The sequence below is a fragment of the Aythya fuligula genome, chromosome 2, assembly GCF_009819795.1.
Source record: "Aythya fuligula isolate bAytFul2 chromosome 2, bAytFul2.pri, whole genome shotgun sequence".
In the NCBI taxonomy this organism is placed as follows: Eukaryota; Metazoa; Chordata; class Aves; order Anseriformes; family Anatidae; genus Aythya; species Aythya fuligula.
This window is the reverse complement of record NC_045560.1, coordinates 70,886,483-71,030,661: the sequence shown is the minus strand read 5'-3', so window position 1 is coordinate 71,030,661 and position 144,179 is coordinate 70,886,483. Positions and strand designations below refer to the sequence as shown.

At 40.8% G+C, this 144,179-nt stretch overlaps 1 protein-coding gene across 1 annotated transcript; it reads left to right on the top strand.

Annotated features, from left to right (window-relative positions):
* The first annotated feature begins 37,992 nt into the window (after nt 1-37,992).
* On the top strand, nt 37,993-138,721 carry ANKH (ANKH inorganic pyrophosphate transport regulator). The gene is made up of 12 exons (XM_032183121.1): nt 37,993-38,336; nt 96,595-96,811; nt 104,291-104,409; nt 105,492-105,575; nt 108,035-108,205; nt 109,734-109,868; nt 112,493-112,585; nt 116,414-116,509; nt 134,515-134,644; nt 135,494-135,617; nt 136,251-136,350; nt 137,647-138,721. The coding sequence occupies exons 1-12, from the start codon at nt 38,241-38,243 to the stop codon at nt 137,761-137,763; spliced, it is 1,482 nt and encodes a 493-aa protein (XP_032039012.1). The 5' UTR covers nt 37,993-38,240; the 3' UTR covers nt 137,764-138,721.
* The last annotated feature ends 5,458 nt before the right edge of the window (nt 138,722-144,179 follow it).

Here is a 144,179-nt window from a genome sequence, read left to right as displayed (position 1 = left end):
TAAAGGATAAATTACTGCAGTCCATATGAGGGGAGAAGAAAAGCACCACTCCCTTCTTTCCCTCAGTCCCAGCAACAAGGGGACTGCTGTTGAGAATTTATCAATTACTTATGCAGCTGCCATTTCTTCTCCCCTCATTATTCCCCAGATTCAAACATCTCTCTCCATGGACCAAACTCCATCTTCAATTGTTCATTGAATTGGGCAATTTTTTATTTTTTAGCTTTCGAGCTTAGGAAGTTAGCCAAGAGCTATAGGTTGGCATGCAAGGTAAATCATCCAGCCTCGGTAAGGAGGATGAAGCAAAGAATATTGCAATGACTGTCATAGGTTTGGAATCACATCGTAATGACACTAGCCTGATCCACGTGAATAGCAGCACTGACAGCAACTGGACAAGTAGCACAGCCAAAGTACCTGTTCAGTCTGCAGATTCATAATTTACACTGATCTCTGTGGATCTGTTACAGCATATAAATCCCAGATAACTACACAATCAACAAGTAAAATATGCAGATAAAAAAGGCAGTCAGCCCCCTGTGCTGAAACTCCAGGCAATACATTTTATGAGTCTATTTTGTCTTCAGAAGACAACTTATTTTGTTAACAACAACAATTAAAACAAAACCAACTTGTTGAAAGCCAGCTCTACCACCACATTCCAATTTCCAAACATTTTTACATATCCAGGTTACTCTAAATTACCACAGAAGCTAACGAAAAGGATGGAGAAGGATTTTAAGTTCCTTTTCAGCCCACAAAAATTCTACATCATCTCTGGAAGTCTCTTGAGTCACTAAATTTTATACTGAACCTGCCAAACTTTAGGAATTAAGGACTTGGAAATAGAATTTGCCCCTATTTTTAGAGGTGCATGATGTTTTTAAGGTAATGAAAATACAAATTTAAAAAGTGCTCAGAAAATAACTTATCACTCTTCTTTCTCATTCTTCATGGCTTGCAAAAACTTCGTTATTCATATAGAAACTTTTTTCTCCTATTGCCATTAAGTAACAAATTACGACAATTAAACCTGAAGGAATATAACCTGAAAGCTCTGAAATGGGAAGAAAAAGCACCAAGAAGGCTAATTACTGTCACTGCACAGACAGTACTGTGCAATGAATAATTATGGAGATAAGAATTGTGGCACTAGGCTTAATACTGAATCAAGTATTTAGGTTCTAATACGTAGATTTTAGATAAAATTTTGAGTACTTTAGTGTTTATTTAACGTGCAGTCAATCCCTGCTTACATTTAAAACAAAATTGAATTTGTGTGAAGTCTTGTTACCTTTCTCGGTATTTTTAAAATTGTAACTTCTCTCCATGTTTGATAGAGAACAAAAGACATATTTCTATCTTCTGGCCCACTCAGTACCATCTTACCCAACTAAGCAGAAATTGTTTTCCCATCAAACAGGCAACAGAGTCTTATATTAATGTACTGGAATGGCTTCAACTCTTCCTTATGATCATGAACTGTATCTCTACCTTTGAGACTCACTGCACCCTGCAAACACGTTTTCCAATGCTAACCACTTAGATGAATTAGTCAGATAACAGTATCAATAATACTCAGATGACACACAGCTCTTTGTTGACAGAGCATTACTACTACACCCAATGATTCATTGTTTGGAGAAGACTAAAAGATGAAGGAAGGCTGGTTGAAACCAAATTTAAGGTAGGTAAAATTGTAGTCAAACTACAGCTCAGCAGCCTGATTTTAAAAGGCCATCTGCAACTTCAGGCTGAAAGTTTGACTAGATCACTCTTCCCTTCTGACTTCGTGGGTATCTCTTGGGGAGAAGGAGGTGGTGGTCAGGGAGGAAGAATTTCTGTCTGTGTAGGAGAAACTCCCAAATTCAACCCATTTAAAAATAAATAAATAAATAAATCTGACACAAGCCTCATGCCCACTTCTTTGCTTTGTCTCTTCTAGAAATCTGCATGTAATAATTAAAACACACTCACAGAGCAATCCACTGCATTTCTGTCCCTACAAAGTAGGAGGAAAAATCCATGACAGCTATTAGGCAGCCTCATAGAAGCTGATGAACAGAATGTTGAAACATAAGCAGATCTGCAATTGCACAGAAGACAGGAGAATTAAATACCAATTCTAATGCTCACTAAGTGGTCCAGACTCAAATCTATTTCAATCATTAATTCTACAACAAACATAAGCCATAAATTAAATGCAGATGGACTTTTAGGTCAGTATCAATCTGTTGCAGAGAATGAGCGAAGTCAAAACAGACATGTTTTAAATTCTCTTCTGTTGAATTGCTTCTACTTCACATAGATCCAGGTCAGTTATGTCTTTAGCTCATATCCCAGAGCTGATGATTGTAAATTTCAAGATATTATGATATTACTACTATTTTAAAGTTACATTTATCATTAATTTTCCATGTAACCAAAACTAGAATTCCAATGCTTTTATAAAATATCCAATTGGTGCATCAGTACACATCAAATGTCACAGGCTAAGTATACAACTACTAGCCCTCAACCCCACGTAGTTTACAGAAGTATTAAAAACATTCCAAGGGGAAGCAGACTCACTTCATCCACCAAAGCACAGCAAGCCTCTGCATATCTTGACAGGGCTGGTGTGTCTTGTGTTACTCTGAGTATCACCTGGAAACTAGATTAGTCACTACAACCTGGAAATTTTCACTACCGGGCTTTAAAGTCCTTGCTCACATAGCTAGTATCTTCCACCACCAGGCACTTCACCCAGCTGCAAACATAAACCTTAAGTAAAATACAATCAAACCATATTTAATTATAGAAGTGCTCATCTGTCAAAAATTAGGAAAGGGAAAAGACAGTAGTAATTTACTTTAAATACTCTGTAAAACAGTGGTTACTCCTGAAAATGTCAGTGGAGGTGACGTGCATCTGTTTGGCTTCACTTCATTTGTGATTCTGCCTCTTCTGCTTGCACAGCAGAAGCAGGAGCTTGTGGACTAGCTTCTTGGAGTTGCTGAGCCCAAGGCAGTCACAAGTAACAAATAGCTCAGGGTGCTCAGTGTCTTGAGGAAGCCATCCATTTAATTTTGGAGAGTTCTTCCATAGACAGCCTCAAAGCATGTGGTACAGATTGGTACACCACTCCCCACCTTCTGCCCATGCCCAGACCCCTTTCTCCCACCTTCCACCCACCAAAAAAAAAAACATGCCCCATGCGTGAAATCTGTTCTACCAGACCTCAAGAATTATTTCAAGCCTGCTACTTATGACAACTTCACAACACCATTATGATGTGAATTAGGAAGGTTCTTCCTCTTTCCCACTTTCCCTCTTCCAGATATTCCTTCCTACTAGAGAGTTGTGTTGCATGGCGCTAGCATGCCTATGAAATCTTATTGCAGGCAATACTAACCCTTGCATGCTCCAGAGATTACCAACATGCATTTGGAGTTCCACATTGAAGAGAAAGCACTTTGTATTAATTACACTGCCATCAATGAACCATTGCTATGACTTCAGTGGATTTACGCTCAGAACCTATCTGTCTACGAGGCCTTTCAGTGCCACAGCTTTAGCTGCCCATTAGAACTGCAGTCCCTTGGGAAATCCTCAAAAGATGGTCTCTTCTTCCCCTTTTAATTTCATTCCATAAATTTCACTCCCATTATTATGTGCATTAACGGCAGCCTTTCTATGTTGTCTGTTCATAGCAAGTGACATCATTCCCTTTGAAAAAAACAGGAGGAGGGATCCATGGGAATAAATGCACCATGGCAGCACTTAGAGCAGGGCTCATTCACACAGGGTGAGCAGCTTCTTACAGAGAGCTTGCTGAGGGACTGACTCCTTTGCAACTGCAAACCACCAGCAGGAAGCAGCCTCTGTGTAAGGAAGTGATTAGATATTTATATCCTTCACTGTGGCCAGTAAACAGAATTAGTGTGACTTGGACCAAGTTTTAATTATACAGGAGCTTAATGATCTAAGCTATTGTGGGAGGAGAGTGTGGGGGAAGAGAATGAAGGGTCAACAAAGTGCATCTGTCTGTTTTCTCTCCTCTCTTCAGAAACGGGATTCACAGAGCTGTTTTTATTGGATTTTTCAAGATGTTCCCCCCCAGTCCAAGGAACATTTGATTCATAACTAACCAATGGGAAGACATTAAAAGTAAGAAAACAATGGGTAGCATCTATGTACAACCCCTAAGCAGCTCCTAAGGCAGTAACTTTAAAACACCAGTAACCTTATTTCTCAGCATGCATACTCAAACCTGCTATGCACAAGAGAAAATCCTCTCTGAACAGCACTGCCCACTGACAGTTGCTGACAAAGATCCTCTACGATCTTGACCAACAGACCAACTTGAGAGCCATAGTAAAGAACCAGCACTGATCCAAAAATATCTGCTCTAATTAAAAATCTCAGTGAAAGTGGGCCAGTTCCCACCTATCTGAAAAAAAAATAGCCTCCTGCATACATAACTTCAGGAACTGTAATTGGATTTGCATTTACCTCTTTATTTCTCCTACACCCATCATTAGAAAACTGCACTGAATATTACACTTTCATATCAGCTGTCAAAATAAACTCTGGAAAAGATGCAGGTTCAGACTATTGATTTGAATATTTTGATCCTTTCCCATTTTCTTTTACAGAGATTGAGTGCTCCTTGAAAGTGTCCTGTACTTATCTTGCCTGGTGATTCTCCTCAGCTGACAAACCCATACTTGCTGAACACAACTGTTGAAGATATTATGACAGGGAAAGAAAAACACAGGCCACAACATTAATGTTTCACATCTTAAAATGCACTTAAAATCATGTAGCCAAGGCCTTGACTGGTGTTAACTGGCAAATGGAAGTCCCCATTCAGGTTCAGACCTTATCAAGGACAATTTACAGGGATTTCATTAGTCCCTGTCGTTCATTTTTAGGCTAGATACAGCTGTAGAGAAGTGAAATGCATACTAAAATAAGTTCCGTTTTTGCCAGAAATAAGAGTATTTTTTCCCTTTTTTCAATCTTTCAAATGTTTTTCAAATGTTAGTTGTTACACCTGTCTCCTAACATTACTCCAATTTCACAGCATACATATCACTATCAAAACCAAAAGTAGGGCCACCAAATGGAGTCCTTCAATACTTCCATAACCTTCCTATGAAAATATTTTTTTCAAGTCTGAAAATGAAAAATAAATCCAAAGAAAATAAGCCAAAATAGTTATATGAGGCCTTCAGAAATAAAGAACTAGATATATATATATACATCTATTAAAAAAAAAAAAAGTACATTCATGCTGTCAGGATCCTGAAGGCACTACCAGAGCTCACTAGCCCTACCTAGCTTTCCCTAGGGCAAGAGAGACACAACCCCCATGGCCTGAGCTTAAAGGAAGTCCAGGGGTAGGGGGTATGGTGGAGGCCTCGGGTGAGGCTGGTCAGAGACATTAATTCCTGTTTGTGCCCTCAGGGCCCTGACACACAGTACTTACAATTACTACAAAGATAGAAATGTTCTTATGCAAGTAGTTTTGGTCCTTTGGAAAATAGGGAAATGTTGATCATCACCGTTATCCCTCTAGTGATGCTGAAAAACACCCTAAATCTAAAGTAATTTGAGATGTGACCTACAAGCAAACAGAGGGTCTACTTTCTTTTACCTAGGTCAGTGTTCAGAAGGCTTCTAGACAGAAATTATGGCACAAGAAATTGTGATTCACTGCCATCCTCTTCCTTCAGTGGAGTTCACTATGATTTTGACTAACTAGTCTTCCTATCAGCAGGGCTAAACTACTGCTTTACTAGTTCAATTGCCACTCACCTAACCAGAGCACAGTCGTGTAATCAGTCAGCTCTGCCAGCAGAGGCACCAAATTAGCGGATGGAGGGGGATTTGGGTCACATCAGTTTGCCCCATAAACAGTGAATGACAGGCTCCTACAAGGTCACCCATGCTTGTGCTGAGCAGACACACTTAAGTGCTTGCAAGCGAATGCAGAGCAGAGGTAGCTAGAAGAGGCATTGAAGCATAGCTCAGGTAAAGGCTCCATGGATTTGAACAGCTGCAGATTACAAAGCAGCTATTCAGGTAATTAAGTGTTCTTCACTCTGTGCTGAGACTGCAGAATAGACTTCAGGATTCCTAAATTGCTATTTAAATCAATTCATCAAAGATTTGGTTTACTTTTCAAAAGGGCTGCAGCTGGTTTTCAGCTTAACCAATGGTGTCAGCCTATGTGGCTAAAGCAACTTCAAAACTAAAAAGTCACCTTTTTTAGAGCAGAGGTTGATAAGCAGGAAGCAAAATATGTATCAAAAGTATCAATCTACTTGATATTATCACAAATATTGATAGTATCAAGTAGACAGTGATAAGGATAGTTCTGTGCTTGTATTTGATTATCAACTGTATTCAAGTGTCAAGTGAAGAAAAAAAATAAAAAGGCAACACAGCTGACTACACATGAAATCCTAGTCCAATACAACGTCATCTGTGAGTCAGCTACAATAGAACCCCAATGTGATAAAGTTTGTCTCAATGAAAACCTGTTTCTCTTTACGCAAAGATAATAATATGAAATATCTAAAATGAATCAGAGAGGCTTATTCTACAAGAAGCTATCTATCATACTGAGCCAAACTTCTGCAGTTTGTCATTCTGAACTAGAAATCTAGTGCAACTAAATTGACTTTCCTTTAGGCCGTAGTGCTGATAAATGTAGTTCGTGAATGCGCTAAGTATTGTTTCTGCAGATTCAAATGTCTTCCCAAACGGCAACAAGAATTGAAGGAATACTCACATATTCACCTACAATAAATGGTACACCAACAAGGAAGTCATTCCTTAGTTTTAGAAGGAAAAGAAACATGGAAAACCAAAGGCCATTTGAAGTGAGCATCGCTGCTATTTCCCTCTCCAATTAGACCATTTGCAATGACATGAAAAACTCTGCAGTACTTAATAAAATATGAGACTTAGAAATGCAGCTGTACCTTCAGAATTACAATAAAAATGATCTTGGCATGTTTAGAACAAGAAATAGATGCTAAAAGTAGCTCAGTGTAAAGATCACCACTTTTGTCTGTTTTTACTTCTCATCCTCTGTATGCATTTTTTCAGAATTAAATAATTTCTCTAGTTTCAAGGTTTTTATTTCAACACTTCAAACAACTCTATCATTGCTTTTCAGCAGAACAGACCTGAGAACATTGGGTATTTGACTTCTTTCCATTCCAGAAACTATTGACCAATCTGAAACCTCATTCTCTTAAATGGTTTGCTCCCTACAACAAAGAAGTTACTTTTTCTCTTTGCTAAGCCCACCTGGTTGCAGGGCCACACCACCAGAGACAGAAACAAAGGAATGTGGCACAGGTTAGAACACAAAACAGAGAAAGAGGGTAGCATGAGGAACAGGACATTACCAGGAGCAGGGCTTGGGTCTGGAGAAGGAACTAATAGTCAGATCATCCCAAAATGATAGACAGTAAACCATTAAACTACACACTGTCAATGCAAGTGCACAGCATTGCATGGCATTCACAGGACCAGGAAAGTGGCCCTGCACATGAAGTGCTTTACACGGCAAGCTTTCTCCCTTGCTTTTCCATTGAGTTGAGGGAGTTCTGGAGACGAGTCAGGAGGACAGAAATCACCATGAGTACTATCCTTCTAGTGCTGGTCTTCTGATGTTAATGGAACAGTATTTTCCAGGGAAGGAGTTTCAGACAGTTACTCATGAGTGATGGTGCAGGATAATAGGCTAATAACAGCACTATTTCTGGACAGCAACTTTCCAGCTCCTCATAGGATACTAATGAGACAGTTGGCATCATTTTTAAGGTAACCAAGGTGACAGAAGCTAACTGGGATGTGATGTCCCCACCAACGCAGATAGATGATATCACAAGAGCCTTGGAAACCCCAATTAAGAACAGAACAAAATTTCTTTCCTGAGGGTAAGGGGAAATCTTATAACATTTCAAAGAGTTTGATGGCTGGCAAACTGTGTTCTCAGCATGTATCCCTGCTTTGAAAATTTCACAATATAGGTGAGAAATAAAATAGAGGTTGGAAAAACACAATATGCCTTGCAATTCATTGCCAAATCAGATATTAATCCAACTGTACAGTCAACTCACTAAAAGTAATAAACCATAAAACTTTGCAGATAAAAAGATGTATCATTGTATTTTAATGTTTACCAGCATAGAAACAGAGACCGTTTTGAGGTTCTGTTAAAAAATGCAGGCATTTGTGTAGGTTCTTAGTTAAGCTAGGAAATTATCAGCATGGAAATTATCACAAAAGATATTCACAAAAGCACCAAACTGATTCAGAAACCTAACACCAACAAATTGCTAATGTATGGTTCTCTTCCCAAGCAGCTGCTCAGCATCTCATGGAATCCCCTTTTTCCAACTCTGCACCGTGTTTTTATTTTAGTTTCCCACCGAGCATTTGTTCATGTGTTTCTATCAGGCTCACTGTCTCTTTATTAAAACCTCTTCATGACTGTACAGCATACTGAAGGTAGGGTTTAAACTGGAGTATGTGTGTATCAGTCAAACACTAATGTAACGTTAAACCCATTGTGTGGCTATTAAGACACAAGGATAAGCAGGCCAGCAAACAAAAGATAAGAAAATGCCACATGGGGTTTCACATAAAGCTCCAAGTTCAAGCAAAGAAAAAAATCTACAGAAGTACTTGGCCCACATCTATAGAAAAGAGATTCTGTTTACAAAGGGGTTTGACCTTACTCGTGGCAAGCATTTCTGTACCATAAGCCTGGATTTTTCCATTTTAGCTGCTCATAGCTCAGCCTGAAGCTTCTTATCATGAGAAACAGGAGTTTCTCCCATTTCCTCTGTGAGGCATTTCATCAGCGGCTCAAGGCTACATTTAATGTCTTAGCTTAACAGAACAGAAAAGTTTCCTGCTTGGTCTTCCCTCAGATATAGAAGTCAAGACTCTTCTTCCACCAGCTCACTGTAAGATGACAGCAAATCTACTTTTATCCCTCCACACACACCTCCCTCATGAATTTTAAGAGGTCCTTCGGAAAAAAGAAGCATCCAAACTAAATAAAAAGTTTAGTCTTTGCTCTGCTGATGCTCTGCAGACTGTAGAATTTGGCTTTTATAAGCCATTTTCAACTCATAACAAAGCACCTTATCTATATCTGTTTGTTTTCTTCCTGCTATGTTTAAGGAATAAGTTAGCAGTATGGCAAAAGGAAGCTCTAACGAAAATACATCAGAAAGATCTCTATTAAAAATTCAGCACACTAAAATATGAAAAATCTCTTATCTGCACTATTTTAATATAGTGGTGGCTCCAAGGGCACCCAGGAAAACAAAGGAATAATGCAAAGCCTGCATCTTTCCTGCATGCCAAGAATTACCTTGAAATATTCTGGAGCACATTACAGAATAGTGCCAGTCTGTCAGGGCCCTGAGTGTGCTACTGTGCCTTACTGGCTGTGACCAGCCTCACTTGAGGATGCTCCCACACCCTTGGGCTCTGAAGCACCCTTCAAGCTCAGCCCTGGGCCTTCACTACCTTAAAGGGCCTGAGCTATGATAGAGGAGTGCTAGTCTCTGTGGCCATGTCTGGCCATAGCATTAAGGTCACTTCTAGCCATAGATTCCCTTAATACAGGCCCTGGGCCACAGACTGACGTCCTGGATTGATCTCAGCCTAGCCTAATTGCTATGAACCCACTGGGCAATCACTGGACCTGATCCTAACCCCAACCTGTCAACTGACTTCGTGGCTTGACCTTCACCCTGCCTCATGATATTGCCTTATGATCTGAAATCTTGGTAGGACCTGGCCATCATCTCCAGATCTATTCTGCTTGGCTGATGGGGGTTCCAGAGGATGGGCCCTGTCTGGTGTGGCCCCTGTCCTGCTGGTCCTGGGACACCCTTTGGCTTCCAGTTCCCCTTCCCTTAGAGAGCAGCCCTTATCTTGCTCCTCCCTGACACAATCTGTGTGCACAGCACAGGCATGATCAGTAGGTATAATGCCTATTTTTGGAAAGGCAATCAAAAGATGATGTTCTGCCAGAATACTTTCTCCTGGGAAGAGCAAAAGGCAGGGACTGAGAAGTCTTTGCCTGCACATTTCCACTGATCGTTTCTCCTGTCCTCTTCCTGTGCCCATGGAGAGCACAGGATAGATTTGCATTTCCCGAATGCATCACATGTCTTTATACATGGTAGACATTTTTGGTTTAATTTTTTGAAGGCAGCAAACATTTGAAAAAATGAGTAAAATGAACTTTAGAAACTCATGACACCAAAAGTCACGCTTGTTCATATTGGGTTCAATGCCCAAACATTGTTTCGGTGAAAGACCATTTCCTGAAGTGTAATGTAGGTAATTTGCCATAGACGGCCTAGCAGACTCTTGACTGACCCAGATGTGGAACTAAGTCTTTCTGCCCTGAATAGGGAATAAAACAAATTATTTTACTAACCATTCTGCTGGTAAATGAAAGTCAATGCATGAGAATTACCCAGAATTTAACTTAAACAATCTGGAGTAGCTGAAGAAAAAATAACAGGTATATAGGTGTTAAGTTTTTAGTTGAAGCTATGGTTGAAGTTGCTTTGTAGTTCTGATGTTGGAAAAGTGCACACAATTTAGGGACAGGCATCTCCTTTGCAAGCAAAGCAGCTAGCAACATGAACGCAGAAATGAATAGAACTCACATGTAAATAATAGTTTTCTCAATCAAAATCAGATTTAGTGAACTGTTGTCCAAAGATAAAAAATTACTGATGGAAGAGTTACTTCTACACAACCAAAATAAGATTTTAATAAAATGGCAGGCCATCAGCCACTATCTTACCAGTATAACTGTCAAAAAGACCTTGACTCATAAAAAATGTTATTTTTTATGGGAACGTTATGTAAGAGATACAAATCTGAAAACTAATTTAATCCCCAAATGAAGAAAAAGTAGTTGTAAATTTAGATCCATATGAATTCCAAAAAAAAAAAAAAAAAAAAAAAAGAACAGATATCATTTTGTAAGTACATTTCAGGTTGTATTCATGAAGCTGACTAACTTGCTGTGCAATCACATGAAAGCAACTCAAACTTCTTGAACCGGTTTACCCTTTCCTAAGACAAATTGCAATGTCTACCTGTTGAGGTATTTTATAGTGGCCCTGTTACAAAACTTGCAAAAGTGCTTCCCAACCCTTGCATGAGATTTTGTTGAATGCAACTTTAAAATAAAGGCCACCTTTTCTGAAAAAATAACTTCTTCTCAGATGAAATATGTGAACATATATCTGTTCGCAACACACTTTGAACTACTCTGTAAGATACTGAACATTAATTTGCCATGAAAATGCTATATGCAACTAATCTACCTACTGAACTGTTGATGTTAAGATAAAGTTACTTCAGTATTTTAAAGCAGTTATGTAGATTGTTTTACAAATAGCCTGTTTTTTATATCAACAACCTCTTATTTTTCCACTCAGGTTATGAAGTTAATTAGGGAAGTAAAAAACGCTACTTTGTACAATCTTTTCATGCACTAATTTAAACTTTTATTACACAATATGATGAAGTCACAGGCCTATTTTCCAAAAGGAGGACAGGATGACTGGCTTATGCAATGGCACTGACCACAGCAGAAAGAGTCTTGGGATGTAGGGGGGACAAGGGCAACATAACTACCAATTACTTAAATTCTGCATGAAAAACAGGGGTAGTGAAGAGCATGCTGAGTGGAAGAAACAAGGTTTCTGTTTACCAATGAAGGAAAGAGTCATCTTCTATTTATTGTGTAATCTGTCAAGTAAGATATGTTTGATTTGGGCAAGAACCAGCAGCAGAATCAAAAATAACACCACTGATCAGTGTCAAATCATCTTTCAGACCTAGAGTAAACTTTGAATGAGACTTCTTGCATAAAAATATGTGAAAACAAAGGAGCATATGTCTCTTTAACATCAAAACACTGGCATTTTGTTCATCATAGTGCAAAAGAAACTTAAAGTAAGTCAACTGCAAGAGACATATCTGTAGGGCACACTTTTTAATTCAATTTATCCCTACTACGTAAGTGGAGCTCTTATTCACACTATATTTTGATCTTTGTAAGTTTTCTGCCTCCTTCTGTTTTCCTATCAACTGATTCGTGGTTTGTTTTATTTTTCATACTTCTGTTGAAACAGCATGAGAAATATCCTTTGATGTTCTGGGCTTGACTACACCACTTTCTAGATCTTAAATAGAGACAAGTGTTGTTTGGTACTGTAAGGCAACTGGCAGTGATATATAGCTAGAAAGCTAGACAACATCTCCCATTTATCACTCTTTCCTTTGCTAAATAAATAAATAAATAAATAAAAATAAAATCTATATCTTCCATATTGGTTTCTTCCTGCAGGCATTAGCACATTAGATTGAATTAGGAACAATTTTATGATCCCTAAAAAGCAGGGAACTTCCTGATTTAACAAGAAAACTTCCTGATTTAACAAGAAAACTATTCCTTTTTGAAAATTCTACTTGGTATTTTTGAGCAGAACTTGCAGTCTGCTGGAATGGGACTACAGTCACAGGGGTAAAAGGAATGCACTTTTTACAATCTCTATGAAATTTAGCCAAAATGCTAGCCTTTGTACTAGTCACAATCTATGCATTCAGAGCAGACTACTTCACTGTAAAACTCCTATCTTCCCAAAGATTTTATCTGTGCTATGTACAACAAACCTTTCAGAGACATATCTAGTGATTCTTCTTGTTTCCTGGAAATAAGAATGATGAGCAGTCAGAAGATGCAGTTGCAGGGAAAATCATGCTGAGACTGAGTGGTTTTGCTTTAGGCAACTGAATACTGTGCTGGAAAAAAATGATGCGCCCATCTCTGACACAATCCCCACGGGATGAAGGACATTCATTCAAGCTAAAAATTTCAAAAGTGTAAATTCCACGCACTCACAGGAGACCCTTTAGTCTGGTTTAAAAATGTTCAGAGCACACATAGCTACAAATGAAGTTGTAGAGAGGGAGCCATGCTTTAAACATATCATATAGTATATAAGAGCTCTTTAACATTCAGCTAGTAGGCATCTCAGACAAAGTACTCAAACTTAGAAAAAGTCTTTGACTTCAATTTCTCTGCTTTGATTATCACCTTTGAAGTTAGGACAGTACCATTTGCACACCTCATACAGGTGTCTATGAGAATTCATGTTTGTGGAGCAAATACCATTTAAAGTACACAGCAGAAATGTTCATAAAGATCCTGCCAGCAGGTGCAGTACAGCGCTGTAATGGAGGTCTAGCATTATAAAGGGAACAAGAATAAGAGAACCTCAGACGGCTATGCAACAGCTTCTTGCAAGCCCTGAGTTCCCGATAGGCATCTCAAAATCTTGCTGCATGCTCCCTTCGTATCTGCTAGTGGCCACTGGGAGATATCGCTGTTTCCCCTCACGCCATTGTGTCAGCTCCTCATTCAGACCTCACAGAAGGATGAGGACAGGTGATTGCAAACTCTGCCACTACACTGAGATACCTTTTAGGATGATCTCCCATAATTTGCCTGGCTATTAAAGAACTCCTTGCCTCAATGAGAGGTGTTTTGTGTTTGTTTGTTTGTTTGTTTGTTTGTTTAATGCATTTATTTATTTCAGTGACTTGCTGGCATTTTTCTGCTTGGAAAGTGTTTTCCTATGGACATTATCTATCAACATCTGAACAAAGTATGTGATTCAGCACTAATATAGATAAATACATCATACAGTTTTCATCACTGGCTCAGACACAATGGTGTGTAGTCACTTTTGTATCTTAGCGGTCTTGGAAGTTTGATCCTCAGTCTTGCCTCGGAATGAAAAATAGGATGTGGTGATCTAATTAAAGACTGTGTCAATGCACACAATCAAGGAACCAAATTAGAACTGCAGACAGGAATGGAAAAAGACTGTCTGAACAGTCCCCACACCTCTGTTCCTATCCCACTGACTTTATTTACTATAACATTTCAAATAGCTTAACTGCGATGTTCTCTCACACAAAAAGTCACAGGGGTCAGAGGAATCAAAGGTTACAAATAACAGATTATACTGGATGTTTTCACTTTATCACCACATAGGCTCAAGACTGTGGGACTTCTCTTACTGATAAATTCCTCCTTTAATCTATGAGGTTCAATTTGATTAAAGATGAATTTTCAGACAGTTTTAAACACATCTTAGGCTATCTTAAATTTCCCTGTCTGTGATTGCCCCGAGTAGGGACTCTGAAAGGTGCAGGACCCTGCCACTTCTTTTCAGAACTGGCTTGTCACAAGGTTAACCACAGAGCCAATCCTCAGTATCACACAGGGAGCTCAATCCCTGCAAACATGAAGTATATATCTTCCAAAGGGATGAAAGTCTGTGCCAGCAAAGGTAACAGGTGGGAACTTTATTTAATGAAGCTCCAGACTCAATAATCTTAGTCTCCTCTTCATGTAAGGAAACAGTTTTCTTCTGTCAGGTGTCTCCAGCTTTCAGGACCCTCAGGATGCTGATAAACCTGATTAAAAGACAAACACTCACCCCATCCAGGTGGAATTGCAAGAAAAAGCTTTTCTCAGAGAGTGAACAACTTTCACAGCCTATGTTTTGGTGCACATAGTTTAGATAGAGTTAATATAAATTCTTTCTCACAGTTATAAATGCAACACAACAAAATTCTCAAAGGAAAAAAAAAAAAGTTTCATGTTTCTAAAGCACAAAGAGCCCTGTGTATTACATTTCCACAGACTTGATGAGTATTAGTCTTAAAATTTTCCCTTCATACAGGAGATTCCAGTCCCACAGTTTTACCACTGCTGTTTGAACGGAAGTCCCAGTCTTACTCAGCATGAGTTGTTTGGTTGTGTTCAGAGGAATAAATCTAAGAGGATAACAAGCTCCCTTGTAGACTCTAGTAAGACTACCATATATAAACATCTGGACGTACTTTACATTTCCAATACAATGACATGTTATCTTCCTGCTTCATGAGACAGCAAAATAAAATTTTAAAAAAGCTCCAGAAGTAAGTATTCTCTGTATTTATTTTTATTGTTATTCTAATATGAGATATACTTTACCTCTCTACCTTTTCTACCAGCTGCTTTGCTGTAGTAGTCATTTCTACGATGAACATAAGCAAAACCAATTAACTTCAATTTTTCTTATTACAAATGAATATCAGTCTGACAAGTTTTAACCCCGAAGTCTTCTATTTATAAGCCATAGAAATGGTTTTGTTCCTCGAGGTATATTAGTTGTGTGCCTCAGCTGAAACATCTCCTCTTCTTGCCCTGTAAGCAAATGCAGTTTCATTGCAGGATGATGTAAACAAGAGAAAACAGACTGCTAAGGGCTGTTGAGGACTTAGTTGCATTATACCATAGCACACAGGTTCTGTGGTATATGGGCTAACCAGACAGCAATATGAAAGAAAGAAACTACAGAACTACATAACTAGTTGTGGATCACTTTTGAGAGTAAACCATAAATGGTAGCACAGTCCACTCTTTCTGGTATGCCAGGTGAAATGTTGAGTCCACAGCCTTGCTGGTATGCCAGGTGAAATGTCGGGTTTATACTTATCTATCCATTTGCAGAGAAACCAAAAACAGCAGTTCATCTGAGATTGTTTCCCTTAATAAAAGAGCCTAGTAACAACCCTACTCCCAAATTACTTGTGAAGACAGCTGTTTTGTGAAATTCTGTATGCAGAGGTACTCTGCTGTCCAGAAACCTCCAAAGGGCCTACAAGCAGCATTTCTGGACAACATCTGCAGGGCACTCAAGCACGTTATTGGCTATGTCTGGTATAACAGGAGCCTTTCAATTTGATCGAGTTAGATTTCTTGCAGATGGAGTCATTTATAATTTGTTATTGTTACTGTTAAAACAACTGAGGTTTTGAAGGCAGGAAAAGCCCTTATGGAACAAGGTTTCTGAAACACGACCAAACCAAAGCCACCAAAAATAAGTCTAGCCTGTTTGCAAAACAAAAATCTTGATCTGTCTCGGTCCATTCCCTGTGTTGAAGCTCTGCTTCTGGCAGTACAAACTCATCTTGGCTGTTCATCACAAGAGGAAAAAAACTAGCCAACCCCAGGTCAGCATTTAAATGCCCAGTCTTAACATCATTCACACAGTAAACTAGAAAACATTCAAATATTAAGGCTTTCATCCCATTGTACTCCTATTGAAAGTAAATAGACATGGAAGACAGCATTTAGAAATAGAATCTGAACTGCACAAACTGACTGCACAAACACGCACTGACTTCAGCGATTGTACTTCAGATTTATGTCAGCATAAATGCAGGAAATCGTGTTCAGCTGACACTCCCCAGATGTCCTCAGGGAATCAGAATACAAGTGAAATTACTGAGCTGGCAGTTCAAAATCTAGTGAATTCAGACTGTTAGTTTTCTAAACATCTAACAAGTTTTTATTGGAAATTTCCTCTTTCCTCAGTAAGCAATGCTTAGAATCTCATCTTCAAACTAATCAAACTGTGTAACAGAAAGACAATTATGCTAGGGAATCTCAGAGTGGCACTTCACGAAACACTGAACACAAACCACTGTCCCTTTTTCCTCTTATATCAAAACCACACAAAGCAACAATTATAGGGAAACTATGATAAAAGGAAAATGAAGAGATCCTGAGCTTTGCTGTGAAGGATCCCACACAGGATATTTACTCGGCCAGTTGATGACTATGGAGAGAGAACTCCAGATGTGGGTCTTAACTAAGAAAGCCTTTCTCTGCCCTATGCACCCACACACATCCACTTTGTGCGACTTTTAGACAAACTTCAAGATAAAAAATAAGAATTATGGGTGAAATATTTGACATGAACATACACTCCTCGGCCTACGCAGGCCTCTTGATGGATTGTCTTCAGAGTAAATGTGTACCATACAATTTTCCTTGAATAGAAGGAAATGCCAGACATTTACACAGCAATCAAGTTACCACTGAATTTTGCTGCTTCTACTAGATGGAGCTGTATACTTGGCCCTCTTAGGAAAGGTTTACTTGTAAAAAGGTTACAGTCTTTGAGATGAAGCAGATGATGGTACAATAGTAACCATTAAGAACTCAACATTTATGTATCAGATCTTATCAGATATACTGCCCTTATTTCTTACTCCAGACATCAGGAACTACTGAAGTACTGCCATACAAAGTATTTTGTACATATACAAAGTCTTTGATTTGTGTTTCCTACTGGTATACCAGTATACAGCTAATAAAATGTTTGTGTTTAAGGTATTAAGAGAAGTTGTGAGGCATACAGTTGTGCAAAGAGACCCGAGCGTAGCATTTGTTGCTCCATTCTGAGCTTAAGTGTCTTGTGAATCTAGAGGCCTTTCATTTGAAAATGCTCTCCTATTCTTTTTGGTGCAAGATATCAACATTCATAGCAAATTTTCAAGCCATATGACCTTCAGGAGAATAAAGAGCTGATATTTGCACTTCATCATAAGTCAGGAAGGATGACTCCACTTCCTGCTTGCTAAATTTACTGTAAATCACCAGAACTGACTTTGAAGAAAAAAAAAAAAAGTTCGGTGAGCCCAGGTCTTCCCGAAAATTTATCACAATGGAAAAACACAGTTTACTCTTCTTCCACGCCTACACCCCAAAGGAAAATAATATTCTACCTACTGATCACAGTGCTCTACCAACTGCTCCAGCCACTCCATTGTTCTGGCCTGGATTGTTTTCCTTGCTGTTGATGGTTTTTGGTCTTGGAGAAAATTCATCACCAAAAAGAACACAAAAAAATGCTTTCACATATTTTCAGAAAACATACATGCTTAGATCAGTAGTAAGTTTAGACTCATGATTACATTTCAAAAAGGGGAAAGAAAACATTCTGAGATGCCAAGCTCAGGAAAGGCTATTCTGTCCCACCTGGTCCCCTGGTTATACACCTCATATGATTATCCTTTCATTACTACTATTGCAAATTATGGAGCTGTTAGGTATGGAGCATGCATCTACTGGAACCAAGCAGATGTTAATCTCACAGACTTGCTAGAGTGGATAGTATTCCTGACTATTTTTAATTAAAAAAAAAATGTTGAATGTAGCAAAAAGAAAAAAAAATCACCACCTCTATTAGAAAATAATCAATTTAAGATACATGCTTTGCTTTTTCAGCTTAAATAACCCAAAATACTGAAAGATCAGTGTCTTTGGGAACTGCTGCTTCTGGCCACTGTGGAGCATAAAGTAAAGCACCATGTTCAGAAATTTAATCTGTCATAAGGTTTCTGCAATTATATGCATCTTGTAATAGACATATTAATGCAGATTCTGTCTCCAATTTCGAGGTTGAAGTTAGTGAAACCCACCCATCAATGCTGACTAAATAAACAGCTAATTGTAGGCATATGTTGGTGACTGACAGATCTGCAAAGGAAGATTTTTGTTAAAAAATAGTGGAGAAATAAACATTCCAGTGAGAAAGTATTCACTTTAACTACAAGGCGTTGACTCAGTATTTCAGTGCTGACTATTAAAGACACATGTAGAGAGCAATCATGACAACAGAAATTGACCTTCTAGGAACTATAAAAGGATTTTTTAACACTGAAACTAGAGAACAAAATTTACAGCTTATTTTGGATGAGCCCAATCATGTATTACTGAACATTGATCATCATGATGGTTACCTCACTGTCCATGGAGAGGCAGGAGGATACAGTTGTATTGCATTTTTAAAGCTACCAGTAAAGAAACTATCCTTGTCAAGACAGTAGCATCAATCACCTACATTTTAACCCCTGTCTGTCTGTTTTCTTCCCAAATAATGTAGTTAGGCAACAACATAAGGACACATTCCTGTGTTTTAAAATAAGTATTTGTACAGTGTGATGGAAATGTAATGATGGGTCTTTGCTTTCTGGTAATTGTGGGTTACCCTGTCACAGCAGTTTTGCAAGGGAGGAAGGCGGTGGGGGGTAAATGGGGAGGATGTGGCTACCCCATTAAATAAGAAAGTGGTGGGCAGTTGTCAGCTTGACTGAGACTACTTCCCAGAAGCAGTGACAAACTACTGAGATGCACCATAGAACCCAATTTATTTCCCTCAAGGAATTGGCAGGTATACCATAACTTCCCCTCTTCCTCCTCCCCAGCCAATTTTACCCCCATGGCAACTTGCTGTCTAAAAACAGAAATAAAAAGAAGCTCTAGATTTTGCTTGTAGGTGTAATGTCCCACTACAAAATGAAAGGTATGACTACATCCTTAATGATTAGCATGGCTAGACTCCCCAGATAATCATCAGAGTGAAGCATGAACCTCAAAAAGGTGATTCAGCCCTTCTCAGACATATCCTGGAATCACCTATCTACTTCTGCTGTTTGTGGAGGAGGATAGAACAGCTTTCTTCTGAAGATAGGCATCCCAGGTGGAAGGAAGCCGACATACCATATTGACACAACAGTCAGGCACTGTCTAGATTCTCTTCCCAGTTACTTTTAGATGTGAGTGCCAGTGATACATGAGATATTTAGGTACAGATGTCTCCTGGAAAAGTATCGTTTCAAAAACCACTTCAATAATGCTGAAGTTTTCTGACCAGAATATCACGAGGATCATAAGAGAGCTAAGGGCTCAACTTTCAATGAATCCTACTATTATGTTTGCAAGGCATTTAGTTGCCTAGGTGTTTCCTGCCACTGAAAGAAATGGAATGAAGTTAGATCATACAAGACTTCCTACAATCTATTATCATTTGACATTATCTGCATCAACGTGTTGCTGTTTTGTCAAGGAATAACCTCTTGGGCTTGCAATATCACAGAGCCTTTGTTGGCAGAATACATAATATCCAGATTTCACAACTGTAAAATGGCACACCCAATTTTAGCTGCAGATAAAAGCACAACACAATTCTTTGACAATTCAGCTGGTGATGATTATAGGTATAAGATACTTCTCAGACTTGTAAAGAAAATGAACCAATTATCTTGACCAAGTACTACATCCTGCATACAAAAAACATGGCATTTCTACTTTTTTTTTTTTTTTTTTTTTTTTCTGAGAGATAAATACCATCCAGTATAATCCTTGCAGTGCTACAATTGTTTTTGCAATTACTGCCATGTATTCACCGTCTCTGCAGTGCTGTTGACTGTTTTGATAAATCCTGTCTTTAGTCAGTGTTCTGGGGTAGAAAGGGAAAGAACAGTCTGCTTCATTTGTGAGAATTTTCCTACGCACATTATTTATCTCCTTTTGCTGACAGGGTCTCTGTCTCTAGGAAGATGGCCAAAAGTGTTGTGAACATGAAGGTATTTGTCTTGAACCCCTTGTCAAGCAGTTTGGCAGTTATGAACTAAGTGGTCAGCACATTGTTGTTGTTAGAAATGGTATCTGGCAGATAGATGAACCCCTTAACTTAATTCACTGACATTGTTTCAGCCCAAATTTTATATATAATTTCACAGAATGCAAGATAAGCACTCTGGCATGCTTCACTGATTGTTTGGAAGAACAGTTTTTCTCCACACCATCACAAATGGTACATGGCAGCAATGGTCAATCTTGTGATAATCACAGTTCAATCACAGTTCATAGGTTTCTATGCATTCAGGACTTCATTACAAGGGTGGGAGACATCTTCAAATGAAGACAGATGACAGGCTCCTGAAACACGCCAGCATGGTCAAAATCTCCAAAAGCTTTTAAGTATCATTTATATTGATATATTTTTGTCAGCAACAACCAACAAAGCAAAATTCAACAAAAAGCCTTCATGTTCCTTTTCCAAAAGTCTGTTTTCATGTGTTCTTGAAATCCTCTAGCTAAAGCACAAGTGACCTTTTTTTGAGAACTTTTCACTATTGACAGGTAGTTATCAAGGAGGTGAATTGTAGAATAAAATTGAACTAATTAACTTTGACAGCACAGTTATTTGATAAAGTATAATCTTGCAAAGCACAGAGTCAGTTACAGACACCTGCTGCCAGAAAAGAAATCATCATCAATCTGCTTAACCACAAGGCTCATGTAGCTTCCAGATGCCTTCCAACACAGGTTCACAGGATTCCAGTGGCTGTGCATAAAGCAGGCAGGCAGCAAATCCCTGCTTCCTTCTTAGATAAAACAGAAAAACAGTGTATTGATTAGTAAGAACTATTTCTGCTAAGAGTGTTGAAGCGTAAACAGAACGGATTCATAGAGATCTGTAACAGATTAAAAATGAACATCACATTTAAATCTCTATTCAAAAAATTAATGTGCACAACACATGTACGGTAACTAGAAAATCTCAAGTATACTTAATTCTGATAAATTGGTGCCAAGGAAGAGGTCCTGTGTCAGGGCCCCTCCCAAAGGATTGGCTCAGGGCCAGTGCAGCCATGGGGTGTCCCCTTCCTTCCTTGAGTGACTGGGGACAGTGGCAGAGCCACAGCAGGGCCAACCCCTGACAATTGGAGCTGCTTTTGAACTAGGCCTCTGCCCTTTTGCCCCTATCTGAACTACAGCTTCCACCATGTTGTAGGCCATAGCCCTGCTCAGCCGGGCCACCAGCAGGCCAACAGCCCAGCCCGGCCTGGGCCTGGCCCCAGCGAGGTGCCCATTGCCCCAGCGCTGAGGTTGCCCTGATGCCCCTGGTGCCCTGCTCATGGGGGGCTTGCTGGGATGGGCCCTGCCTGACCCACCCCAGGAGCCCCTATGGTGCCCTGATACTCTGTGGAAAAAAAAAATCAACATTCCTAATTTTCTATTGCTACAGCACAAGAACACCGCTAATGAGAGCATTACCTTTTACACTGCAACTGCTCATTAATATTTTCACTTATTTTGAGATGTGAAGCAAATAAATGACTCTCTACATAAGCTACGTTGCAGCAATTTATTTGCAGAGTAGGAACATGCACTAGCATACAAGGACAGAGAAGGGGCAGGGAGCACTCACCTGCCTGTGCCCCAGCAGTGGCCCCAGCGAAAATGAGCACAGGCAGTGTAATTCCCTTGTAAGTCAAACACTAACATGCTGCTGCACAAGCTTTCCATATTCTTCCCCAAGCCCTCTATCTGTCTGCTCTGGAGGCATGCCCAACTTGACCACAGAAATAGTAGGTAAGTGAGCCAACCCTCTTGGTCTCCAGAGCAAGGAAAGAAGCGGCATATACCATACTGGTGGCCCTGGCAGCAGCAACATTCGCCAAACACTCCTTCCCATCCACATCAGGTGTTTATCTGACACCATTACTACAAAGAGATCTTTGCTATCAGTTTTGCACAAAGCCAAATGTCTTAGCTGCCCAGGCAGAGGCAGCATGTTCAGGTGCTGCAGCCACTGCCATCAGCTGTTTTCAGCAGCAATGTAGGCACCATTTATCACTGTGTGCTTAAGGAGTGACAGTCTCTAAATTATCATAACATGTAACACTGCAGTTTTCATTCGGAAGCTCGAACGGCTACACTCATTAAACAAGCTAAGCTTATCTCTGTTTTTCCCTAAGCATCTTTTCCTATCTAGGAAACCACCTAGAGATGCCTTAGAAATCAACAGCACAAAATGGTTGCCAACCTCAGTTGGATCAAATTTCTACTAATCTAGCAGTTTTGGGGGCAATTTTTGTGACTGTGAAGAAGGACCTCAACTTTCAGAAACTGGAGAGGACACCCCTTAAGGGAGATCATCTCTGTGGCCTATCCACCGGACACCTCTGCCTTTAAACAAATAGTATTGCCTGTTTTACTACAGAAATGGCCAAAAAATGCAATGCTTTCTTGTGTTTTGCCAACAACACCTAAATTGAAGAAAAAAATTGGAGTAGGTTCAGGACTTGAAGGACAACTCCAGGTTAAATGTCCTCATGGCAGTTTTAACAGCCTATGGTATCTCTTGGATAAAGGGATAATTTCAGGGACTAGAAGGACCACACCCCTTGTGTTCACCCATATCCCAGGAAGATTACCATCTTTGGTCCAAAAAGCCACAAGAGCTTTAGCCTCCACCCATAGCCAGGGCTGCAACCAAAACTGGAAGGTTGCTATCAGGTCAAGTGGGAGACCAGCTAATACAGAACTTCACAGATGCTACATTAATAAACTGAATTAGAAAGGTATTTATAATTCAAGAAAATAATTTTGTTCTAGATGTGAGGCTAATCTAATAGTGAAAAAAGAAGTTCATTTTAAAATACTTTCTATCTGGTTGTGCTGCAAAAACACTGATAAAATCAACATAACTGCTGATCACAGCAGAATCAAACTTTACCTTAATGCTAATATAAGCAAAAGCATCCCTCAGGTGAAAACACCTATGCATCATCTATTTTGTCATTTAACAATTGAACAGAAACCACAGTTAATCTGTGCTATTGCTGAGATACAAGAGGTACCAGAAGGAATTCAATTCAATAAGCAAGTAATAATAAAAATCAAATATGCAGGGTTTTGTTTTTTTCACTCCTGACCTCCAGAGATGTCTCAATATCCACGAGGATAATGAAACATTAGGAAGAACTATCAAGATTTCAAATAATTGTGATAGAATTAGAACTGTCAGACCTATAGAAAAAAAAATATAAAATCACAGAATCATCTAGGTTGGAAGAAACCTCCAAGATCACGTAGTCCAACCTCTGACCTAACACTAACCAGTCCCACTAAACTACATCACCAAGCTCTACATCTAAATGTCTTTTAAAGACCTCCAGGAATGGTGACTCAACAACTTTCCTGGGCAGCCCATTCCAATGCCTAACAACCCTTTTGGTAAAGTTTTTCCTAATATACAACCTAAACCTCCCCTGGTGCAACTTTAGCCCATTCCCCCTCATCCTATCACCAGGCACGTGGGAGAATAGACCAACCCCCACCTTGCTACAGCCTCCTTTAAGGTATCTGTAGAGTGCAATAAGGTGGCCCCTGAGCCTCCTCTTCTCCAGGCTAAACAACCCCAGCTCCCTCAGCCACTCCTTGTAAGACTTGTTCTCCAGACCCCTCACCAGCTTCATTGCCCTTTTCTGGACATGCTCGAGTACCTCCATGTCCTTCTTGTAGCGAGAGGCCCAAAACTGAACACAGTATTTGAGGTGTGGCATCACCAGAGCCAAGTACAGGGGCACAATCACTTCCCTGGTCCTGCTGGCCACACTGTTTCTGATACAAGCCAGGATGCCGTTGGCCTTGGCCACCCAAGCACACTGCTGGCTCATATTTAGCCGACTATCAACCAATACTTCCAGGTCCTTCTCTGCCTGGCAGCTCTCCAACCACTCATCTCCCAGCCTGTAGCTCTGCTTGGGGTTATTGCGCCCCATGTGCAGGACCCGGCACTTGGCCTTGTTAAACTTCATGCAGTTGACCTCAGCCCATTGGTGCAGCCTATCCAGATCCTCCTGCAGAGCCTTCCTACCCTCGAGCAGATCAACACACGCACCTAACTTTGTGTCATCTGCAAACTTACTGAGGGTGCACTCAATCCCCTCATCCAGATCATCGATAAAGATATTAAAGAGAACTGGCCCCGGTACTGAGCCCTGGGGGACTCCACTAGTGACCGGCCTCCAACTGGATTTATTTCTATTCACCACAACTCTTTGGGCCCGGCTACCCAGCCAGTTTCTAACCCAATGAAGCATATGCCAGTGCAAGCCAAGAGAAGCCAGTTTCTCGAGGAGAGTGCAGTGGGAAATGGTGTCAAAAGCCTTGCTGAAGTCAAGGTAGACCACATCCACAGCCTTTCCCTCATCCACCCAGCGTGTCATTTGTCATAGAAGGAGATCAGGTTCATCAAGCAGGACCTGCCTTTCATAAACCCATGCTGACTGGACCTGATCACCAAGTGCCACGTGATGACACTCAAGATTATCTGCTCCATGAGCTTCCCTGGTACTGAAGTCAAACTAACAGGCCTATAGTTTCCCAGGTCTACCCTCTGGCCCTTCTTGTAGATGGGCATCATGTTTGCTATCTGCTGGTTGACTGGGACCTCCCCTGTTAGCCAGGACTGCCAATAAATGATGAAAAGTGGCTTGGCCAGCTCCTCTGACAGTTCTCTCAGTACCCTTGGGTGGATCCCATCGGGCCCCATCGACTTGTGTACATCTAAGTGCCGTAGCAGGTCACCAACCATTTCCTCATGGATTGTGAGGGCCACATTCTGTTTCCTGTCCCCTTCCACCAGCTCAGGGTACTGGGTATCCAGAGAACAACTGGTCTTGCCGCTAAAGACTGAAGCAAAGAAGGCATTAAACACCTCAGCGTTTTCCATCATCTCTTGTCACTAAGTTTCCCCCCACATCCAGTAAAGGATGGAGATTCTCCTTAGTCCTCCTTTTCGTGTTAAGTATTTATAAAAACATTTTCTGTTACCTTTAACAGCAGTAGCCAGATTGAGCTCCAGATGAGCTTTGGCCTTTCTAATTTTGCCCCTACACATCCTTACAACATCCTTATAATCCTTCTGAGTGACCTGCCCTCTTTTCCAAAGGTCATAAACCCTCTTTTTTTTTTTTTTTTTTTTTTCTCAAGCCGCAACTCTCTGTTCAGCCAGGCCAGTCTTCTTCCACGCCGACTCATCTTTGGGCACGTGGGGACAGACCACTCAGACTACTTCAAGATTTCCTTCTTGAAGAGTGCCCAGCCTTCCTGGACTCCTCTGCCCTTCAGGACTGCCTCCCAAGGGACTCTGCCAACCGGTGTCCTGAACAGCTCAAAGTCTGCCCTCCAGAAGTCCAATACAGCAGTTTTACTGGTCACCCTGCTGACTTCACCAAGAATAGAGAACTCTACCATTTCATGGTCTCTCTGCCCAAGGCAGCTCCTGACCACCACATCTCCCACCAGTCCTTCTCTGTTTGTGAACAGAAGGTCTAGCGGGGCACCACCCCTGGTAGGCTCACTAACCAGCTGTGTCAGGAAGCTATCTTCCATGCTCTCCAGGAACCTCCCAGACTGCTTCCCGGCTCACCTCTAACGAGTCTTATTTCATCCTTGTCCCTCTTCCTACCTAGTTTAAAGCCCTCTCAATGAGCCCTGCCAGCTCCTGGGCTAGGATCCATTTTCCCCTTAGAGATAGGTGGGACCCATCTGCAGCTATCAGGCCGGGTGCCGAGTAAAGCACCCTGTGGTCAAAAAAAAATTTTTTTTTGGTGTGTGGCTGCAAAATGGCAGCGATGCCTGATTTGTATACCAATAACTCCAATAAGCTCAGTGATAATGTGTTGTGAACATAAGGAGTTCTGGATCAATCATTTAAAAAGTTAAATATATGATCTGTCCTCAGAAGGCAATTTTTGCAATCAAGTAGGAAGGCGGTCTGAAGATTACCTAAATACACAGAAATAACAAAGCTACATAATTATGGATTTTCCTCACAACAGCCAAACTAGTCTGCACTGAATCATATCTCAACAGCCAGAATCCTAAAATAGATTCTGCACATCAGCACACTATGAGCAAGTGATCAGTCCCAAATTTAACGTTGCAAATAACTGCCTCTCACCAACCTAGAAGTTCAGCACAAAGCTACTGGAGGGACTTTTCTGTCACGTTAGAGTTACCAAACACAATAAGGAACTGCTGTTTCATAGAGCAGACATGCCATTGCCCAGTTTAGTTCTTATTTTTATGCCCAGCAGAAATGCTGAAAGCCTAGAAAATGTATGCAAACCTGCAACAGAAGAAACACTCACTCTGCTCGTCCTTACCCCCACTGGTGCCACAGAACTGATCAGCAGCAGGACTTTAACAGACTGCAGCCACACAGAGCTGTGTTTCTTTCATCCACTCATCTTAATTAATAAACACAGAGAAGTGATTGTAGCATGGTAACTATTAAGGGAGTAATTAAAATGTTGCATGCAGATAAAATAAGTGATTTTTCTATGATAAAATACGTAAGGTCAGTATGGAAACTAAGATACCCCCCAGTGGAAATGAGCAGCAATTGCCAGCTTATCGGTGACTGGTCCTAATTTGTCACAGAGGCTTACAAACAGCACAATGATGTGATCACTCTCATGCTACAAAAGCAATTATTTTTGCAAAAATAAATAAATTTACATTCTGAAGCTACATAAGTAATTAAAATTCAACTAAATTTGTCAAAATACATAAACACAGTACTCTAAAACATTAAAGACTGTGCTTTATTCACATGATTTCAGTTCAGTGCATGTAACACAACCTTATGATTTTGCCCAAGGGTTATGTGAACCCCCAGAGCTGGAAGATCACATGGCAGGAACCTGGGGCTGGCAAGTTATTTCACTGCATTTATAATGTCTTTCACTACCAAAGCCCTAAGTTAAATGAAATTGCCTAGGCAGTGTGCATGCTGTGAATCAAACAGTGCTTAAACTTAACATGGAGATTAATCTTTAGACAATTGGCATTGATTCTAACACTGTATTCCCAGTGATTCATGTAAGCCAATCAATGATCATGGTTTCTTTTCCTATATGCCTTTTATCTGCAATATCAAGCCTTGGGGATATGCTTTTTATCTACATCAATAGGATTTAGGGATCCATTCTACCTTTATAGAAACCTAACTTAAATTTTCCAATGGCTTGTGCATAAGTTAATAAGTAGATATAAAATATCTGAAAAAATGGCAAAATACTTTACCTTTTTTTTTTTTCCTTTTTTTTTTTTTTTTCGTTTTTTGTGTTTTTTGTTTTTTTTTTATTTTATAGACCAATAAAACTTTCAGGGAAAAGGCACAGTTGTTACAGGCCACGTTCAACACAAAGATGTGTTTACTAAACACATTAGGCAGTCTGCCTCTCTGCTGGTCCATCCATTTGTCTTTGACACTCTTCAAGCCATCTGACCATCTTCAACAAATCTTTGACAGAGTAAAAATCTCAAAAAAAGTTCCAAGTTTTCCCAGGACCAGCAGATAGTCTTTTGGGGATCATAAGAGCATCTGATAAAACAAATTTTATTTTCTAGGTATTCAAGAATGACAAATAGCTTTCTCCTTGCAAGAAAATCAAACTTTACTGGAAAAAGGCTAACTTGGGGAAAAAATGAAAAAAAATGGCAGCAGGCAAGACTGCTTCAAATGCAAGGCTTTGCTCCCTCCAAAGGCTTTGCTTTGACTCCCTCGTTGCTCTGCACCGCCACTTTGAGCAGATCCCAGTTCCTGTGTACCCACAGCAGTGTGGCTGCTCTCTGTGCAGCTGTGGTGTTGCAGGGTGAGATGCAGCTGGCCAGCTTGACCTGATACATGAGCAGTACATGACCCAAAAGGAACAGCATGTCTCCGCCTTTCTCCTTCTTCACACATGCAGGACTAGGGCAATTTCTCCCATCAAGAAGTGCTCCCAATGGAAGACTCTGGGTAGACCTGAACTCCCTTTGGGAGCCTTTATTGAACCCCAACAGGACTCTGCACTTTTTCTCTTTCCAAAAAACCCTAACCCTTAGCCTAAACCTAATTATGACTCTAGGGTTAGGATTAGGGTCATTAGGGATAGGGTCTTTAGCGTTAGGGTTAGGGTTATGGTTAGGGTTGGTGTTTGGGTTAGGGTTAGGGTTAGAGTTAGGGTTTAGGGATAGAAGAATCCCCTTCTTCCAGACCAGGCCCCAGTAGCTCAGACTTGTGAATTCTGCTTATGGGAGCTTTGAGTCACATGGTTTATCTCATATTGTGACATTTTAAGCAGAGATTATGATGTAGTTTGGATGTGAGAGAGATTGATTATCACTATGGAATTTCATTAACAAAATCAATCTTTGTTCAAGATGACGCCAGACCTAATACAGTTCTTCACGAAATATTTATTTACAGCTGGAAGGTTCTTTTCTTGAAAGGAAGATTTAGTGACCAACTGTTGCATATACTGGTGGGTCTGGGGTTTCTCTCGGGGCCTACACCAAACTCTTTGTGTTTTATCGTGAGTAGGGACAATATTCATGTTAGATAGTTTTAGGAAGGAAACCATTCAGCTTACAAATTTTACTTTTCTAACAGGAGTAGTAATTGAGTAGATTAATTCTGTGTTATTCCATTGCATATGACAAATGTTTCCTGCCACACAAGCACATTTGAAGAGAATAGCATGTTAATCTGAATTCCCATAGGCAGAAATGACTATGTCATAGTGCTCTTTTTTTAAGTTAATCACAGAACTCTGTGGTTCAGCTAACAGAGTTTCATTTCACCTGCATGTGGGAAATGTGTCTTTGGCTGTATCCAAATACAAGGATACCTAGTTTACACAATAAATATACATCATGAGTCTGAGGGGATTGGCAGTTTGATTGCATTGTACCTAAAAAATAAGCAAACAATTGAAAAGCTTGATAACCAAACTTGAAATGTTTAGTTTTCCATGTCCTAGAAAAAAATGTGAATCTTGTTAATGAAATCTCCAGAAGGGAAAGCTGGGGAATTTTGAGTGAATCTCAGGGGAACCTAAGATGCTTTATATCTGCATCCAAATGACAGCTAGTGCTGGGCCTAGTCTCTTTTGTCTTTAATTTTGTCTCTTTTGAAACTGGAGAAAAAAATGACAGTGAAAATGATAAGTGAAGGAAAAATGCCAATCTTTATGTTATTCAACATAGTTCTATCAGCATAAAATAAGATTTCTACATGTGTTAACAAGTTCACTGGGAAAGTGCAAGGAAATAGAGGAAATTTTTTAAATCTTAAACTCATTTTTATTTGTTGGAAAGCATTTGACCAAAATAACAGAATTTATCACTGAGAGATCTTCTGCTGAAATTTGTCAGCTAGTAGACAATTCCAGTAATGTAGGGTCAGGTAAAATGAATTCTCTTTCATCTTTCCATCACTGCTTCCTTTTTTAAGAGGACATGACCATCCTGACTCTGTTGGGTAGCTATAAATAGTATGATAAAGATGATTTTTTTTGTATTAGCTGAAGTTGAATTGCTTTTAGATTTTCACCATTTATTTATTCACCATTATCTACCAATTGCCTTTGTTTGGATAGGGCAATATTGACTTTGTCTGTCTAACCAGAGACTAAAAATTGAACAGGCAACCTTCAATTACCCTGTATCTATCCTTCCCTTATTAAAAGATGTGGTAAACAGCTCACAAGGACGGAAGAGAGATGATAAAGAGTCAATCCATTTTTCAATGGTAAGTATTTTGAGAAGTCATATAAGGTTCTAACTAAACTGTGAGAGCAGCTTGCATTGTTTTGTCAATTACACAGGCTTCTGTTCCATTTTTATTTTTTTTTTTTTTTCAGAATCCCAAATATCCTGATATTCAGGCCTTGGAGGAAATATTTTCAGCTTTCACATGAAGCTGCTTCTCTATTTTTTCATTTATTTTTTTGTAGTAGAAGACAATGATACAACTTTATCTAGAAAAGAACAACAAATGTCTGAGACCTTGGATAAGAACATTATCCACACACAAATAACTGACTATACTTGTTTTTTAAGTTCTGCTTGTTCTCTAAATACTAATGAACTAACTGGACAGTGTGGACTCTGTCTGTGAGCAAACTTTTTTTTTTTTTCCTTAAGTTCATCAGAAAAATTTGAATAAACAAAATGATGCAAAAGGGTTGATTAAAAATCTGGGATACATCCTCTTACCAAATCTGCAGAAGTCATTCATGTCCCTGTATTTTGCTTATCTATACAAGAGGGATGTTTTTTGTCCCGGTACTTCTGGTATTGCAACATATATCACATGAGGACAACCTCAAATATGTGGAGCACTTTGGGTCTGGCAGGCAGGCAATGAAAGCTCTGAAAAGTGTTTTGTATAGTTTCATAAATTGGCTATCTTGGCATCTTAACACTTCCTTATATCCTGTTTAATAACATCCATATCATAAAAGTTCAGAATGTTCATTCCAAAAAGGAAAAGCAAATATTTATTAAAAATTCATAGAGGGTGAAAGTAAATTAGCAACAAAATCACGTTTACCTAAAATAGGCACATCTTATCAAATATTATAGTCAAATGGCTAGACACTAGCAGTGTCTAAGATATCAGAGAGCAGTACTGTACATTTTAAAGGTAAAGCTTACTAATATATTTAAGTCCTAGAGTACTCTGGGAATACTGTCTTTAAGCATGCATATACTATAGTATTTTAAGTCATACAAACACTAATAAATAATGCTTATGCATTTACAGTTGCATATTCACAAATATGCATATTCACAGTTGCATTACAGTTGCATATTCACAAAATCTATTTACAAATATGTTAAATTACTCATTACTTTACTATACATACTATACAAAGGCTATTTTAATAATTGCTTCAGTAACAGAGAAGCTGTACTTGGCAAGACACATATTTAGGACAGACAGTCTCTTCTAAAGAGAACTGGGGAGCATGCAATATCAAAAGCTTATAAATGCATATATCTGAAACATTTAAACATATTCTCAGTCGATCTAATTGCTGAGTTCAATAGCATAAAAAGGCATAGAATTTGAATGTTTGGAACATAAATTCAACACCCTCTCAAACGTGTTAGCTAAAGTTGTTCAACCCATAACCTCCACAGACAGCTAAGGTTTAATATTGATTAATGTTTTAAAGATACATAACGCCATAAAAATTGACCTTTGCAATTCTTACAGTATTTGTAAGGCTGTGTACTCATGATATTTGATATATAGCACAGCAAATGATATTACATATAGATGTTTCAGAGAGAAGCAAACAGGCTGAAAAAACCCTAATGCTTGGATCACAGATGCTAAACGTACATCAGAACAGATTCTGAATTCCAGGTAAATCAGAGTTTGTTAAGTGTATAAGTGCATTGCAATTTATTAACTATAAATAATTTGGGGGAAATATTTTTAAATGATTTTCCACATTTCTTTCAAGATTTTATGATGCATAGATAATAATCTTTTTAAAAAAAAATATGAAATATGTATGATGTATAATCTAAATGATTTTACCTATTAAAAATAAAACTCTAATCCCACAATTTCATCCAGTAACTATAAATTATAGGAGTAAAACCCTGTACACAACACCTCCCACCCACCCAAAAAAAAAAAAAAAAAACCTGTCGAAAGGTTTAATGTGGTGAGAAAAAGCAACATTTGTATATGTTTGCTTTGATTATGAGAAAGCTAAAGAGATCTCTCTCCTCCTTCTCTCACTCTGATCATGAAACAATGCCAGAGCCTCAGGCATGATGTAAGGACAATGCAATCCCCTTTGTAGTGTACAAGGTTCATAAGCACTGAAGTCCCTACGGAATGCAGATGCCACGCTACACACATTTGAAAGAGAGAAATCTTTAATTCAGGCAGAGCCTGGTCCAGATAGCTTCCTGAAATGCTGTATTTATGCAACTCCAACACTGAGAACAGAGCCATTGGGATTAATCTTCTGAGACATGGCACAGTGTCGCCTTAGTGGAGCCGCAGCTGGGCATCACTGAGTATCTCTGCTGACAGCCCACAGCTTAAAACCAGCTGCTCCCACCAGTTCCCTCATTTTGGAGCTGCTGCAGAGTCACGTGCCTGATGTCTCAGAAGAAGATACAGTTTTGGACTCAGAACACAAGCCCAAAAGACAAATTAGGCTTTTAAGTCCAGGACCACAAATCATACACACAGCTGGGATCACCCCTAGGCATCGGGTTTGAGTGAGCAGCGGAGGAAACACCATTGTGAAGACAAGGGGTACAGAGTAAACATTCCTAGAAGCCCTGTGATAGAGGCATGTTTGGTGCTGGTCCCCTGCTGCAGATTTCCTGCAGCATTTTGATTCTTACCTGAAAAACGAGCCAGGGGCCAGCTGACTGACCTAGATCTCCTTGCGCCACTGAAAACTGCCATTCTTCTTATCTTGGTCTATTAAGTATTAATAGGAAGCTTCTCCTGCTTCATGAGTTGGGAAATAGCTTTGCCTGAAGCTCCCAATGCACTTGTGTCAGACAAAAAAGAAAGACATGGGCTTCCTGCAGGGCCCCCATCTTTATCATCTAACTTGACAAGCCAGCTGAGGCCAGAGCAGACTGGCCTTAGGGAGGGGACAATTGGAAAGATCATTTTTATTCTTCACACAGAGCTTGTAGTTAAATTTGAATTGGATTACTTGGGCACTTGTCTGACTGGAAACCCTAATTCCTGTTTTCTGATCTTTCATTTCAGTTCTAGCCCTTCATGGAATAAAATGTTATTTAAATATATAGCCTTTTCCTGAAGCATTTCTGTATTCTTTCTAGTTATGAACTTCAGTAGCCCAGAAGTCACAGCCAGGCATGCAGCCCAAGAACACAATGCCCTCAGTAATTGCAGCGACATAGGCCTAGTTTACAATTAAGATGAGAAGGTGTTGTGTATATGACTCTCCTTTGCCTTTCAGGAAAAAGGACAATCTTCTTTCCAAGGCCTGTGAAACAGGCTTTCTGCAGAACTGGAGTCCTGGGGGAAGAAGGGCTGCATCATGCTGGGCCGTGAAAATTCCTTAAAACCGATCTTTCGGTTTGGCCAGTCCCCAAACAAAGTTAGTGGGCAGACAATTTTTACTTTTTATTCCTCAATATTAAATATGAATGGTTCTTTTTCCACTAAGTATAAATGCATCTTCTGAGCATTCCTGCAGTAACGTTCAGTCATAGTTTGACAACATTTTAAAATGACAAACTTCCCGGTTTAATTATTGTTATATGCATCAGACTCAATTTCAACTTAAAAGATGTGTCTGCAAGAAGCAACCGTTGCAAGAATAACAGAGGACAGAAGCAGAACATGACTGTAGAGATGTCCTTCTGCTTTCTCAGACAGTAGAAGACAGTTGCCATCTGCTCTCTTCCAGCCCAAGGCCATTCAGAGACCAGGATCATCGGCCATGCTGTAGGCTGGGAAACCCAATTTGTCCATCCTACATGGAATAATTGGCTCACAAATTTTGTTATCCGCTAGTCTGAATTTCTTACACATTGAATGTTTCTCAATTGGCAGACTGTAAGGGGGAAAAAAATAATACCCTAGGTAGAAGATAAGGTTTGGAAGAGAGCCAGCAACTCCACAAAGCAAGGTTGACAGCTAAATAGCCAGCTGGGGATGGAAAGACCAAGCACAGTGATTAAAAAAACACAAGACTCATTTTCTCTGGTAGCTAATTAGCAGTAGTCTCAACAACGAAATAGAGGCATCTTTCTGAAGCAAGGCAGTACCATAGCAGGGGCCTCTCAAGATACCCATCTTGTAGCTCTGGTGAGGGGCCTGCTGTAAGTTCAGGAAAGGACCGTGAATCTTTAACACATGTTAAAGCTCATGTGCTGACCTGCATGTTAGGTTTCTGATAGCATGAGTAAAGCTAAATTGTATGATTGCCTCATACAGTCTGCTGGGGGGACATCTTCAGACTTCGACCCTGTTGCTTAAGCAGAAATTACAGGCACCTTTCACTACCAGGCACAAAGAAGCTTTCTGCTGCTATGCTTCATCGCTTCATCGTTTATACTATAAACCACTGCAGAGAATTATGGTATGCAATATATATTACAAAACTGTACACAGTCCACATGGACATCCATCTCCAGTGACTGCCCTGTTTCGAGATATCCCTGGACTAGATCTTTTCTATCTAAAGCAGAGAGATTATGTCTAATTATTTCCCGCTGTTCTCTCTGTGTCTTTATTATTCCATTAAACAAACAGACAGTGTTTGGTATATGAGTAAGAATGTAGTGTAACAGAAAATATGCTAGAAAGGAAATGATTACTAATCACTGTTTTTTGCCCAAGACAGCTAAAATGACCTATTTCCTCAGCTCATCAGCTGAGCAAACTACTGACTTCAAGATGTAAGAAGCCATCCTTGTTCTTTGGTTCCAAACACAATTTTGTTTCTTTAACAAATTTGAAGGACTAAGTTCTATAACAGTAAATATGACCTGGACTGGAAAAGAAGCATACAAGAACTACATTCATCCCATAAACAGAAGACATGAATGAGAAGACAGACAAATCTAAAAAATAGTCCAATAGTTTATTAAATCAGTTTAATAATTTTAATATCTGGGACTTGGAAAGCATCAGTTATGTTAACATTTTCTTAGTACATTCCTGTACAGGTTATGAAGTAAATGTAAACTAGTCTTAAAACTATTCTATTGCTTTAAGCAGTAGGAAGATAAAAAGTTAATCAGAACTCTCATGTGACCTAATTGGATGGTAATTAATTACAGATGTAAGAAGCCTGATCCACTACCCACTGATCAACTACCTTACAAATACATAATAAATCCCCAAATGGATATGCTTCTGTTACACTCCATTAAACTACTCAGGTGTCTTAGTATTTCCAGGTCTGAACATAATTTTGTGACAAAATAATTGATCACTGTGTATGCTTTATAACTATTACTGTAAGCCATGTGCTCAGTTTTCAAATGTTTTGATTTAATTTTGTGGTGGCTTGTTTTTGCCAGGAATGCGAGGAGGTAGTCCTCAAACATCAGCTCATCTGAAAATTTCAAATGGCAAGTTAAAGTCATATATTTACAAATGGTTTGGGGGTTTCCCTTTCAATTTTCTCTGCTGAAGAACAGCACTAAATGTTTCTTTCCCCTAAAACAAAACAAAACAAAACAAAAAACACCGCTCTAAACTGAAACAAAATAGCAAAACTTAACTAGAAAATATGGAAAAATATGGAGCTGTGAACAATGTTGTTCCACAATTTCAGCTCCAGGTTCTTCTCAGACCCATGCCAATGAGAAATGACCTCACTCACGATAAAACCCAGTCTTATCACAAAGAAATTAGTTACTGACAATAGAGTTATCTAAAACCAAATACAATCTCAGGAAAATTAATGCTTTGGAATATATCCAGTTTTGTCTTCAAAAGCTATTAACTGTCCAAAGAAAGGGCCCACCTACATGGATCTTCTGCAGCCTTGCACATAAGCCTACACACAGGCTCTGTCTAAACTGACAGGTAGGTAATCCAGCTTGGTGCGAACGAACAAGTGAAGCAAAGGAGCTGGCACTAAGGCCTTTATCTCTACACTGGAGTTTCTACTCCAGCCTAACATAAGCCTGGTTGCTTGGACTCAGTGCTCCCCATCACAGCCACAGTCTGAAGCTGTCCTGTGGATCAGCCACTAGTTCAAAACCCCATGATCCCCAGCAAGGTCTAGAGATGATTAGATACCTCCCTTGAACAGGGCTTACAGTTTACTTTCTTTGGAAAACAAATTAGTTTGCACTTTCCAACACCATCCTGAAAAATAATCACACAACGTTCATATGGATGCAACCACAGGCTGTGCTGGGGCACTGAGCTCTGAATTTATTCTCCTGTTGATGCTTCAGGGGCATACTGTTTGCCGAAGGATAAAGAGGGGGATCTTCCTCTGGAAGACTAAGACTATCATGCTGTTAATTCAAAGACACACTTACACAATTACAAGCAACTCTTGCTCCACGCTTCTCAGTTTGTTGTCCTCTGCTTAACACTGCTCCACTGCCTCATCCCCATGACACCATGCCTGTGGCATGTTAATTGATCTACAAGACAAATTCAGGTTTGCACCCTCACAGGGCTCATAAACATTTTGAGTTTGATCTTGTGTGTCCACAAGGAAGGCTGGGCCACATGCCTGCATATGGGCTACTACTAGGTGTGCCAAACTCCAGCTGTAGGAGGGATAAAACCTCCAGCAACAGCTGAGGCTGGCTTTGCCCCAACCCCACCCCACAGCAAGCCATCTGCCTGTTAAGGATCTTCAGAGCTTGCCTCCTGTTGACTCTCCAAAATATGTGGAATGGCTCTAGCTCATGTGAACATTTTAGCACAAGTCTTATGGTCAGGAAGGCTGCCACCACTCCCCCGCTGGCCACCGCCCTCCTGAGGAACAGGGACATTTTAGGCTGCACGTGACTTTGGCCTTCCTGAGATACTTGCCAACCCTCCTTTTTAAGCTTTATCGTCTTGAGATGTGAAAGGTGATATCGTCAGGCTAAACGCTACAGAGGAACTCTATTACAAGGAAACCCCCAAATCCCCCTGCGAGATTTAAAATGCTGAAAAACTTCCGCAAAGTGTTCAGAAGGGCTTTGTTTTCCTCCTCCCACACCTTGCACTGAAAGGGCCTCTCAGTTTCCCAAGGCCGTGGCTCAGAAAGCCATGCCAGCACCCAGCCATCAAGGACCCTCGTGCGTGCAGGGCTGGGCCACGAATGCTTTCCCGTTGCCCAGATCTCAGGCAGAGGCTTTGGAGAGCAAACAGATCACGCTGGCAAACATTCTCCATTTATTTATTTCGGGTGTTTTATCAGACAAAAGCCACGAGCATGGCTGGCTACGGCCCCCCAGCTTTCCTGTAGCTCTCCAAGTGCCCCGGCATGAAGCCTGAAGGACCTGGAGGAGCCCCCAGCTCTGTTTCTACCCGGGCTGGGGTCACGAATGCCGGGCTGTGCCCCCCGCCTCAAAATGGCACCGGGCGGGCGTAGGGCGGCCGCAGACCCGCTGGGAAGGCGACGTTTTTGGGGGGTCAGCCCCCTCCGTGCCCCACTATCCGACAGGTGCCGGGGCATGGGGCAGCCCGCCGGGCTCTCCTTCCTCAGGAGGAGCCGCTCGGTGCCGCTCTCTCCCCCCGAGCCTCCGGCAGCACTGCCCGTGTGTCACACACACGTGCCTCGGGACAGCGGCGCCGCCACCACCGCCCCGCACCGGGCCCCCCGGGGCGGCGGGGAGGAGGAGGAGGAGGAGGAGGAGGAGAAGGAGGAGGAGGAGGAGGAGGAGGAAGAGGAGGGCGGCGTTTCCCTGCGCGGCGCTGCAGCCGTCGCCCTGCCGCCGGCGAGCGTCAGGCGGAGGGGGGGGGCTTGCTCCGCGCCCTTCCCCTTGCCCCCTCGCCCCGAGGATGGCAGCGCTGCCCGCAGGAGCGGCCGGCGGTGTCCCTCCTCTTTTTTTTTCCGGCGGCGGCGGCTCGCTGTCGTGTGGGAGGAGGGCAGCGGGGATGGACTTGATCTGCCGGGCGTGCTGCTGAGCCGGCACAGACAGCACCCGGCAGGGCCGCGCCGCGCTGCGCCGCGCCGGGCAGGGAGGGACCGTGCCGGGGGGCTCGGCGCTGTTCTCCCCCCTCGCCCAGCCGCACCGACACGCAGCCACCCTCCTCCTCCTCCTCCTCCTCTTCCTCCTCCTCCTCCTCCTCCTCCTCCTGCGCCCTTTCATCCTTCCTCGCCGCCGTCCCCCCTCGCCCGTCTCCCGCCGCGGCAGATGCGCTTGGGGCCCCCGCGCAGCTGGGACTATGGTGAAATTTCCAGCGCTCACTAACTACTGGCCCCTCATCCGCTTCCTCGTCCCGCTGGGCATCACCAACATCGCCATCGACTTCGGGGAGCAGGTAAGGCAGCCGAGCCGAGCGAGCCCAGCCGAGCCCAGCCGGGCCGGGCCGGGCCCCGCCGCCCTCCCCCGGCTCCCCCCTGCGCGCAGCCCGGGGGCTGGAGCTGGCTACAGGGAGGGCGACTTCCACCTAAATATATATATATTTTTTCTCCCCAAGATTATATAATAAATTACATAATGTGTTCGGCCGGGTCTTGCTTTATTTATAATTTTATTATTATTTACTATTGTTGTTATTATTATTACTATTTTTCCCCTCCCCGTGCCCACCGCAGCCCCAGCGCGGCGGTGTCGCAGCGGCGGGGTCCCCTCTTCCCGACGGGGGGAGGAGGTGGCAGCCGGGGGGGGGGGCAGCTCCGCATCCCCCCGGGGCCGCAGGTGAAGCCTCTCCCTGCCTCCCCCCTGGCGCACAGGGCCCCCGCCGTGAGGGAGAGCACGGGGAGAAGCACGGATTAGGTTTGGGATTGATGCCCTCGCCCCCTTGGCCCGAGGTTTTCCGTAGGGATGCTTGCTTGGCGTAGCATCGCGATGCGGAGAGCTCGCTGGTCGCTCCCTTGGGTGCTTATGACAGGTAAGGGCCCGGTCCTGTGTCAGGCAGGCATGCACATGTATAGGGGCTCCCTTTATTATAGGGCACAATGCACTGATGCTCCTGCACAAGCGTTAAGATGGACAGCCACAGTAAGTATTGCATCTCGTGTCACTTTCTGCCTTGTCCTAAATCACTCAGTTTTGCTGAGAAGCTCTTGCTCTCTAACCAGAATAGGCACATGCTCCCTTGCTCTGTAAGCAAAGACACCGGAAACCGAGCACGTACTTTCACCGATTTGTAAAGAGGAAAAACAAAGGACAGATATTGCGGTAGGAAAAGCAGTAAACATCAACCATGTGTTTATCATGGCTGTCCTAACATCATTTTGCTCCCTTTAAATTTGAGTAAGCCATGATATTAAAAAAAATGCAATTCCATCTTTGTCTAACAACTATGTACTTTCCTAGTAAGCCAGTCTTCTATAAATCACAGCTGGGGGAAAACAAGGGAAACAAAAGGTAGAGACAACAAGGAAAACGGGGCTTAAATGCTGGTAACTATGTCATATTAAAAACATAACAGAAGCTCAATTGAAAGCAGTTTATTTAGCAAATGTGGTATGACAGGTGCATGTATGCAGTTTACTTCATACAAGGTCAGCTTGGTTCAAAATCCTTGTCAAGCTCTTAAAAACGTCCCATCAACTTCAGAATGCTCTAGAGTAGAATTTGAAAAATTAGCAAGTAAGAGATTGCAATTTTATAAATTAGGGCCCTTCGGTCTGACCTGGAACGAGTTACATGGCAGGGATGTTAACATGTGGATGTTATTTACCTATCTTATCTAACTTTTACAGCATCATGGAGAAAATGTCTCAGAAATTGGTTTTTGTTTGATAGCCATGTCATAGGTTGGGATTGGCCCCTCCGGGGGAGTTGGGGTATCTGCTGTCTCAGATGACTGGGTGGGTAGGTGCTTAATTAAAAAGGAAAAAAAAAAAAAACAAAACAGTGAGCAGGGAGACTACTGCAGAAAACCTTTAGTCAGGAATGGAAACTGGAAAGATGGTTTTCATACCAGCCTGATGGGAGACTTACCTCCAAGGAAATCTGGAAACTGAGGCAGGGACTCACATCTGAAGAGATCCCCTTACAGACAACAAGCACAGTAATTTTATTTTCCTGTATGTAATACAGGGAGTTATTTTTTACACCTATAGGACATTACTATTAGACTTACATTGCTGAAAATACATTGACTTGCTGAGCCAGTCACGTTTCTGCTCTCCAAAACTGTAATAATTTTAATAACAGGCCTGAATGGAAGCAACATAAAAGAATGGGTGTGCCAACAGATAGCTCCGAAAAGGCTACGGTACATCCTTCTGTGAATGTATGCTTCAGATAAAAAAGATTTCTAGGAATGATCATGGCAGCCAAATTAACATGAAGTGAAGTTACCCCCTCTGGACAGTGCTGTGAAGGAGACAGGAACTACAGGTCGGAAGTAAGAGGTGACTGTAGAAAATTGGGCAGAGAACATGCCTTACTTGCAAAGGGAGGAAGAGGTGTTTAAAAATACCCTAACTCATAAACCCTTTTAAGAAGTTGTATTCGTACATTGCTCTCTCAAAGGGGAAGAGTATTTGGAAGCAGTGTTCAAAGCAGAGCCTTCTTAACAAAACCTAGTAATAGTAGCCTGGGATTGAAAAATGAGAAACAGAGAATTTCATTTTTTTTTTTATCTGGGAGACTTTTCTAGGTGTTGAAGTTTTGTTCAACAGCCAGCATCAGTAGGAAGCTGCCAGATCCTTGGTATGCTGCTGTCTCTAGATATCTTGCTTCTTTGTGGGAGATTTACAGGAAGGATATAGAATATTTGCAGAACATAGTTTGTGATTGTCATCCTTGCCCTATATGATACATCTCCCATGACAATTTTGTTTAGTTTGTGGAAAGTAAAAAATGCTGGAGCAGTGCTCATGAAAACTGATAAGCTCATCTGTTGCAGTCTGTTCCAGCACCACTATAGGCAGTGAAATGTCTCCTGGTGACCCTCGGACCCTAATCCAATAACGCTTTAGGCCAAGGCTATATGACAGAGTTTTTCCAGTCTAGTCATCTAACCTCATCTGTTCACCTCATAAAACCTTCTTAGACAAATACCTGTTGTTTTTTTTTTTCCTACCAGAAAAAGCACTCCTGATGTGTGACCAGGTAAATCACTAAAAAGTCTAGTGAAGTAAACCATTTCTAATCCACCATTTCCCTTACAATTTATGTACAGTACAGCAAAGCTTTTAGGAAGTTTTCTGCTGAGAGTAAGGCCTTCAGGAAAATTATCCCAAATATTTTGGTTCAGTTCTCCTTTTCTGCACGAATGTGTGCATGTAGGCATGCACATGCAGATATGTATTTATCTCCACGTATACACACACATACAGACAAATAGACACAACAGAGTTTTTCATCCAAAGAGCTTAACACCACCAGAAGAGAGATTTTCCCCTTCATTCGGCTAGTGAGAGCATTCAGCTCTCAACATCTTATTCCCAGATTCACTATAATTGGTTGCTGTAGATCAGAGTTTTCATTAAAAATCCTGGCTCCCATGGAAAATTTTGTTAGATGTACTTGCTTGGAAGTAAATAGATTAACTGCTCCCATGCAGTGGAGTGGAGCACAACCTCAAACAACTTACCCAGCAAATAACACTGCTGTTACCCTGTGAGCTCAAAAATTTGTTACCACTTCCATTGATTTTCTTTTTAAAACAGTGTCAAAGCTGCTCACGTAGGTTATGATGGCCTAATTTGTAATTTATGTGTACATTTGCATTAGTGTTATTATAAAGGGGAGAAAACAAGGTGCAAATTAGTTAAAGAACTTTCTCACAAATGCACGGTCAGCCTTAAGCAGGATGAAACGCTATTTGCAAGTGTGGCTGATAACTGCTGCTCACAGAATGGCAAAGGACAGACAAATAGCAGTATTTGGAAAATAGTCTGAACCCTCAGTGCAGGCCTATCTGCAGTTGTCCCGTAGTTATCCACTGAAACGGTAAGTTTTTTCCTTTCTAGCTACAATCACAGAATAGTATCACCAGGCCCTGAACCATTCGTTTCAACCGATGTCACTAGCAGTTGGTTGGGCAATTTTATTTACAAACAAAACTATTAGGTATGCAGACATAATGTTCAGTGGCATGCAGCTGCTTGGAAACTGAACCTAACCAAGCGGAGTCTGACTGCTGCTTTCTGCTGAGATCACGGCGTGTTCTTGTCCCGCAGAGAAGCTGCTGTATGTTGCACACAGTTCAGTAGCTGGGTTCAAACAGCCAAGCCATAAGGGAGGTGCTAAACATACTAGATTTTTTTTTTCAATAAGTGCTTGAAAAACAAACCTTCTTATTGTATTTGAATGGATTTCTTTTGTTTGTTTTCCCTAAGAAAACAAAAAAAAAGAGGGTTGCCAGAAAAGCAGAACAAGTCATGAATAATGTATCAAAAAGAATTAGTGAGCTTAGCTTCTGTCCATGCCATTCCCAAACCTGGCAGGGGGTTAAACATTTTGATTAATGCTTTATGAAGCTCATTTTTTGGGTAAGTGTTATTGTCTGGACATTCAGAACAAGCAACTGGAGAGCTCGTATTCCCAGCTGTTCCTGGGGGATTTGGGCCAAGTTACATAACCTCGTTGAGCTGCACACAGTCCACCTGGCTTTGAAGTGTGCGGGAACACCTGCCTACCTGTGTGTCACGGGAACGTAACGAGAATTCGTGTTTCAGAAGTGCCCTGAGATGAAAGGAGCCGTGCGAGTGCAAAGTATGCCTGTTACTGCTGCTGTAAGAGGTCAGTGACTCATTTAGATCGTGTAGGACTTTAGTACCATATAAACAAGGAACCCAGCAAGGTCTTACTAACTGACGTAGACAGTGACTGCATGTTATTACCACAACCACAGTATTAGTATGGTACACTGATGGAAATGCCTGATTTGTTATAAATCAATGTGAACTACGTGATACTTAATCTTCTTAATATTTAATTTAGATCAAATTGTGTTGCAGAAGCACACATCTCCAGAGTATAACATCAACAGATATTTGTGTTTTATTTTTTTTTTTAACTTTAAGTTTCAGTGATAATACTTTGAAGGAATTAATTTCTCCTACAAAATTCACAAGTCAAATAGTCAGGGAGTCTCCTAAGAATGATTAGTGAGATACATCTGTCTTCTCTGTTCAAAGTGAGAAAATGCAAGTAAGGCCTTATCTGAAGGTACCATATAGAATCAAAACCTGAACTACACACACACAAATTAGTAATTTTCAGTATTTCATCCTTAGCCGACTCCAGATTCTTTCTCTTTCTAAGCAAAGCACCTTTACTTCATTGTACATGCCAGCCTGAGCCCTGTAGCCCTAGCTCCTTAACAGTCTTCTGCTAAACACTGGAGGGGGTTTTAAGCCAGTGCTAAGTGGTCTGCAGACCACATGTATAATTCCTGAGTGATTAATTATGCTTTATGTGTACGTGAGTTGTGATGGGCGTTAGATGCCAGACAGAGTACTTGCTGGAGTTTCACAGCAAGCAGCACACCGTGATATCTGGGAAGAAGTCAGAGATCTAATAAACCATTAGCAGATAAAAGCCCAATCTCAGCAATGTGTTAACGTGCTTAAAGGTAACAAGGGCACATACTCTCATATTTTGTAGCACGTAAGATACAAATAATCAGGTAATGAAGAGCAGTGGGGCTGTTGAAGGTTTCGGACAGTACTAGAAATTGTGAGAATGAACCTTGGGATGAGAAGCCAGTCCCCTGCAGTGCTCCACGCTACCATATTGCAGAATATATAACACAAAGCGGGGATCGGTGATACACCTCATTTGCCAGTAACTTTTTTTTTTATCCTACCCTGCTCTTCCTTCACAAAATCCATCAGTTCCCTGCTTCCCACCCCTGTTGCTTCCCACATGGCTGTGTTAGCACAGTTATAATGGTTTCTCTGGGCTTTCTTAAAACTTCACTGTTAAGAACTGGCAGGTTGTGTACTTGGTGATGCCTGTTAGGCATGTTTGAAGTAGTTGGCTAGCTGTGTAGCTGGAGAGCTAACCTATTTCCAGGAAGGAGTTGAAGGAGGGTGGGGGAAACAAGCTCAATCAACACCTGCCAGGCAGTTATGTTTCTGTGGAAGTTTAGTTCATCTCAGAAGTATGAATGCAGATGGCATTTGCCCAATAGTTTGTTGTGAAGTAAAACTTCTAGTCTGTGGGGTGGAAACAACCCTCCCTACCAGAAAATCAGCTAACGTGGTGGGAGACCAGGGGTACTTAACACTTTGCCTAGCGGTCCCGAGTCCCAGTCCCTAGGGCAGAGGGCTCTCTCTGGAGATGTTCTGGTCCCTCACTGGAAAAGGGTCATGCTGTGGCCGAGCACTTCAGCTGCTTCTTTGGGAGATAGGGCACAGCCTCAGTAAGGAAGGATGGAAATGCCCTGAGCCTAATTTTGAAACATAAGTTACAAAACTGAGATGTTGAAAGCGGTTTGAGCCACTGTATCCCAAAAGTATAGCTTCTGGGTCTGGAGTTAAACTGACCGTTTGATTTGTTTTGAGATTTTTGTTCATTTATTTTGGTTGCCTTCATACAAAAACAAGAAAGCCAATTTCTGATTGCATTTGGTTTGTCCTGAACTGATTTCTTTTTCATCTTTGCTCTTTTTGTTGCTGCATGGATAAGTTGGTGCTATATAAAAGCTTGTATGACACAGCCAATCTTATGACTGAAGATAAGTGGTTGTTTTTATATGCAAAGAAGGCACAGATGCAAGGCTTCATCTCTAAAAGTATAAATGCCTGCTATTAATTGACTTGCTATCTTGATCCTAGACAAGGCATTTATCCAGGCATTTATCCCTTTCTTTGTGTCAGTTTTGTCACTTCTAAAATTGTGATGTGTTTCACAAGGCAGTTACAAAGTTTATTCCTTCATGTTTATAAAACATGGATGTAAGTTGCTGTATAAATAGAAAATGTAAATATAACTGCCAACTCATGCAGAAACCTTGGTGCACAAAACTGAGCAATTCCAAACAGATTTTGCTTTGTAGCTACTTTCAGAAATCTGTGATGTTCTTAAATAACATGTATTACTGCACAGCTCGATTCCAGTTTAAATGGCATGTCAGAACATGTGTTTGTGGAAAAAAAAATACAGCAGATTTGTAATGACCTCAGATTTTAATGAGCTCATCTAAGTAGGTATTGGTACCTCATCCTTTCTGTACTTGGCAATCTGTGGATTCTGAAGAGGGGGAAGCAGGAGTGTTAGTATGCAGCTAGAACGTCAGATTATGCTTCCTTCTGCTTGCCTGATTTTCTCCGACATGATGCTCCTGTAGCTATGGTTTTAGACTCTGCTGCTGCCTTTTCAGATAAGCTTTAGCCTGAGAATTAAAAAAAGAATGGCCATAAGAACAAGAGATCTGAATGACCCATGAACTTCAGTGTCTGAAACAGCAAAGCTCTGCAGTTCTCCATCTTCTCTCTGCTCCGCGGTATCACTCCCGTGGAAGGTTTTCCACAGAACTTTGTTACTGTACTTTAAATTTGTCTGCATATGCAGTTTTTATTGACTAGTTCTTTTCTGATATACTACTAAATAAAAATGCCTGTGTGAAATGTTAACTAAGAATATTCAAGTTCCAAAGTGTGGTGAAGCACAGCACTGCTATTTGTGAATGCTATTGATTTCCGTACCCATTTCAAGAGCATGCTAGGAAAGGACAAAGGAGAAGTATTGGAGAGTAAACAGCAGTTAGCTAAAAATAAAGTGTAGTGTTACAATGGTATGAAACCATAGTTAATTATTTTCCCCAAGATGATGCAAATAATTCACTGTTTCTTATTTGGCAGGAGTGTTACTGCTGGAGAAAGAGTGATCACTGTTACCACTGTTGAACACTTCCAGGGATGGGGCATCCACAGCTTCTCTGGACAACCTGTTCTAGTGCCTCACCACCCTCTGAGTAAAGAATTTCCTCCTGACATCTAATCTAAATCTCCCTTTTCTTAGTTTAAAACCATTCCCCCTTCTCCTGTCACTACCTGCTTGTGGAAAAAGTTACTCTACATCTTTTTTTATAAGCCCCCTGAAAGTACTGAAAGGCCACAATGAGGTCTCCCCAAAGCCTTCTCTTCTCCAGGCTGAACAACCCCAACTCCCTCAGCCTGTCTTCAGAGAAGAGGAGCTCCAGCCCTCTATTGATCTTTGTGGCCCTCCTCTGGACTCACTCCAACAGGTCCATGTCCTTCTTGTGCCAGGGGCCCCAGACCTGGCTGCAGCACTCCAAGTGAGGCCTCATGAGAGCAGAACAGAGGGGGACACTTGCCTCCCTCCCTTGACCCACTGGCCTCACCTCTGTTGGTGCAGTCCAGGCTACTGTTGGCTATCTGTTAAAAGCTCACTACACCAGAGCAGGTTTGTGTGTTTGCTGACAGATACATTTGAAAGGCTTTTGGCCGGGAGGTGCTCTGTCTTCTCATCTGTGTTTCATCTGTGACTAAAGTGAGATGAAGATAGTATTTGAACTTTATTGTGCTGGCCTGAAGTTTGTATAGCTGCACTGCTTTGACCTGCATAGGCCTAGGGAGGAGTTGATGTATCTCAACTGGGACTGAATTTTTCCTGAACAGGATCAGATGGGTAGCATGTGTAGGTACCAGGGGCAGGACCTTGCTGCATCCACTGTTCTTGTCCTGCGCTCTTTTATTCTTGTTGGTTTTTGTTTGTTTGTTTGTTTTTTTTTGTGGCAGTATTTGACATTTACTTCCCTGAAAATATAGGATTTATATTTATATTTTATTAGGCTCTTTTTCCCTGTTTGCTTCCTACCCAGACCGTGTTTGCTGCTCTTTCATTCTGCTGTGGCTCAGTGACCAGTGTCTTATTTTTATAACCTCTCTGTCAGTGAGCAGCAGCTGCTGTTTCTGTAGCCGTGGCCAAGTAAGGTGAGTTGAGTAGGCCTCGGGCAGCTCCCTGCTTGTTATGAAGATTTTCACTGGTGTGGCATTCTGGTGTGTGCCAAGAAGTTGGGATCCTTTGATCTGGAACCTGTAGCTCTGCAGAAGAAAGACAGACTGTTGCACAAGTCCATCGTTACCATTCCCACTGTCACCAATAAAAAAGTGTTTAGCACATTTGAAGAGAAAATGAATAGTTAGCAACATTACAGGGCAGGAAGACGCTTCACATTTTCAGTTCTGCAAACCTGGAATAAAATGTCAGTTACATAAGAGGAAATATTATAGATATGAAGCATGTGTAGCTTGGACAAAAAAAGAAGTTTGATAGCCGTCTACAGTTACATGGACTGCAGTGTGATGGTGGAGGAGAGGAAACAGCATTAGCTAGGTTGGTGTTGTGGAGAAGAATGTGGCTCAGAGCAATGAGAGGGATTGAGGCAATTAAACACAATTTGGACTGAAAAGGCTTTGAGATAATTTTTCCAAGTAAAAAGCAAGAGTCATTCCATCTCATACAACACTTCGTTCAAAAATATGTTGGCATGAAGAGTGCTGGGCTTTAGATGGTGGTGACATTTTACATAGTTCCAAATTCACTGAATCACTGAAAGCAAAGACTGTTATGATTAAAGTAACATACTGCATGTGATAGGTCAAGCCTAAAGACCACATCTTCTCGTGAGGGAGACAAGCAACTTGGCAAACTCTCCTCAAAGACATTCAGTACAATCTAGAAGGGCAATGCAGTTACGGACTGATAACTTGGCCTCTTCCTAGGATCTTACACATACCAAAGTAGAGTATGGAAAAGCTGCAACTCAGAGCTTCAGGACTTCTGGTATTAATTTCAGCCACTTTGGATTTTGTGATTATGACACAGTTTTCTTATATGATAACATTTTTCATTTCATACAACTCCAAGTTCAATGTACAGAGATGCCTTGCTAGGGAGAGAAATCAGAGTTACGTACTTAATTAAAGTATTTACCATGAGATCCCTGTCATGTTCATTTTAGAAGCGTGTAATGGGAACAGCATGTCCTTTGCTACCTGGGTAAGCAATATGCAACTCTGGGGTCTTGCTGACAGAACTGGGGAGAAAAATGCAAACGGTTTGAGCTTAGCAAAATCCAAGAAGCTCTCCAGTGCGAAGACGCGGAGTGTTGGGATTCCCTCAGTGTGGAAGTAAGAGAGATCTTACCTCTCCTTTTGCAGTGGAGGCTTGCTGAGTGTTTCAAAGACCTTAAAGGCATAGCTGCCATGAGAAGATGCTCAGCAAACACAAAGCAATTTTCAGGTCCTGTGATGACATGAAACACATGTGCTGTTTTCCTGAAAGACAGTAGTCTTTTCAGTTCAGTCCTGTGGGTCATTTGCCTTGCCTGGTTGTCTCTTAAATACTGAAGCAGTTCAGTTACACGGGCGTCAGCATGGCTTCGTGGCCAGATTGAAACCTGCAGTACAGCTCTTTACAGGTAGCTATAAACCCCTGCGTGACTCGGGCAGGCAGGGGCATCATAGAGAAGCCCTGTGCTTGTATATTTCCCAGTTAATTTGCTGGTAATAGAAGAATGGCAAGGCTCAGAGCCCTGGTTCCAGTCTCAGCCTCTGGAAAGGATGTGTGGGCAAGCACTTCTCTCCTGGTTTTCCTCCCCTTCAAACTCTTGGCTTCCCTGAGGGCTGACAGCACAATTGCCTCAGTCAGTCAGCACATTTGGCCCTAGCGTTGTTATTAGCTTTTGTAACTTACTGCATCAATCCATCCCACTTCCTCACCCACTCTGTCATCTTGGAAATGGCTTGGAACACTAGGATTATTTGCAATCCACTGACCATAACCCAAGAGACTGCTTAAGGAGGGGAGTTAAAACCTGCTACCAATGATAGCTGGCAGAGCCAAACGTACCATGGGATGTTCTTGAGAGGATGGTTGGTTTTCCCTTTTTACTAGCACTAGTGCAGTCTGTGGGCTGCCTCACAGGTGGTAGGGAATAAATCTTCCAATCTGAGTGTTTGGATCACCCTCTCCGTCAAATTTTAATTTTTGCCACCTCTTGCTCATATTTTTTTGAAGCCCATTAAGATAACCCCAGTCCTGTAACAGTCACAGAGACATCTTTGGCCATTTTTCTCTGCACTTTCATAGCAAAAGACAACTGGTAACACGGCGCCCCAAATTCAATGAGACAGCACTATCAATTTCCCCTGTGTTTATGTTGAGTCATGAGAATTTCACAGTCTTAAGCATTTGCTTTAGATGAGAAAGGAAGTCCAAGCCACAAAACATTTCTCAGATCCTTAAGACAGTGAAGATAGTCATACGCAGCAAGCTTTCTGTTTGCCACAGGTCAATAAATTTCTCAATTGCTTCTCTAACACAAAAGATACATACATATACAAATGTACATAGCGTCTTATTTGTGAGCATGAAAGCACATTTATAGAAAAATTACTCACTAAGTAGTGCTAAGTACTGTCCTGATTACTTACTGGCTTATATGCAAGGCAAGGTGGTTACAGAAAGGGTGAGAGCTGTGCATGGAGCTATTTAGGTGATTTCACGTGTGTGTGTGGCACGCCCCTTGCCGTTTGAGACACCTCTGGTTTCATTGCTATTGTGGTGGTTGCATGTGCAAATGCAGCTTTATTTTTGAATAAATGGTTTTCTACATGGATCTCACCTTTTCAGAATGTGACCTTGAGAGCACTCCTCATCACTGCACCAGTGTTCTTTATATACTTGTGAGCAGTCATTTTGCTTCAGAGCTTTTTATTTCTAAGCATGAAAGCATGACGACCTTTCAGCATTCACCGTCTTGTTCTTATATGAGCTTTCTGAGATGCAGTCAACGGTCTGCTGGTTAGGACATGCTCCAGCATTGTAATCATCTTTAGGGGAGCTTTCTTCAGCAGTGCCTTCTGGATTTGGTATAAGTAATGTTTGTTCTTTTTGTTGTTGTTGTTTTGTTTTGTTTTCTGCTGATACTGTGCAGAGGCCAATGTTTCTGTCTGTAATAAGTTTATGAGAAAACACTGCAGGTAGCCTGCTTGACACTTTCTTATTTTAGGGTTGACCTATTGGTGAGCTTTGAATCGCTGTTCGGAAAAGGCCTGTAGAGTTGTGGGCTAGCTTTTCCAGATCATGGCTTGCCTTTTTTGTCACCTGCAAGATCCTACCACGTTGTGGGCAGTTGTTTCACTAAAGAGAAAATAGCTAGCAAAGGCACAACCATTGCTTGAGGACCAAGTCAGGAAACCTCATGTTAAGCTGCATATTTGTGACTTGAGCTCTGAGGATTCAGTCAGGCTTGCAGTGGCGTGCAGATATGGAGCCTGTTGTATTTGGTGTATATCCACTGATTTAAAAGGGGAAACAGGATGAGGGAGTGGCAAGAAAGAACAGTTTAGATTAAGGGGGAAGCTGCAGGAAAGGAAAAAGCCTGGCAACTTTTGGTTCAGAGGTACCAGTGTCCAGAAAATACCTGTCTTAAGTTGAGAAAGCTTTTCACCCCCCAAAAAAAACACTGAGTTGCTTACATACCAAGTGGCTGCAGGGCCATGCTTTCATAGCTTGTATCTTGCTAAATAACAAATTAGACATTTTTTCTTCCCTCATCCTGCTGCTGGAAGTCAGAAGTAGACAAAGGAGTCTTGCCAGTATAAATTTAGCTTAACAAGGCCATCAGGTTCTCTATGACCGGTACCAAGAAAAATGTTAAGCAATACAAGTCCAACTGGCGATAAAGGATAATCTGCACTGAACTGTAGAAATACATGGAGGAAAAATCATGACGCACTAATATCCTTGACCTTTTTTCACGTTCTGATAATAATAGTAGCTGCACCTCAAAAGAAACCAATACACATGAATACGGTGATATCTAGAAGAGTTCGCCTTATCTCTTGAGAACTCTGAGTATGGAGCACTGAGGCAAGAAATAAGCAAGTTGCCCGTGTATTTCTACAGCCAGAAGAATAAAGGGTGTGACTTTTTTTTTTACTCTTTACAGGCTTATAGTATTACGGACCCTAAACACCGTGTCACTTTGCTGTTGACACAGCGTAGGGGGAAGTGATGCCTAAATAGCTTGGAATGATTACAAAAAAAGGATTAGTAGCCATGTCGCAAGAGGTTATTATTGCAACTTCTGGGAGCTGGTTTCAAAGTCAGCTCCTAGCCTGAGCATCTCTCATTTGCTCTTCTTGAGGAGTAGTGCCTCTGTGTCATGACGTACAGCATCAAACACCTCTGCACGTTCTGTTTTGACTAGATGGGATTCTATAATGCCCAAGTCTTCTGTATCTGTCCCTTTGCTTTGCAATTCCTTTGTGAAAGAAAGCAAGCATCCCATTGAGAAAGAGAAATAGAATAGAAAAATAGGGAGCCCTGCGCATCGTTCAGTCCTTTTTTCCCTTCTACTGAACCCTTGCATGGTAGCGCACAGATGTAGTACTAACAGCCTGGCACCTGCAGCCTGCCAAGCTGAACCCAAAAGGATCAAGCATCCTCTGTCTCATTCTTAACCGCCCGTTTTTGACTTTTTATTTGCTCATAGATGTTTATTTAAAAGTGGTGGTTTGCGTTGCATCGCTTGGCTTCGGCTGCAGGCTGAGCACGCCGGCGCGGGGCCGGGCGGTGACGGCACTGGACAGCTCCTGAGCGCTTCAGCGCGGCCGCTCCTCTGCTGCTGCGCCTCTCCTGTAGCATCACCGTCTTGCTGTCCTGTTCTCCAGGGCAGTCTGTAATCGTCAGCTATCTGCTGACCTGCTCTCCTCTCCTCAATGTCATTTTCCTTTTCTCTGCCTGTTCCAGGGGCTTCCTCCAAAGCCTGTGCTTGCAGGCGCACTGTCCACCGTGGTGACAACAGCAAGGTTCCCATTGCTCACCCCCTCGTAAATGAGAGGCCCAGCTCTGCAAGAGAAACACTTAACTTGCCATCTTTTCTATGTTTGCATGCTTTGATTTTAGGTCTAAGCTAAGCCATGCCCTGGTATTTATCTCGTATGAGACAGACAGGCTTCAAGTTAGGAATGTGTGCTTTGCAGAGCTGCAAGACTTTATCTAGCAAATGATCCATCCTTGCCTCTTCTTGTTTCCCCAAACATGCAGTTGTGGTACCAGGAAACCTGCTGTCCAGCTACCTTTATTCCTCCTTCCACATCCCACTGCGCCAGAGCCAGCTCCGGGTCATTGTGGTTGAGATAGGCTTCCTCCCTCCTAGCAGGCATGTTGCAGTGCTGGCAGGACGTGCTATGACTGCTCTGACACTGCCAGTGACGTGTGGCTCCCTCTTTGTCTCTCCCTGGTTCCTTGTTTTGAATCCCTGCTCAGCAGAGTGCTGTGTAGGGGAAGCAGTGAAATTTTTCTCCTTGCATGCTGGTGTCTGACGGCACATGGTAGACACCTGCTATCCTGACTGTTTTTTTAAGATGTTGCAAACGAAGGTCAGGGCGATTATTCTCTCACTAAGTCTTAAAGCCAATTTCTGGATCACAGACGAGAATAACATTGCGCGCATTCCTCACATGCCGGCTCATCCTGCCATATAGGTCTCATTGCTGAAGCTGACGACTGATGTTTTCTTACCTGCAAGGTCAGAGATAAAGATGTTGAAGTGCTGAAGGAATCTAATCTCACCAAAGCCTCTTCTGGATCACAGAGTAGTTCTGCTCTTTGGTGTATTCTTTTAGAAGCAATCCTTTCTGAAAACCTGGGAGAAGCATGCCACAGTCAGCCATTTGAACACGTGCATGAAAGCATTGCGTGCAGCACTGTAGGTGTTGTGAAGTAGGTGTTCAGTACAGGTTTCAGGCAGAAATGTATCATTGTGAATGTGTGCATCACAATTTCATCTCGAGGGACTTTGGAGATGTTTATAACCACTCTTAACATTATAAATATTTTTAAAATGCTATATATATAATTTGGCTTCAGACATTTTCAGGTCATAAGTAAACAAGTAAGCTTGTTCCAAATCAGGGATGAATTACATGAATAGCATGGTGTGAGTCAGACCCATTACCTGTTCTAAATTAAACCTGTTCTGACAACAGGTTTAATCCTTACATTGATCTTAAGACTCTGTGAAAATCTCCCCACCTTACAGAAACTGATGATAGCCTTTCTACAGAGGTTTACAATGAAGAAAAAGTAAAGCAGAAGAGGGGAGGAGAGTAAGGAAGAACCAGGCTGACAACTGTACTGGCAACAATCAGAACATTCAACTAGGAGAAAGTACTCCAAATAAAAAAGTTAGTGTAATAACAGCTTCAGAAGCAGATAGATTTGGTTTACGTAGCACTCTCAAGAGTTCAGATTGCAGATTTGTATGTTTACCAAGGCAGGTTCATCTCCTCATGAATACGAATGGGTGTTTCTCTACCTAGGCACTGCAAGCTGCCTGAAATATTACCACAAAGGGCTACTGTTCTCTGGGGGAAAAAAAAGAGAAGGATATGAAATACATGAGGATGACATAAAGGAGAGAAAATTGGAGGTCTTGGAGGATTTATCTGATGGCCTGCCTCCCAGCAGAGATAAGAAAGTATTAATACATGCCTCAACTGAGATTTCACCTGTGATACTTTGCACGGTTCTGGCTAGGCATACTCAAGGCAGGTCAATTCAAGCTTGTGGAAAACACTAGGCAAAAAAAACCCCTCCAACTGTTGGTTTCTCTGTTTCTTATTATCTGGGAAGGAGAAGCTGAAAGAGCTTGATTTCTGTATCCCAGGAAAGAAGAATAGAACATGAATAAGGTTCCTCTGTAAGTAGGTAAGGTAAGGTGTTTGTCCACCCACAAACAAGAGCAAACTGGGTAGTGACATTTGAGTGTAAACAGTGAATACTTTTAAGCTGGAAATGAAGAAGGCTCCAGGCTACCAGAAAAATGAGGATCTGCAAAGATCAGGGGCAGGCAAGCTGAACTGCATGGTTCAGCTGAACTACTGAGCTCATGAAAGCCATTCTCTTGCATGCGTGCCTGGAGCACAGCAGAGGACTGAAGCCTGTGCTCTTGTAAGTTGCATGACAGCAAGAGAGAAAGCAGAACTTGGCACAGACACCTATTATTTTTTATATATCATAAATATATACAATATGTAATCCACGTGTGCATAGGTACAAAGGAATGGGAGTCCATGGGTGGAGCTTCAAGAAAGCAGATGCTCTGGCTTGAGCTTAGGCTGTACCAGCGATTACGTAAGAGAACGTGCCAGTGCAGTTTAAGCCCTAATTTGAACGCTTTTCTTTTCTCATAGCACATCTTTTAAATCTCTCTGAATATGCAGCAGTTCTAAAATACTGTTTTCAGTGCCTCTTCCTTTAAAAAAAAATGAAATCCCTGCTTACTTGAGACCTCCCCAGAACCAGTAGCTGCTCTCTCGGAGGAGCAGCGGTTAATTAGGATGCCTGATTCCCGGAAACGCAAGATGTCCCCTCACCCAGCGCTGTGGAGGCAGGGCTGCTGCTTCTGCTGCGCTGACATGACTGCTGGTGCCGGCGCGGGTGAACAAATGAAGCTCTGTTCATTTCATGCTCCAGCAGAATGAGCGTGGGGGTGGGGGGTGACAGAAGAGGGATGAGCTCAAGGATGGAGGCTGCTCAGTCAAATGAGGAAAAATGTAATGAGAGAAGACAATGTAGATTCAAGTTCATAAAGAACTATTTTCAAAGATAACACGTTAAACAACATTTACAAGGGTTTGGCAATGCCCCTTTATCACTGCTCACAGGGTAGCTTATCTGTTCATTTCTTCTGTTTTGCATGCTAATGATAAACCAAAGCCAAGCTTCAGTGTTTGCTTTGTCATTGCCATCGAGCCTGATTTAGGACAATCTCAAAACATGAAATACTTTCCCATTTTCCCTTTGCTTATGTGTTCCCCCAGCATTCCCAATTGCAGGCTAGCTTTCTGATTTGAAAATCCTTTTAAACATCGCTGCGATAGCATATTCTTAGTGAAGTACAGAAGTGCCAAAAGAACATTGGAGGGGAAAGCGTCCAGCCTATACGGAGATGTTTAGTCCCTTAGGCCACTTTGAAAATCACAGTCTGTGTATTTCCATCCATCTGAATTATGCTGCTTTGGTCCTTCTGAAGGCAAAGCAACCGCTATCACAGTAATAATATATTAAAGGAAAATCTATCTATCACAAGTCCTGTAACATGCAGTACCTTCAGAAATTTAGTATTTTAGAAGCAAGCGGATTTAATATGTTGGCTTCTGCATAAATGCAGTGACCAAGAAGTCATACTTGTGTTGCTCTAGTTAATTAAAAACGTGATTTTAAATTTTTATGATGTGAATAGGACAATGCATCCTGTGAGAAGAGCAAATGATGAAGCATTAGAGGCTTACTTCTGTGTCTCAGAGATTTAGCATTCTCATCTGGCTAAATCATGGTTGAGGGAAAAGGAATTGTGTTGTGCTAGGGCATTTCTGTATTCTTCTTAGTTACACCATGTATATGCGAGTGTCAGAGTGCTGACTGAGCACAGTGTAACTACTCTTCTTACTGCAGAGGGAAGCAAGCAGCCAGAGCATCAGGTGCGTGGTGCCTGCTTTGACCTGCTGGGTGCTCTGCCCCTTCTCCTTGTTCAACACTGCCAAGGAGAAGTGGCCAGGGAGAGGGCAAGGCAATAGCTGGGGCTGCCTGCTGCCATACGAGTACAGAGGTGAATCCTCCTGCCACTCTTGTTCTCAAGGACTGTTTTGCAATCCCATGCTTTTATGATTGTGAAGGGACATTTGTATTGCAGGACTGGCTGTAGGCCCTGGCCTGTGTGCACGGGGACTGGATGTGTACAACGAAGAGAGGATTCCTGTCCCCAGAACACATTGGGATTAATTAGCATTGGCACTTCAGAGGTTTTTGCAAAGCAGTAGCCTTTGTCTCCAGCCATCCCCAGCTGTGGATGCCTCAGAAGAAAGCAGGAATCCCCACAGTGCACTCTGTTGGGCAGATACTCTCCCAGGGGGGAAATACCTGGATCCAGCTGCATTGAGCTTGTGTCCTCCCTCAGGAGATACGAAGACTTTTGGCTTTTATATTTTTCTTAATCGGAGCAGAGTTTATTATTCCACAAATAAAGTGGGAAATCTGTTTACCGTATGCTTACATCCTAGACTCAGGAAGGTTGAAATCTTTCTGCAGTGTAGCTGTGCGCACTTTTCACCTCTAATGGTCGATCACTCTTCATTGCTAGACTACATGCATGGGAAAATGGGTGCAGTTTTGGCATTTCCCTGAATACATCCCCTCCTTGAAGAGGCACTATGCTCTTGAAAGCCATAGGTTGACAGCAAAGTCCTTAGAATGTGAAAAAAAACAATGATTTTTTCAAGTCTTCTAAAAAGACTGATCTTTTTCATTCACTATTGGCAGCGAATTAGGAATTTGCTGTATCATTGTTAACTAGGCAAAGACTGTCTACAAATAGAAATTGCTTCAGCCTGTGCAAAGAGATTTCAGCCATTCCTCAAAGTCCTTATTGAAACTATGAAATCATCAGAAATAATTCTCACTAGAAACATGAATGCCATGCAAATGGGCTTCCAAACTGCAGACAGAGAAGCAGAAATGTGGGAAAAAGGAAGAAGGGGAATATCATATGACATAAAAGCGGCTGAGTTCTTTTAGGCTCACTGGAAATTTTTCACTGTCTGTAATGTCTGATACCCACAGAAAAAATACCTGAAGATCCGTGACAAATAAATGCAGTCCTACTCCAAAACAGTCCGTAGAGTTTCCATATGCTCGGTGGGAACTTTCTGCACATTAGCACTGAAGCCATGCAAAAACATGACCTTGAAAGTGAACAGGAGGAGGAGATTTTAGAAGGGATAACTTATCTTGTTAATGACACTGAAGAATAAGACACTCAGGAGAAACCCAATAGCATCAGCGTAAAGGTCCCGTTACCACTGTCGAGGATGAAAAGGAAGGCCTTTAAGAAAAAGAGGCAATAAATTTGCTTTCCAACTCCTTTATCACCCATTACATAGAAAGCCTGAGGGAATGAGATCTTACAATTGGAAAGAGTCTTAATGGCCCAAAACTCAGCCCAGATCTTGGAACAAAAGCTATAGTCATCACATTTCTTTGCTTTCAGGACAAAGAACTTATTATGTAAAAAGCAAAATAAAACTCAAGTGTCTTGGATATGCCAATAAGCAAATCTCTCTTTACTCAGACAAAAAAAAAAAAAGAAAAGATCAGGCGAGAGGAACAAATGCAAGGCTTCAAACAGCAGTCTGTTAACCAGTCAGATGAATGTGGACTGAGGATGAAGGTCCACCATTTTTCACCTGCAGGTAGTAACACCATCTGTTCCCTTACATTTTCTCCTGTACAATCAAAGCCACTGGCTCCAACAGCTCTGCACCATCTTTCAGAAGCTTGTGTTGTAGTAAGAGTGAGGGGGTTGTATTTCTTCATGTAATATGGTTCAGCTTCATTTACTTCCAATTGTGTAGAGTTGAAATGACTACCAAGTGTTTATTGCATATTAATGGTGTTTCAGAAGAGAAGAGGAAAGAATAAAGAAGATGGTAGTTTGAAGGGATGCAAGACACAGACTCCTGATGGCTCTTAAACAGGAGACGTTTATTGCCCTTTTTCACTACTACATGTGCTTTCCCCATAGCCCCACACGCTGTCCACGCGCCCAAATCTGTCATACAATCAGTTAGAGACCCTCAGACACGTGCCTGGAGCCAGCTAGCAATTGGCCACTGCCCCAAAGCTCATCTTTAACACTGCAGCCAATTTTCTTTATCTCAACCTTGCTCAGGTTTTTGTTTCTACCGCTTGTTTCCTCATTATCTCTAATCCAGGGACGTGTGAAACAGCGCGGAGCCACCTGCAAATTCCTTTCCCACAGTAGCTGAAATGCTGCCTTGGAAATGCCTCTGTCTTGTACTAACTCTGTCACCAGGATTTTTTTCGCCATAGTCCAAGAACTCAGTAATGAAAAAAAAGGTAGCCAGCACTCACCACTGGCAGAAAAAGAGACAGGAGCAATGTGTGAAAAGGCATTTTTACTAATGAACTGTTAGCAGATCATCCTAATGAGGTTGCAGGATGTCAATTATAGAAAACAGTTGCAAAATCTCACAGATTTTAATGAATGTGACAAATAAGGCAAAGGATGTTCTTTGTTTTTACTGGTCTAACAGCCTGGCCTTTCTTTGTTACTGAAATTTACTTCTGGGGAGAAATCACTATTATCATTATAGTAAGATGCAGAGCTCTCAGAAAATGATGGCTCTGCCGTCACTGGGTCTCCACAGCGTGTTGTTGCAGTGCCTCCTTCAGCAGAAGTGATTTTTGCCCACTGGTGGAACTGGGTGGAGGCAGCTGGGAAGAACAGGCTCAGACCTGCTGAACAACAAAAAGGCTACTTCTCAGTATGCCCAAGTATGAGATGCTGGCTAGGAGTGAAGCTCAGATAAAGCCAATCCTTTGTAATGCTAGTTTCAGGAAAATAAAACTTAAGCCAGTGAGTCAGGTGAGTTTCTATTTGAAATTCTATTTTGAGAACAAGTCTACATGAGTAGTTCTCCTTTCCACAATTTTCTGTGCAAACAAATGTTACAAATAAAAATTACTTACAGAAGAGCAAGAAAATATACTACAAACTATACCCATTCCTAACAATGTTAAATAAAAGAGGACAAATGAGGGCCATGCACTGAAACTATAGAAAGCATTTTGCCCCTCCTCTTTCTTGAGGATGAGTAAAGAAACTCTGTCTCAGTATTTTATTGCCTCAGTTATATTTATAAAACTAATCACAGGAACAGAAAACAGGATTAGTCCAGCCAAATTTACTAACAAGTCATGAACAAACCTCAGACAGCTCAAAGTCAGAAAGGCAATATGAGAGCTGTAGAGAGCAAACAGGATCAGCTGTAGTACTATGTTTCAGAAAAAAAAAAAAAAAGATTAAAGAAAAAGTTGCTGATGATGAAAAGATACAACCCTGAGTAAATGCAGTCCTATACTAAAAAATAAAATAATTCCACTATACAATTCTAGTGATCTTCTTGATTCATCCACATCTAGGGAGTGTGTATTTCAGCCTTTTCTTTTACTATAGAATTACAGTACCTGTTAAGTAGTGAACATGCAGATTTATAGATACTAAAGCAAAGCTTAACATAAAAATTATTAAGTGCTCTTGTGCAGAGGAAAGGATTATTTCATTATGATATCTTGGCCAGCTCACTGTGTCTGTATGCAGAGAATTTAGACTTTGAAGACAGTGCAGTTTCTGTGTTTAAATAAGCGTTGATGCAGATCAGTGACAGTATTCTGAATGTTAATGCCAAGTTTCATTCTAGATCATATAGACTGTAGTGTCTTAGTATCTGAGGACCTAGCATCTTCTGTTTAAAAAGAACTGTAGAAAGTACGAGTTGTTTTCTTCTTTTATTTTTTCTTTCTTTTTTTTCTTCTTTAGATTGTTTGACACTGGAACTGTAATCCCTTATTTATGGTTACAGCCATAGTCAGAAAGATGAAAAGATTGTCTCCTCCATTTATCTGGAGAGCCACCTTTTCAGCTGAGTTCATTGCTTCTACAGCTCGTGCTTTGCCTGCTAGCAAACATCAGTCTCCAATTTCTGTGCAGATGCTCTTGATCACATGTATCTGAGTCATGCTTCTTTTGGAAATATGTAATGAATTCTCTAAATATCAGGCTGACCTGATATTCCACTGAACTGCCACCTATTCACTGCCTCCCACAGTTGGGTAGTGCTGATTGCTACAAGCTGGAGTGCTGCTGCAGTCTCAGGGTAGGTGTCAGCACTCCAGTAATTTATAGCCGTGTGGTCAATATCGTTTAAGATGAATGTGAATAAAATGCGTGTCTCAAAGAACTTCACAGTCCTGAGGAAATTCTGTCTTTTCCACAAGAAACACCTCAGCCCTGCCAGATCTGAGGACTTCTTGTTCAAACAGCACCCGGCTTTCTCTCCTTTCCTTCCTCAGCTGGGGGCCACTGAGGGACGTTCACTTTGCTGACACTTGCTCTCACCTACGTCCCAAAACTGTTTTTGGCAACTTGACTGTAAGTGTGCAGCAAACCATAGTACAGCTGTGAACTGGGGTGCAAGGACAAACGGAGGAGGACTTGGTGATGGCAGAGTCCCCTCCAGGTACTTCCTGTTAGAATAAGCTCGTTAGTGTTAACACTAATTCTTGCCTAATGAGTTGAGCTGGCTGAGGACTTAAAAGTCACAGACAGGAGTACTTTCAGCAGACAGAATGATAATTATAGTTTGTTTCTGAAAGCTTGTAATGATTAAAAATTCAGTTTTCAGGTTTCTCTTCCTTGTTAGTAATTTACTGTCACCGCTTCATCTGCTCTGTCTAGTACCTGGAACTGTACTGTGTGATGCAAGTCCTTTGCCACTCTGCTCAATTTCTTCCTCCCCAGTCCAAAAGTATTTGAAAATAAATGACACTTAGGATGTAAATAGTGCACTTGAGCTGCAGGCAGGTACAGAGGAGCAAATTTAGCCTATCATTGTACACGTGAAATAAAATGAAATCTGTGTATTGATTTTTCCTGCTTTGAACTCCAGGCCATTTTGGGTGTCTGGCTGCTGCTAGCAGAATGAGGCTGTATCTGACAACAGAAGTGAGGCAGAATATAAATAAGATATTTTAAACATGCACGGGGAGATGTGTCATTTCTTTTTTTTTTTTTTCCCCTTAAGTTTCTCTTCATGATTTTTCACAGCCAGTTTCCTGCTTTTCACTGATGTAGTGAGAACTGCCCTTTGCTAAAATTCAGGTCCGTGCCTTTGAACCAAAGTGAATTAAGAAAATGTGCCACCTTCTGCAGATACTATGGTCAAAGAACAGGCGCTTTGTCCTGGCCAACCTGTAGCAGGCAGAGGCAGGGCTGTAGTGCCTCTGCACCCCAGATTTGCAGGCCTGGTGGTGCGCCGGTGATCCTCAGAAGATGTGTTTGTGTTGCTGTTGAGGGGCTCACCCAGGCTAAAAAGAAAGCTTACCAAGTGATATGTGAGGTAAAAAGCCTCCTCCCCCCCTCCACCCACAACGCCAAAAAGAAGGAAAGGTTGGTGTTTGCATTGCATCTGACTGTGGCAGACAAATGTGGTGAAACATCACTGCTGTGTCTGTTCTTTCCCTGTTACAAACATGGATACTGACTGCTGCAGACTGGAGAAAAAACTTCTCACTTCTGGCTGTTTGGGGCAAATGCAATGTGTGAGCTCCAATTTGGAGGTTATGAACTCCATGTAAACACCTTTATTATACAGTAAGCTCAGTTTTGTTTGTAAGCCTTGTCCCTCCTTCTGCTATCTTAACTATATCCACAGTTCAGATTTGGCTGCAGTTCCAAGCAGTGATGTCGCAAGGGTGTCTGCGGAAGGTCACTAAACCTCAGTGACCCTTTGTTATCAGGGAGAGCTTATCTTGCCAGCCATTTAAAAAAAAGAGATTCAGGAGGCAAAGCTTTATCAGTGAAGGTCCCTGAATACTCCAAAAGCCCCAAATTCCCTAGCAAACAATGATCAAAAGGAAAATTTCTAAACCTGGAAAATGCAAACAGAAATTTTTATTTTGTCTAATTCTATTTATTTCTTGTGCAACTGTAAAGGAAACTTTTGCAAAATCTCTGTGCTATATCACAAGCATTATCTGCTCCTGCACTTTCAAACCACCAACCAGCAAATGCAAAGAAAATGGAAAGTCAATTGCTTAAACAAACGTGAAGGGTTGTGCACATGCGTGTATGTAAAGGCAAGCACGCAGGGTTGGACGGGGCGAGGAATAGCTCCAACTGTACACTTAGACCATGAAGTTCTACTCTGTTATATGCTAACAGAGTGAATTTGTGTGAGAGAAGCATGTCTTGGGGTTACCAGAACAGTAAGAAAGGTTCAGCTGTGGAGGTACCCTAGGCCAATGGAAAATAAGTATATACAGGTCCCTATCCAAGCAGTTTTCTGTCAAGCATAGGACTCTGGAAATGCTCTGTCATCATCTAGTTAAAAACAAAAAACGTTAAAGTTGACTGGGCACTCAGGAGCTGTGGGGTGACAACAAGCAGATCCAAATGTGATAGCCAGTTTTTCATGTGTTGTTTCTTTTCCATTCTGTTAGCAGTGATTACTGATACTTCAGTTTTAGCTTAGTATTTGTTAATGTGTAAACCTGCATGTTCAAATAACAAATCATCCTCAACAATTAACAAACCAATGATTAGCATGGGTTGACTTACATGTTGTTAACGTCACTTAAAGATGATCTCCTCTCCTCCCTCTTGTGAAATTTGGTTTTAGGAGACAGAGATATTATCCACACTATTTCTTCCAACTTACCTTACCTTAATTCCCATTCCATTGTCTTTGACTCTTTGGACAGGCTGCAGCAGAATTAGAGTCTGCCAGGCAAGGTTCTGCAATTTTCCTTTTTATCTTAGGACTCTGAAAACTCGGTCATTCAGTATAAACTTAAAAGTTTCATCTCCAAGAACATGGAAGCATTCTTTATTGTGAACCACTTTAATTCCTGCCCCAAAGCAACCAGTAGATTTGATACCTTTGATCATCTCCATACAAATGAGGAAAACCACTTGCAATAGCAGAAGTATAGCAGTATTCAGATAGAATCTCCTAATATTGCCCACGAAGTCTAACCTGATAAATGATATGTCATTTCTCCCCTTAACTGGCAGACACCAAGTCCATCCTTTCCCATGTCTATTCCTGGAGTGATTTTTTCCTGCCTTTCTCTTGGACAACTTCCTGTGGTCTCACCTATTTCTTGACCTAATCCTTCCCTTCAGAAGCACTCATGCATATTCCAACTTCGAAGCAGCTCTCTCTTCCATGCTACCACTTCATTTTCTATTTCATAGCAGCTAATTTTGTAGACCTTGCTGTCATGCTACTTCCCCATATCTACCTCCGAGGCTTCTCTGACTGGAAAAGTGATAAAGAAAAATATGACCTTCATATTTTTCAGTTCTCTTCAGTTCTGCAATGAGCCAGACAGTATTATGCTTTCTAGAGGACACCAAATTCTCACTATTGGTATTTCAGGAGAAATATGTATAGAAATGGTTAAGTGATTGCTGCACTTAGAAGTATGCACTGGAATAAAAGTGGCTTCCTAGTCTTACCAAATATGTTGTACCTCTACACTGATTTGAATGGTGGATTAGGCAAAAATGATAAGTTGCATAACAGAGCAAGGAAAAGACGAAGATCTTTTGCTTGTGTGATTGCCAAACTGATTCTGAATGACAGCAAAGTGACATAGACATACAGACTTCATCCTGTCTAAACACGGATGTTTTAAAGCTAACTTTTTCACTTCCATAGCAGTTAAGAAGGGTGTGTGAATAGCTTCACTCTTGCTCCAATAGTATTAACATTTTTTTGTGTGGAAGAAAATAGAAAAACAAGATTCATAATTCCACAAGAAGAATGAGCCTTGTATGCACATGTGGTCCTGCACATTTTGATGCATATGAGCAGATGCATCTAGTGCTCCACTGACTTCAAAGCAGGTTTGTGCGTGCCTCAAGAGATTATTTCATGGTGAGGCATGAAGACACTCAGTGCCAGTCAAGTGTGGTTGAATCTGGCTCAGAGGTAGAATAGAAAAAGTCACTGAGCGTGTTTTATGGATTCCGTCCCAAGTGTAGGTCTTCTTGTGTCACAGCTTGGGATGCCAAAATGCATGTATTGTCTGACATGATCTGTAGTGAGTTTTACTAAAGTGATCTTTTATTTTTCTATTCAGCCTTTCCCAAATACTTCCTACTAATGTGTGCTGCCATTCACCTTCCTTCAGCACCTTCAGCTACCTCTCTCTTATTTCCCTGTGTAAAACACTGTTTTCCAGCTCCTGGCCTGACAGTGCTCCGACCTGCTCATCTGCAAGAGCTGACCTATCTAATGTCTTTAGCTCATGAATCATCTCTTGAATTCACTACAGACATTCGTTTCATTTCAGTGAAATTAATTTCAACATCTACAGTGACTACTCCCTGGCAAAGACTTAGGGCCTTTGCTTTCCTCCTACCCTTCTGCTTTCCTTTTACCTTTTATCTTTCCTTTAGTCTGCATTACAGTTCATTGCTCTTTATTACATATATTTTCCTTTGTTAGGTGTCTTTCCCAGTTTTGTTTATTGATCTTCTGTTTTAACCATCTGTTATCTTGGCCTCTTCTTTTTATATTTTCCTGTGTAATTGTACCTCTTTTCACAGGCTTTCTTACTGGTACTATTTGATGATTGCATCTGACCTCTCAGCCTGCTATGCAAGAAACCCAGCATCTGCTCATTCAAATCTACACTGATTCTGTATTTATTACTTCCTACCAATCACAAATTCTGTCCTTGAAACAATTGTTATAGAAAGAGAAAAGGCAGGGTGGGACAATCAGTAGGAAAATCACAACCAAATTAACATATTACTTTGCAGCATGTCCCATATGACATTCAAATCTTTTAGTATATACAAAAACTGCCCAGGATATGTCACTCTGCTACCTTGCCTTCTTTCCAGCTTACTTCCCGTGTAACCCTGCTTGCTTTTCTCCTTTCCCTAGCTACAGTATTTGTGTTGACATTGTAATGTAAGTGCCTGGTAACAGAGTCCCTTATTTACATGTACAGCAGTACATTGCTCTTGCCCTTGCACTGCTCTGGAAGTAAGGTCTATTGCTCCATGTGCTGAACCTCTGCAATTATTTATACAATTGCTAAAGAGATTCAGAAGCCTCTTGGAAAGTTCAGTCCACTGTTCATTTGAATTTCATTAAGTTAATACTAGTCCCAAATTTCTTTTCTTCAGTGAATGCCATTCACCTAACTAGTCTGGGTAAAACTCATTGGGATAATCAGCAATTACAAGCCAATCACAATTACTAATTCACTGAAACATTCCTGGAACATTAAGTTTCCATCCCTGGATTGTTACATTGGCATTTAAATTATTAAAGCTGAATAATAACAAGTCATAAATTCCCCCTGGAGGACATGAAACATTCTTGCATGTCTGTTAATGAAAATACTTCAAAAAGATAAAGTAAACATCTTAATGAAATATTGTGGGAGTATGCAACCATGTTAATAGGTTAACTGCATGTCCACTCAATTTAGGAAAAGATAAGCAGATTTAGAGAAAAGAGTGCTTGTTAGGATGTCTTTCAGAGTATTTGTCACTTCTTCATTCAGAAACATAAGTATTTCTGTAAGTGTCTTAAGCCAAATGCAATGCTCTTGGAGTTGCTATTTTTAAGGAGCGCATTAGGATTGATTTAGTGCAAAATCTTCATAGCATAATTCTGCAATGTGTTTTTCTAGTCTTGCTCTTTTACTTCTGTACACATGGCTTAGTTTGGACCAAAACTGATTACGCTGTACACATGGAGATGTTTCCGCTCAGACCACTTCCTTCCCTCCTCCGCATACACTGGGTTTGTTGTGCTTGGCCTTCTCTTGCACCGGCCCGAGAGGTACTCAGGGCTTGTGTCCCTCAACCATTTCATACTGGTGTTGCCAGCAGTGGCAGCGTGCTGTGGACTGTTCCCTGACAGAAGGGAAAAGCTGTGCGTGCCTTTATTTTTCCACCTCAGCCTAGGCTTACTGTGATCACTTTTTCAGGTGTAAGCAACCGCAGAAGCTGCTGCAGAAGAAAACAATTTCTCTTAGTGGTATAGAACCTGGTCCAGTACCAGTTTACAGAAAAGAAATGTTTCCATTGATTAAATGGAGTTTGGATTGTCAGAGGAGTGCCAGCGGGAACAACACGGCTGAGGCCCCGTGAGCTGGCTGCCAGTGAGGACACCTTCCAGCATCTTCTCAGTGACCATTGGTGTTCTTAATCTGTGTTTTAAAGAGAAGAGCAATGGTTGTTCATACACTATATTGCCATTTGCCAAAAAAAGTGTTCAACAAGACACGCAACGATAATTTCACCGTGAAATTTCACAGTTTAACTGAGGGGTGATAATGCGGAGCTTGGGAAGGTAATCAATACCCGGCCTAGCATCAGCTGAGGGATTTAGGCTGCCTGTGGCTGCTGAGACTCAGTAGCAGCTGGGTGCCTAATTGTCTGGAGAGGTTTTAGAAAAAAACAACTCTTTTTCCTAATTGCACGAGGGAAAACCACCAACTGGAATGTCAGTTTGAGCATATATTAAAAAAAGGAGATCAATTAGTGCGATTTGTTTGATGTCAGTTGTTAATTCCTATATGCGTATAGTAGAAATTATTTGGTTGGTCATCTCAGAAGTGGGTCTTGGAAACCAGCTGACGGTTTACAGATGTAAGAGCATGACGATGTTGTTGTTACAAAAATATTTAACCCTGCAAATGCTGAATGGCCTGGGCTTGTCATACTTTTTGTTGCTGTTTTTAAGCACACCAGCATTCCATATGCAAGTTGTCTTTTAAATACCTAAACTGCACAGAAGACAGATTACTTCCCATAAACTTAGGCATGTACTTTGTGCATTTGACTTTTCTCTAAAAATACACAAAATTATTATATTTGTGTAAGAGCTCTGGCTTTAGTGATACCGATAAGTATCAGTTTCCTTTTATTCTGTTGAAACAAAAAAAAAGATTTTTAGGATTCAGATCTAAGTCTGATGACCTTCAGTTTCATTAAGCTTGTATTTTGCAGAGGCTTACACAACCTTTTTAGGTTTGTATATTACACTCTCTGAAAATCACAATTTTTTTCTGTATAAAAATGGGGTATCCTAATCCACACAGTGAGGGTCAGCATAGGGTGTTCTTTATTTATGTAGTATTTTATTCTCCACTATGTGCCTTCTGTATACTTAAATTCCCAACACATGTTGCAAAGTCACTATTATAATCAAGGTCACAGTAGTCCAGGGCTGGACAAGACTGGGGACCCAGTTTCTACACCTCAGTTCACACATCCTTAAGATCTCCAGGTCCTGTTTCTCTCTGTTAAACACCTCAGCCTTTGGCACGATGCTGTCACTTGCTGACCTTTCTTTTTAACATAGCCTTTGCTTCATCCCACTGCAGACTTGGTATATGCGTTCATACAAACAGGCACGTCTCTGTTTGCTGCACCTGTATTAACTGTGGGCCTGTATTTGGGGCTTTGTTTCTCTCAGCAGTGAAAGAGCTACAGAGTCCTTTACCTTTTAAAATATTATTTAAATTACATTTAAGAGCATCGGGTGTCACTTTCAGATGGAGAACAGCCCTTGGATACAGAGCTCCTCTTTTCATGTGGTGCCTGGTTCGGTGTATATGAATATGCCATTGTGCTACGCGGTGTTTAGATCAGGAACCCAGGGGCACATTGCGTTAGCCTGTGTCAGCCACAGCTGGGGTCTCACACCGTGCCTTTCTTATGGCATCATGCTTAAAGCTGTTGCGATGTGTGCAGGCGAGATCTAAGACACCTGGCTGAAAGGTACCAACTGTAAGCATGGTGACCTGACGAGATATTCTCCGTAACGAGGCTGTGAGGGCTGGTGGCACGGACTTGAGGAGGGAGAGGCGGTGGCAGTGGCAGGAGGCCACGGCCTGCATCCTGCCCCAGCGGACACAGGCAGTCGCATGGTCACCGAAAGCCACCTTGGCAGGTGTGGCATGGGCACAGGTTCCTGCCAGGGTGACTGCTGCTGCAACAACTCTTTCCTCTAGGACAGCTGATATCATGGCTATCGTCATTTATTGCCTCTCCTTTGTCATATCCCCAGTGAAAAAATGATTCTTATCTCCACTCTTGTCAGAGGATGTTCCTGTTAAGCTAGATATAATGTAATAAATTCCAGCAGTAGCTGTTCCTAGACTGAGCTACCTTTATGTATAAACTCTACAGTTCAAGCAGCTTGCATTGAATGTGCTGTTGTTTTTTTTTTCATTGTAACTTGTATTTCAGCAGCTGGTGCAGGCAAATCAATCCTTTCCTTTCCTTTCCTTTCCTTTCCTTTCCTTTCCTTTCCTTTCCTTTCCTTTCCTTTCCTTTCCTTTCCTTTCCTTTCCTTTCCTTTCCTTTCCTTTCCTTTCCTTTCCTTTCCTTTCCTTTCCTTTCCTTTCCTTTCCTTTCCTTTCCTTTCCTTTCCTTTCCTTTCCTTTCCTTTCCTTTCCTTTCCTTTCCTTTCCTTTCCCAGAGGAGAGCAATAACAATTACCAACTAGGGGGAAAAATGCAAGGTGCTCTTTCTCAATACTAGCAGCAAAGGAAGGAAGATCTCTTTTTCTCCTAGTTCAGTCTTTCAGGTCTCCCACTCACATTATTTGTGCAGTTTTCCCCCCGTCTGCATTAGAAAAAGTGTAGCAACAACAGGTATAGCTTTACCTGAGAGCTGCCTTCTTCCTTTCACACACACTTCAAGGAATGACTTCTGAGGAATGACCCCTCTTTAATGTTATGGCTTTCTTTTATGCAACTCAGTCCTTGTGATGGCAACACAAATCCAACAGAATAGCCACCATAATAAATGTAGCCCCATCTCTATTGTTAGTGTTGTATACAGCAATTTTTGAAGAAGAAGGAAAGGATAAAGATGATCTGGGAAGACTCTCATCAGTTCATGCCTTTTTCTGTCTAGCCCTTAGGATTCTTTGAAGCGTCTCCATCCATGGGGCTGGGCCTAGCCAAAGGCTAAAAATGATGCAGGGAAGTACTGCGTTCATTCAGAAAGCATACTTTCCTCCTGACTGCTGGTACTCCCTTCTATGTTCTCCTAAGTATAATTTTTTTTTTTAACCTCTCTCTTTTCCTGGGTTGCTACTGCCAAGCAACAAAGGAAATAGAAGTCAGAACCATGGTTTCTTCAGAAATTGCAATACCAAGAGGAAACACTAAGAAGAATATGACTTGAAAACATAAAGAATAGCCTGTAGCCCAAGGATGAAACATCTGCTCTTTCAGCTTCAGAAGCAGACTCTAAAATGACAAACCAACTCATCAACAGTTTTCATATATATAGATTCAAGCTGTATCTTTTGAAGCCTATCTGTTCTTATCATGTAATGCCGGGGTCATTTTGTATGGCTTTAATTAGATAGCTAACAGTCAGTCACTGGTAGGAAACAGCAATAAAGGGAGAAAAGTCTCTTATTTTGAACAAAATACAGTAATGTTAGGGCTCAGGAATGACCCATGGAATTAAAGACGAGAACACTGTATGAATTTGAGTAGTAATAGTATTAACTTCATAGATACTTCTATATAATAAGCCAGTCCTGGTCATCATAGTTTAAATCTCTTAAAGGTAGTCTGCACAGATGAGCTTACAAAACAGGCAGAAAGGAGGCAGGCACTGTGCATTACTTCTCTAGAAGTCATTTATATGAATAAGTTCATGAACGTACTTCTGAACCCACTACTGTAACTTAGTCAGACTTTTTAGTTGTGATACAGTTTTTTTACTGGCAACTTAAAAAAAATATTAAAAAAAAAATATTACAATGGAGCTCTTCTCTACAAAAACAGGTCAGGTGGTATCTCATCAATCTTGGTCATTTCTCTGGAGGCACTAAAAGTGAAAAGTGACATGGCTGTCAGTCTAAAAGTGCAACCTATTTAAAAGCACACTATTTGACTAAATTTGAGTTCAAGCAAGAATGACTTGAGTGACTTGGCTTTTTGAAGAATCACACAAAGGTGGCTCTCATGCCAGATCCATCACCAGTTCAGAAAGGAATCTGTCCTTTCTTTAAAACTAAACTAAAAACTTTAACTCTTCTAACTAATAAATAAATAAAAAAAATAAATGAAACTAAGACTAACTAAAAATTATTTCTATTCCTGTCAGTAGCAGAGGCTGGGTATCCATCCCCCTGTTATCTAAGCTATTCTCTTTAAGCAATTTTCCTACTCTTATTTTTCCATCCCACTTTCTTTATTTGCACTTTGTGACTTGGCAGGAGAGAAAGACATTTTAGTAGCAGTCCCCTCTGACTTCCCACTTTCATAGCATTATCTGTCTTCTGGATTTAAAAGGACTAATGAGAACTTCAAAAGAAAGAAGGCAGCATGTGCCACAGCTCTTTGTAGAAAATCAAGTTAGCTTTGCAACGCAGGAGAGGTGTATACTTAGGTAGTCTTCATCTAGTGACTGTTAACTTCTTATCATCAGTGATCCTTGTGAAATGATTCTCTGGCATTACTTATTTATTAAATTAATTATGTTATTTCACTTTCTCTGCAAGTCTGAAATCTGTGAGAAGGATGTGACATTAGTCGTTCCTCTTCTTAGGACACTCACAGAATCTTTTAGAACAGAAGCCAAATTTCTTTCAGCAACAATAGTAATTAAGTTCAGAATTTTCCCCACAGTTCAGTGTGTCACAAATTTGTATGCTGGTAGTTAATTTCTTTCTCCCTCACTGCCATCTCTGCTATCAGTTTTTGTTACTTAGCAAGGTGCTCCATTTTTTACTTAGGGCCAGCCCTATTAAGGTGACAGCTTGTGCAAGATGCAGTTTTTATGCTGCTCAAAGACAGATTTTACTGCAGCTACAGCTTTAAAGGTGAGAATTCTCAAAAGAAATTTCAACTTTATTCTCATACAGATTTGCTATGCTTTTTCACAAAGAATATACACCGTATGCCCTCATTCTTTTTCTGGATAAACATGAATCAGCAAAGCCACATATTCTTCCAATGCAATGGAAAGTTGTTGACAATATTTTTCTTTTTTATCAAAAAAAGGCCCAAACCCAAGTTTTGGCAGGCACAGTGAGAGAGTTTTTTCAATTACTGTTTTGGGGCATCCTGCCATCTTTCTCAGCATACGCTGCCTTCCTGTTTATAACCTTTAGTTCTCCAGAGTCCCCTCCAGAGGAAAACAAGGCTATAACTAATTTCAAGCCAGCTGATGGAGAAAGGTGGGAGATGAAAAGTAGTTTCATGGTAAATGCACACGTCCTGTTTAAAAAAATAAAGAAATAATGCCCCTCAGCAGTGCCTTTTCAGCTTGTTGAGCTTCCAGAAAGCGTTGGGGACTATTGCAAGTTGGCATTGCTACTGAGGTATCATAGCAACTCCAGCAAATCACAGCGGCGCCCTCCAACAATGAATCATTCATTTAGAAACCATATCTCCTCTTTCCTTTATTTGTGGAAGATTTATTCCTTTCAGGAGGAAAATTTATATCCACCAGGCAGACATCTGATACACAATACCTATTAGAGTGCGTACAATGGCTTTGCTCAGGGCATTGCTTTTTACCAAGGCAGTAGTTTTAAAGAAATCTGGAAATGACAGCAGTGGTAGCCACTTGGATGGCTGCCACTTCCCAAATCTGCATCCCTTCAACCTCTGTATTTTGCCTGTTTCACTGAAGGGAATTAATGTCAAGTAATTATATCCTTTGGTTTGTCTTCTTGTGGTAAGGTAAATCACCTAGTGAACCAGTGGCAGAAAGTAATGATATTGCTGAGTTCTTTATTAGTGAGCTGACTCTAACAAGCACCTAAGCTATAACCAGGGAAAAAGAAAAAAAAAAAATACCAGCTGAGCACATTGCTAAGAAGCACATCAAAAGAGTCAGCTTAAAACACACTAAGTTAGATTTCCTAAGGACTGCTAGATACCTTTGAAACCAATTAAGTGGCTGGAACCAAGATAAGAAGGCATCTGAAGCAGAAGGAAAGTGCCTTTCCAGACCTGATGTCCAGCTGATGTAATTGCACCAGAGTACACGATTTCTTTTTCATGTGATGTGCAGATTGAAAGAGAGGTCTTGGCATGGGACAAATAAGCCAATTCACTTAAATACAAATACAAAAGTGATAGGTCTTTGCACAGTAGGGTGGTATAAAGTTATTCTAGCACTAGAGTTTAGCCTTTAAGGGAAGGAAAACAGTGAAGTAATTTGATTAAAAATACAGGGATATGTCATACATGTGCTTTGTTGGCAACAAAATCAAGAATGTAAAAATTGTTTGGGCATTCACAGAAATCAAATTTAGTTATATTTGGTAGTTCCTAAAATTCTAATTCTTGACTTTCAGATTTTACCAGCGACTCAGTTTTGCAAAGTTGACAGCACTCCAGTTTCGAAGAATGAAAAAACTCACTTAAGAGGGTTAAAAAAGCTTTAATGTTTTTAAGTTAATTGACAGATATTTTTATATGAGTTGTAGATCTTTTTTCTTAGTGTTTCAGGGCTTATAGAGCATTAGGCCTGGTTTTGTTTTTTTTTTTTCTTTACCTCAGGTATGGGTTATTTTAAGATAATGCTGCTAGAAGAATGTTACTAGATTAGAAAATGAAAGAAAACTTGGTAAAACCATTTCCTCCATGCATGGCTGAGCTTATAAATAAAAAAAGAAAATCACTTCCCCTTTCTCCGTCTCCAGCTTTGCTCTTACCAGAGCTGCACAGGAAAACAATGTTGAGTGAATTATAATGGTAGTTTCATTGGCAAGTACCTTGTCTTTTTCACTGGGCACAGAATGCCCTGTATTTCAATTATGGCTCAAGTGCTCTTTGCATGGAAGGACTTCATATTTGCTTCATCACAGTGTGTTGCTCTTCAAACATAGCAACTGTTTGTGCCTTATTTTAACAGTGCAGTACTGGAGAATTAAGATGAACTCAATTGTTCATTGCTGTCTTAAGAAACTGACAGGTTATCTGTTACAATTCACTGTAGAATAGGATAGTAGATAAGTGACAGATAAGCATTTTTGAAAAAAACAGGTGGAATTACCTTTGAAAGCTATGGTGGCCCAGGTTTTGTTTTTATCTAGGCACTTTTCATTCCTATTTTGAGGTGAGGGAAATAATAAATGATGAAAAAGTCATGATAGGTGTTGAACCTACAAACACCTTAAATAAAGCAGTTGAAAAGGACTTACTGTGCAGGTGAAACTATTCACATACATCTCTGGTTATAGAATCATCAGCTTCACAAATCCAAATTTCAGTCAGTGCAAGTCATCTTATAGTTTATTTTCTACCCTTTCCGTCATTAGAACAGTATATTCTGTTATCCTGATGTCTTTATTAAATACAAGTATGTGCTGTGGTGCTAAGCAGTATTTGGAACACGGTGTTAAATGTAGAGGAGGTGTTCCCTATCCTTACAGGTATCATCCTTGAGGAACAAGTAGGTTAGGAGAAAACACTGCAGTATCTAAAAATAAAGCTGTGGTCTGGCCTCCAGTTCCTTAGAGTTAAATGGTGTGTGTGCATTATTTTCTTTTTATCATCCTTAAAAGACTTACTGGCTTTCTAGAGAATTGTTCATATCCTTACCAGTCTTTGACAAATAATGGAGAGAGGATTGAGAGGTTAACCTCTAACAGAAAGGTCTGTAAAGGTATGAGTGTTTACCAGGGAGCAAGGCAAACCATTCCATTTTCAATTTCAGATCTCCTTGAAGTTCAGCGGTGGCTCAGATTGTTCAGTTGAGTTTTGGCCTTAGTTAAACAGAACTTCGGAGCAGTGGTTTAAGCCCCACTGTTTGGTTTGACTCCCAGATAAACACTTTGAAACTTTCATTGTTCAATCCATAATATAATTATTTGTGACTTTTTACTTACATATGGATTTTTTAGAATTAATGTCGTACTTTTGTCTCTTTTACACTCGGCTATTAGTATGTTACAATGACTGAGAATAGATGAAATGTAATACTGAACTTCTCAAACCAAAGGCAGAAGCAATTTCTTTCTGTAGAACCCATGTGACTACAAAGATCTTTATATCATCTTCACTTAGAAGTGAATACTCTCTTCTCTGTGTCAGATATCTTTTAAAGCTATTTAGGCTTTACTTCTCTGGGGAATAGAAGAGTAAGTTCTCATTCATCCTTAGCCAAATTTGCTCTATCAAAGTTTCATGTTTGGCATTTGAAGTCATGCCTGTCCTCGTGCCCATGAAAAACTAAAGACACTTTCATAGGCTAAATGAAATCTTAGTCTCAATGACCTTTTCCTTGTTACAGGAGATTGTTTTTTTGGACTATGGCCTCTGGCGTTCAAGTGAAGTATCAGATTTTTCCACTCGTGTGCTGTGAAAACTTAGTCATCAGGAAGTTTGCTGCCAGACAAATCATCGTTCTGCCTTTCCTGTTGTCACTTTTTGGTACGATTCTTTGAACTATTCATGTGCCGATGAGTTTTTCAGCAATGCATGAAGTGAAATAAAGTTCATGATTCTCCGGTGAGCTACTCACCAGTCATATTTCTTGAAAGGATTGACACCAGAAGATGACAACACATGGTCTTTATTTACATCCAAAAGATGTCCAAGATCACTCCTCCTTCATCCACTCATTTTCAGGATTTTTATCCTCACTTTAGTGGTCATTCACTCTTTCAGACACACAGAAGGATGCCACTCACTAAAGGACAAAGTGATTAAATGTAGGTTCATTGACTAACCTGTGGTAGGAAGCAGTGAAACCTGTAAGAGACCTTTCCATGTAGGTCTATTTGGCAAAAAAAAAAAAAAAAAAAGAGAAAGGAAAAAAACACAGGAGTTGCTATCTTCAGGAATTCAAGCTTTCTGCCCGGGAGTATATTAAATTTAGAAAACATATTAACGTACCGCAAAACCCACAGGACAGATTTCAATTGACTCCACCTAGATTTTGGTGGCAAAACATCCTGGCCACATAAACCAGTGGAGCATTTTGTGTGGAAAGGTTGGCTTCAGCAGTTATTACTCACAAGTCAAAACAGAGTGATTTATTTCATTTTCCATTTCAGTTCTCCTCCATCTTATAACCGCATGAGGAAACCTTCCTTCTTTGCAGTTTATCCAGATGAAAATACCTATAGAAAGTAGAAAGCAGTGAAGAATTGTCCTTGAAACTTCATAATACTGAGTTCTTCATGCAGAACTTTGTTCAAAGGGATTTCTGGAGTCACAGAGGACACTTGGAATTCACCCCTGAAGCCTGTGCAGCTGCTCCAGAAAACAAACAGAGCCACTCTTAAAATCAGTCCCTTCGCTAAGTTTTATACATTTTCTTAAACGCATATACGTTTTCTTAAAGTACTACTTTAGAGCAGCTAGAAATACTGAGAAGGACTGTGTTTTCAGGTGGCCAGGCTCTGTAGCCCTCAAAGATCAAAAAGTTCAATGTAAACAAAAGAAAGTCAAGCAAAACCAAATCATGAAAAAGAGAAAAAGGTGGGAAGGTTTTAGGAAAAATATTTATTTCCAGTGGACAGAGGTACCAAACTAACCAGGGCCTTTCCAGTTCCTTGCCTAGGACCATAACATGGTGCATTTCACAAGATACCTCAGCCCTGTGGTACTTGCCTGACTTCCACCTGCATGCTTTCTGATCTGACCCCAAGCCATTTCTTTGTAAGGAAAACACACTGACAAGGAAGGCTATAAATTACAATATGCTGTCTCAAGCTTTTCTCACTCACCTCTCTATACTTGTGCTCTGCTTTCTTTTTAATGTCTGTCATTTGTATCTAAACCTCTTGATGACGGCCCTTCCACAATGGATGCTAGAAAGCTTGCAGGCCATTATGGATAAAGAAGGGCAGGCATGCCACAAATTGGAAAAGATTGAGGCTTCCTAGTTTTATAAATTATTTCCCCTTCTGCAAATTTAGATAATAGGCACGGAGTAACAGCAGGTGTCTTCACGCCTTACCTTGTTTTGTATGCACTTAAAGTCTTTCTAAGATTTAAACAGGGGTAGGACACAGATCCTGTGACTCTTCTATGAAAATATGCTTCAGAGCCTGCACCCTTCCAAGCCTGAGCACCATATTGAATGCAGAACCCTCATATGATATTTCACTTCTAAAAAATACCACATAAACTCCTCAATCAGATTCCTCATTGTCTGGGCTTGCAGTGCATATATAGTTATCTCCATTATATCATTTAATATATATTCATCTGTTCTGTTTGTACGTGCACTCAGGTGAAAACAGAGACACTGATAAAATATTGGCTTTACTGATGCTAAAGGAGATAGCTTGGGGCAAAGCTAATAAAAACTGAAGCCAACATGATTAAAGAAAGAAAGCGATACCTGTAAGTACACAGTATTGAATGCTGCTGGCAGGCTGGTGCAACGTGAGTGCAGTGTGTAGAGAAAGGAGAGCCAGGCGCAGTGGTAGGTGAGGGCACAGGAAAGAGGGGCAATGTGGTTGTCACCATCCATCTCTCACAATCTTCTTTCAGAAGACTCAATTTGCCCTGTTGCTTGAAGAAGAGAAAGAAGAAACAGGAAAGCAACGAAAGAGGAAGCTGTAGCTGTGCTGTGGTGTGGTGGGCAGAAAAAAAGCAGGGTTTTCAAAAAAAAACCCACAACCACGAACAACCTCCCCACGTAACATACATGACTCTCGGCAGCACTGCAACATGCTGCCTGAGAGGCTGGCCTTGCTTTTTTTGTGTTAGAAAACAGCTGGAGAAAGAGGGGAAAACGTGTCTGGTATAGGAACTGGATCATCTAAACTGGAGCCTGCTGCTGAAGTTGTCCCCAACGCCATCCTCTGCAAATGGAGGAAGGTCTCCTCGGTTGAAAACTGACTTCTGTGGGTGTTTTCTGGTCCTCGTTTTATGTGTTATATGGAGATAAGTTGAGAAGGGGGTGAGAGATCCTCAGGACATTTGTACCAGTGGAAATAAGTCACAAATAAGGTGGAGGCACTCCCTTGGTCTTCCAGTTCATGGTTTTTGTGTGCCTTCAGGTGCACAAATTACGTATTGCTGAGAGGGATTGTGCCACATACCGTTTTGCCTTTAGTACCTGTGGAGGAAAAGCAGTTTTCTGTTTCATTGGTAAGAGAGCCTTCTTCTAAACTACAGCCAAAATGTATCCATGTCCTGTTTATACCCATTTGTTCTAATGCCAGCACCATCTTCTAAATGAAATGGCTCTTCTTCCCTGTTTTTTCCATCATGGTTATGTTGAAACAGAGCAGCCTCTCAGCCTTCTCTTTGCTGTGGAAAACAAGCTCTTCTAGTTTCCTCTCACTTGATCAGGTTTCTCTGTACCCCTGGATCAGCTCAGTAACCTTCCACTGCACTGGGGATGCTCGGAAAATGTCCTTGATCTGGTGCAGTTATTCCTGCTGTGAAGCCTTGCAATGGCAACAATATTTCTCATTTTCTACCAGAAATGCCTCACCAGGCCCATCCTCCAATCGCATTTGCCTTTTTCCATGGCTGCATCACATTGCCAGTCAGTCATTTGGCAACACATACACCCAGTCTGACGAGCTCCTGGCTTGTGGCAGAAATTTTTGTTATTAGTCCCCAGTATTTGGTTTGGCATTTCATACTTTGTTTTCATCCCATTTTTATTACACAAGTTTCAAAGTCATCTGTACTGGTGGTGCTTAATAGATTTGCATCCTTAACATATGTAAATGCATATTCATACTCTTTGTGATGGCGTGAATGAAAATTAATGAAAATACTAAAGCTTATCAGCCTGGTCTTAAGGAGTCCCATCACTAAATTCCTTTGAGCCCGGTACATCCCCATTTGACATTGCTGATTGCATTTCTCTTTGAGCTAGCCCCGTAAGCATTTCAGAAGTCTGCTTCTGATCCATGTAATTATTCAGTTTGTTGAATCCTCTCCTATGTGATACCATATCAGATGCTGTTACCTAATCAGATTGTACAAACACCAGTGTGACAAATTAATTAATCCCCCTGCAATTGCATGCACTGGTTCTTTCAAAGGTTTGAAATGTAGACTGTGTAGCTGTTGTTGTCTGGGCCCTGCATTAAGCTTACAGCTTATAGCTTCTGTCCTCAGCTTTTCCTTTGTTCAACATGGCTGTATTTGACGAAAAATACAGTGGTGAAGGATTCTTTTTGTTTTGGATTTATGTTTGTTACCGTTTGCAACATTTCAAGTAATAATTAAAGGAGAAGAATATTCTGCTTCGGTGGCCATCCTGAAGAGTTCATCGTGACTTTTTCTCCCATGCAGTCACCACTTGAAGATTTTCTCCCATTTTTTTTTGTTTTCACTGTTCTAATAGGCAAGCTTGGTTGTTTACTTCATGTGGGCAAAGTATGCAACATGGCTGGAGTGCAAGGGAGAAACAGTTCCAGGAATACTCCCACAGAGCCGTCCAAAGGCATCTACAGTAGACTGGGGGGCTTTATGAGCTGAAACCTGCCGTCCTTCTTCCCACTGACTCGGTGGCATTCCACCGCAAGATCCGCAGCTGCCCAGAAAATAAGATGTGCGTGCACAACCAAGTAGGCTCGTCCAGAGGATGCTTGCAATATGCATGCAGCTCTGTTTCCCTGGTTGCCTTCATGGTCACCGCTGTCATTGCTGCTGCTGGCAGAGATACAGAGCTATCGCTGCTGCAGCGGAAAGGGGGGGATGATGACTCTCTGCCCAAGCCATGCCTTGCAAACAATTTTTGCTTTGAAGTCCTGATGCGTCTTCCTATGTAAGCCCAATGATCCTTTTCTCACAGCATCTTCCAAAGCTGTACTATCCCTCCGTTTCACATCTACCACCCCAGGTACGACCTCATGTATGTTTCTGTATGTTTTACTGCCTTCCAGTTAGCAACAAACTGTGACCTACTGCCTTGGAGGTGAGCCAGTGAGCTCCTGACAAGCCGGTGAGCTCGGTAAGCATGCTGAATTCATATATCCAGGTAGTCTGAAGAGCTGACTGACGTGCTACCAAATAAAAAAATGCTCAGGCCAAAATACACTTTCAATGACATGAAGCACTGAGACTTAGGCTCTGCGTGCAGGTTCAAAATGGAATGAGTGTTCTTGCAGTAACTGGATTTCTCTTTCCTCCTTGAAAATCTGTTTATTTCAAACTACCTTGTACTGAAGGGAAATCATAATCTTCTGGGATGCAACATAATGCTATCAAAGAAATAAATAGCAAAGATGTAATGTTGTTAATATCAGATTCTCTAGGAGCAGGAAAAAAGAAGGCTTCTGGTTAAAGGCAAATTATTGAAATGCCCTCTTTGACTGATACGGTATTTTGTGCAGTTCCACAGTATTCTTGTTTTGTAGTTTATTCACTTGCTCTGGGCAAACAACGTGCAGGGAGAGCTCCCCAGTTTGGAATCAGAAAGTTCAAAAGCTGCTTGGCGAGGGCTTGGCAAAGGCTTTCTGAATCAAAGCTCCTGCACGTTCACCCAGCGCAGCCGTGGCACCTGGGCTTGCTTTACACGGCATACAGTAATGCAGTACAAAGCCTGCTAAGTTCATGCATGCTTTAAGCCACTTTAGTTCTTCAAATCTCCGGAGCAGAACTGTAATCCTAATCTGAACCAGCATTTCAGATGAAATAAATAAATAAATACCACTTACACAACTCTTTCATCATAGAACTACCTTGACTGATAACGCTCCAAATAGATAAACATTGCTGTGCAATGTAAACTTGCCTGGAAGATTATGGCACCTTTATGAACAGCTTTCAGATATCTAACATGAGAATTTAGGACAGAAAACAAAGACTGATTTTTAACTGCAACTTCAGGAATGTTTAGCAAGACAGCCGTAAGACAAACATGTTCTTAATAAAACGATATTCAACAAAGCCAAGCTTAGCAGTACCACTTCATGTAGAACCGTGCCATTTCCTGCTTCCCCTTCCTGATATCGTTTCACCTGCTTGAGTTTGTGAGGCTGGACAAGATCAGAGGGGGAGGTCGCAGAACTTGATGCAGTCTTCCATGTCTTCTGGTAGGATACCTGTGGGTAACAAAAGGACTCAAGAAAAGTTCTTCTGCAAAGAAAAGCTACTTTTTACTTTGCGTTGAGTTCAGGGGCTACAAGATGAGGTCCTACCACATGCATAAAGTAGTGTTTTGTATACGTTTACTTTTCATTCATGAAATGTGACCATGAAAAAGAAGCTTGCATTTCCAGTTATTAGTATTTTGATACCAGTTTGAGCCTAATCTCGGAAAGTCTGGGACCTTATTGCAGCCTTTCAACACCTAAAGGGGGCTTATAGGAAAGTTGGAGAGAGACTTTTTACTAGGGCCTGCAGTGACAGGACAAGGGGTAAAGGTTTTAAAGTAAAATAAGGTAGATTTAGATTAAATGTTAGGAGGACATTCTTCACTCAGAAGGTGGTGAGGCACTGGCACAGGCTGCCCAGAGAAGCTGTGGATGCCCCATCCCTGGAGGTGCTCAAGGCCAGGCTGGATGGGGCTTTGGGCAACCTGGTCTGGTGGGAAGTGTCCCTGCTCATGGCAGAGGGTTGGAACCAGGTGATCCTTAAGTGTCCCTCCCAGCCCAAACCATTTAGTGATTCTGTGATTCCGTAAGTCCTTGTGGCTATTATAAAGTTTTAATAAAAAATAGAATGGCTTTTTCAAAAGGCCTTTAATATTTCCTCCCTTTACTTTCCTTACAGCATTTATTTCTTTCCCAGGTATGCTTCTGACAACATGGCTTGATGTTTAATGTTGCTTCATGAACTCCACTGGGACACTTTTTGTCCATCAGTTAGCACCTGCCCTTAGGCTCGCTGCAAGGGCGAGTATTTTCCCACCACAGGCAAGGATGGTCCTTGCCAGGGCTGGGAGGCAGTCTAGACTGAATGTTTGCATTGCGAGTCTTGTTACAAAAGCATGAAGCCTGAAGACAGTGCCAATTCACCCTGCCACAGCCATCTGACGTTTAGCAGAAAACTTCATGCTTTACCATCATTGACAGTAGCTTCATTAGCACCATGGATCTTTCTCCAAAGGTGTAAGAGCAGACAGGGAACACAGTCGTGCTAGCCCAAACTGGCACTCAGAATTTGATCCCCAAATAAATGCCACGACTGAAAAAGGTTAGAACTATTCCTCTTTGTCCTGTACTGCTCGGGTTACAAGATAAGCACACATCAGAGCTTCAGAGTGGAATTGCCTTTTAATTTTACAATGCCTATAATTCAAGGCTTTTCAGTTACAAAGCCCCCAACTTTCAGGGAGAAAAGGCTTAATCCACTAGATACCACTGTGACAAGCATCTGCTTCCTCAAAGGCATCTTTATTAAAACGAGTCAAGATAGCCTCCTGAGGGAGAGACATCACAAAAGATCTGTAATAAAAAGAAATGCCTTATTTTCCTTAAAGCCTTTTGATCAACATCAGCAGATCTGTTGCTGTCTGCAATGAAGAATTTGTAGTAGCTGAGTATGTATTTGAGCGGCCCTGTCTTTTGTTTGGAGTGAAGTAAGTCATGTAAAAAAAAAAAAATTCTTCACCCAGATTTTAAATGTATTTGTTTAACTGAGAATACAATTGAGATGTTAACCGAGTCACAGAATTATTGCAGCTCAATTCCTGTTATAGAATGAGATTTTGGCACTGTAGTGTGGTGTTGACAAGTAAGTGACACTGGCAGCTTGAATTTGAAGTGATGGCAGTTCTCCTCCACTTTAACATCACCAAAGATTTTCCCCCAATATTGTACACTAAAATTAGATTGAAGCATAAAGTCTCTTCTAAGCATAAAGTCTCTTCCAAAAAGAGAACACAAGTGGTAAGGGAGTTGCCTTATAGATAAGGAAGTTTATATGAGTCGATAAAAGCACAAAGGAGAAGTTCCACTGAAATGATTTCTTCTGCTTCTGCGTTTACGAAAATGCCATCCTTTTGTTATGTTTAAAGCACTTTGGTCTTACCTAACAGCAAGGTAGGAGGTAATTTGCAGTGCTCATAAAGCTAATTCAGCTGTCTGAGGTGAGGTCCAAGACTCACGGGTGGCTGGAAGCTGCAAAGGGCAGGCTGGGTATGCCAGCAGGGCAACGTGTAAGCAGCTGCTCCATTCCTGAGCGAGAGCTGCAGGGGAAAGCAGTGGAGGAGGGAAAGGGGAAGGGAAGGGAAGCATGAAGAAGGTCCAAACCATCTGAGTGTGGGAAGCTGTGAGTAGCTATTTTCTATGACACAATTTACTGCCCTTTGGTAGAGTGCATGGTGACCTAAAGAAAGCTGAATCAGTTAGGTCAACCCACAAGCGAGAAACCCACTGGGATTTGTATGCTACCCACTAGCAGCAGTGTTAGGGAGAAGTTTTTCTGGGGATTGGACTCCGGTGCTCAGTGAGGGCTAAGATCTCTACTGTACACTGTCAAGGCACACTAACCAATTTCAGGAAATTCACTGTTTACAGTAAATGTAGGATGACCTGAGGGAAAAGGCTCTTTTTGGATCATTTAACCTGAAAGAAAAAGCGATTATTTCAGATTCAGAGCCCCATCAAAAGAGCTGTCTTTCCCCTAAATTACAAGAGGAGCTGGTAAGCTTTGTCAAGATGGTTTCAGATTAACCTCTCTCTTGCTGAAGAACACATTATTTTCCCTCTGCTCTCTCTGGGAACCTTTCTCCCTGTTTCAAAAGCCACTAATGAATGGCTTCACAGTGCAGACCTCCCTGTCATTGCACACAGGGTTACAGGAGAGCCCAGACCGCTTCTAGACACTGGTGACTTTCAGTCACACTGAGGGAATTCAGGAGTCCTCCTCGGCTATTTAATTCAGTTCCAGTAGCAGCACTTGCCTGCTTTTACACGGTCTGTGAGAATTGGTACCAGATACTGTGAAGACAATAAAACATTTTTGGAAATAGGAGGTATAAGAGGAGATAACTTCCTTGGTGCACCAAACTCTTAAATGCGCCGTTTCTTCATATCCAGCTGCTTTGCTGTCTCAAGCCTAATTAACCTAAATTTTATGGAAGTAGCAGGAACGCTCAGCTAGGTTCAGGCAATTGTTAAGAACACCTTTGTCCAAGATTCACTGTTGAAAAGAGAGGTGTCATGACACCTGCTTTCACTTTGCACTTACCGCAGCCATGTTTTTGACTCTTTGGGGCAAAGAGTTCAAACAGAGAGATCAGAAATGATATGAGCTGTGCAGCATCACTGAAGTGTTTAAACACCTGGAGCAGAGAACTATGCTTTTACACTTCTGGTAATCTGGTTTTGAAAACCTCTCTTTAGGATCACCACTTCGAAATGAGAGTGCTTTGGAGGACCGTCCCACAATACTCCTACAGCTCTAAGACTGTAGCTCCTCGGCTAGAGCGCGCCTCGCATTCCAGCAGAATACAAGCAAGTGTTAGCTCCAGTTAAAAATTGTCCTTTGAGACCTGTGACTAGTGTGAACAAATCTCTTGTTCTCTCTTGCTCAAAACAAACAGGTTAACAGCAGGAACATGACCGGAGGGAGTAGTGATTAAAACCAACAAGTGGCGTTATCTTAAATTTTCTTTGCAAGCATACCTTCCAGATTTTTTTTTTGCAAGACGTAAACCAGTACTGGCTACTTCAGAGTATTTCAGATGTTTGCTCGCCCTACCACCGTACAAGGTCTGTTCCAGAACCTCATTTTCCTAAAGACCAAAAGAATTTATTTGTCAAAACCAGCACAGACTAATTTGTTCCTGACCTCCACCTTGAGACTCAACACCCTTTGTGCCTTTCTGGCTCTTACTTCCCAGAAGTGTTCCACAGTCACTGTGGTTATCCTCATTTCCACATAAGTCAAAAAAGAGAGTCCTGCCAGGATCACTGTGTACTGTTGGCTTCATGCTAGCTTCTGCAGTGTTTGTATTCTATTATTACACCTCACCCCTACAAGACTTTCATTATGTTTACCCCCAGTTGGTATGCCCACTGTAGTCCAAGCTGGTTCTCTTAGTGTTATGACACCTGGGAAGCTGTTTTGGGAGCGTTCATGATTCTGCCCCAGTGCTGTGCAAGACTGGACAAAGAAAGCCCAGCAGCCTAGCAAAACAGGCTAGGATTTCACTAGCAGAGAAGCTGGAGTCAGTAGAAACATGGTGACGAGCATAGCACCTACTGCTTTTTATCAGTCTTTTCTCATCATGCTTTAAAAAGGATGTATCGACTGTGGGTATTGTTCTAGGTAGACAAACAGTGCTTCTAAATAAACAGATGACTGAGGATAGAATATGTGTGCAAGTTGTGCGGACAGAAGGGTAATAAAACTGTCGTTAAACCCCAAGGTTTAACCCCAGTGGGTTTAACCCCAATGAAGTCATTAAGGTTTCTTCTGCTATGCTTTTCTGAAGACCTGCGCACACAATATAAGCTGTTTACATGCACAGTTTCAGAAACCAAAGCTGAAACAAAACCCACTCTTTGTTTTCTGCTTTATTGCCCTGTCTGAGTTGTCAGTATAGCCAGACAGAACGCAGGCGATTTGGGTAGATTATCATAGAAATAAGCCGCTTTGGGATTTGTGGGCACCAACCCCACCCCACAGTTTTCAAGTTTTGGTAAGGCAAAATACACCTAGTTACAGAGACTGTTGACTTGCCCATAGTAACACCAGCCCCCTTATTATCCGTGCATCCAGGGCTTTGCAAATGAGAGTCTTTTTTCTTTCAGCCTTGTACCTTATGTTGTACTTTATCCTCTGGCTTTGAAGATTTCAGCAAAGGATAAGTTCTAATCCATTGTTCTTGCAGACAGAGCAGTGTCTTGAAGAATACACTGATTAAAACTAGCTAATAGTCTATACTACACTATCAAAGCGAGCCAGCTCAATTTTCCAATCCCCGCAACTGCAGTTGTGTCAGACTCAACTCTTTTCCCCTCGGTAAGCATCTTGGCAGGATGCCTACCCAAAGCCAATTTTGCATTTCATATTAAAGCAGCTCAGAGATAAATTTTAGCTGTGCTAAATTAATGCTTTACATCCTGTGAACTTACTTCCCTGCACATCAGCGAGAGGACGAGATGGAAAAGAGATTGCATTTCCTCTGATTTTGTGGAAACAGGGTGTTAAATGACTCAAAGCAGAACAGAAATGGTCTGGGAGTGGGGGGACTGTGGCAGGAGACTGCTCTCCGGGTCAGGCCTCTGCACAATGTAGAGTACTCATGAAGGCATGGTAGGTAGTCTGACTTCAGTGCATTTGTTGCCACTTTTGAAATCCAGGAGGAAATGCATGATTTAAAATCAGCCACTCAGAGAACTTGCTAGACAAAATTATCTGCTGTCCTTCAGTGTTTCAGTGTTATCTCTACTTAGGCTTCTGGAAATCTGTCAGTGTTTTTACTGAACGTAGCAAGTCAAGGTCTTGTGCTTGTGTAAGATAAATGCAAATGAGCTATAAGGTTAACTGTCCGGTTCAAGTAGAGAAGTGTGAGGGAGAGGGTTAGTAGGCAAATTTTATCATTACTGTTGAAATGGTGACTTTTATTAATAAGGGATGATAGCATGAGGTCAAAATGAATGTGAGAAAAGGGGTCAGTAAAGATAGATAGTTTTATACTTTGAGCTAAACTTGGTGTAGGCACAGGGCTGGCGGATCATTCAGCTTATGCATAAAATGTCTCCTGACAGGTGGTGCTCCACTGCTGAAGGTATCTGTAGAGATGCTGTTAGACAACAGAACCTGTTTAAGAATTACTACAGCAGCATTGACAGTTCTTCAGTCAGTGGAGGAACCCACCCACTATGTGTCTGATCACCACTTGAGCTGGAAGGGATTTTAAGATACGTGTATTTTTAAATTTGCATTTTCTGAACCCATGGGTAGACACCTCTGAAATTAGGTATCAAATTATATCACATACTTGGCATAATCAGCAATACTCACAAAGCAGCTTGTGATTGCACTTGTTAAAATCCATCCCTGCCAGACACAGAGAAATAAAAGTTACAAGCCTTGCTACAACTCCCAGGGTGTTTCTAAGTCTCATCTTCCCTGAGAATAAGACTGCCTGGGTACCACAGAAGGAATTCTTCATAGAAGAAGCCAAGGCTTTGCTGAAGATGTAAGAGGATTTTGCCAGGTATTTAGATGGTACACCAGAAAACCCCTGGCACTAGAATATGTCCCTGTATATTCAGAAGGAAAGCTTTTTTTGTCTCTCTGTAACTTATGTGTTCCCAAGAGGTGCAGAGGAAAAGATTGAAATATTGATGTATTTTTCATTTTTCCTCTTTACTATTGAATACAGTAAGGACCGAGCATATCTAGCCTGATTGCATTTCAGTTTAATTGGCATATTACCTCTACTTCCATTATCGTGGAAGGTCATTTATTATAACAGCAGCAATTGGGCTCCCAGCTGCCATAAAATCACATAAGAAACAGCAGTCACGTTCGCCCATGGTCTCCTGCTCTCCTTTGTCAGAGAGGGTATTTTCAGCCTTGCTCACATGGAAATACTCCCGTGCTTCCTCATGTGAAAGATAGGGCTTTTGAAAAAGGGTGCCTGATTTCAAGAGAAGCTTTTTAGTTATTTGTGCCACACACACACTGACTGCAAAAAGACGTGTGCAATAATTTCATTGTGAGTTAACTTGTTGACTTCATGTCATTGAATACCGGGAGAAATAGTCAAGCTATTTTTAAAAGGAAATGTTAGCCAATCCTGTAAACATCACCTGCAAGAACCGGCAGAAAATTTCAAGGTTCTCAAAACTTAGGCTGGGGGCGTAGAAGATTGGATTTTCTAAAAGAAAAAATTTACTTTGCGGAAACTCTTCCGGTTTACCTTTCTGCCTTTCTCCACTCTCACATCCCTTCCACCGACTTCCCATTTATTTTAAACAGGTACATTAGGTCAAAGTCTGGAGGCAGAATTACTGGTGTGGTGAGAGCATTGCTTTCTGCAGGTACTGGAGTATCGGAAAGTGCTGTAATAACTGGAAGTGCTTCAAAGCATGTTTTGTAATAAATTCACCAGTCCTAGAGAAACAAAATCATTGTCACCATCCAGAGTTTGTTTCCAATTCAACTGAGTAACTTTAATCTCATCTGAGTAAATAACTAGTACGAAGAATAAGAATGAAAAGGAAAGAAAAACAGATAGAAATGACAGGTTTTCTTACTGATGTTATGGACTTGGTTTACAGCAGATGTTTCCAACAGCGGAAACACCAAGTTTGTATTTAGGCTGGTCATCGGGGTGCCTTCTGTTTCTCTCTTCTAAGCAATTAAGACATGAGCTAATCTGGCAGCTCTCTGCGGCTCCACACTCACACCTAACAAACTGTGCTTTGTGCAGCCGGCAGCGTGCTGGAGGGAACAGCTGCTTCGTGACAGACCTTAACCAGCCCTGCTCCCCTCTCCTGACACAGCAGCTGATGAAAATCACAGCCCTCAGACAGGTTCTGCTCAGCTGAAGTTGGGCAGAGCCTTGGCACATAAGTAACCACTTCATGCTGGGCCACACGGGGAGATAAATGCTTTAAGAGTGAGATAAAAGAGAGTAGATAATTGCATAGTGCACCGAGTACACCTAAAGGTACTGCTGTACTGTGTGCTCAGGGACAGCTGGACAGGCTCCCACATATTGAGTCAGAGACGGAAGCCTTATTTGATGGTTATATGCATTTTTTGTAATCGTAGTATCTTTGACATGTACTTTATAGGTTGTTTTGTTTTGTTTTGTTTTTCTTTATTTTCCTTTCTGACATAATGCAGTACTGAGTACAATGAAAGACCTGCAGTTATTTGCCTTTCTTTGGAAGTCTACCCATATGACAAGCCAAGAATGTTGTACACTTGCTCAGCAGGCTCCTTACCTTTTCTGTCTCCAGTGGGAGAGAGAGAGTACATTTACCAAAGCTGAATGAACAAAGAACAAAGTCGGCAGACACTTGCTTCAGTTTGCTTTAACCTTTCAGCATGTGCAAGTAATGTTCATTAAATTGCAGAAGCTCAATCACTTTACATATTTTGACTAGCACACAAGTGTGACGAAGCTTACAGGGAGCTCTGAATGACTAGGGAAACTCCACTGACAATGGAAGGATTGGAGTTTGTTTACTCCAGGTTGATGCTAGCTGTTAATGAATTTGAACTACTTTGTGGGAAGAAGAGAGGGGCAGACAACTAAAGGCAGGCATCTCACAGTTCTGACATTATCAACTTCTGAGTAACTATCTTTCACTTCAGTACATCCGAAAGTGGTTTTAAGGCAAAAATCTATTTCTGCACAATGAGTTTCCACCCTTACAGATCCATAATCCTAAACCATTTTGGTCCCATCCTGCACATTATCACAGGGGCTGAACTTCACTGTCTTCTGCAATCTAAGCATCCTGGGCACCTACCACTTAAACTAAGTGTCTCAAAGGTTTATTTCTGCAGAAGGTTCCCCTAGCATGAGATCCATTTAAGGAGGCTTCCACTTAGGAGTTGCACCAGACACCAAAGCATCTGTTTGCATGGCCATTCTCCAGCTAAGTTACTCACCCTTCTGAACTGATTGCCAGTTCTGGCAGTGGCAAAATTAGTAAATCTAAACAAAAATAGCAGTAGGTTAATCTCTACAGTAGCCATGAAGTGGTAGGGTAATACCTGTGATGATACTGTAATATCTTGCTTCTGTATTGACAGCCCAGAATTCAATTGTTGGCTGTCACAATTTGCTGTATATAATTATTTCATCCCTTAATTTCATGTGAAAAGGGAATTGAGAGGAAATGCCAATTATTTGTCTTCCAAGTAGGAGGATGTGGGATCTTAATCACCAACAAAGAATGGGGAGTGTACAGAACTAAGAGAGCTAAAGCAGTAAATCTTATGGATCTGGCCTTCCGTATACTTTCCACAAGAGCTGAGATAGGAGAATAAATCACCTCATTGTTTCATGCAGAAAGAAATCTCATAGGGTACTGCTTTTTCAACCCATGGAAAGAGAAATGCTTTCTTTTTTCTTCGAGCTAATGATAGAGGTAGTGTTTCCTTGTTCTCCTTGAGGACATGAACCTACCCAGTCTCTGCTATGTGCTGCTTGACCTTAAGTGTTCCGAGCCTAATACCCAGGAGCATACTCAATACAGCTGGAATATAGGCAAGATTTGTGTGCAGTTGAAGAAGTCTAACAGGTTCTGCTGAACCAGTGCAACTGGTGGGTGGCAGATGGTTGGCCAAACTTTGGTCTGTTTGAAAGGCACTTTTGATGGATAGATAGACTCTGCCAAATTTCTGAAGCTTTCACCAAATTCCACATATATTAAGTTTTTTTTTTTTGGCATGAGAAGTTCAAGAAAAATGGTTTAAAAATCAACAAAACTCATTAATTTTCCTTATTCTTGCAATTGGCAAAAGTATTTTGCAGATACGTTAAAATACTTGTTTGGATTATTTTTTTTTTTCAATTTGGGTCTTTGCCTAGACTGAATTTTTTAAGGAGAAAAAAAAGAAAAAAAAAAGTGGACTTAGATGAAATACAGGGTTTTGTAATTGGGAATGGGAGGTAACGTTATGTGAAAAAATACCTCTTAATAAATGAAAAAATGAGAGAGGAGTAGCCCAGCTTTTCATATGCAATGTATGAACTTAGAAACACAAAAGAAACAAATAACTGAAAAATACTATTCCATTGTATGGTGAATTATAGCTGTGCTAAAGCTAATAACAGCAGAAAGGGAAGAGTGAAAATTGAAAGGCAAGCAGAGCTAAATAATTTCTTGCAGTGAGGTGAAAATATAGATAAATTATTGACGAGATCTTCAGTGAAAGACAGCACGAAGGAGAGGTAGTACAAAGCAATGATACAAAAGAGGCTGTTGAAAAGGAAGGTGAAATCTGGGAAAATTGAAATTTTGACTCAAACTGGGATTGTGGGCCCTAATGTGCAGGAGAGATGGCCGTGGATCTTCTGATCCAGTTCCTGTTGTATGTGAAGATTCAGGTGAGGGTGGCTTTGCGACCACTGGAATGGGATGTCCAGAGAAGCTGTGGAGTCTTCTCTGCAACATCTCCTCCAAAGTGCTCAGTATTTTCCCCGTTGCAACCCTGGGCAACCTGCTTTATGCCGGCCCCCAAAAGTCCCTTCCTGACTGAAGCTGACTACACTTTGGAGCCTAGTGAGAAGATCTGATCAGGGAAAAAGTGGCAATATCCATTTCAGGAAAGATCTGTGAGGAATGCTTCAGCATAGATGGAGAGAATGCTAATAAAAAGGCAGTATGACAGAACTGCCAAACTGACAGGCATGGGACCTATATAGATTAAATTTGCTGTGTGCATACAAACAAGTGTTATAACAGTCTTTGCAGAGATTTAATTTATAAAAATGAGAAGATACAGTTTTATGAAATACGTGGTGATAGTAAATGAGCTTGCTTTTTACTTTGGGGATGTAACGCAGGAAGAGAAGCAGTAGCCACAGCTGTTTCTGTGAGAAGTGAAAAACAAAAGGAGGAGCAGTGCTGCAGATACTGTGTCACTTGTGATTAAGGCAAATGTTCTTTGTGTGCATATACATGTGATATTAGTTTGTACCTCCTCCGTGCTTTCTTCCACTTAAAAGTAATCAAAATAGAATTTGGTAAAATAAAGGTAATGGCTGTGGTCCCACCTTAGGGAATGTCTTCCTCCTCAGCAGTCATGGAAACAGCAGTGGTTTAGATCTCCTTCATACAGGTGTGAGTGACAACCGTTCAATGGGCACTTGCTGGGGAATGCATCCCAAAGGGCTTCCCGCTGTCATGCTCCATAGCTCTCATGGCTTCAGGATCCACATTCTCCACCTCCCTGGGATAGTGCCCATCCGCAGCAGCCGGCTCACCCCTCCAAGGTTGCTTCCTGTTGTCAATATTCTGGCACTTTGTCAAATGTTTTAACTGGGGAGCATTTTGGCTTCTCTGAGTCTGTTTTTTTTTTGTTGTTTGTTTTGTTTTTGTTTTTTTTTTCCTGTGGTCCTGCAGTCCCCTATTGGCTTTGTTTGTTGCTTTTGTATTATTCTCTTCCTTATTATGCTGGTTGTTGTTCATGAATACAGGCACTAAGTGCCCAAGGGTAGTGTGCCATAGCTAGTCTCCCAGCCCTCCCGTGTGTCCTCCTCTGCATTAGTTCTTGAAATGGGAAGGATTTCCCTTTTTCACTGAGTTCATTGTTGCCACTGCTGTCCTAATTATTCATATGTCTCCTGACTGCCTGTTAAAAAGTACCGTTCCTTGGTGCATCTTGGGTCAAGTGAAAGCTGAATGCTCTGAAATTATGTTATTTTGGATTTAGAGTCTTCATTTAAACTTCTCCCAGGGCATACTTTCATACAGCTTTGACATTGGGAAGCGAGTGGATAGTGTCAACAAGTAAAGCTGAGAGCCTTGTGATGGTCACAGAGTAGCGGGCATTTAAGATTAGAGTAAGAGTCTTGCAAAAATGCTTGTTCTTGCTTTTCATTTCTAGGCCATGTTCTCCTTACTTAGGTAGGCAGAGTAAATTTGGTTGAAATTTTAGTACACCAACTTCTTTTTTAAGATAAAGCCCTGATACATGCCCTGCATTTCCAGTTTCTTTCGAAATAGGAGGCAGCAAGAGGCAGAAAAAATGTAGCTCTCCTTTTTGGGACAGCCCTGATAGTCATCCAGAGACAGGTGTCCCTCTCCCCGAGTGGGTGTCTCTTCATCTTTCTGCCTGGGGGCTGGGGCTGCAGCCTCCGATTTCAGCACTGCCGGCGGTGTGGACAGGGCAAGGCCTAGCGGTGGTGGGGACTGGCAGCGGCTGTAGGAGAGGAGGGAGGAGGTGTTTCGGCAGAGGGCTAATAGGAGCTGACCTCAGGTGGCCTTTCAGTCACCTGAGGCATGATCAACAGCAGATGCCAGCCCAAAACTAGAGAGGCTGAATTAGGATAAAAGCATTGCAAAAGAACAACAACAATAACAAAACAGCACATTACGATGAACACTCATCAGTCGTCATTTTCTAACTACACAGACTCCTACCCCCTCAGGGCTCTCTCTTCATACACGATGTTTGCACAACCTTCTTGAGACAGAAAAAATGCCTGAGAGCCATTTCACCCCATTTTCTCCCACTTGCATGTATGTGGAAGTCTTAACCACAGGGCACTAGATATTTCCCTCTAATTACTTACCATTGACTCCTGCCTTTATAAGACACAAAGCTACAGATAGGACAGTGCTCAGCACTTATACAGTAGTCTGGTCATTTCATGCTGATATGTATTGGGTCTGTCACATGCCATTCTGGCAGTGCAGTTCATGCAGGTGTGACAGGGCAAAGCCAAATAGCCAGAGCCAACTGGTAAACTTGACACTGAAAACTTCAGTGTGACAGGATTTACTAAATGAAAACTCAGCCAACAGTTATCAAAACAGGAATTACTGGACACCAGAGAAGGACCGTTCCCTATGTTAGCTTGGTCTTTGAATACTTTGGCTCTCTTCCTCTGTCTTAGGAGAGGAGAGGTTGGAAGAAAGACAATGGGAGGGGGAACATCCTACAAATGTTTGTTGAGCTATTTCATAGGAGGATCGTGAGAAGTAATCAAACACTTTAGAACCAGCCTAAGACACAACTTCGAATTTTTGGCAACAGAAATGTGGAGCTGTTGATAGGAACCAAACTTTTTCTGCCAATATTAGTGAATAATGCGGAAAACCCATGCAAAATAGGACAAGCTAGACCTTTGACATTTTTCTCACAGTTGTTTTTTTAAATCACTGCCTTTCCATGCAAAAGATTGTTGGATTCATCCTTTATGCATTTCCTAGAAATTTGATAAAGGTCACGTATGTTCCTTGTAAGAAGATAAAGCCAGCAACAGTACCCAATTTTGAAGATGTGGTTACTGGCTTGAAATGTCATTAAGCGTATTCATATTTTTCTGACTTGAATCTTTCGGATGGGAATTTTAAAACACTAGCCCTCTCTGACTTTAGCAAACATCAGAGGCAGCACACATTTTTTCATTAAAAAGGGCTCAAGGTGTTGTTTCCATGTCCTCTAGCAAAGATCTCATCTTTCTAGTAATAACATACTGTGTTATACAAGACATTGCATAAAACTAACTGTAAATCTGGATGCCTGTTTTTTTGAGAAGTGTTTCAGGAATATGACTTATTTTGACTGGCTGGTTCACGTTCTTACTAGGTAGTGATCAGCCAGGAAGTATTCTATGCTTGTTTTTGTATTTCTAAAAGAAGAGTGAGCAAGTCAGTGAGTGGTTTTGTTGTAATCATTTTGAAGAAAAGCAATTTATTGTGGTGTTTTCATGAACTGACACACCAGGTTAGCTGTTCATTAAATTCAGGAGGATGTTCCATCCCCAGTAGCCTTTCTTCTAGCATATGGATTTCATAGTTCTCTCTTCAAGTTAGGTGTGATAAGCCAGTTGAAAGTAGAATGACATCTGCAATATGTATGATCAAGCTAACTTCTTGTATAAGCACTGTCATTATTATTACTACCTAGTTCAGTGTGATTTTGTTGACAAGCCACATAAAGCTTTACAGAGATAGGCTGTGTTCTATGTGAAACAAATGGGACACATGCTACTGATCAATTTTTATTACTTTTTTTTTTTTTTGCACATAGAAAGTGTATAAAATGCAATCAGATAAAAAAAAATAAGTCCTTGCCCTGGTTTATATTTTTCTTCCTTTGTGAAAGATTTAATTGAAAATCTAACAGGAAATTAGACTGGGAGATTATCAACTACCTGTATTTTTCGTATAGCACCCCAAACTGGCTTTACCAAATATCTGGGATTTCTTGTGGATTTCAGGATATCAAATACGTCATTACAGTTTCAGTGGCACAAATAGGTTTGTTCTCGTAGAGTGTTTGGAAGCTGGGGATGAAGAACTTTTTGCACTGTCATCTGAAAGTGGAAATGGAAAAAGAAAGTTACAGAAGTTAAACCAACTGTATACTGCTCCACTGACTATTCATTTCTTCAGGATCTTTCCAAAGAAACATTTAGAAGCATTGCTTTTTCAGGGGTGGCCTCTAGAGTATTTCATCATGTCAGCCAACTGTTCCACAGGACTATAAACCAATGGCAACAAACCTCTTACAAAGTCCCTTTTGGATTTTGCCAGCTTAGATTACCTGGTACACAGTGTCTGTCTGGGGAAAATTACTCAGAAGCATCTACTTGGCTGTCATTTGTTGGTACAAAAGAGGTCAGAGTTCAGCCTGTAAAACCAGAGAGGAAGAGAGGTTAGAGCACTCAAGGCTTCCTGTCTGTCCTACTTGGGTGGAAAACTTAGGTACCCAGGGGCCACAGTCACACAGAGCTAGTGTCACTGGCTTGAGCACTGTGCTCTACAGAGGTTTGTGTCCCTAGGGAGGGATCATACTGCCGTGCCACTTGACAGTGTGATTTCTTAAAGCCACACTTATCCCAGGGACCTTGTCAGGTTGTCTTCCTCCACAGACTCTGATAGTCCATAGTTGTCCAAACTGGTAAGGAAGCACTTGTGCTTTTGAAGCTGTGCTGAAAAGATACTGAGCTGTTTGCAAGTGACAGGAAGCTTTTAAATCAGATCACCTGAAATTGGGTAACAGCTTCTCTTTAAATTGAAGCTGCTAGAAATATTTCAGTGTGGGCAAAAGAAAAGAGAGGAAATAGCCATAACGAAGGAGCCCTTTGCATGGCATAATCTAAGGTTACATGTATTTCCCTATTACTGGCAACAGCAACAGGGAGGTATAGCATCTTAAGGAAGTTTAAACGAACAGTTTGTAACTGTATGTCTTGATATGAAAAGCAACATCATTACTACCATCATCATAAAACGCAGCTAAACTTAACTATTTATTTCACAGGCCACAGTCTTTTCCACAGATTGCCCAAGTACAGTTTTATGCACCCACTACTGTATTTGCCATCTGCAGATTTAATAATCGGTCACTGGAACATGCTCCCCAGGACAGCACCAAGCCCACCGGAGTTCAAGAAGCATTTGGACAATGCTCTCAGACAAATGGCCTGATTTTTGGGTGATCCTGTGTGGACCCAGGAGCTGGACTCAATGGTCCTTGTGGGTCCCTTCCAACTCAGGATATTTTACGATTCTGTGATTTTAATATAGTTTGAACTCTTATCAGTGCAACAGATGGAAGTATCTGTACTGCAGAAAAGGTTGTGTATAGCAGCTGCAGATACTCAGTACCTATCACAGGTTATTTTCAGGAGGGGATAAAATGGAGCAAGACAAATGAAAACATTGGAACTGTAAGTGTTCAGGGCAGCGCACATTGCAATAAAGATTTGGCAGATATCAGGGATTGAGACATTGGCATTTTCTACAGCTTTTTACTATGCTGGTGGTGCAGCTTTAGCTTCAAAAATTAAGCACATCTTACAGAAAGAGTGATAAGAATGGTAGGTAAAATGCTAATTTCTGCTATGCGGATGTGGGATTTTTGAAGTCAGTGGAAATTGCTTGCTTATAGGGTCTTTGAAAAAAAAAAGGAAAGAAAGAAAAAGAAAATAGAAAAAGACTGCAACAGAAAGTCCATGCTTACATTTGAAATGGAACTTCGAATTATGGACTTCACCACAGTTACCTGATGATACGCTGTCTGTGGTTTGTTCATTCAGAAAAAAAAAAAGAAAGAAAAAAAAAAAAAGCAGTATTGGAAGTACTGTGGAAGTGGATAGACTGAGATTTGCAGCATGGTTTGGAGAGATATTCCTGGTTGGCCAAAGTGGCGCAGCCCTGTCAGCACACAACAGCTGTAACCCATAGGAACTAAATACTTGTGAAAACAAGTCATGTTTCATCCTTCATGCTTTTTGAAACTAATCCTGTTTTAAGTTTTCTGAATATATCAGATGATTGATGTTGTCACACTGCAAATAAATCTTATCATTCTGTCATTTGTATTTGAAATTTTAGAAGCATTTTGTTACAAGCTGGAATCTGAAGCAATGTTACACATTTTTTGCTGTGGTTTACCATAACAATAAAAATAATCCATTTAATTCTCAGCAATTCATTGGTGAACATTTCCTAAATACAGACCTGGAATGACTTGTGAGGTTATCTGAACCTGAATATGCCTTGAAATACATGTGCTGCATTTCTTTTTAAATTTGTTAGAACGAGTCATAAATAAATATAGGATCAGAACCTTGTGGAATCATAGAATCATCTAGATTGGAAAAGACCTTCAAGATCATCAAGTCCAACCATTAATCTCACCTACAAAGTCAGATGACTAAACCATGCCTCTTAGTGTAACATCTGCATTTCTTTTAAATACCTCCAGGGATGGGGGCTCCACTACTGCCCTGAGAAGCCCATTCCAATGCTTGACCACCCCTTCTGTGAAGAAATTCTTCCTAATATCCAATCTAAACCTAAATGCAAAATACATGAAAGCAGAACAGATATGTTTAGTCATGTGCATATTTGCCCTAGTTTTATAATAATAAACATCATGGCACAGTACCATTATTCAAAACAAATCATAGGATATAGTGAAAATCTCATTACACAGGAAAAAAAACCTTTGAGCTCCTGAAATTTCAGCATTTAATAACGTTAGAGTTTTTTTTGTTTTGTTTTGTTTTGTTTTTTACCTGTGCAGATGCCTACAAGGACTGTCCATTGTTTAATTCAGACCTAAGGCCTCGAAGTGGCATTTAAAGGGTCTTGTATCATCTATGAATATTAGCAGGTCATACAATTACTCTAAAAAGGAGAAAAACTAACTTCTGGTATAGCAGGAATTGCATGATATACTTTAGAAGTAGATATCTACCTTAGTTTCTAAAACACAGTTTATCTTCAAATCTATATGACTTGAACTTACAGGCTGTATGCAATTATGAAGTTGCTTATGTCACATCGCTTATTGCTGCTGAACCCAGAGAAACAAAAGTCAACTCAGGGTGTAAACAGTGAGAGCTGAACTTGTTCTTTCAGACACCGTCTGGAGAAGATTGTTTTGCTATGCTTTCACATTTGCTGCAGTATTTTCTCTGTCTTTTTGTGTTTCAACAGGCCTTGAATAGGGGCATCGCTGCAGTTAAGGAAGATGCTGTGGAAATGCTGGCCAGCTACGGGCTGGCGTACTCCCTGATGAAGTTCTTCACAGGTCCAATGAGTGACTTCAAAAACGTAGGTCTGGTGTTTGTGAACAGCAAGAGAGACAGGACCAAAGCAGTTTTGTGCATGGTTGTGGCTGGCGCTGTAGCTGCTGTATTTCATACCTTAATAGGTAAGGTTACTTCACATCTAATTAACACATCTTTTATTTTGCTTCCTTCAACTAGTCTTCAAACATATTAACTTGTAGGTTTAAGATTTCATTTGTTAGTACAAGGGGAAATGCAGAAGGGATAAACTCTCTTGTGTTGGTAGCATGCCCAAGCCATGCAATTTTTAATACTGTTAAAACAGGTTGTTAAGTGGTATATTCCACCTCCAGGGCTCACCTGCCTGGCTGCTCAACATGCTGCTAATCTTTTTTAATCAGGTGTGTGAGCAAAACTCTGGTAAGGTTGGCAGGTTGCCTGAAGCAGATAGCTCAGTGTTACTGTTAGGTAGCACCTAGCACTATCTGCCCAAATGGTTTTGGCACATCACTTTGTAGCCAGCCTTCAAGATGTTGAAGGCAGAGCTCTTTGCCAGATCTTGGTGGCGTTGTTAGTTACTCCCTCTGTACCAGTTCCTTTGCTACTTATCATGCAGTACAAGTCTCTTAAGTCAGTAGGTCAGCAACATCATTGAAATATCAGGTATTACTCTCTACTAGTGCTAGTCATCATTCACTTCTGTTGAGTAATTAACTTGTGAAAGAAGAAGCAGTTCCAAACAGCACTTTATGTCAAACTGAGGTCAGCTCTCTCAATGTACTCTGAAACAAGGGAAATACACAAGCAGTTCTGAACTGAACATGACAAGTAAGGCAACCGCAGGATTTGCCAATTGCTGATAGCCTGGAGAAATGTCTTATCAACCCAAGGATCAACCAGCACCACAACAATAAAAAAGCCACATGACCTGGAAGGCTGCAACTTCATCCTCTCCAAGAAATGCACCACATTTTCTGCATGTTGTGGCTCATTCCACGGAGCTGAAACCTCTGTAGCTCGGCAATGAGGAATAAAGGACACTGGAGGAAGAAGCAGAGTACATTTCGTTCTACAGGTACAATCCGAATAGCTGGGAGCTCTGAGAAGAGGGTGGAGGGAGGTAACACAACAGCCTGTGGAGGCACATGTTGGTTGATGGGAAGTAGGATGGAGCTGGTTGACCAGCAGTAGGGGGTCATTCTGTGACAGCTGAATGGGAAAAGCGAGTGTGATGGCAATTTCCTGAATTGCTGTGAAATTATGGAGTGGCCTGGAAGCGGGGCACCATTCATTATCAGACACTAACATGTCTGAAGAACAACACTTGCTCAGCATACTGCTACTGTCTGGGTAGAGCAGGCAGATATGAAGCCCACTGCTCTTACCCTTTAACAGGATGCCAGCTGTGTTTAATGGCCCTACGTGCCTCCCAAGCACTCCAGTTTGTTTCACCATAGTGTTTCTTATTCCTCCACTGATACAGCAGCCCCATACTGTTTACTTTTTCTCTATGTTACAGTCATAATAAATGCTTGCAGTAATGGCTCACTAGCCATGGCAAGTCTGTGGCAGGGTTAAGTAGTTGCTAACTTTGTAAGCTGAATCCACGATAAAAATCCATGCTGAAGTTAATTTATTTCACCAGTATCAACTGGTCACTTCCTCGATGTGCTTACAGTTGAGGCTGTTTCACTGCACTGGTGTTAAAGGCTTTGGGCCATTTGTAAGTTTGGCTTTCCAGTTTCTTTGCTTGGAATGTTTCCTCAGCCCCCAGAGCTGCTATTCTAGTTGCACACTTGTTTCCCCACCAGTCCTGGTCAAAGTTTTTGTCTTAGCCAACTGGATAAAAGAAATATTTTCTAGTCACTCAAAATTTCATTTTAAGCTATTACAGATTTTGAGAACATTTAAAGTATAACTATCAAATATCCAGGTGAAAGGCAGCTGAATTTTCCATGTGAGACTTCTTATTGAGGAGAGTTGTTTGGGCAGCCATTTGAAAACATGCCAGATAAGTCTTTTGGTTTTGCCTGGAAATAGAGCCCTGCTGAGTTCAGAACTTCTGAAATGCCCTCTCTGCAGATATTAAAAAATAAATAAAATATGAAGGCTGTACTTTCCATGCCTTAAAGCCATTGGTTAAAGGGCTTTGCACAATCTTTCAGCTGCTTATGGTGGCAGACTGCAAAATATTTTTTAGTATTTTAACTTGTCTGTGCCTGAAAATATGCAAAGGCCACAGCAGAGACTGGCAGAGCGCCCGAGAGAATGGAGTTAGTCAGATTCTAGCACCAATTGCCTGGGTGATGGTGCCAAGTTTTGTGTTTAAAATTTCCTTTGAACATGTTTCAAATCCTGATTATTCTTTTCTGACCCACAGATGCACAGTCTTCCTAGCAGAAGGAGGAGAAGGAGTCCAGTGGCAGACAGGCAACTTCTGAGGATCTGCAGCTACTCCCCAACAGCCACGAGCTTGTTGCAGACTATCTACAGGAGAGAGAAATTCAGGTTACTGATACTTGACAGATGAAAAACTGAGACAAACACCACTTAAGGGACTGAATTTCTTTTGCATGCCGTATGTATGGGGCTAAGGAAGATGGCATGACTGCTTGCTGTGGATGTCGAAGCCCAGGAGAAGGAACAAAGAAGAAAAAAGCCAAAGAAATAAGGAGTACAGAAGGTCAGAAGGAAGAAAACAAGTGGTGGTAGAAACACAGTGACCACAATGAAACACCACATTTCCAACTGTGATAGAGACTCTTTGCAGTCTGTACACACAGTGCCTCACAGACAGCAGCCTCTACTTGTTTGAAATATCAAAACAGACGATTTCACTCAACTGCCTTCATTTCTTCAGCATCAGCTCCCCACTACTGTTCCCCCATAGGGGCTAACACAGTCCTCTCTGGGAGTGACTGGCTGAGCCAAACCACTCAAACTCACAGCATGCGGTCCTTAAGTCATCACTGTACTACATTCCCATGAACATCCACAGTATCTTCACCAATAGTTCCTATCATTCTCCTGTGCAGGTAGCAGTAAGAACCAAGAAATGACTTGATGAAAGGCAACTGAAACTTTATTCTTCTCTCTCTTAAAGTGCTGCTGTAAGCCTTGGTCAGTATGTTATTCCTGCTTTTGCTGTCTCACTTGTGATCTGGAAATAGAAGATAGTAGGCTGCCTTCTTTCTCTTGTGCTATTCTGGGAGCAGCTACTGCCACCAGAGTTTCCTTGTAGGAAGGAGTCTAAAGCATCTAGTTATTTCAGAGATAGGCTTTTGAGTGGGAATATTGGGCTATAAGAAAAGGAATTCAAGATGATAAACCTGTCTGTGCATACTTTTGACATTTTAATAAACTACCAGCTTGACAGAGAAGAGAATAGAGCATTAAATTATAGAACAGTATGCTAACGTAATGCATTAATAGGTGCTGCTGGTTCGTCCTCCATACTGTGCGAGTCCTTTTAACACTGGTGTCATGAAGGATATGCACATCTTCTTTGGCAAGAAAACAGCATTGTTCAGCCTTTCACTACTTTACTGAGAAATACTATACTGCAAAAGTTTATTTCCAAAGAGGAAGCAGCCTCTTTGCTTAAGTAGACACCTTTCAATGGTGCCTCCTGCACCTGACCAAAATTCCATGGTAGATCATTTGGCATCACCAAGAAAAAAAAGGTTGCAACTTTAGTAGCAAGGCAAACATAGCAGACTGGATGGCCAATAAGTATGAGTGACCCTGTTGTTTGTGCCAGTTTATTACTGATCTCCTAGTGGGCAAGGGCCCCTCCCTGCACAGGTGAAAATGTCAGCAGTAGCTAGTAATTTTTTTGAACCTGCATGTATGGTCACTGCATATACATTAATGATCTGCAGAAGAAGTGAGGTATACGTGTAATCCAACTGCTTCCAGTGTAACACTACTGGATATTTTCCATGACTAGGAATCATAGTAGAGCTTATGCCAAACCAAGCTATTTTTTTTCCAGTCAGTCCTGTTCTGACATGGCCACTGTACTGGTTTGTACTACACTTTTTGCCCTGGAAAAAGATGAAAGCACAGGAACACAAATTGGAATATAATCCAAGCTTACTTTTTATTTTTGTCTACTAAGAGATGATGTTATTTATTAAAAACATGTCCTGCCTCAGCATCTTCAAGTGATTGTTGTTAAAGCAGTAACTTGCTTCCCCAGCTGCTCCAGCTCTTCTTCCACAACAAGGGCAGTTCCTTTTCAGCAAGTTGTTCAGGACAAAGGAAGAATGAAGAAAGCCTACAACCACAGCTGATTTTAGGATATATTTTTTTTAATTAAAACAGGCAAATTTTGAGACTTACGAGATGTTGGCCTACCCAAAGAGACCATTGGACATTGGTAATTTGGAAAAATTAACTAATTGAATTTCGTAACTACAGCTGATCACAGAAGATGATAACTGCAATTATCAGTCTTCACTGAGATGTTCATAAGCTGGTTTTATTATTCATTCATTGCTGTGAGAAAAAAAAAAGAAAAAAAAGAAAAAAGAAAAAAAAAAGAAATGCAGTACCCAAGACGCCCTGATCATCTGAATTTTTGCATGGGGAACACAGGCTTTTGTTTCTGTTTTATGTCAGGCTAATCAAAGACATCACAAAATCTATGTAACCTGTGCCATCTCCAATTGCGGACTTGCCATTATAATTTTGTATTTTTAGCAAATTGTCCTTTTCTTATCTGCCTAAATCACTTAGCTGGTTTTGGCCCTGTGAGGTATCTTTCTGACTAGCAGCAGGATAGATGTTTACTTCTCAAGTGAGTTAATTTTTAAAACTGGCACCAAAGAATAAATATGGAATGCTTCTAAAAAAACCCACATACTTAACCCAAAAAAAAATTATTGGTGTTTTCGTTTGTTTGTTTTTTTCGTTATTGATTTTTTACTCCAGTAAAGTGAATATTGACATATGCAGCTCTGTACCTAGAAGTAAGTGATATCACTTCCTGTGAGGGTTTCTTTTTGTTTTCTTTACAATGTATATATAACATACTGGATAGTAGATAGCCCCAAAATGACTACAGTGTGGCTATTTCTTTGAGACTGCTGGCATCATTAAGCGTGTGTTCAGTTATTTCAAGGATGTCTGAAATTTATGTGGTTATAATCAGCTCATTAGAGAAATCAGTGTAGAAGAGAGTAGATCCAGTTAGGTGCACAGTATTTCATTGTCATTTCATATGCACCCAGGTCTTACGACTCAACTAGAAAAGACAGAAGCAAGAATTCCTGCTTAAATGCTGGTATATCAGAAGCAAAACTGATCCATAGATATCAAAATAAGTGAGTTATTCCAGGAGAGTAAACAGGCAGCTTGTCTTGGAGTTGGACTCCTCTGTTTTGGTTGAAATGATGCAAGGAATGGGAATAGCCATCTGCTTTAGATTCATGTAATACTCTTCAGCTCTGTTGTCTGTTATTAATTTTGTTCTGTGCTTCATAATAAGTATGTAAGGTTTGCCAAGGTTAAGTTCTAATTGCATCAGCAATTGCTTTATTCACAGCTCAGAGACACATGCCTGTATAATTGTCAGTAAATCTCAGCTTGCTGAGTCCTTCTTTCTGAGGATGGAAACGTTCATTGACACCAGTAACAGTGATTGTGTGCTTTCACTGACATGTTGAAGAAAATAGTTGAGAATTTTAAAACTAGTTTTTAAGCTTAGCCACTATTATTTTAAAATAAAAGCCACATTAAAAACTGCGATTAGACTTCTTGTGGATGGGGGAGAGGAAGACAAATCTTAAAGCTTACAGAAGCACAGTGCTGATATCCCTAGAAATCTTAAAAATTTGGTGCTGTGGGCTGTGGTAGTTTAAGTCCATTGAGAGTGCCCTGCCATTCAACTGAATTATGGTGAAGTGGCTGTTCCTAGAAGTGAGAGTAATGCAGTCTCTGACCTCTCTAATTCTGTGAATTTTTCTGTTTATTTAAACTTAAAGGAAAAAAAAAAAAAAAGTTAAACATAATAATGGCTTTAAGAGCCAAAAAAAAAAAAAAAAAAGTTTTCATTACTTACTATTTTCTAAGCACTTTAAAAATCTCCTTTAAAGCAGGAGAAGACCAGAGGGCAGAGTGCACAGAGAGCACAGATGAATTCTGCAGCATGGTGTCTTCCCCCTATTTCACTGCTGATGGAGATCACTCCCCAAGAGGAGGTTCCTCAGCACGTAGACTTGGATTCTGTTACTCCCCATATGGCGAATAAGACCGGTGTGTTTCCTGCAAAAGTTTTAAATCTTTTATGTAGGAGAAGTTTAAAGCAACGTCAATGGGACCTAAAAGAGAACTCAATAAATCTGGCCCTCAGAGGCAACTTGCCTCACATGCCTTCCGAACTTGTTCTTGTTTCTTCAAATAAGTAAATTCAGATAAATGGGCATACTGGCCTGCCATAAAAGCAGCTTTTTACAAGGAGTAACCACACAGAAATCCATATGTAACAGAGTGGTTTCAAAATAATGAGTGAAAATTGGTGTATGAATATTCATACAAAAATAAGAAGGGGCTGTGGCTCATGTGTGACTGAACTTAGCAGCAATTAAATGAGTACTTAAGGAGCTAAGCTGGCCTCCCTGAACGCAGAAAAGGCTAGAGTCCAGTTGTAAAGTTCTGTCCCTTTGGAAGGACACAACTGAAATTATCTGGGAGTGGCTCAGAAGGATAGCTACCCAGCTTGGGGATCACTAGGTGAAGTGAGAGACTGAGCCTAGCAGTAGTAGATAGGGACCAGCACAGGGAAATGGGGAGTTTTTACCATTTTTACATATCTGGGGCAGTCATGGCTGTCTGGATTGAGGCTCACGCAAAAACTCTCAAAAACTCCTCATCAGAGGTTGAAACTGGACAGCAAATACACTGGTGACTGGAAGCGGCAACCTCCTGATTTCCATCAGTGCAAAGCACCCTTTCCAGACTTGTGGCTTCTGAGATGCCAGCTGTAAATGAGGAAGGAGAGTAAGAGTTGTTAGAGGCTGCCCAGCAAACATGCAGTGAGCTGTGCTGTGCCCTGACAGGTCCCAGCAGAGGTGGTCATTAGGCAGAGCAAGGGAGAGTCACTCACTGGAGCATAATGAGTGTGATTTATTGCATGTCTTCGCAAATCCTAGTGCTCCTTTTACAGCTCTGGGCAGGTTTACAGGTAATGTCATGAGAATGCAGTGGCAATAGGTGGTTTCAGAATTTATACGGCACTATATCCCATGAAATACACAGTGTCTGGTGAAAACAGCTTTTCTAACAAAGAGCCCTGAGTTAATGAAAGAGCAGTAGATTTTCTGGAGTACCAGTGTGTTCATTTAGGAAACAGATGTGGCACTTACTATACCCATTTCCCAACCCGGCCATTTGTTATCACTCCTCTGCCAAAGGTTACTTGAAAAAGGGCTGCGAGAGCACTCCTTAGTAATAAACAGCAGCTGGTGAGGCTGTGACATCCTGCAGCCCCTGCAGCTGTTTGCTGAGTGGGTATATCTCACAGCTTGTAGGCATCCTACTCTTTCGGGTACTTCTGAGCATCTTATGCAGAATCCATAACGTAACCTTTATTATTCATTCCTATTCTTGTATCTCTACAGCATATAGCGATTTGGGGTATTACATTATTAATAAGCTACACCATGTGGATGAATCAGTGGGAAGTAAAACTCGGAGGGCCTTCCTTTATCTTGCTGCCTTCCCTTTTATGGATGCCATGGTGAGTTCATGATTCAGAACTGAATTTTAATATCAATGTTATTTTTTTCTTTGGTGACCTTAGTTTGCAAAGTCTGTTACCTGATGGGAAGCTGAAGGTCTGCAGAAGGAAGGCATGTCCTTTGCAAGCAATAGCTCTGGATGTACATGAACACATCATCTTCTGCTACCTGGAAAAAGCATCTGGGTGGAGTTGAACATCCAGAGATCATGACAAATGTAAAAATCCTCAGCTGCCTTAGCAGAGTTACTGTATATGCATGCTAGAAAGCACTGGTCATCTTGTGATGGGCTGCACAGATTGTCTGTATGTGTCCTCTCAATACAATTTGTATTGCACGATTTCAATTTGCTGCGCATTCCCAAGTCACTTGCAGAGCTCATAGATCAATACTTTCTCAAAGCAGATTTATTGAAAAGATATTTGTTACCATCATTTTTTGCAAGTGCAGCTTAGTCCAGTGTATCTCAAATGCATGGGGAAGAGAGCCACATGTGTGGGTGGGCTGCTGCTCTCCAGATCACCAGGCTGACTGCATGTGGCCTGCACAATGTAAACAAAGACATGGCAGCTCTCTTTAATTCCAGTACTTCTATGTAAAAGTCAGAAAGGATAACCTTCTCATAGCATGCCTCCACTGCTTTTTCCACTTAACACAGTAGCTGACAGTGAAAAGAAGTTGGATCGTTTTCTTTTTAAGACAGGGCTCAATATAGCCTATGAATACACTTCTGAGGTGCATTCAACTGGTGAATGACAGGAAACATTTTTCCCTTAGAATATTTAGTATGATAACCTCTGCAGCATCTGTATAGAAGGAACACTCTTATTGGCTATCCTGCTCAGAAATGTCTATGCAATCTGTAAAATTATTCCCATTCTTCCTGCCAGCCCGGGCAAAGAGGAACTAAATGCAGTAGTGCTTTCTCTGCCCTACTTGCCTAACATTTGCCCAGGTTCACACCAGGTGCTGCTGGTGTAAAAAAGCTGTGTAAGTTTTTTGTATAAAAAACATCATTCTGGGACCTGAAATCCTTAACAAATACCATAATCACACATTCTGTTCTGCCTTTTTTTTTCAGGCATGGACCCATGCTGGGATTCTGCTGAAACACAAGTACAGTTTCCTGGTGGGATGTGCCTCCATCTCAGATGTCATAGCTCAGGTAATGCCTCCTCTTGGCAGTCACTCTTTCAATTGTGTTATGGACTCGATGCTTTCCTAAACAGTAATGCTTTTGCACAGAGACTGCCTTCTCTCTCTGTCATGGACAGCACACCAGAGAAAATAATCTTGTGCACTGTTCTCTGGTAGTTTCCCCACTCTTTGCTGACATTTGTGATTTAGGCTGGTCTCACTTGACTGGATCAAGTCAGTCGTGAAGCAATGACAGGAGAAGGAGCCAGGACTGTTTGGGTTAGGGACATATCTTCTGGCGCTTCCAGACACTGTGCTACAATGGCTGAGAATCAAGCTATATATACACATGTACACCTGGGGGAAAGAGAAGTCAGCCAGAAGGATTGATGACTGCCACCAACTGAGGCAGTACTTTGATAGAGACCTTTCTCCCCTGTGTACATTCTCCCCCACACTTCACACAGTTGCAATGAAATCTGGAGTGGGGAGTGTAGGCAGGGAAGCTAAGGCTTGATTCTCCAGCCCACTTGTCAGTTTTGCACATGATGTCTAATCTGCTGAAATGCAGGGGTGTAAACCATCTTCTGAGTGCCGGTATAGCACTGTTCTTGTTACTGGACCAAAAGCTGAAGACTTGGATCTGAAGCAGAAGCTATATCTGTGGTGATACTCTCTGGGTGATAGAGGGAAGACCCAATGTTGAATTTACGTTTGTGAGGGAGGTGTTAAATGTCCTGTTGCTTTGCATGGGACATGCTTGTAAAACAATATTCATATGCATTGCTGATGGCCGGTGTTGTACCATTTGAGAACCAACACAGAGCCCTCTTTTTGAAGTATTTATGACCATGTTATGAATGGAAGATCCCAGAGCCTGCAGAGCAGTTACAGTGCTGCCTCATTACCAGCTGAGGTAATAACTGGGCAAGAAAGACTATAATAATAGGACAACATCAAAGGAAATAAGAAGTCAACAGCACTTAGTTCAATTTTCTGTACCATTTCCCTCACACAAAGTAGGAGCAAACTATAAACCGGGTTAAACCATTCAGTCAGCTGCTATTCTATGTTTGGCATGTCTGTCCCTTTACAATACTGCATTAAATCCCTGAAGATAATACCAATTACTTTAAATGACTTTAACACCCAGGCTCTGCTCTTCTTCTGATGTGACCTACAAAGTTTGCTGACCTTAGATGCATGTCAGGTCATTTACACCTAAATACAGAAGCTGGAATTCCTATTTTGGCCATGGTACGCATGCCCTTTTCATGGTGGCTGGTGAGTGGGGTGCCAAACTTGTGAAGAATAAGACACCTGTCATCTTGTCTCCAGCCTGTAATAAAATATCGCAACAGAGCAAGCGTAAAACCAGAAGACAAAAATTTGTGGTTCTCCCTAGCCCAGAGCTGCCTACACCTACATGTACTCCCTACATAGGCAATAGGTGCACAGGCAGTAGATAATTCTCCTTGGATAGCTTCATGTACACATTTTGTGGCTGACTTTACTTCTGTTTAATGAAGAAGGATTCTTTTGTGGAGTTCAAATGAGCTGTTTTGCAAATCCTATCAAACAGCGTGGCCTCCCTAATAAACATTTTCACAGTGTGATTTAAGTATTTCTTAAGCTCTAGCAATGAAAGAGGGAACCTGCCCCTGAACAATGTATTTCTTGGAACTCACTTGAATGCCGGCTTGTCCTGGCAGCGTTATTCCTGATGCTGCTGTTCACAAAACTGTACACAGTTAGTTTCCCAGTTGTGCCCATCATCCAGAGACACTTGGAATTTAACAGACATACTGTCAGCTCTTTACTTAATGAAAAAGAATTATATTGTATTAATCAATTCCTTTCATTTTCTGGACTGAGCATTTAATTTTAAATGTTTGAATTATAAGCTGTTCATGAGCCAAAAAGTCCTTTTTGGTTACATCAATATGGCACTTAGCTCAAGAAAGAATGAAGAAATACTGAAATTGCACTCAAAAAGTACAAAATCAGGATAAATTAAGACTGCTTCTAAATGCTGAAGTGAATACTTTAAGACATCTGGCTATTTAATTCCTGCTCCGCCCCCAAAAAAGAAAGCAGGGCTTGGAAGCTGAACCTAGAAGGACGTCTCCAGCCTCAGTCTGTATCAGCATACCACATTCTCCTGGGAAGAGTGACTCTCAACCATGTGCTTGCTGCCAGACTTTGCCAAGCTTGCATGCCAGCCTCCTATTTATGGCCCCTAGTCTGACACCTGCCCATACCTTCAAGTACTTTTTATATAACTTCTGTATAATATTAACTCTTGTTCTTCTCATTTGTATGACTGAATGCAGGGGGGAACTGAAGTTTCTAAATGCTGCAAGTCAGATACTGTAGTCACGCGTGGTTGTTGGCTCAAATGCACTAGCATGGAGTCAGCCAGGGGACACATTGGCCCTGAAGAAACAGACAGACAAACTACTAATCTTTTATTTGTTTGTTTTGCAGGTTGTTTTTGTAGCCATTTTGCTTCACAGTCACTTGGAGTGCAGGGAGCCTCTCTTGATCCCAATCTTGTCACTCTACATGGGAGCACTTGTCCGATGTACCACACTATGCCTGGGATACTACAGGAACATACATGATGTCATTCCTGACAGAAGTGGGCCTGAAATGGGGGTATGGCTTAATACGTGGTGATTTTTTTGATTAAATAAACTTTCTTTTTGTGTTATAAGGCTCTATTAAACCACTGTGAATGAAGGGCCTGCTTTCTCCATCCTGCAAGGAAAAAACATCGTTTAAACAGGCATGATGGAAACCATTACAGCTACGGAGCACATGAGGCAGTGCTTTAGGTGCTATTGATGCGCTGTCTACTTAGCATCTCAGTGCTGAGCTCTCTCCTTTTGGTGCTGTGAGACAGCACAGAATGAACTAAGTGGACGCTTTATTTCACAGGGAAGAATGTCTCAAAACTCCTCATTTTCTCTGAATGTTACATTGGCTTTCACGTTCCTTTGTCTAGTAGCCAGAACATGTTATGCAGATACCTTATGCATTATTTATTGAGATCCATGACACAGTCTTTTGAATCAGTCTTACTGTAGATGAAATATACTTTTCAAAATATATCATAGAATCATAGAATCATAGAATATCCTGAGTTGGAAGGGACCCTTAAGGATCATCAAGTCCAACTCTTGACACCGCACAGGTCTACCCAAAAGTTCAGACCATGTGCCTAAGTGCACAGTCCAATCTCTTCTTAAATTCAGACAGGCTCGGTGCAGTGACCACTTCCCTGGGGAGCCTGTTCCAGTGTGCAACCACCCTCTCTGTGAAGAACCCCCTCCTGACATCCAGCCTAAATTTCCCCTGCCTCAGCTTAACCCCGTTCCCGCGGGTCCTGTCACTGGTGTTAATGGAGAAAAGGTCTCCTGCCTCTCGACACCCCCTTACGAGGAAGTTGTAGACTGTGATGAGGTCTCCCCTCAGCCTCCTCTTCTCCAGGCTGAACAGGCCCAGTGACCTCAGCCGTTCCTCGTACGTCTTCCCCTCAAGGCCTTTCACCATCTTCGTAGCCCTCCTCTGGACACTTTCCAACAGTTTCATGTCCTTTTTATACTGTGGTGCCCAGAACTGCACACAGTACTCGAGGTGAGGCCGCACCAGCGCAGAGTAGAGCGGGACAATCACCTCCCTTGACCTACTAGCGATGCTGTGCTTGATGCACCCCAGGACACGGTTGGCCCTCCTGGCTGCCAGGGCACACTGCTGGCTCATATTCAACTTGCTGTCTACCACGACCCCCAGATCCCTCTCTTCTAGGCTGCTCTCCAGCGTCTCATCGCCCAGTCTGTACATGCAGCCAGGGTTTCCCCGTCCCAGGTGCAGGACCCGGCACTTGCTCTTATTGAACTTCATGCGGTTGGTGATCGCCCAGCTCTCCAACCTGTCCAGAATTATATTATATTATAATATAATATATATGATATATATTTTGAATCAATATTTCTATAGGTGAAAAGGAGGAAATATTTTAGCCTTCTGCTATTGAAGCGTATTGAAATGAATGTACCAAACTGATGGTGGGTGGGAAAAGCAGAAATGCTTTCTCTGTACTTTTGATTCAGTTCAACTTATTTCTTTCTGAAGCTATTTATTTATTTATTTTTGTTTATTTGTTTGTTTTCCCGTGTTGCAGGGAGAGGCTACAATAAGGAAGATGCTGAGCTTCTGGTGGCCTTTGGCATTAATTTTGGCAACTCAGCGAATAAGTAGGCCCATTGTCAACCTTTTTGTTTCCCGGGACCTAGGTGGCAGTTCTTCGGCCACAGAGGTGAGAAAGTCAGTAAACGATCATTTACATGGAGTTGCCTCTGTGTTTCTCTTCTCAGCCATACTGGCAAGAAAAAAATGTCCTAAATAAATTGCTTTTTAGTGATTTCTTTATCCTTAGAAGAAGATTGTTCAGAGTCTTAACGTGGGCATTTTTACCAGGCATCTCACCCTTAACAAGACCGGTAGATTTTTTTCACTGAACAGTTCTGGCATCCCATGATTTCAAGCTCTACATATGGGTATGTGCTGGAGCATTCAAATCCCAGAGATTTTAGGACAGTCATCAGTAGTCGCATGTGCTGCTGTTCTGTGTCATATATATTTACGGCTATGCAAATAGATGTGAAACAATACTGCTGTTAGAATCCAGTGCATTACACAGAATAGGGCAGAAAACATGAGGAAGCACATAAAGAACATCTGTCTCGTGGCTGGGATATGCAGTGTACCTTGTTTCTCTGGAGGATATTCAGCTGTAGCATGTGGTCTCCTACAGCTGATGGTAGCAGGACTTCTGTTTGTAATGCAAAGCCTTCACCAAATGCTCATCAGGAGCTGACCTATTCTCTTAAGAAGTTCGAGGGACCCTTGCTGCCAGTTTTAGTGGGATGAGGTGTAGATCCACATAGCCATTAGCAAATCTCTCACCTTTTTTCTCTATGAAAAACAAAGCCATAAGATACTAAATGAAAAGGAAAATTGAAACTGCTGATGCCTAACAAGTATTTTCTCAGCAAAGCTAATAATTTGTTATACATGATACCATATATTTCACTCACTCAAAAGTTACCAGTGACTACAGCAACTGTGGAGAGAAAATTTAGGAAACCTAGCACTTCGACATGTGTAAATCAGGGATTAGTCTATGTGTTAAGTAGCAGTCTTGGTACAAGGGGAGGCAGAGCAGGTTAGCAGAGATCAATTGTGCATTTCTTGTTGATACCTGACTTTAGATGCATCATGTTTCATGACTAGCCTGTTGCATTTTGTTGCTATTAGGCTGTCTCCATATACATGTCATAGTTGGTGATTTGCTGGTCTTTATACACTAACATTAGTTGTCACATTTCAGCTTTCCCTGATTTATGAACTAATTGCCTCTGTAAAAGGAGGTACAGGCAACACAGATAACATCAGTGTCTGGAACATCACTATAGACAGGAGTTTTATAGTTCTCCTGTTCAACGCTGTAAGCAAATTTCAGTGTGTCCAGGATGTGCCTTTGAAGAGCTGGGCTGTAGCATCTTCATGAGGACATTAAGTCCACTTGCACTGACCTACTCCCACAGCTCCTCTTCAGACTGCCAGCACAATTATGGTGATTTTTTTTGGTGTTGATTTTCATGGGGAGTTTTCTTCTCCATGTCAAATACTTCTGTTCTAGACATTTAGAAAAACTTTCATGGATGTAGTTTGGGATTCCATCAATCAGGTGAAAATTACAAGAAGAATGATCAGTGTTAAAAACTCAGTAATTTAATCCAAGTGGAATTTAGCATACCAAATTAGATCATGAATTATTGTTTTCTTTAATGGTTACTGCATCTACACAGTCTTATTGGACTTCATCATGTAAATAAATGAAACTTCAGTATCTTTCATATTCTTCTTTTATTTATTCCTCATTTTAATCTCATTAGCTTTCATATAGATAGAAATTCTGATGAAAATAGAGCAATAAGGAGGGGAAATTGCATTTTAAAAGGGTACAGTTTTAAAATTCCAATTTATTTTCTTTGAACCAATTACTCTTTCAAGTTTCATTAAACATCATTTACAGTAGAAGGTTAGCAGAGAATATCTTTCCGCCTCTATTCCGGTTCACTCTGTAGATCTGACTGTTTCTTCCCATGCTGTTTTTTTTAAACAGCACAGGGTGCAAATTAACTTGTTGCATGAATATATGGACTTTTTAATGTCTGATGTATCTCTTGTCTGTACTTGTGAAAATGCAAAAGGGACCTAGTTTAACTTGCAGATAGTGAGTTGTTTCTCATTATCAAAATGGTCATCTGGAATTGATTTTGTCTGTTTTTTGCTTTTAATTGATTAGCACCAAAGTTGGGAGAGTGTTTTTGTTTGTCTTATAAGTGCCTACGACCCCATAGCAGTCAGTTTGAAACCCAGTCAGTCAGCCACGGAGACCTACTGCTTTAGAATCAGTCATACTTAAAGCATTTTACATACAAATAACCAAGTCAAATGTATCTACGTTTATGAAATATGATGAAGGGCTCTTAGAATATGAGCCATAATGCATTCTGCTGCTCAGGTGTCTCTAGATAAAATAACCTGGGAGAAATGTGGGAGGGAGGTATTCAGCAGAACGAGGGGCACACACCAACTCAAGGTAGCTATCATCCCAGAGTATCAGCGTGACAGTGAAATGGCAAAGCTGAGTAATGTAGCGCTATTGCATGATATATTTCCTAAGCTTCAAGTGCCTAGCAGAATGATGGCTGCTCTGACAGTGGTCCTGAAGCAAAGAGCTTACAGTTTCCTGCATCGTTTCTCATTGCATCAAGGTCCATTTGGCAGTATTCATGGAAAATAGCATACCGCGTTAGTTTAACTGTTCTGTTCAAAGATTTGAAGTTTGCGTTTCCTTGTAATTTTTCATAGGCAGTGGCAATTCTGACAGCTACCTATCCTGTGGGACACATGCCGTACGGCTGGCTGACAGAAATTAGAGCAGTATACCCAGCTTTTGACAAGGTGAGTGCCCATGTTAGGAGTGTAGTAAATACCACTAGTGTGATTTCACATCCATGATCCTCCTCTTTCTCTCTGTTACAACATTTTAATCTGAGGGAAGCTTCAGTGATATCAGAGGAATTTCTGCCAAACAAAGATGAAGAAAGATAGTTCATGTCTCTGTAAATATGTGTAATAGATTCTTTTAAAAAAAAATAGAACAACCAAAGATTAAATAGGGCTGTACTAATGGTCACCTATAGTTTTGTTTCTCTCTACTTTTGTCTTTGATACCTATTGCTCCTTGTCCCATTGATAAGGTTTTCTTAAAATCCTAGTTTAAATTAATTATTTTTTCAGTGGCTTCAAGCTGTTGTCTAATTTATGATTTTAACTTTAACTCTGTGTTGCAAGGTATTAAGCTACCTTTTGAATAGACAGATGCTATTGTTTTAAGGATTTAAAAAAAATCCTCACTTACTGTGACATAGCTTCATAGCTAATGAAATGAGGTCTCACGAAGTATACAAAATGCAAGAGCTCATGTCTTTGCTCCAGAGACAGCCTGTTCTTTAGATTCTGTGTTATCTCTGACATGGGTTTGGGTTCTTTTGCTTATATTAATATTTAACAAAAGGTTATTCCTTCCAATAACAGTAAACACAGATAATCTCTTATTTTAGAAGTATTGACTTAGCTGACCAAGTCTATGAAGATTTTTGTTGCCAAATCATGTAATTACATAAGAATGCAAGGACTGCTTCTGGAATTGTGTGCTGAGTAAAAATATAACGAAAGTTAATTTTGTTTAGACTCTGTTTTGCTCTGTTTTCAAATTGATACTCACTAGCCCATATGTTGTGTGAAGAACAGTGATGTCCTATGATAGTCTAGTTCAAATGTCAAATGCTATCTTCCCTCCTTCTCTTTATTTACCAATTAGTTATGTCAACTGAACTTTCTGGTTCCAAATATTAATGAAAAAATAATGCTTGCTTGCTCAGGAATATACTTAGCTGAAGCAAGACCGTTTTGATTTGATCCACAGTACTTCCAAGGAAAATTTAAAATAAAATAAAAAAGTTGCATTAGTCATAAGTTCCTAACTTGCCTGTATACAGCTGAATTGACATCTCAGGTACAAGACAACACAGAGACCTTCTCAGAGGTCATGCTGCTGAAAAGAAACTGCAGAATGCTGAATTAATAGACTGCAAGGTAAAAATGGGTTGGAACAGGAAACACAGCTGCTGACCACATGTGTTAAGAGCTACAATCAAATGCATATCTCTTTCAAACTACTGCCTTGTGAAATTAACAGTAATAAAGAGACTTAAATGCAGGTCTCACTTACCTGGTAGAAAATGCACTACTGACTTAGATGGTGGCAGGATTAGACCGTTATTTGTCTGCTCTGGAGGAATAAATGTGAGGAAGAAAACGTTAGGATAAGGCACAGATAGGTGCCAATGATCTAATTGCCAAAAATGTATGGAATAGTGGTTTTAGTTGCATGTTTTAAGAATAACTTGGCTTAAAATGTGCTAACTGCAGTAGCAACAGTATAAAGGGTATCTCTTTCTGGCAGTCACTTGTGCCTTTCAGACAATAAATACCAGACCAGAAACAGTGCTTTTTCTAGATTGCTGTGAGAAGTGTTTCACACCTGGTCACGCATCATTCATGTGTCACTAGGCCTTTCACAAGCTTTGTTTCCTTAAACTAAGCTTTGCTCAGAGATAGAACCTCCTTTTATTTTCAGACTTCATAAAACCTGTTTTGATTCTCAGATGTTGAAACAGTTTGCATGTACGTGAACGTTTTCTTTTGTCAGTCATTCAGAAAACTGGTAATGCAGATGGCCATCAGAGGCACACTGAATTGCCTTAACAGACTGATGGGATTTGGGATCCAGAAAGTATGCCCTTCTTCAATGCCTATACTGGACAAGTGAGATTCTTGTCTTCAAAGGGAAATTCACTTTTAAATTCACATTTGTAAGAGATCACGTTTGTACAAGAGATTCTGAGTCATGCTTCAGTGTTTTATGCAACTCTGTGTCCAGAGCAACCTCATGGCCTAGTAGTTGCCCTCAGTTTAAGGGTTCTCCTGATTTGCTAAAACGAAACAGGAATGCTCTAGTTCTGTACTTTGTTTGCTATTTTATGTAGTGATAATGCCATTATTCTTAAAGGACTGTGCCACTTGTTTCAGAGCGAACAGTTGACTGACTATGAGAGGAGTTGTGAACGCTATTGAACTGATGAATAGATGGGAATGGATACTTCTTTACTCTGTAATCTGCATGGTGTTTTGTTTCAAGAACTAAGCAGCGTGCAAGAGATGGGAATAAAGAGTATGTGGTTAAGAGTTAGGGTGAAGGGCAGAGCCAAACAAGGACAGTGTTAGAAGCAGCAAGATAGAAATGAATGAGAGCTCTTTCTCCTTCATCACAGCCTTTTTACATGCTTGGATTGAGATGTGCCTTTTTTTCCTGTCATTTTAGCCTTATGAGAAAGGAGCTGTTAAACAAACAGCAGTTTGTTTAAACCTTGATGAATGAAGTAAGCAAGGCCCATCCTCATTTACATAAAAGCTAACAGTAAGAAAGTATTTCTTCAAAAACACAAGAAATAATCATATAGTAATAAAAAAATGTTTACAGAAAGTTTTATTAACTTGTTCCCAAAAAGGGAAGACTTGGAAGTAGCTTCCTTCTAAGTTGGCTTGCCTCTATGCAAAGGTCAAGCATTTTCATGCACCGAAGCTTCCAAGCAGGTTTTTAGTTGAGATGGTAAAGTTGTCATGTGCCATCACTGCACTGATTGCCACAATAGCTTTACGTTTCGAAGTTCCATCAACTACTCAAATGTGTATGAAATGGTGTACCATTCACAGAGCTTATGTTCATTTTGTCCATTCCCAAGATGTGTTTGTGCAAGTTCCTATTTCTTACAAGTAACTTTAGTAAGGTACAATGACCATGTGTCAGGTACTGCTGTTCTACTTGAGCTACATTAAGGATGAATAAATGTGGTACTACATCTCATAGTACCATTCTTACCAGTTTGGTCACGGCCAGGTGTGTCTCAAACATCCCTGGGATAAATGCAGGTACATGACCCAACAACCTATTGCTATAGGGCTCCTAACGGTGCCCTGCTTTTGATATCCTTTCCTTTTCTTTCACAGACCATCTGGTTTGTGTTAATGTGTTCCCTGAGGGTAATTTTAAATCTTCAGCTTCATTTGGTACATTAGACATTTGGAGAAGAGTTTTTGTTGTTGTAAGTAAAACTTAGCTGCCATGTGTACATGAGTACAGGGCTCACGTTCAAGGTGGAACATCTAATAGTCCTAATTATGTTCTGTTCATTAAACTACATTAACAGAGCCAGCTGTTCCAGAAGCTTTGTTTATATTACCTGCTTGGCTAATTGGATCAGTAAGGGTGTTTACACGTGTATATGGATTTGGTACCACTCTGTGGTAAAAGAGAATGGAATCCTATTTTTCCTGTGAAAACATGCTATGGACTTTAAGGTTAAAAAAATCACATGGTGTTTCCTTAGAAAGAGTTACAATTCTTTTCCAAAGCTGGATTTGTTAAATAGGACTTACTCCTTAGAAAACTAGGGAGATTACTCAGCCATCAGTGACCATAGGAGGAGTTACCATCAGTTTAAGCAGAAAATATTTACTCAGAAAGCTCTAGATGAAAAAGCAAACAAGCAAAGAAAGACGTGTATACACACAGACAGTCAGATACAACAGAATGACCCTGGTGCTGTCAGCTTCCCAGTAGTCTGGAGCCACACTAATGCTTGTTATCTCTTTCTCTCACCGTAGAATAACCCCAGCAATAAACTGGTGAACACCAACAGCACTGTCACAGCGACACATATCAAGAAGTTCACTTTTGTTTGCATGGCTTTGTCCTTAACGGTAAGAAACCTTTGTTCCAACTGTCTGTCTTTCATATAAACCAGGAAATTATCTCCTATATCTAATGATAAAAGCACTAACAGTTCAAGAAAGGTGAGTTTTCTGATGAAGTCTGTTGCTTTTATCAGGGCGAGGGTATGTGATCATAATACTCAAGTACTAAGAAAATCATCTGTCATTAACTCAGAGTAGGTATCTTATGGGCTAGAGATATTTTGTTTAATTCCTCTCACTATTTTTCATTTCACGTCAGCCTCCATATGCAAAGAGATACTAGAGATCTGCTTTTCTTTTTCCTTTTCTCTGTTGAACAAAACTTTTGATAAATGGCTCATCAGGAAAATGAAAAAATGCATTTGTCTCTTGAGAAATGGCATGAAAGCCTGTCCCCTGGCATCCGTAATTGGCTGTGAATAATGGGAAGGGCAGCATATGTTGAAACTACTGTAGCCATTCCCTGCTGTCTCACAGGGCACTAGTCTTCCACGCTAGGGCTGCTTTCATGCAAGCTGGTTTTGTTTATTCTCAAAATGAGCTAACAAGGGCAATCTCAGAGATGGTGCTGACTCTGTCAAAAGGATCTAAAGTCATATCTAAGCTGGGCAGAATTGCAAGAACTGATGTCTGAGTTCTGTAGTCTGCTAGGTTTGTGTGGGTGATTATACTCCATCCAGAGAGATCAATTCTGATATTTCAGTTAGAAGTACCTACTCTAACATTAAAAAAAGTGTAAAGGGAAATTGATTCTGTAACCATAACTCAAGGCCTGAATACTATGGGGAATATTTATAATCCTTTTCATTTTAGTCCTCCTTTAAACCTTCCATTCAATTTTCATTGCTTTATAACAAGCAAGTTGAAAATAACCAAACATTTTAAAATTACTACAGTATCACAGTTTTTGTTTTGTTGTTTTGTTTTAATCTATCCAATTCAGGTCATATAGATTAAACTGTGATATCCTATGAATAGGGTCTGTCAGGTGCTATGTACCCATGTATGTGCAGAATTAGAGGTAGGAAATCAGAGGCTTTTTTTTTTTTTTTTTTTTGTTTGTTTAATTCATCTGTGAAGTCTGTAGTTGGGCACAGGTACAGCAGAATGCTGAACTGCTGCATATGCTCTGAGAGTGCCAGCTGAAATCAGCGCCTGCTGCCAGTTTGTTGGAGATTGCTGTGGAATTCGAGAGGAAGGAAAATCACATGAGACGACTATTGAGTTTTGCTCTGAAGGAGGATCGGAGGAATGTTTTTTTCATGTTAAATGAGAAGTAATACAGACACAAATATGTGCAGACCACAAGCCTGGGTTGTGTTTAGGCCTAAGGATGACATTTTGCTGAATCTGCAGCATTTCCAAATGATCAGCTTGTGCACAGTCACATAGTACATCTTTAAGAAAACTGTTTCTGCACAAGTCTAGCAACAAATGGGTAGTTGTGGAAGAAAAACCACACAGGGTGTGTGAGTGAGTATAACAGCAAATAATGGAGCAGATGATAACCATAGTAATGCAAGGATAGATTTACATTAGTACTGGTACCTAGTAAAGCCATCACCTTCCCTCTTTGCTTGGACTTGTGTACCTCTGTCCATGACAGAGATTTCAGATCTGTGCATGGTGTCCTAGGAAGTCCTGAACTGCTTCCTGTCAGGGCACCATGGATCTAGGCTGTCAGGGACATCAGGGTCTCCCTGGGTAGCCCAGTGCCCCACCAGAACCAGGGCATCGGGGGCACTGGGACAGCTGCAGCCTTGGGCAAGGGGCACCTCCATGGGGCTGGGACCAGGCTGAGGCCAGGCCCGTAGGCCCAGGCATGGGCCCAGCTGGGCAGGGGCCATGGCCGGGCAGGGCAGGGCTGTGGAGAGTTGGATCCCGACCCTGCTGCGGCCTCACTGGGGCAGGGGCTGGTGGCCCTGGGGCTGCTGTGGGAGCCTGGGCCTTGGCAGGTTCAGATGGGGCTGGTGGGCAGTGCCCATTTCATAGTTGAAATGAAGCAACACAATCCATCAGTAGCTGAATTCGGAGATTTCTTCTGTCCTTTATTTCCTATATTCTTCCCCAGCCAGCTACAGCTGGCCCCCATCAAACACAGGATGGCATGAGCCAATATGGCATCTTTGTCCATTTCCTAGAGTTAAGCTTGACTCTTTTTTCACCTAGCTTAGAAAGCAATAGCTCTGGCTCTAACTTGCATTTTCTACAGCATGTAATGGACAAAGGCATATTTCTCCACTGAACTGGCCATTGTCTGAAGATTTCGTGGAGCTATTGTGTCATCTCCCATCACACACCTTGAGGTTTTCTCTTGTTGGTGGACCAGGCCAAAGATGTGTTCTCTATAGCTGGAGCCTCCCTGGAAGTCAGTTAGTGTTTCCAGAGATCACAAAGGGGAAAGCTTTCCTCTTAATATATATTTTTTTTTTTCTGAGAATGCTACTTCAATCTCAAAGCCTTCTCTGAACTGATGGGTTTCTTAACCCTTATGGGCACTTAACATACTTGACTTCTGGTAGGTCATGAGCTTCTCACATTACCAGCACCTCTCTGTGCAGAATAATTTTTAATCACAACTGTTAGGCTTTTGTATGACTTTACAGGATATTTTTTCAAAAGCTCTCCATATTACTCTCAAGGGTGGTTTTTTCTTAAGCTTATCCTGAGAGATTCATCTGCACTGAAATTCCAGAAGTGCTGTTGAGGTCCCAAGATTTTTCTGTCCTGTCTGTTTTTGCATAGTAGTGACAGATTCATAGGATTACTTGTCAGTGGACAGAGGGGAAAAGTAGACACAGGAGCTCTAAACACTTTGGTTCAGGGGCCGGGAGTTGCATCATAGAATCATAGAAATGCTTCATTGCACAACCTCTGTGGAAGTTGGTACGACTCAAGTTATGTGCTATAGGTTGTAAGGAACTGGACTTCAAATTTCTTTCTGTTACAACTAGATCAGATGACCACCATAGCTGAGCTCCCATGACCATCAGTGATTACTTTGTTTTCCTGAAGAGGCTCTATTGCAATGGACAGCAGTCAGACTAGTGGCATCACTGTTAATAACATCCTGTTGGTCAGGATGAGAGGGAAAGTGGGAAACAGGCATCCAGACTGGCCAAGAGATGAAAACAAGACTGATACTTTGACTTGTCATATGAATCCATTCTTCAGTGGATGATCTATAGAAGGATTCCAGAAGATGAATAGATAAAAGGATAGTAATCAAACTTTTAATATGAGCAGCAGTCATGCAGTGTAAAACCCTGGGAAACCTCCCAGTCATTGGAGACCTGCTATTTTGTAGACTCCAAACCTACTACAGCAGATGCATTATTTGACCCTTGATGGTGACAATATTTGTCCAGAAAGAAGAAAATATGCATAGTTCTGTTAAGAAACATAACTTTGTTGTTTGTTTTTTTTTTTTATTATTAAATCTTCATAGGATATGAAAGGCTGCACTTGAGCCTAGCCAAGCTGACTGGGCAGCATGCAAATGTGTTCTGCTGAGTGTGATCATATGTACTGTCTTGTGATTTTGAAGCATCAGGCTGGTATTAAAAGTGCTTTTTCAAAAAAAATGGAAAATAGCTGTATTGCTTAGTGAAAAAATTCTAGATAAGCCATTTATTTAAAGGCTGGAAATAGAAGTAATTGGACTTCCAATATGTAAGAGAGCTGATATGATTAGTCATATTGATGTGGTTTTGGTTGTAAGCAAGCAGTGACTCCTTCCAACAGTCATATTTTGTGCAGCTATGAAATTGAATGTAAAATTTATGTATCAGATGGGAGGGACTCAGCTGAAGAATTTTGCTCATACAGTTAAGTGGTTGGTTCTTATTTTAGAAGATAAGATATGCTTCATAATTTACTCACCACGTGCCATTATTTATTATTTCATTGTCATAAGACACTTCGGGCAAAAATGCCTCTTTCTGTATTTGAGCTATTGCTCCAAATACCAGTCTTACTGCCATTGCTAGATAAGGCTGTTGAAGAGCTGAACATTTTGATTTAGTGATTGACCTATTTAGATGACCCTAGGCGTCAGCTCTGAGGTCACTGTAGAATTGTAAACTAAGTGAAGACACAGACCCCTGAGAACAAACCACTTGTACCACACATCCTTCAGTTGTAGGATGTGTCAGCCTCAGTACATTTAGAAATCCCCAGATATTTTTTCCAAGTGGTAAATTACTGCACTTCTCCACTGCAGTAAAGCTTTGCTCTGTCGGAGAGAGCATTCTCTTGTGAGATGTGTGTAGAGGGGGCTATGTGACAAGTGAGCTATTTAAAGCAACCCTGACTTACACAGCAGTAGTAACAGCAAATGGACTAGTCTTCAGCAAGCGTTTTTCTCAGAATAGCAACAGTATGGTTCCTATACGGCAGCTGCATGGTTCCCATTAACTAAGACATACTGCCAGTTGCATCTTTACATTCTTGAGCACTTTATGTGTTTTTTTTACCTCATTTTTTTCCTTACCAATATTACAGGCTTAAGGTGCCAAGGGTGGCATGCTGTGCACACCATGCCACGTTCATCTGTCTGTCACCAAATTAATGCACAGCAGGAGAGCTGAGCAGTATCAGTTTTAACGTTTGTTTTATTAGAAACAGCTCACAGCTCTTTACAGCTTTAAGTATAATAGCACCAGTGCTATTATAAAAATGATGTCAGTGCTGCTTTGAATTTTTTTATGTGGACGCAGATAGGGACAAACAGGGAAAACAGTAGATTTTGTGAATAACAAGGGCGAGTAAGGGGAGAAGCTAATCGCATAAGTACTCCATAGTATGTTTAATTAGCAGTCACCACTTAAGAAACACAATTCTGATGTTTAAGCTTGACCTTTGGTTCTTCATTCCATTTTGTTCTAGGAGGCTAAAAGAGGGAGGAAGTTTTCGGATTTACACACATATATGTATTGTGTTTTATGCAAAGCTTACACATTTCAGATTTACTTGCTATAAGTCACAAACTAACAAAACTCTTAAATCCATTTTTTATTTTGGAAAAAATTGCCATGAAGTTTCATGAAGGCTCAGGCACTTAAGCTGTACAAATTGATATGTAGCAATTGAGTCATGACAACCAAATTCAAATGATAGGTAACCTGCGTTAGATTTAAATTGTGATGGAAGTTTAAATTTAGTATACTTAGGAGCAAACGGCTGGTTGGGTTATTGGCTCATATGCTTGGGCCTGAGAGCTGAAGATGTGTGTATCAATATATGTCAGGATGTCACCTTTTGTTTGAACAGCCAGGTTTGTTCATACTTGAGGAGTCTAATAATAGCTTTAAAATGTAATACTTCCAGTATTACATTCTACATCATATACTAGGCCACCTTTTTTGTATTCTAGAATAAAATATTTCATTAATTTTGTAAAAAACGTAACATTTAGATTCGTATCTGAGATTAGTCTTTTGATAGGGAAAAATGCTTAATGATCTCTAAGGGCTCTTGCTGATCAGCATCTATAATTTAAGGAGCTACTATTGGCAACTGTCTGTTTCTTTCATTTGCTGGAAGTTAGGAGCCCCTTAGGAAGAGCAGCAAGCATTGTGTCCGCTCTCTAGTGCTCATAACTGGTAGCATAGCAGCATAAACTGCCATCAGCTGGTACTTCTCTTCACTTTTTATGTAATGTAACATACAGTGCATATAATTATAAATATGTATTTCTTGTATATAATTATATGTTATATACAATTATACAATATAATTATATGTAGAATTGTAGTTATATGCAATTATAAGTATAAATATTATGATATTATGACATAGCCATCAGAGGTTTTAAAATGCAACATTTAACATGTTTGCCTGTGCATCTCTTATTTCCACCCTGCCCATGAACAGAGAAATGGGACAGACCTCTGGGGACCGCAGGGTCTTTAACTGCAAGATCCAGTAGAAAGACCCCTTAAAACGGCAGAAGGGGCTCCACAGGATTTCTTTTGCTAGGTCCCTGTGATGGGATAACGTAGTTTCAGCTCTGAAGAGGGGAGAAAGAAATTCTCTGTGCCATTTGATGACAGTTTATTGTGGACTGTCCTATCATTTGACTAATCTCCAGTCATCATCTTCTTGGTTATCATAATTAAGCAACAAGCACCTAGGAGACAAGAAGAAAACCCTAATCAAGAATAAGGCAGGTAGTGTAACAACAAAAAAATCCCTACATAAAAGAATTAAAGTACAGAATACAGGACTCAGTAGTTGCTGCTTTCTGCTTCTCTCTTAATTCCGAAAGATTTGGAACCAATTGCTGTGGAAGAGAAGCAGCCATGTTTCATTCAAGCTGAGAAGCCTTGTCTAAAAGGAAACTCCAGATGCCCAACTTTTTGTCCTCTTCTTTGGATTTGGTTTTGCCCATCTAGGAACTGTGGAGTGCCAAGTAGATGCCATCTGCTGACTCCACTGTCCTTGATCAGCAAGGCTTCACCAGCCACTAAAACGTAGGCACTGATAAAATTGGAGCCCACGTGGGTGAACTCAGTGGGCTCATATCAACTCATACCAATTCAGTATATCACTGCAGTAGTATTGTTTTATTGACCAGGTCCCACTCTGATTATTTGCATATACCAGATTTTTTTTATTAATAGATGTTTAATATCCAGTTGGATTCCCAGGCATCAGTCCTGCAGCTGATCTTTTCCTGTGAGGTGCACCAAGAACTACCTGGTTTTCAGTTTTCTCAAATTTTCAATCTGTAGTTTAATAAATACACCATTTCATATAGGTTTCTGCTTTTACCTTTTATTTTCCACATTATGAAGTATACAGAATAGAGCTCTTGTATATGTAAGAAACTAGTGTATTTGATGTTTCCAGCTACGTTTTCCTATTAAACTGTGAAACATAAAGCACTTGTTGGTAAAGGACAGGAGTTAAAGCCATTTGTGTCTCTGCAGTGAGACTGACTGATGTCTTACTAGGCATCCTTAGCTTGTGTTACTGGTAACATGACTTAAGGTTGTATATCGAGAAACACCAAGGAACATGTAAAAGTTTCACTCATGAAACCTCGTGGAGGCAGAAGAGGAGTGTCCATAGTTCAGTACAACTGCGCTGCAGTTCCCTGCAGTGTGCATCTCTTGGTGCTTGATGTCTGGAATCACACAAAGACTGACATTTAGCCACTGTGAATGCATTTAATGAGTCACGATACCCACAAAAGCATTGTGAACTTTGCTTTCTTTTCATCTTTGAAGACCAAATACCTGAAAGGTCTTATTTCAAGGCTGAGAGACAGTAAATTGCATTCAGGACCTCGCAGGAGATTAGCTTTAATTTTTAGCTGCCTCAGGCATCATCACTGTAGCCAGAGGGTGTGCAAAGAAGTATTTTAAAATAGTATTTGCTACAAGCAGTGTATATGGAACATACTTTCACCAAAAATGTGTTTTGTTTTATTTTGTTTTTTCCCTTTCCTAAAGAAGATAAGGTCAGTTACCACCATTTTTGTGAAATCACTATTAGACTGTCAGGTACCAAAAAGAAACAGAAATGCTGGAATTTATGCCCTCACCTTTGTGCATTTTAGCAGAGTGAGGAAGTTTCCATATACACAATTGATTAAGTTTGGTAAAGATCAATCTGGAGTAGAGCAAAGTGATTTGCAAATTCTGACCAATGCAAGAGACTGTCAGGGCTCTTATTCCATTATTCCTTCATCCTTCTCACACAAAAGTCGTTCAGGCAAATATCTGATGCCTCACTGGCATGGTTTCAAATGATTCAGGTGCTGTAAAGGAATACAAGGGCTACTGTTTCTATTTCTCTGAGGCTCATGCCACAGTTTTCCTCTGTTTGGCAGAGGGTTACTACCAGAGAAAATTGCCCAGTCATTGCGACTTCTATCATTTTATTAGTTACATATATTCCAGGCTCCTAATGCTGTTTTTTCAGTTCACAAGATGAAGAAAGCATTTTCAGAACAAAGCCGTGGTTGCTGAGGTCCTTATTTTAGGCATTCCTCCTTTTTAGTGCTTTACTCCTAACCTGTATGCAGTGTTGAAACCTTCCCACTAGCCCATCTCCACTCTTGTGTAGCTGACTGATGTGAGACATTCAGAAGATGGCCCACTAGGGCCAAGTGAGGAATTGAGAAAGGTGGAGGGAAGGAAGATATGAAGATATTTAATGCTAAAGAGAAAGACAAGGATGTAGTCTTTCTGCAGTGAAGGTGCAAGAGAGCCCAGCAGCTGAACAGGTACTTCCAACTTGACCGAAGTTGACAAAGCCTCATTTTTTCATGAGTTTATGAGTCATGATTGAGGGAGTAGCACCAGAGTCTGAAAAGAAAATACAGTAGTTAAACTTCCTTGGCCTTTTAGATTCTCTACATTCTTCCTGAAAAAATGGAACGGAATGAGACACTCATTTACAAACCATATTAATCTCTCCTATTATTAGGGTTTGACTACTCTGTAGTTTCTGTCTTACTAGAAGAAACAGGTTGGCTGCACCATGGAAGACAGGAGTCACTTACGTTGATTTCTTTCATGCAGGCAGTAAAATCTGTGAGATTATCAGTGTCCGCTATGCTTGACCCAAATTATAACATTACACAGCACAAATTACTCTGTAGAAGCTGACTGTAGATAGCTTGAAAAATAATTATTTTTTTTCAATGCATCACACTATCAAATCATAGTTTAATATTTCTTATCCCTATTCCTCTTGCACAAAATGTACAGTAATTGCACTTCATAGTACATTGTCTGGTTTGTCCAGATTAAAGTAGTGGTTAATCTTCCGCTGTCCAAGGTCATGCTTAACACTCTCCTTAACAGATTTTCCCCAGATATCTTCTTCTCTGCTTGGGAGAATAATTAATTGCCACTACATACTGCTAAAGAGCCACTGCAGTGTTTTTCTCCATTCTGGATAGTTGTTCCCATGTTTTATTGCTTGCTTTCAGGAGTACCTTCTTATAACAAACCAGGACTTAGTCATGGTTAATGAGTGGCTTGAAGGAACATTACATTTTCTGTAGAATCAAAGTACTGTGCAGTGTTACTCAACTTTCCAGTTAGTTTTTGATCCCAAGTTTAAAGATGAATGAAGGGAAATGTACGTCAGAATCACATTTTGCTGCCACTGTATATACCTGCAACTTCCAGTGTGATGAAAAGCAGCCAAAAGTTTAAGCCATTGTAGAGGCCACTTTGTTCAAGGTTCATTCATTTTTTTCCTATCTTTTATTGGTGGCCTTCATCTTAAGTCTCTGCATTGCTTTTTTATCAACGGTTGCAACCGGGCTTTACTACGAGTCATGGGCTAATAGAACTGAGGCAGTAAAATCCACAGGAAGAAATGTCACAGTAAGAACCAGGTCCCTCTCGGAGGACACAACCCCAGCTGCTGACAGTGCCAGTATCTGAAATTCTCTGGGTGACTGGGTTCATCATCATTATCTCTAATGAGTATACAAAAAAAGGCAATAAAAAAAAAAAGGAACAGATTTCCCCCACACTCCCCTGCCTTATTTCATCAATGGCTTAATTACAGCCTCATTATATTGAGAAAACATCACATATCCTATCTAGGATCTTTACACTAAAAAAAAAAAAAAAAAAAAAGACAAATTTTAAGACAAAATCCACATTCTTTTTACTTTACTATCAACCATTATATGCATGCCAAGGACAGCTTTCAGAATAATGCCATCCATCCAGTGAATGAGTTTGTTTTCACTGCTTTTAATTTTGATCTTTGAACTCCCAGATTTTTTTTTATCTTCAGGCTGCTGGCACAAATATAACAATTTGGAAATGACATATTGGCTGACAGTCACTCAAGAAGGTTTTTACCTTTTCAGTCAGGTTTAGTTCCTGCTTCAGTAAAGATCATTTCAGACAACATGAACAGAAGCATTCCTGCCTACTCAGGAAGATGTTGGACCACCAGAAGCTGACTTTATAAAATCCTCACAAGCAAGCCAAGGGCCTTGTCCCATCCATGGTACCGCACTGAGCTTTTGTTCTGGAACAAAGGATTTCTGTTTGGTTCAGTGAAGTGGAGACTGATGTCTTCTTCATCATTGTTCAGGTTTCACACAAAGAGTCTATTCTGCATGAATGGCTGGAGCAAGCAGAAAAGGAAGGGTCAAAAATTGTCCCTGCAGCATGTTTCTGCTCAAGCATTGTAACCATGATAGGAAGCAGCAAGTGCTGCAGAAAATTTCGGACAGAAGAAAATGGCTAAGTTGTGTCAAAAGTATTCAGAGAGTCTAGGAATCTGCCAGCTTTGGTTTGTTCAAGCTTTCTTAAAGCGTCGCTATGCCTGGTAAATCATTCTGCACTCTGTAAAAACTACAGCAGGATTCAACAGGCCGATACAATGACTATCCTAAATGCTGCAGTGACCCAACCCTGCCTGAAAAATACTACCCAAGTATTTTCAGCAGCAGTTGGTGGGGAAGTGCATGTGCCATCATCTTAATGCTGTCAGAGGATCAGTGTATTGTGCAGCTGCTGGACCTAGCTTTATTTCTGAAGAACGATGTGCTTCATCGCTCTGAATTATAAGAAAAGTTGGGGGAGGTAGGGGTAGACTTAAATCTGCAGAAATCAATTATTTCCAGGGTTAGATGTGAAGTTACAGTTTTCCTGCAGGCAGGGTCTGGTTTCTTTTGCTCCCCCTGCTGCTTGGCAAATTTTATGACAGCTGATTTGTGCTTTACAACACCCTTCACAGAAAACAAAATTCACAGAAAACTATACTGACCTGCAGGTACCTGAGGGGTAATTGCTATAAGGGAATGTCTTTGTGATCCAAGTCATTACCATTCTGATAAACAGCTTTCAGATATGTCTGTGGTCTGACATTTTTACTGCACACAGATCTGAGGCTTTTCGCTTCATAGGATCACGGGATTAGTCATGTTGGAAAGCCCTCAGGAGTTCATCCGGCCCAGCCTCTGGCTCAAAGCAGGTCAGCTGTGAGGTCAGGGCAGATCTTCCTTCGAGCTTTACCCAATCAGGGCTTGAAAATTATACTGAAGAAAATGACCAACCCTCCAGTCCACTTCAGAATTAAAAGACATGTGAGCATATCACCATGCTGTATCCCAACAGCTTGTTTTAAAAAGAGAAGCTTAATCACCTCCCTTTGGACTGATCACACTTTCTTTTTCCTAAAAGGCATCAGAGAACCCCTCAAAACTGCAGGGGCTGGGTGAAAACTGCTTTCTAACATGACGTGCAGCCCGCATGGGATAGGATTCTGCAGGCCTGTTCTGTTAGGAGCCCAGGTTTGGTATGCAACAAGCTTCCATAGCAAGCCAGTGACATTGGCCTCTGGTCTTGTACCATGCACAGAAATTTCTGCACAACTTCCAAAGAATTTGATGATAGCTTGTAGCTGTATGCTTGAAAAACAAGCCTGTAAAGACAGGAGGCTTTTCCCACTTCATTATTTTCATCTTAAACTCACTCATGATTTCCTGTCAACAGGGAATAATGTCTTTATAATGAAATATATAAATGTTTTGACCACAGTAAAACATGAAAACCTTTATAAGTCTTTATTTGTAAATCGATAAGTGGTTGGGTTTCTTTTTTCTTTATAAGAATCCCATTGAATATTTTTCATGTTGTTCAACTACTTGAGAAACTGCATAGTAGAATGAGTGCTTCAGGAGGTATTAGGAAATTGTATTCTATTGCATAGCTACATTCAACATGAAAACACATTCCAACTATAGCTTGGAAGATGGGTGTAACTAATTAACAGTAACTAATGCCATTGCTTCAGTACTAGTAGTTAATTTTTTTTTTTTTACTGTCCATGATAAACATACAGAAGAAGAGTGCTATTTTCTGTAATGTTAAGATGCTAGAGTTAATTTTTGAAACAAGTCCTGGTACACAGTCATTTAGAGGACTAAAGTTTCAAGGTCAGTGAAGGTATAGATTTATAATGGCCAGAAGAACAGCACTAAGCTCAAAATTGTTTTGTTTTGTTTTTTTTTTACCCCCCAAAATCTTGCAAATTAAATGTTGATCAGAGGAGTCAACTCCAGTTTATTCACACAGATTCGAGTTGGAACAGGACATTCTTTTGACTGCAAACATATCTACAAGAACAGCTCATCCCTTAAGAGTGATACGGGCTCTGTAATGAGATACAATTATAGAAGCTCTGTTTGTATGAGAAAGGCAGAGGCCATGGAGATGTTTAGTAGTTCAGGAGATCGGACTATGTAAGACTCTGGGTACCTTTTAGATCTGTTTATTGCACACTTCAAAAGTCAAAAAACATGTGGCATTCTTCCATATTAATAAAATTGATAAATTTAACTAATATTGGTCCAAAAAAAATCAAAGATACAATTCAAAGCTGAAATGCATAATAAGTTGTAAAGTACATTTATTCAGCCCTCACTGGGTGTCTCGTACCATAAGAGGTCACAAGAGGTCATGAACAAGGTTTGGGTTAAATTCCTTAAGATTAAATCTTCAAAATATACATAGAACAATATTTGGACAGTTAAACACCTTCCTCAGACAGCCCCACTTCTGCAAACATATCAAGTTCAAGAAAGTGATAGGGATAACATATTTAACCGGGGATGGAATAGTTAACCTGCGAAACATACTTCCGTGATGAAACACAATTCATTTTTCTGCTTCAAAACAACACTGAGCAGATGTTTCCTTTCTCATTCCAGGCTGGTGTATATATAATCCATTTTTTGAAAAAAATACTTATTTTAGATTTCATAGCCTCTTTCTGAGAAAGAGTCTTATCATGTCTGTGTCATCAAGCGTTGTTTTTTCCAACTAAAGGTTGCACTGAAGCCTAGCAGTACTATACTGTTCATAGCTCACTAGAATACTCTTATCCTTATATTTATCAGTGAATGTCCCAAAAGACACACAGCTCTCCACAAATGCCTAAAAGCAAATTAATCTAGCACCCTGCAGATTACTACACACATGGCAATAGTGTGTATTAACATAACATATTATCATGCATTATGCAGTGGGTCTCTGAGGTTTAGTAGCCCCTGTCAGCAACAGGAATGAACGGAAATAGCTTCCAGGAGACATAAGACCTCTGAAAAGGCCAAATGCTGGTAGCTCTTGAAAACAAGAGAACTTGTGCACGCAGCATCTGACAGAGTATCATAAACAGTCTTTTGTCAGTAATTTATGCAAGTCACATACATGTAGCATGCTTAAGAAGAGGTTAAAGGTAAGTTTGGGCACTAGCTGCATTGTACTCCCCCTGCTGCAATAAAAATTCCATGCATTCTGTCAGGCTTGTTGACAGCAGAAGTTTTGATGTGTCATCTTCCAGTATGCCTGGACAGTGATTTTGCAAGCTGAAAAGAGCAAGGTTCCACATGGAAATAAGCACAGGTGCCTAATGAGAGAGTCCAAGTCATTACTGAAAGGGCTTGATTTTTGTTTGCTTGTCCTTTTTTTTTTTTTTTTAAATGCACAATTGAATTGAAAAAACAAACAAACAAAAAAAAAAAAAAAACAAAAAAAACACCAATATTAGGTATTTTGTATACACAACATAATGCTGCATGGGATAAAGGTACATCACTGCTGTCAAATGTACTTCTGGAAATACCTTGCCTAAGTAAGGAATGCCTAAAGCTGTAGCTGCCAGCAGCTCAGACCATACTTTGGGGGAAGGACATCTCCTACATGTATTCTGCTCTTTCCCCACCCTCTGTGCCCTTTCCTCAGGCAACCCCCAGCAACACTTAACCCAGAGGACAACACTAATCTAGCTGGAACTTTGATCTCATCTAGAACAGCTGTACTGACTCTCAGGCAGCTCTAAGTTGACATTTTTAATCGAGTCTTTCAAATTTCACCGCCCTAGACCAGTTAAAGACACATTACCCAATAGCACAACCATTCAGATTGGTTCAAATGATTAAAACATTTTCAGAAATTTTCAGACTAATGTTCATACAGAGATAATACCATAATAAATGCTACCACATGTACTCAGACCTGCATATTCTCTAGTGTTCTGTGCTTCTGCCTGTATCTCTTTCCTATACTTTTGAAGTGCTTGTCACTTCTTAGTTGAAGGTCCATTTAAATGATAAAAAGCTTTAATATCATCCTTTGCTCATACCATAAGAGAAAAAAATAAATAAATGAAGTCATTTCCATTGCTAGAATTCCACAAGAAAAATCCTTACTTCCAAAGCATTAAGATGTTCAGCTGGTAAGTTCCTAAGTACGACATTCATTACTGTATGTAGGCATTGTAGTCAACTGCCGTCACAGCCTGAAGCTGCAGGGTGTAAATATGGACGTTGCTAGTCTGTGCCAAAGCTCTTAATGTTTCATCTTCACCTCTTGATTAGATTAAATGAAGCTATAAATGTAACCTTACCCAAGCCTGTTTATTCTATTTTTAACTTTGCAGACATACACAGAGAGGTATAAGGGGGGTGGGGGGAAGGAGTTAACCAGAATGCTTACCTAAGAGAAGGATGGGAGAAATACAGGTTGTAAATCTGTTCCCTAAAGTATTTCCTGATCTGAGCCCCAAGGAGCTGTAACTGCTTCCTCCAGAAGATCCCATCCCCAGTTGGATGGACCACGCTGTTTCACTGGCTACTTGCATCATTTATTATATGGCTCTCTTCTCCACTTTGCTTTCTGAGAATTATTTACTCTTTACCAACATAATCACAACTCCCAGCATCACAAAAAAACTATGACTCCATCCTACTTTAACATATCTTGTCTGCAGACAAATGAGTAGACAAAATACCTTGCCTACTCTGTATATAGAGTGTTACTGTTTACCTGAAGCAGGGTTTAATTTCTTGCACTATGTTTTGAATGTCTTTGATATAATACAGAAACTTCCCAGACTTCAAGTGTTCTAGAAAAAAATTGCAGAGGTTTTCCATAATACACAGCATTAATTTATTTTCTTAAAGCTTTGTTCCCTGTTGGTAATGAGGAAATCATCTGCTCATAAGATGACATAGAAGAATCTCTTAGCAAAGTGAAATTAGCCATCAACATTAAAAACAAAAAAAAAAACAAACAAAAAAAAACAAATAGAAGCATGCTGAGAAATAGATAGGCTGCCCTCCTGCTACCTTAGCTCACCTTCTGAAACTGCTTGTTCACGAGGGTAGCAACCACTATGATCCTTACCCACCAACTGCTGTATTAGAAGTGCTCTTTGAAGCCATTTACCAGCACTGGCTCTGCTGATGGGGGTGGGACTGTAGTTTGCAACAGCTGAGGCGGGATGCCTGCATACCAGCTGGGTGTAAGTCATTACCCCTGATTGGCAAACTGGCATTCCTTCTGTCTGAGTTGGCTGCAGACTGAGTCTGTTCCTGCAGAGGCCAGAAACAAGCTTTAACTTCAAAGAAAACAGGATGGAGAGTAATGCTTTTGGTCACTTGTTTGTTGGCCTAACCACACATGCTGTTTCAAATACCTGTTCAAAGAAGGAAGGACTGCTGTATTTGCTGTTTGCTAGCAGTGAACAAACTTAGCTATTTAGCATAAATGTATGGAGTCTTGCAGTGGGGGTAACCACACTGCTTGGTAGGTTGCTAGTGGCATAGGGTAGTACAAGCAGCATAAAGGTCTTCGTTTTCATGAAAACAGCAAATTGCAGTTGAAGAGTGGACATATTTATTTATTTATTTTCTTTTTTAATTGGACTTTGTAAATAGATCTGACGAAATACTCCCTCTATGGTAGCTTGTGTAAATGACTGCAATCTGCCTAATGATGTCTGTGGCAGTGAAAGAATTTGCTCTGCCCTATACAGTTACTTTTTAATAATTGGATCCTCAACCATACAACCTTCTCTGCTCTGGAGTGTCCCCTGCACTTCAGTTGTGCCCTATACCAGTAGTTTGGCAGGGGGAGAGAAATGCTGACTGAAGAAAAAAAATTTGCTCAGCTCATTTGCCTTTTACTCTTACCTTCTTCCACATACTGTTCTCTGGCTAGGCAAGGGAAGTACACTGCAAGATAGCTTCAAAGTAATAAAGTAAAATGAGAATAAGAATTGTTTCTTACCCTAAGAAATAGGGAGAAAAGCTAAATACTGTTTTGGCAGGAACATGAAGTGTTTTGTTCACTGCATTGGCTGGCAGAATGGGAGACCTCCCACAGGTTGCTCCGTGACAGACCTTGAGAAACTTCTGTGGCCTGGATACTTTTAGGCTAAACAGAGAGGACAATCTCTGACATACGACCAAAGAACAGGAGTGAAATACCAGCTGTCGTGGAGGTGGTAGGATTTCAAAGACCAGCTTTAAAAGCCATCTGAACGTGTATGGTTGTAACACCTGGACAGTAAGAAAAGAGCTAGATAGTATGATATTAGTTTATAGGATTAAAAATAAGAGTGCTGATGTGCATAATTTACCTGGTACACTGGCTTATAATGTGACAGAGGAATAATAGAGCATTTATCAGTCTGAGTTTTGCCCTCTTCACTCAACTTGCTTCATTAACATCTGTTTTACTGGGAAAATAACAGGAATAAATTGCTTTTTAATTGGCAAAACACATTAAATATCAAAGAGTAGGGATTTATACTCGAACTCTGGCATCCCTTCTTGCAGAAGAAAGTCCTGCAAGGGCTGTTGGTACTGGTCCGTGGTGAGGGCCTCAAACCAAAGCTGGAACCACCAGCTGCCAAGAGGTCCCTCAGCCTGGACTGAAGCACGGACCTAGGATTGACCCAAAGATTAAATGGCACGTACTACAGCTGTATTACTTCTTGCAGGCTTTTTATGGAGGTTTTCTTTCGTGTATAGACTAAACAGCACACTCCAAATGACAGGATCTGGTGGATTTCTGGCCTTGAGGGCACCATGTCTGCATGGCTATGTGTATTACATACTAATGGTACTAGTATCAGCACTGTGTTTAACCTCCTAATCTTGGATTTAGATCAAATCTCTGCACGTCGGAGTAGTTAAAATCTCTAGTTACAAAAACATTTGATAATCTGTTTAGGAGTATGAGTATCTCAACCAGCACAAGTCCTGTAAAAATCAAGCTCGTTACTGTTTTTGTAAGACCATTCAAGTGCAACTATTTGCAAGCACCATAAAAAAAAATGTATATATGCATATGGGAGGAACCCGAAGAGCATGAAATGCTTCTGAAATGAACATGGTTCTTATGTACACTTATGTGGTCTGTGTCTTTGAACGCAAACTGAGCATACATACACTGTATGTACATTAGAGTCTTACTAAATTTAAATAATTGAAAACTTGTTTAAATTGTTGCAAAAACATTGCTTTGAATACATTTCTTAACACAAATTCATTCTGTTTATGAGCTTTGTATGCTATTGTTTATTTTCTACTATTTTTGATTGATCTGAGATAAGTAAGAATCTGTTTTCCACTTTTTGTTGAGAACAATAAAGTTGGTTGTAAGTTTTGTAGGGTTCAGCACCCTCGATTTAAGCTGAAGTCGGGAATTGGTGGTGGTTCAGGTGGCTCTCTGAAGAGTCTTTTAAAACCCTATGTCCAATTGCTTATTGGTGACAGTCAGACTGAACCATAACATCTGAATCATTAGAATCCAAGCACAGCAAACCAATATTCTGTTAGGCTTACATATGTGTGTTATTTTTTACTGTGTCTGCTTCATAACCTGTTGAGTCAGAACTGTTGCTTAACATGTAAGTTTTATTTTCTTTCATTGGTCTTTGTGCAAAGAGGCAAAAGCCCTGGATAACAGTTGAAGAGGGTGATAAAAGTTAACGATAAAATATGCCTGATTTAGTGATGGTGAAAACCTTAATCCTTTCATGCTATAGTAGAAAGGTAAATTTAATTTTTTTTATTATTTTTACTTTGTATCCATCTTCTTCCTTCATTTAATACCAAAAATGATTCATCAGTAGAGTAAAGAAATGTTTTAGATGAGAAGATCCTGTCTTTTATTGTACTTCTGTTCTGAAATGTAAACCTTTCTTAATTTTGTTCTTCTGGCTCTCCTTCCTAGCTCTGTTTTGTGATGTTTTGGACACCAAACGTGTCAGAGAAGATTTTAGTTGACATAATCGGAGTAGACTTCGCTTTTGCAGAGCTATGCGTCGTTCCTTTGCGCATCTTCTCCTTCTTTCCAGTTCCAGGTAAAAACAAGAAAACAAATACTCTGTAAACTCCAAGCAAATGCAACTTTGAGGTGTGGTCATAGGGTCTGACTTGGCTGTACATGTAAGAGTGGCTAAGTGCATACCCAGCATACATAATAAGAACCATTTTCATCAAAGTCGGTATAGACCAAGACTATTTCCATCAGCAGTCAGGCTACAAAGGTTGCAGTAAGAGCAGTCTGTCTTAGGCAGACCTCTGACTGTCCAAAGTAAAACCTGAATTCTGCCTATTGGGGTTGACCAAGAACACACACATCAACAGCACGGTGCTATAGCACATACAAGCACCCGTGGTTCCGCTACTGAGGCTGTGAGTAACTTCAATATGGCATCAAGGACTAACTGCACAAGAGCATTGCCTCCAGCAGTCTCCCCTTCAGCTGCCAGTCTGAGTGACACTTCCAGATATCATCACAGCATAAACAGAATAAAAGTAAATGCCCCTATTCAGGAGAGAGACGAGCTTGGCAGCAGTGTTCAAAATGTATCCCCTCAAAAAATTTCTAACTGCTGTAAACAAATGCTACTTGATGTAGTGTAGCATAGATCAAAATGGACTGCCTAATAAATTGTTTCTAAGGGAATGGCTCCCATGAAGGGTTGCTGTCTATAAATGGCTTTTTTCAAAAATCAGAAAGTTTAAGCAATTTGGGCATGAAATCTTCTTTATTTCTAGTAGGGTTTCCCAGTGTGCAGAGTTACCAAAAACAAGTTTCATGACATGTATTTCTGAACAGTACTCTCTGTACGAAAAAACTTTCACATGAGATGACTGACGATTGCTACTCTTGTGTCCCTTTTTCCCCTTCCTCTGTTCATGAACAGTGACAGTCAGAGCACACTTAACTGGTTGGCTGATGACTCTAAAGAAGACGTTTGTGCTGGCACCCAGCTCAGTGCTGCGGATCATCGTCCTCATCACTAGTCTCATTGTTCTGCCTTACTTGGGGTAAATCTCTCTCCTCTCCATAGAGATGATGGAATTGCTCTTCTCTTCGTTCCTGTTTCCTATCACTTTGTAGCTGAATTTGTCCAACTCAGAACATTTTCCCCAAATACTAAGCATAATATAAAGCCTAAACAGTGGCAATATCTGGAAAAGAAACATCTACAAATTTACAAGTGATACTTTGCTGTAGGCAGTCAAGATATCGATGCCCCTTCTGAAAAAATGCACAAATGTCAGTGAGGCAAAAATCTGTCCTACAAGAATTTATTTCCATTCTATTAAATGCACTGTTAAGAAATCTAATAGAAGAATATCTTGTTTATAATGTTAAAGGATCCATTCTGTAGCAGTCTGTGCACTCTGTACACAGACTTTAAATTCTGTGTTCAGCTTTTCTTACTCCAAAATTTGATTCAGGATATGTTTCTTTTACTAAATAGTGAAGCACGTTAATAAACAAAGTAAGTCCTTTAAAATACTAGTCACTCTCTTTGCCAGTACATTATGTCTTTGAAAGAAATACTTCTAACAACAGATTGATTCTATATACCACTGGAAATACAATTTTGAATCAGGTGTTGTCACACAATCATGACTAATTTTTTATTTATTTTTTTTTTGTGCTACCAACAGAGTTCATGGAGCCACTCTTGGAGTAGGATCCCTTCTAGCAGGTTTTGTGGGAGAATCCACCATGGTTGCAATAGCAGCCTGTTACGTCTATCGGAAACAGGTGAGAAGTAGGCTCTGCAGGATCTGGTGAAAGCAGTTGATGGTGGACTTTATTTCAGACTAAAAGTACATTTTTGAAATGTAACTCCCCAGCATCCCCACTTTCTTTACTGACCATCCTGCACAAGGTGCATAAGAAAATAGAAGACCTTGATCTCTGTCATGATTAGTCTGTTACATTTTTCTTGAGCACCAAAGAGCCTGAACACTTTGAAAAAGCTATTCTTGGCCTGTGGTTTCACACCATATATTTGTTCAGACTGACCTTCTGGTTGTTTGTTACAGCGGTAGCTCAAAGAGTGTTTCTGGCAAGGGACATTGTGCTTAATTTTTTGCAGGCAGTACTAGTAATTGCTCTGCCAACCTAATTTATTTCCTTATTGGAATTAGTATGTAACTGACACCATCATCTCAACAGCCAATGTGACAGTGGCAAAGCCAATTAGTAGCTGTACGGCTCAACTTGTTTTCACCTAAAGTGGCAATAAATGGGCAGCATTTGAGAGCTGTAAACCAAGTGTTGTGTAGACACCTCTGAAACTTTGTAATTCTGATATGCGCAACTCTGCTGAATCAGTAATACCTGTGGGGTTTATTTTGTCAGTTTTACAAGTGTTGTCTGTAAGACTAGTCAGCCTGCTGAAGAATGTATAATAAGGAACAGATGCTTCAATTTGTTTTGTAGCGGGACTAAATACCTCTTAGCTTTACTAATCCAGGACATCCTGGATGAATCATAGGACTCTTGAATGCCCTCCCATTCTTGCTCTCCAAAAATATTCTAATATTACTAGTCTTTGGGGTGGGGACTCGCAGTGGATCCAGCAATAGCAAGAAAGGCCAGAATGCTCACTTCTTGAAAAATTCCTGAAGTTTGACATTTGAAAAATTAAGAAGCCACCTCTCTCTTTCCCCCTAAAGCAACTTATCTTCTCTGATATTTTGTTTGCTTTTCTTTTTTTATAATAAAAAGTCTGTGATGTAAAAGATTCCAGATGCTTTCTTCCCTCCAGTCACACTGAAGCCTGTCTTGGATGTCACTTAGCATAAGAAGTGCCTCCATCATTGCATTCATGTTAGAAAGGAGAAAGCTGAGCCCAGAAAGGTTATGGAAACCTTCTAAGTTAAGACAACTTGTTAGCGACAAACCAGGAACATGACACAAGTGTTCTAGCTGTTTAGAGTATACTCTAAAAAATACATTACTCCTACCTTGCTTCTCCTGGTGCCCAAAGTTTGTAAGCCTGTGTTCACAAACAACATATTTGTATGTTTATGCATGGTTGTTTCAATCTAGAAAAAGAAGCGGAATGAGAATGAAACAGCTGCAGAAGGCGAAGACTCTGCTATGACCGACATGCCTCACACGGAGGAAATGACAGACATCGTAGAAATGAGAGAAGAGAATGAATAATAAATGGGATGCAATTGTTCTCTACAGGGACGATTGGAGTGATACTTCAGCATCTTGTCGTCTCTCATACTTTTTTGTTTGTTTGTTTTTATTTTTGTAATAAAGAGGCCTTGATTTAAAAGGTTTCAGATAAATTCTCTAGCATACTGAGTATGCTCACACTGATGAGGGACCTAAAAAGAGGTCTTTGCTTTTTCTTTTTCAATTGAATTTGTTTTCTCACTCCATGCAGACATAAAAGATACAATTGCATCGCTGTAGAGTCTTCCTTACTTATGCATCCACCTTCTCTGGACAATCTGCATTTGTCAACCAAAGCCCTGCTGTGTGTGTATGCGTGCGCGTGTGTGCACGCACACGAGTGCCACTGGCTCAGTGCTACTGCCATAATCCTACTCCCTCACCTTTCTTTTTCCTTCCTTTTCTTCATGAGAAATGTTAAGGAAAAGAAGTTTGGAATACAGAGCTTTATTTTACTTGCTTGAAAATGACTTTGCTACATAAACTAATATACTATGGTGAACTATATCTTTTGTTTGGCCTCGTCACTAGAGCTTATACTGCACAGGGTACAACACAGGGAGGAACGTGTAAGTCTCTGCATGGAAAGTGGAGAAAAACAGGCTCCTCTCTCCTGTTAAAAGTGTGTGGTTGTGTATATACACACACAGATACATAAACAGAGTCATACATATATATATTTATATATATATGCATACAATAAATAAAATACACACAGGACAAGAACTCTATTTACCTTTCATTCCGTCTGAAAGATAGAAATCTGTTGAAAAATGTAAATTTATAATTCAGAGTCTTCTTGAATAGTTAAGCACCGTGTTATATAGGTCTCTTTAGGGAAAAAAAAATGCACTTTCCTCTTGTGAAGAGGGTAATAGCAAATGATAGAATTTGACTGTATTTAAATAAAAAAAAAATAAAAAATTGACAAGCTTTACCAAAGTTCTTGTCCACTGATTTAACTTTAATTTTTAAAGGATTATTTACTCTAGACTTATTTCTGGTGCCTATATATTTAAAAACAAACAACAGATAACTTATGCAGGATACCATGGTATATTGCATTACTACACATAGTTCCATGAAGGTCTTTATTTGGTTATGTACACATGCTCACACGTACATGTATATATATATAAGTATATATATACACACACACTTCTATGTATGTTTTGCTATGATGTATTTACCTATGCAGTAGATCAAAATCAGTATGGCGAAGCTCATGTACTGATGATCCTCCAAGTCCTTAATTAGGGACCATGATCGCTTGTTAGCTCTTAATACAGCAGTGTCATGGAAGCAGAAAGCTGCTCAAACCAGCAAGCACTGCACTTTGCAAACAAGGCAGGCACTGTGCAGTTTAATTGGGCCTTAAATAGGAGAGCATGAGGTTGGATGGTCAATCTGTGTCAGGTGGAAGTGAAGCCTGTGTTAAGAGGTCACTGAACCAGAGATGGTTTGGGTGCCACCAATGGTGGCTGCAGGAGCAGTTTGTACTCCTCTGCTGGTTTGTGTCTGGCTGCGGGGCAGCATTCCTGTTACCAGTTTGTAGTAGCTTGGGTTCTTTCAGCTGTAACCATGCCTGAGTTTGGATACCGTTATCCTACATACTATATCTGCAAGTCAGTTAATTTAAACTTTATTAAGTAAAAATATATTTTTCTAAGTTGTGGGAATGATTATTTAATTGTGGACAACTTCAGTTTCTGGATTATTTGCCAGGTACTCCCAGCACTCAGAGAACTGATCAGAACTAGGCATTACTTTCAATGTTGTATCAATATATGTGTATATATACATACACATGTGTATAAATATATATATTGTATATTATGTATATTTATTTTAAGCTAGAATACATTTCCTATTTTTCCAAGTTCAGCTAAAAATGTCTCTAAAACACTACAGAGTTGGATAGTAACCAGGTATGGCTATAATGAAAGGCATTGTATCAATGAGCTTTATTTTAAACATTTGTACCGATTTTTTACATGCAGAAATGCGGTGAGAAAAGACTTAGAAGTGATGACATTGAATGGCAGACTTGAAAAATCAGTTTGTGGTTAATTAGCAGTGGCACTAAGAGGCAAGACTAAACCTAGTAGTCTCACATCTTCTGTGCCACCACAAGGTTGTCCTCATTGTTTCTCACAGTAGATTAAACAAACCAACCAACCAAAAAAAAATAATAAAAAAAAAAAGACAAAAAAACCCTCAGACAAATGAACTTTTGCAGTATGCAGACTGTATACACAAGCATTCATGAATACAGACTCTCAAATGGTCATGTGTATATAACAAGTATGTAGACTGTTACAGATCACGGTGGCCATTTAATGTCTTCTCTATTCATATCATTTTGATTCCTCTAGCACATTTGTATCCAAATCCACAACACACAGATTTTCAGGAAGTATAGAGATAAAGCAAGAAACTATATTTGTGTAATATTTCTTTTGATAGGTTACTGAAATTTAAACAGCAGTATTTTTGAAGAATTCTAAGCATTACCGTTTCATTACCATTGGTTTCAAGGTAATTATTTTACCCAAAAGTAAGAATTTGAAAACAAATTAGGTGAAACACTGAAACTTGTTTTAGATAGAAAACTGAACATCAAAAAATAAATTTTTCGTCATAGAGTACTGAACTAATGGAATAGTAAAAGTCAATTTTTCAATTTTATGGGTAATATTTAATATTCCTGTATTTTGCAAAATAACAAATGAGTACAGGAGTGATAGGATTTGGGCAGATATTCAGGCAGCCCCATGAGGATGCTTGTATAACATTTACTTCTGCTTCCTGTGTGTTGTGTATTTCTTTACATGGCTCTTTTGGGTTTGCCAAATAGGCTGATGTTTCAGCAACGAGCAGCTCCATGTGGGAACTCAGTGCCCAAGCGATGCTCACTCTGCTGCAGGTGGCAGCCTCAGCCTGAAGGCGCGTTCACATGCAGCTCCGTGCACCCCAGCATCAGCTGGTGCTCCCTGTGGGTAACATCTTCAAGGGCTTTGGTGACCTCTCCAGGGGTAGGTTCAGCTGGCTGGCAGGTTGGGAGCTCTGGGGGGCCGATGCAGGGCACATGCTGCCTCACCCGGCTCAGCTGAACCCACCACCCAATGTGCTGGAGCCTTGCCCATGCGAGTGTCGCTGCCAGGCGGGTCCCTGTGAACGTGCTTTCCCCTTCCTGCCCAAAGGGATGTCCTCAATTACTGTAAAATGGCTTAGCTGGCTCCTCTGCAGGACTGCTCCTGAAATTGCTATCTGTGTGATGGATTATGAAATTACAGATACCTGATAAGTTCCTGCTTCAGAGAGCCAGAGCGTGGTCACCTCAGTGAGTTCATGTGGCAGCTTAGCCTATCCAGACTTTATTGAGAATTTCTGAACTATAGAAACGAAGTGACAATAAAAAGAGGAACAAAGTTGATCTGCATCCCACATCTTAAATTTTAGACCGTGGGAGAACATGCCACACAGCAGGAAGTAAAAGGGACACTGATAAGTTGTGGGTTGATGTTCCTAAACCCTTAATGCACACCTAAAATTGTGTTAACTTGTCCGAGCTTTCCTTTTGCAGACTTAGCTGTTGAGAAAACTATTTTCTTTTATCCTCCCCTCTCACACTTACCAAGCGATGGACTCGATGAAACAGGTTCTGCATGTCCTGGCCAGTGCTTGAGGCTGCGCGGGCACATCAGCTGGCTCCCAGGCCTCCCCGTCCCTCTTGCACGGCCACCCAGGGTGCGAGCGCTAAGTTGCCTGCTCCTTAGCTAGAGCTACACTGGGCGAGAGGATTGGGTGAGTAACAGAAGTCTTTTGTTTCCTACTAATTTTTGCTGCTAAATATTTCCCTTGACCGGGAGAGATTTATACCTGGCTCTTGCTCGGTTTTTGCCGAATCGTGGCAGACAGACAGCAGCTGGAGACAGAGGGTGAGCTGCTGAATGCAGCGCATTCAGGACAGGCCATGGCGCACAGACAGGAGTCTTTTGAAGGGGAGAGCTCCTTTTTTTGTGGGCTGGCGCCTTGTGCTTAAAAAGAAGGGTGAAAGGATGCTTTCAGGCCAAGGCGCTTGGAGCGGGCACGGCCATGCTCTGGGCTGCAAGGTGCGATTCTGCAGGGTGTTGGGGGGCGTCCTGCACCCCGCTGCCCACAGACGGGTCCTTGGCAAAATGCAGGGCAGGGCGGGGACTGGAAAGGCAGCAGCATTGACTCCGTCTCCCACTGGGGTTGTGTGGATGTGGTGCAGTCGGCAGGGATTTGAGTGCAGCTGGGTGTTACCTGAGCATAGTTTCAGTAGCCATTAGTGTCTTAGAAAGCCATGCATATATATATGTATATATACCTTATATATATAAGCGTATGTATATGTGTGTGTGTGTGTGTGTGTATGAGAGTTTTATGCACATATTTTTATTACTGGCTGTATATAGTTTGTTGGAACAAAGATTCAAGCATAAACATCTTAATGAGGGACTAATACTAGGCTGTGTGAAAAATTGCAGTTTCAAGCTACATGAAAGAGTAATTTCAACAACCTTTCAACGGGCACAATACCAGTAAGATAAACCAGGATTTCAGTCAGTAAGCTAAAATGGGAAAGAAGGGGAAAACTTGGAAAAGCTTATGGATGTGGCATATCCAGCCTAAAGCCAACAGCATGGTGTGGAACACGATTGATCAGCAGAAAACAGCAGAGCAGTGACTACTGACATATAACTGCACTAGAGAGGAACCGAAGGGTGAGAAGTAACGTGTAAATAAGACACAGCTTTTAAGTATTTTGGTTTCTGAGAGTGGAGGAGTCCTCAGTGGAGTATGAAAACGTCTTTGAGGATTATTCCAGCAGAAATAAACCAATATGCAGGTTTTATGACATGCAAAGAGGAGGCTTTACACTTCTTACTGGATCTGAGTAACTGGCAGTAACTGGGCAACTGGGCAGATGTCACCCAAACATTGGTTAAACAAAGAGGAAATCATCACAGTTTTGGTATTTGGTATTTCCCAAATTCCAGCCTAACTATGTGCACGTGCAGAATGTGGTATTTGCAAGCCAGGGCAAGGTCCCTCAAGCAGCACCGGGGCAGGCAGGCAGTTTTCAGCCTCCTGCTGGGTGCTCGCAGGAGGGTGGCCTCCACGCTTGCTCTGCAAATGTGCAGCAGCACACTTTGTGGGACTGCCTGCTGGTGCAGCCTCATGATATGAGGCACATACGTTAGTTAGCTCAGGAACAAGCTCAGGCCAAGCGTGGGCTTGACCTACAAGAGTGTGACAGAGCAGAGAGAGGATGCGGGCTGCCTAGGGAGCTGGGGCTCGGGTAATCTGGGGGCAGCTTGTGTGGGTTTACTTCAGAGATGCAAGTTCACGTTTTAGTGCGCGGATACACTCGTCAGCAAAATCATTGCCAGACTTCTCGATGATTTGCACATTCTGAACAAAAAGGCCAAAGACAAAATACAGGGGCAGAGAGCTGAGCTTTAACCTCAGCTTGGATCACGTACACAAGCAGAAGGGCATGTTTTCTGCTGCTTGTGCAAGTTAACTCTATGGTTAAAGAGGGATCTTACATCTCAATATGCCATAACCAAGGTGTTCACGCTCAGTCAGTAGAACAAAAAGACTGTGGTGTATTTTTAGGTGCTTTTTTGTCTTTGCAACCACAAGGGGAAAATTTTCCTTGGCATTACCAAACCTTGTCACTGCTCATACCAACTTGTTACTTTTAGCTCATCATTTTTTTTCTCTCATTCCTAGTTCAGCATCTTTGGACTTTTCCTTATTTCCTTCTGAAGGCTCCTGCTAGGTTTATTTTGTCTATAGGCGTTTTGAGAAGAAAATTGTAATCTTCATGCTGAATGTCAAGTAATGCAGTGATTAAAAAGTAGCTTAAAACAAAACTTTGTTGATGAACTGTTTTTATTTTTCATTTGCTAAGCTGAAAAGGAGAGTCAAGAAACAGAAGGAATTGGGGGGTGGTCTTTATTTAAAATCAAGAATTAACAGAATTAATTCAAGTTCACTACTTAACTTGGGCCACTTTTCGTCCTTCTAATGATTTCATAGCACCAGGATCCCAACTCTTACAGCAAAACTAGCACTGCAGCCTGCGATAGTTTGAAGCAATGACAAGTGTAAGACAATGTATTTCAAACCTAAAAATATAGCCTGATGCGTTGGAGAGACCAATTAACAGAGACGCTCTATTAAGTTTAAAATTCAGCTGGACTTGAGCAACCTGATCTGATGTCTAAAATGACCCTGCCTTGGGGTTAGATAGAAGCTAGTAAGGTCCCTTCATCTTAAGGGACTTGAGACTTTTCTTTTTTTTTTTTTTTTTTTTTTTAGGGTTTCGGTTCAGGGCTGAGAAACTGTGCCCACTAGGG

What these genes read in the sequence shown, in the direction of transcription:
- ANKH (XM_032183121.1), top strand. Translation starts at nt 38,241, where the DNA reads ATGGTGAAATTTCCAGCGCTCACTAACTACTGGCCCCTCATCCGCTTC. An exon ending in GAAGTGGGCCTGAAATGGGG is followed by an intron (nt 108,206 to 109,733) that starts GTATGGCTTAAT and finishes CCCGTGTTGCAG; the next exon opens with GGAGAGGCTACAATAAGGAA. An exon ending in TATACCCAGCTTTTGACAAG is followed by an intron (nt 112,586 to 116,413) that starts GTGAGTGCCCAT and finishes CTCTCACCGTAG; the next exon opens with AATAACCCCAGCAATAAACT.